At 50.7% G+C, this 141844-nt stretch overlaps 2 protein-coding genes across 3 annotated transcripts; both read left to right on the top strand.

Moving 5' to 3' along the window:
• Positions 1-9738: 9738 nt before the first annotated feature.
• CLDN16 (claudin 16) lies at positions 9739-18656 on the top strand. Its single transcript, XM_063307858.1, has 5 exons — positions 9739-9852; positions 13322-13424; positions 14927-15091; positions 16750-16941; positions 18496-18656. Exons 1-5 carry the CDS (start codon positions 9739-9741, stop codon positions 18627-18629), a joined length of 708 nt encoding a protein of 235 aa, XP_063163928.1. The 3' UTR covers positions 18630-18656.
• A 40337-nt stretch (positions 18657-58993) lies between these two features.
• On the top strand, positions 58994-124972 carry IL1RAP (interleukin 1 receptor accessory protein). 2 transcript variants are annotated; one of them, XM_063306233.1, is made up of 12 exons: positions 58994-59055; positions 59711-59847; positions 85745-85815; positions 95859-96144; positions 101028-101220; positions 103669-103837; positions 105745-105816; positions 108808-108937; positions 109554-109702; positions 111966-112115; positions 113811-113954; positions 121349-124972. In XM_063306233.1, exons 3-12 carry the CDS (start codon positions 85746-85748, stop codon positions 121711-121713), a joined length of 1728 nt encoding a protein of 575 aa, XP_063162303.1. In that variant the 5' UTR covers positions 58994-59055; positions 59711-59847; position 85745; the 3' UTR covers positions 121714-124972. The 2 variants fall into 2 exon arrangements, with proteins under 2 accessions (XP_063162303.1, XP_063162304.1); XM_063306234.1 differs by lacking the exon at positions 58994-59055 and adding an exon at positions 59336-59422.
• The last annotated feature ends 16872 nt before the right edge of the window (positions 124973-141844 follow it).

Here is a 141844-nt window from a genome sequence, read left to right as displayed (position 1 = left end):
CCTTCCCTCCCCAACACCCCCACCCCCAGCTGGCCTCTCCAGGAGAGAAACCAAACTCGCCCCAGGTGAGCGGGCAGGTGGAGGATCTGGGCAAGTGAAAGCTGCCATTGGGAGAGGAGAAAGCAGAAATCTCCTCAGAAAGAAAAGCAGGGACGGTATGTGAGCTGGGCTCAGTCTGCAAAACGAAGAGAATACGCTGCACCCTTGGCAAATGAGATGAAAGACTTAGCGGGAATTATAGGCTTGTAGGCACCTGTGGGAGTGTGGCAAATCCTGCAAGGTGGCAGGCACAGGGTCACCATCGGATGCTTGTAAAACAGAGGCGTGGTTTCAGTCAGCGTCCTGTCCACCGTCGTCACTTTTCCATGCATGCAAATCTAGTCCGTTTAGTTAATGTGTGATTCTGGGTATCGTGGGAACAGGAAGTAAGTTAATTCCCTAACTAGGTTAAATCTGTTGTGGGAACCTTGCCTTTGTCAGCCCACCTGATTCACAGGTTACGGTGGTGAGGATAAAAGAAGGGTTCCCTTCTACTCCACATTGAGATCATCCAGGAAAAACTGGTCAGGGAAAAATCAATCAGTGCTTTTTTTACAGGGCTGGAAACCTACTATGGACTTTTTTGATAAAAGGAGATTTATGGATTTATGGATTTAATGATTGAGAAGGTGAGAATAAAATAAAGGGTTGAAAGGATTTCCGTAATAGTTAAGAGCAAGGGAGGTGGTGGGTTTGTTAATATCTGTTGAAAAGGTCAAAAGTCATTATATTTAGTTTCTTACTTTCCTTTTTCTCTTTTTCTGCACCTTTTTTCTTTTTCTTTCTTTCTTCTATCTTTTCCTTTAATTTGATTTTTGCTCTATGTAAAATTCTTAATAAATAAATATGAATAATAATTAAAAAAGAGATCATAGAGGAAAAAAAAACAAGTAAAAATGTATATATCCCTGAATCATGATCAACTCCAAGAGACATCATAGGCCCATCCCTGTAGGGTGTTTGGCTAATAATAGAGGTGGAGCATCGTTGCCTTGTGAGTTTTTTTTCTCTCCCTGTTCCCTGTCTAGCCTATAATCCTAAGATTTCTTAGTGGCCTCCCATCCAAGTACCACCACATAAAATCACCCATTTTTTAATCTCAGCCAAGGGGAGAAATGTCGATCCCTAATAAAGAGGGAGATCCCTTCTCGGGGGATTGCAAAACCTTTCCTAACTGACAGGGAGGCAAAGTGGGGCTTGCCCTTGCTCAAAACTTTACACCGATATTCTGCAGTTCTTCAGCCCGGGGCAGGAAGAATGAGCGCAGCGCCACCTGCTGGAGAAAATGCAGCATGCAGTCCATCCTGGGCTGTGTTTCTCAATCTTGGCCGCTTGAAGATGTGTGATTTCAACTCCCAGAATTCCCCAGCCAGCATGGCTGGCTGGGGAATTCTGGGAGTTGAAGTTCACACATCTTCAAGCGGCCAAGATTGAGAAACACTGATCCTGGGATAAGCTGCGTTTGCCCCAGGCCTGGGTGTTTTGGGGTGTGGCTTCTCTCTCCACCCCTTCTCTGGAATAGGTTTCTAGTCAACAAAAGCAGGCAGGAAATTCCATATGGACTTAGCTGCTTTCCACTGATCCAGCCAGACACTTGAGTCAGTAGGTTTTCCTTGCGAGACTGAAACTGGTAGAACCAGGATGAGCCTGCAGGAATCTCAGCATCTACTGGCAGCCCAAGATTGGATCATGAGCACAGTTTGCCCAGTTGCAATAATCCAATGCCTTGCAGCAGCCATGTTTCTCAACCTGGGCAACTTTAAGATGGGTGGACTTCACCTCCCAGAATTCCCCCGCCAGCTTGCCCTACAGTTTCCAGCTTCCGCCAGTCTGGAGAATTTCAAAGTATTTCATGTTCTGTTTTTTTTTTTAAGGACTTTCTAATGAATGTAGCAATACTTTGCTAAATAGTTTTTTTAAAAACCGGTCACTTTTTATCCTTCTTCCTAATTGTGATATGGAGAAGGCATTTCTGAACAGGAATGTTGAAAATTATTATGCAGACTCGTTTTCTGTCCCCACCCTTAACGAATAGCTGTATTTATTCAGTGCATTCATCCTGGTTACTGGATTAACCCATTTTTCTGGATTTGGACAACACATTAAGACAAGCCATAAACTAACTGAATGAGATGGGTTTACAGAAGATGCTAAAGAAACCCTAAAAATACTTCACATAATATTAAAATGAGACCCCTGAGCTTTACCTTGACCAGGTTAAACATGTTGTGTGAACGCAGGTTAACTGTCATGAGTGCCGTTGAGCTGAAGTCATCAGCGCAATGGCACACATGACAATAGCAAGGAAACAGGAGAAGGGGCTCAAGATAAGTAGCCATCAACTCACAACGACTAACGGCCAACAGACAATAACTAAACGGATCACGGAGCACACCCAAGCCATCAGCGCCAATACAACGGAGATCGCCCAGCTGACAGCAATCACCGGATGAATAGAAAACCCGATGATGGGCGATCCCAGAACGCCAGCGGGGCCTCACAACCCCTCACCCACCGGCAGGGCAACGTATTGGACAAAGGGGGGTGACGTGACCGCGAGTGAGGGGGCGCTGACCGGCGCGGGGTATTTAAACCCCGCACCGGCGCGCTCCTGTCACTCTCAGCTTTTTTCTTCTGACGCTGTAACTGCGCTGTGAATAAATCAGAGCCTGATCCATCGAACCAGTGTCTGAGCCTTATTCAGAGGCAGGCAGCGCATGACATAAAGCTGAGAGTCATAAACTCAGCCTCGCCGAGCCCCACCGGATGACAACGAGCCGCGGGAGGAATAGACGGCGAGAAGACCAGCAAGATGAAGCCGGAGCGACGCGGGCAAGGAGGGCGAGCCGCACGGCAAGAGACAGAGGAGGACCGACCAAGGCCAGAGGCACCGCGGACTCCCGGAGCCATGGACGCCCACCCCACCCGACCCGAGCCTCAGCTCCAACCCCAAGGGGAGATGGCGACGGAGGCAACCCGACCGCGGGAGGGAGCAACATGCCTTCCGAAACCAGCGGAGGACCCCGCGCCCCACATCGCACCCCAGCAACGGGCGTGGAGCGACAGCCCAATGGCGGTCAACACGGAGGAGGACGATGGAGACACCCAGCAGATGACGGAGGAAGCGGACCAGCGGCAGAGGGAGGATGAACCCCGCCGGCAACCCACCCCCGCCGACGCACCGACGGAACCGGCCCCAGCGGCGGCGCGGGCCGTGGACGAGGAGGCACGAGCTGAACTCGCGGCCATGCGGGCCCAACTGACGGAACTCCGGACCATGCTCCAGTCGCTCATGCCCCCCGCGCCACCCAACGACGTCCCCGCACAGGCCCACACCCCGAGCGAAGCACCGAACCCCCACGGGCCAGCGGAGGGTCAGCAGACGGCCCAGGCGGACGACACCACAGGCCGGGAAGCGAGAGGCAGGGCCGCGCAAAACGCCCGGGCCCCAAAGGACTTCCCCATCTTCTTCGATGGGAACCCCACGAAACTCTCGTTCTTCGTAACGAACGCCAGGGAGTTCATGGGGAGGCACGGACACTCCTACGACTCCGAAGCCGACAAGATCGCCGCCGTGGCGATCAAACTACAAGACAGGGCGGCGGACTGGTACGTCCAACTGTACGAGTCCAGCTCCCCCGCCCTCGCCACCTTCCCTGCCTTCATCAATGAGATGAAAAACTACTTCGAAGACCCCCTAGCCAAAGTAAGGGCGAAAAGTGCACTCCAAAGACTTAAACAGGGCACACGCATGGTCCCAGACTACGCCCTGGAGTTCAAAGCCCTCGCGGGGAAGGTCAGCGACTGGTCCGAGACCACCCTGCTGGAAATGTTCAAAAGGGGGCTCAATCGCGACGTTCTCCAATGGGCCCTCTACCGCGACGACCCAGAAACGCTACACGGGTGGATCCACCTCGCGGGGAAAGCCGAACACGCGCACCGCACCTTCCTCATGACAACCACGGAAGACACAAACTATGCCGGCAAAAAGGTACCCGCACCACACGTGGGGATGGCCGGCCCCATATACCCAAAAAAGAAATTCAATCGGGAGCCCTGCGGGAAGTGTGGCAAACTAGGGCACAAGACGGTGGATTGCTTCGCCAACCGACCGCCGACCAGTGCGCCTAAACCCACCCCGAAAATTAGCCCCAAACCACCCAACCTGGGGCCGCCCCCTCACCGCCGAATGACCGTGGCCACAGCGACACCAGAGGAAGGCTGGGACGCCTACTGGGGGGAAGAGGATAACGTAGACCCCGACCAGCCGGCGGGAAAAGCTCCCCGCCTGCCCTGAAATGCATTGCGAGGCAGGCGGTGGGACAGCAGCGCGGACCACCTCGACGGAACGGCGAAAGCCCCGTAATAATGGCGGCAATCAAACTCTCGGGCGGCAATGGAGCCACCACGGCCGCGGCACTAGTGGACTCGGGGTGCTCAAAAAACCTCATCCACCCCGACCTAGTCGCCAAACTCGACCTCCGCTGCTTCCCCCTCCCCACGCCGCTGGCATTCCACCAGCTGGACGGCTCTACAGCGGGAGGGAAACCAGCCACGCTGCAAACCGAGCCGGTCACCCTGCAAATGGGCACTCACACCGAACGCACATCGTTCGTCGTCACTCACATCGGACGGCCCATTGCAGTCCTGGGGATGCCATGGCTCGCGACAAACAACCCGCGCATCAACTGGGAGACCCGCACCTTCACATTCAGCGACGGCGAGTATCGGGCACCAGTTCCAGCGGGCAGAACCAACCCCACTGTAGGACGAGCGGAGGCGACTACACAGGACAACGCCGCTACCACAGCAGACCTACCGGAACAATACGCCGACTTCTCCGAGGTCTTCGGAGAGGCAGAAGCTGACCAACTACCCCCCCACCGCAAGACGGATTGCCGGATCGACCTACTGCCCGACGTCCCCTTACCTAGACCAAAGATCTACTCGATGACCCCGAAGGAGATGGCAACCCTCCGGGAGTTCATCGATAAAAACCTAGACAGGGGATTCATAGAGCCAGCATGCTCAACGGTCGGAGCCCCCGTCTTATTCCGGGAGAAGAAAGACGGCACCCTACGGCTCTGCACCGACTACCGGGGCCTAAACGCGGCTTCCCTGTCCAACAAATACCCCTTACCCCTGGTGAAGGACATGCTCGCCCACCTGTCCACGGGCAAAGTCTTTTCCAAACTGGACCTTCGCGAGGCGTACTATCGCATCCGAATCAGGGAGGGGGACGAATGGAAGACTGCGTTCAACTGCCCCCTAGGCGCCTTCCAGTACAAAGTGCTGCCCTTCGGACTCGCGGGGGCCCCTGGGGTGTTCATGCAGCTCATCAATGAGGTACTGCATGAACATCTGTTCAAAGGGGTCCTGGTCTACATCGACGATGTCCTTATTTACACAAAAACGCACGAGGAACATGTGACCCTAGTCAGGCAAGTCCTCGACAAGCTCAGAAGGGCGCAGCTCTATGCCAAGCCTACAAAGTGCGAGTTTCACAAAGCGCGCCTAGACTACCTGGGGTACCGAATCTCTGGGGACGGCATAGAAATGGACCCCGCAAAAGTCGAGGCGGTGCTAAACTGGGAGCGCCCCCGCAACAGACGCCAACTCCAGAGCTTCCTCGGATTCGCGAATTTTTACAGGTCATTCGCCCGGGGGTTCGCAGAGATAGCCCTCCCCCTAACGGACCTCCTCAAAACCAAAGGGGTGGGGGACACCCGACGCGCCAAGAACCCGGGCACAGTGTTGAATTGGACTCCCGCGTGCCAGACCGCATTCAACAAGCTGAAAGCGCTGTTCACCACGGAGCCAATCCTCGCGCACCCGGACCCAGAACGGCCGTTCGTGGTCCAAGCCGACGCCTCAGACTTCTCCCTGGGGGCCATCCTGCTCCAAAAGGACCCCACGGGACTCCTGAAACCATGCGCCTACCTGTCAAGGAAGTTCTCCGAGACAGAAAGGCGATGGCACGTCTGGGAGAAAGAAGCCTTCGCGGTAAAATCAGCGCTAGAGACATGGCGACACCTACTCGAGGGAGCCACCCAACCATTCGAGGTCTGGACCGACCACCGGAACCTCGAGGCCCTACGAACGCCCAGACGCCTTAGCCCAAAACAGGTCCGATGGGCCCAATTCTTCAGCCGCTTTAATTTCCAGCTGAAGTTCATGCCAGGCAAAAAGAACTTCCTGGCCGACGCCCTCTCCCGACTGCCCCAAGACGAAGAGCCCGCCCCAGACACCATTGGGACGGTCCTATCCGCCTTGCAACTGGGGATGGCCGTGACCACCCGAAGCGGCGCTCGGAGGCAGCTCGACTCTATGGCGCAGCCGACGGCGGGACAACCTGCGACCGGAAGAAGCCAACCACAACTACCAGGGGGAATGCGCACGGACCTCGCCGCCGCCCTCAAAACCGACCCCTGGTTCCTGGCAAACCCCGACAAGGTAACGATGGCACAAGACCTGGCATGGGGGGAAGGCAGAATCTATGTCCCAGACTCGCAACGCCAGGCGATCTTGCATAGGTCACACGACGCCAAACAAGCGGGACACTTTGGGTTCCTCAAGACCCTACACCTAACACGGCGTCAATTCTGGTGGCCCGCGCTCAGGCAAGACGTAAAAGCATACGTAGCGTCCTGCCCAACGTGCGCTAGGGCCAAACGGGCACCAGGCAAACCCGCGGGGCTATTACAACGGGTGGCAGAACCCTCCCGCCCATGGGAGGAAATCTCTATGGATTTTATAGTGGACCTCCCACCCAGCCAGAAGAAAACGGCCATTTGGGTGGTGAAGGACTACTTCTCAAAGCAGGCCCACTTCATCCTCTGCACGTCGGTCCCATCCGCACAACAGCTAGCCAAACTCTTCCTCATCCACGTGTACAGGCTACACGGATGTCCCGCACGTGTGGTGACCGACAGGAGCACACAGTTCACCTCCAAATTCTGGCGGGCCTTCCTAAAGCTGACGGGGACCCAACAGGCCCTATCTACGGCCTGGCACCCCCAGACGGACGGAGCCACAGAGGTTCTTAATGCCACCTTAGAGCAATTCATACGCTCATATACTAACTATCACCAAGACGACTGGGCTGAACTGCTCCCGTTCGCCGAAGTCGCATACAACAACGCCGTCCACACGAGCACGGGGAAAACTCCGTTCGAAGTAGTCTCGGGGTGCGACTTCGTCCCCATACCGGAGCTACCCCAACCCCCGGAACCCCAGATGGACGCTAGCAACTGGGGACGGAAGATCGCGGAATCATGGCCAATAATCACGGCGGCGCTGAAGGATGCACAGGCAGCCTACAAAGAGCAGGCCGACAAGCACCGGCGCCAACAACCGACGTTCCAAGCGGGGGATATGGCCTACCTATCCACCAAGTTCCTAAAGTCACCCCAACCCTCGAAAAAACTGGGGCCTAAGTACATCGGGCCGTTCCGAGTCACCCAAATAGTGAACCCGGTAGCAATACGCTTGGACCTGCCACACAACCTACGGAGACTCCACCCGGTGTTCCACACCAGCCTCCTGAAACCGGCAACCACCTCTCGATGGCACCCAAGCACGCCACAGCCCTCACCGGTGATGATCGACGGGCAACACCACTTCGAGATAAGGGACATACTCGACTCCCGCAAGCAACGAGGAACTCTACACTATCTGGTCAGGTGGAAACACTTCCCCCACCCGGAATGGGTGGCGGCGCACAACGTTAATGCGCCTGACCTGACCAGAGCATTTCACCGGGCATACCCCGACAAGCCACAACCAAGGTCAGCAAGCCGTCCCCTGCAAACCCCCCCCCGCAGGCCCCCCCCGCCTCCCGTGCCCCAAGGGAAAGGGCCCCCCCCAAGCCCGCGACTTGGGTGGACCTCCCCCCCCCGGGACTCACTCCCCCCGCCCCGGGCCCACGAGGCGGTGACAAGCATTCGCCAGCACCCTCCCCCCGCCCCCCGGCCGCGGGGGAGTGGCAAGCAAGTCAACAGGGCAACATGGGGGCAACGCCCAGGAGCTATAACAAAGGCGACGCACTGTAAATAAAAAAAAGAAGGGCCCTACCTGGAGCTGATAAGCACCCGACCAGCCACGCCTCTCTCCTCGCCGAACTGAGCCAAACAAACAGGGTGTGGCTGGAGCATGCGCACGCCAGGACGTGACCCGGGCATGCGCACTATGGACACACCCTGGGAAGGCACGTGGTAGAGGGAGGAGCAAAGGGAGGGGCGACAACTACTCCGGCGGGAATTTCGAAAAAAAAAAAAAAGGGCCGTTTGACAGCTCCACCGGAAAAAAAAAAAAAAAAAAAAAACCAGAAAACCGGGGGGGAGCACTATTCGGACAGGGGGCAGTATGTCATGAGTGCCGTTGAGCTGAAGTCATCAGCGCAATGGCACACATGACAATAGCAAGGAAACAGGAGAAGGGGCTCAAGATAAGTAGCCATCAACTCACAACGACTAACGGCCAACAGACAATAACTAAACGGATCACGGAGCACACCCAAGCCATCAGCGCCAATACAACGGAGATCGCCCAGCTGACAGCAATCACCGGATGAATAGAAAACCCGATGATGGGCGATCCCAGAACGCCAGCGGGGCCTCACAACCCCTCACCCACCGGCAGGGCAACGTATTGGACAAAGGGGGGTGACGTGACCGCGAGTGAGGGGGCGCTGACCGGCGCGGGGTATTTAAACCCCGCACCGGCGCGCTCCTGTCACTCTCAGCTTTTTTCTTCCGATGCTGTAACTGCGCTGTGAATAAACCAGAGCCTGATCCATCGAACCAGTGTCTGAGCCTTATTCAGAGGCAGGCAGCGCATGACATTAACCTGGCTACTGAACGGATGTATTTTCTGAGTTCATAGAGCCTAAAGCTAACCAGAACAACAGGGGTTTGCAGCACACACTGATAACCAAAAAGCCTAACCCAGTTTAACATTCACCAGGCCAATCAGGTTGTATGAATGCAGGTGCTAGGTAAGCATCTCATTCTTCCCACCTCCTTTATAGATCTGCACATAGACATTTTAGACCCTGGAGAATCTTCCTAGTTCAGGAAAGGCTTTGGGTTTTGAACATGTGTAAATTTGCTTGTGAAAAGGAGGGCTCACATTTCTACCCCCCCCCCCACCTACTATCCCCATTCCTAACGGGTGAATTTTGAAGGGTAATGGGGTAAGGTTGTTTCAAAACGCTTGCTTTCTGAAGCCGCTTCACCTAGCTACTGAATTAATCTATTTTCTGGTTCAGCGGGGCGTAAAGTGACCCCAAGGGCTTGCCTTCAACATGCTGAGCCTCGAATGGCCCTTCGGGGTTGTCACTGCCCAAGCGTCGCTGATGGCATGGATGATGCATCTGCTGGAGCTCTACTTGACCAGCAGGTGCGAGTGCTGCCCAAACCTTCGCTGGGTGGTGCCAGCCCTTCTCCATCTTGATCCTTCACGGAGAGCCCTCAAGGGGGCCACCCTCCGAAGGCGCAGCAAGTCCCGGGCAATTAAGGAGGGCTTTAATGCAGGCGCGTGACTGGGTGCCCCCTCCCGCTTGCTCAGCACCCCGCCACGGCCCTCCTAGGCAGTGGACCGTGGGATCATTGGCCAGAGCCCAGGCAGGCAGCAGGAGAACGCACGGAGGCTTTGCCCTAAAGAGGGGCGGGGAGCAGCCGGCTCTCTGTTGCAAAGAACATGAGGCATCTCCTCCAGTACTTGGGCTGTTCCTGTGCCTTTTTCTCGGCGGGCTTCCTCATTGCGGCCACCTGGACAGATTGCTGGATGGTGAACACGGATGACTCCCTGGAGGTAACCACCGGCAGCATCTTGGGGGGGTGGGGGCTCGCACATTTACCCAGCAACCACCGGGAAGCCCACCGATGGCTGGATTCCTGGGCTTTCTTTCTGGCGAAGGGCCTGCTAGTGCTTGGAGGGTAGGAGTCTGTCAGGGGCAGTTTCCCAAGGCAAGGAAAAGCAGGAACAAAGGGGAATGTCACCGGGTGAATTTCAGCCTGCCATGCAGGTGTCAAAGGCGCAGGGACCTTCCCGGAAAATAAAGAGGCCAGCCTTGTTTAGAAGGCCGTTTGTTCAGATCAGAGACTTTTTGGCTTGCATTATTCCATGAAGTCCTACAGGTATCGATGCTGCTGCTGTTACCACCATCACACCAAACTCAGTAACGCTTACGTATATCGGATAGCCTCTCAGTTAGCAAAATGGTATCCCTGATTTATCTGGCAATATATCTTTTAAAAATATTATTTTTTAATATGCAACAAAAAATGCAATTCTGCCTGTTTGGCCTTCCCCCCCCCAAAAAAAACGAAACAAAAAAAGCATTGGCAGGTCCTAAGATTTTCACCTAAAAGCAAAGAAATTGGACTTCCGTTACCTAGAACATGATGGTTTCAGTCCTTGGTGAAGGAGGGCTAATTAATGCAGGAGGCGCTAATTAATGGAGATTGATCTAAAGCAGTGTTTCTCAACCTTGGGAATTTTAAGATGGGTGGACTTCAACTCCCAGAATTCCTATGCTGGCTGGGGAATTCTGGGAGTTGAAGTCCACCCATCTTAAAGTTCCCAAGGTTGAGAAACACTGATCTAAAGGATTGTTTATCTTTAATTTGTGTCCATTTTCAGTCCCTGGTTGGAGCGGTTGTGTTTCCTTAATGGAAATGCTACCCAGCTGTATCTGCAGGTGGTCACAAGGGGCCAATGACAATGCGCACATGGTGCCTTCATGCACCTGATGTGGCTCACATGCTTGCATTAGGCACTATGCAATTGCAGAATTGCATCCCTGGCACAGTGACTCTGTAGCTTGTTCAAGATGCCTGGGATGCAGAGGGCCTGGTGGGTGAAGGGTCATCTAGCCACGAAAACAGCAGTTGTGATCAAAGACTCAAGATACGACGCAGATTAAAAAACAGGCAGAGCTTCAACTGCACCATTGTGGCTGCCATCTTGACTTTTCTGACCAAATCCTGCGGACACCCCTGGCCCAGGAGCGTAAAGCTGGCAACATTTAACCAGCCTTCCCCAACCTGCTGCCCTCCAAAAGTGTGGGATATCACCTCCCAGAATTCTAGCTGATCTGGTCCTTGCAAAGATACCGAGCTCGGGAGACCAGAGCTTAACTACACAAAAGTTGTTTAACTTGTTTTTATTGGATTGTGGTTTTTACCTGTTGTGTGCTGCCCAGAGTCACTAAGATGGGTGGCCATACAAGTCAAGTCAAGTTAATAAATAAAAGCAAAGGAAAGCATCTTCTCCTATCACTGATGCTCTGCTGAAATACATTTATGCTGATATGGCTGTATTCACACAGCCCTTGGCTCCTGAATTAGTCCACTTTCTGGGTTTGTGCAGCCAAATGGCTGGGCTTGTCTAAGATTCACTTTACCCAAGTTTAGCATGTTGTGTGAATAATTCATCCTGGTTTTTCCTTGACCTGGTTAGGCATGTTGGGTGAACCCAGTTCCAGAATGGTTTAGGATTATCCTGACTGCGTTTGTACATGTACTAGTCTAGATTAAAAGGAAGCTGGTAGATATGGTTTAAAAACGAGTCTGGTAGCACCTTTTCCAATGCATCAGTTTTATTCTAAAATGAAGAAAGCTTCTGCCTTGGAATAAAATTGATGAGTCCAAAAAGGTGCCACTTGGTTCCTTCTGATTTTTGGCCATCATAGACTAGCATGACTCTTCTCCTATAATGTCCAGATATGGTTTAGGGCATTATGGGAAGCTGGCGTGGCCTTGGGAGGTTGTGCGAAGCAGGGTGTCAGGTGAACCTGTGGCATGTTTTGTGAGCCCAGCCACTGGGCTCAGGGGTTAGCACGGTTGTGTGAACAGAGGCCTTGCACACGGAGCAACAAAAAAGGTATAAAGAAAACATCAGACCTGCTTGGGAAGGTGTGGGCTGATGATCTTCGGAGTCTGCAGAGGTTTTTCTAACCTTGCCTCCCTGGTTGAAAGGCACAGGGCGATGCCTGCCGCCCTTACAGCTTTATTAGCATGCCCTTGAGGCTGCCTGCATCCACGTTTCACACTTCCCTGCTCAAGTGTGAATGCTAAATGGCCACCTCTGAGGGCCGCTGGTGTTAATCCCTGACAGATTGAGTTACTTTTCTCACTTCACCAGTCCATTGCCTCCCTAAAGATTGCGGGCAGATAGGGCAGATAACGATCCCAGTTCCCTTGAAAGGGCGGCTTTGCCTTGCATGTTCTTGCAGAAAAAGCCAGCCTGGGGGCAGCTGGGAAGGGAAGAGAAGAGAAGGGGGGTTTCCCCCCTCTATCCCCCCCTCCTTCTTATTGACTTGAATTGAAGCCCCACCTCTAGTCGGTTAACAAAAATTTTAAAAGACATCCGAATCCCTACAGTTAACGTTAATGCTATAATGATTAACAATTCAACACCAAGGCCTGGGGGAGAAAACGCATTTTTATAGGTATGGTGTCAGGGGGGGGGGGGCAAGCCCAACCCTGCCATCCATAGCCTGGAGAAAGCTCTCTGCTGCCCACCAGAAAGATGCCCCCTGAGGGCAGGGGCACCTTCCAGACCATTTCTCCGGATCTGGACCACCGGGCAGGTTCCCAACGGGAGCAGGGATGGGCGACCTCCTGGCCCAAGTTTCAGGCTTGGGGAGCCCTCGGCCTGTCCTTTAGGGCAGAATTTTGGGGAATAGCCATGGGTGGGGCTGGCTCTCCAGCCCTCCCCAGAGAGATGTGGGCTAGCCCCCAGGGCCTTTCCCCAGCCGAAACAACCTTCTTTCTCAAATAGGGGGTGCTGCCCTCTATCAAAACATCCTGGCCTTTTGCAAGCAACGTTTTATTTCTTACCCTAAATTACCTGCTCATTTCCGTCTACATGCCTTTGCTAAGGTTTGAGCCATCTTCAGTTCCCACCAAGGCCCCCTTTATCGCTGTAATTTTCCATGCCTCTGTCATTCTCTCCTCTCCTGTATTGACGGTGCTGACAAAACACCATTAACCACATCAGGTAAAGACTAGCAGGTGCTTTCGCACAACACGCTAAGCTTGATTAAAACTGGGGGGGGAGGGGGCTGGCTTAGCATGTTGTGCAAACTTAGCCGTGATGGTTAGCCGCTGCTTCGGTGTATTGTGGGAATGCAGAGAACGGGTTAGGTCAATAGCCAGGTTAAACAGTTGTGTGAATGCAACCATGGTGTCCCAAACTGTGGAATTATAAAGCCTATCCTGCCTGGAGCAGGGTCTTGCAACAACCCCAGGAATAACCACAGCTTCGTCTCCTCTAGCTGAGCGCCACGTGCCGTGGCCTGTGGTGGGAATGTGTCACCAATGCCTTCGATGGGATAACGACCTGTGATGAATACGATTCCATTTTCGCCGAGCACCCAGGTAGGCGGCCTTTCACTGAAGGCGCAGTGACCTTGGAAAGCATCTAGTCCTACCCCCAGGCTTGGGACTTCCTTAAGGGAGGGGGGAAGCCCATTTGTCAGGTAGGAAGGAAGCAGATTCGAGGAAAAGTGGGGCTGGCCCTGCCCTAGGAAGCCCTTCGTGGCACAGGGCGGCTCCTTGAGGGTCCCCGTCCCTCCCCTGATTTCTGCCATTCCCATGAGGTCGGGCGGGGCAGGGGGCCCGGGGTTCCCTCAGTTAAACCAGGAGCTGCGCCTTCTCCGCCGCAGCACCTGCTCCGCAGAGCAGCCCACCCCTCCGAGACTGAGATGCCCCCAAGCCTGATGGCTTTTGACGCAGGCGGCAGAGTTGGTGTTCTCCCCAGCAGTCTCTTGGGGGATCATTTATGCGGGTCCATGAGCTGCCCTGGATGCAACGGGTTTGGGGGTTTGGTTGGCGATTTTATTGCTAGTTTTGACGTCTTACTGGCAACTAAGAGTTGTACAGTATATTGAGTGGGTGGTGATATAAACCCAGTAAACAAACCAACCAGCAAACGTTGCCAGCCAGCGAGGAGAAAACAAAATACTGGCTCTGCTTTAAATGCAAAAAGCAAATCTGTGAGGTCTCCATAGAGTTTAGTTGTTTGGGCACAGCACAGTAACCGTGTTCTGCTAACCTGGGTTTGGGGTGTACTGCAGTGTTTCTCAACCTTGGCCATGTTAAGACGGGTGGACTTGAACTCCCAGAATTCCCCTGGAGTTGAAGTCCACCCGTCTTAAAATGGCCAAGGTTGAGAAACACCGGGGTATTGTATGAATTCCCCCTTCCTCTTTCCTCTTGTTAAAAAACCCCGTCTGATGAGGGATGGTCTCTGCAGGATCCAAAGTGCCCAGAGTCCTGTGCAGTCATGGGGTTCTCCTTGAGCACCCCCTGATCTAGACGGTCCCAGGGTCCATCCTTAGCAACGCTTGCCTTTTTTGAAGAGGCTCCAACTAGGTATGTTTAGCTTAACGAAGACGGAGGGGAGGCATGATGGCCATCTTCCCATACTCCAAGGGCTGCCCCAGGGAAGGGGGCATCAACTTATTCTCTGTGGCACCTGAGGGCAGGACAAGGAGTTGTGGGTGGGGGTTCCTCAGAGGGAGACCCAACCTGGGCACAAGGATGGATTTCCGGGCAGAGAGAACTATCTCTGAACAGTGGAACGGCCGGTCTCCCGGAGTGGTGGGTGCTCCGTTGCTGGAGGTTTTCAAGGAAAGCTGGGACAACCATTGGTCCGAGATGGTGTGAGAACTCCTGCCTTGGGCTTGGGCAGGGGTTGGACTAGAAGACCTCCAAGGTCCCTTCCCACCCTAGGATTCTGTGACTCTGAATCTGTGATTCTATGAACAACTTCGCCCAAAGATCTTCCAAGCTGGAGAGCCCCAGTTTCAGGGCTGCGCCCAGAGTGGAGGATGCCTTCCCCCTTCCTTCCTCCCACCCACGCCTTGCTTCCATTGCAGTGAAGCTGCTCCTGACACGGGTTCTGCTGATCACCGCCGACCTCCTGGCCGGGTTTGGATTTGCGTTCCTCCTCCTGGGCCTGGACTGTGTGAAATTCCTCCCGGACGAACCCAGCATCAAAAACCGCATCTGCCTTGTCTCTGGGCTGGCACTCTTAACAGGAGGTAGGTTCGCCCACAGGGCCTGGTCGAGGCTGGGCTGGGGTAGAGGTGGGTGCTCACACGAGGCCAACCCCCCAGAGCTCTTCCTCCCATTCGTGGCATTCTGCGGTGGGCCTTTGGGAAGCTGCAGCTCTCCCGGGAGGCTCGTGAGACGGGGAGAGCAGCCCCCAGTGGCAGCGGGGCGTGGAAGTCACTGCCTTCTCTTGCCCTTGGACCCGAGAGGGGATGCAGGGCGCAGGCTTCGAGGTTTCTTCGGCAGCAGACTGCTGGGCTTCTTTGGAGTAGCGGTCCCACCATTCCGAGGTGTCCACGTTTTTCTTTCAGGGGGGTCTGCAGGGTACGGCCGAAGAAGCCAAGACGCAGGCCCCGACACTACAGTTGAAACAGGCGAAGTTTGGATGACGCTGTCCTGGCTGCCAGCTTGACTTTCCTGAGCATACCTTGCAGACCCCCACTGCTTTCCTTCCTAATTGGGAGTGAAGGGGTTAAAAGGGGCCCACAGTAAAACCGAGGAGGAGAAAGTGGTTCCAGTTCCAGCCAGTGACCAAAGACTCCTCACTTTTCACAAATGTTGCTGAGAAAGGAAGAACAGAACTTAACAGATTGGCCCAAGAAGCTGACAAGCAAAATAATAATAATAATAATCACCACCACCACCACATTTGCCTATCCCAGGTCCTTGGGAAGGACTTGATAGGTGGACAAAAGTGCCAAATCCAGTCTAAACATCTGGCGGACTGTGCGACCAACCATCATCATAGCCGCCCAGAGTCATGTATTTGAGATGGGCAGCCAGAAAAAACAAACAAACAAACAAATTAATTAATAGTAATAAAATCAAAGGGAAAAGAAAACACTGATCTTGACAGGCCTCAAGGGGGAAAACGGTTTTTGAACTTCTAACACTCAGCCTCTTTCTTTTGCCCTGCTGGGAGCTGAGAAGAAAACCTTCATTTTCCCCCCATTTGGCAGCGGCAGCAAGGCTGGGGCGCATGGGTGGGTCCAGTCCCTTTCTAGTGGGTTGCCTTGGGCTCTTGAACTCCTCCTCTCTCCCCCACCCTGAAAGCTCAGGCCAGGCTGGGTGCCTTCAGTCACGTGCAGAAAGCTGTGCCCTCCCTCCGGAGGAGGGCTGTGCGTAAGTTGTGCTAAAGAGACCTTCCGTGCGAATAGAGAGGGGAGAAGAATGTCTGTCGCTCCAGAATAAAACTGCAGCCCGATCTGAGCTCTTGAACTGGTGCCTGCGGAGAGACGTGTGTGTGTTCTTGCATGCACATGCATGCTCCCACGCACCTGGTCTAATGCCGCTTCCCCAGCTTCCGAGCTTCAGTCCTGCAGACGCCTCCCATCGCTCTAAAGGAAGACGCAGCCTGGCCCTTGGGGTGCTCTGCTCAGGGTATGAAAGCTGGGGAGCTCAGTTTAGGGACAGGGATGATCGTGACTGAGTTTGGACACGGAGCAGTGCCCGCAGTCCTCAGGGCTCCACCAGGGTGGGCTTCAAGCCAAGGTCGGACAGCCATCTGGTGTGAGATGGTCTGAGGAGGCCCGGTCTCAGCCGGGGTTGGGCTAGAAGACCTCCAAGCTCCCTTCAGACCCCAGGAGTCGGTGATTCTGGATAGTGAACTCGGCAGCTTCTTCTCTCTCTCTCTCTCTCTCTCTGTCAGGTATCCCTGGGCTGATTGGCTCCGCCTGGTATGCCGTTGGGGTCTATGTGGAGCGTTCCACCCTGGTCTTGCACAACATCTTTGTGGGGATCCAGTATAAATTTGGCTGGTCGTGCTGGCTTGGGCTCAGCGGCTCAGTGGGGTGCTTCCTGGCCGGTTCCTTCTTAACCTGCTGCATGCGCCTCTTCCGAGGTGAGCCAAGGCAGATGTGCGGAGCACGGCCCCACATACGAGGCGGCCCGAAATGTTGCCCAGTTGTCCTTTGCAAAAGGCCCCAGAGGGCCTCCTTCCTGCTGAGGAATCAGTCTAGGGCAGCCTTTCTCAACCTTTTGACCCCGGAGGACCCCTTGAAATATTTTTCAGGCCTGGAGGAACCCCTGCACATCCAGGCTCAAATATGGACCAGCGGTTACAAAATTATTGTATCCGTTTCACGGGCAGGCCTGTCTATACGCTTGAATGGTGTTCTTGAACTGAAAATAAAGAATGAAGCTTACCTCTTTAAGGTGAAGTTGCCCAAATTTGAAATAATTTTTAAAATAAATCATGATCTCCCAGGGAAACCTAGGGACCTCTCACAGAACCCTGGGGTGCCACTGAACCCTGGTTGGGAAACCGTGGTCTAGGCTGGGCTCATTCTTCCTGCCCTGGGCTGAAGAACTGCAGAATATTGGTGTAAGAGCAAGGGCAAGCCCCACTTTGCCTTCCTGTCAGTTAGGAAAGGTTTTGCAATCCCCCCAGAAGGGATCTCCCTCTTTATTAGGGATCGACATTTCTCCCCTTGGCTGAGATTAAAAAATGGGTGATTATATGTGGTTGGTACTTGGATGGGAGGCCACTAGGAAATCTTAGGATTATAGGCTAGACAGGGAACAGGGAGAGAAAAATCCACTAGCATTCCCTTCTCCAGCTTGGAGACCTCCAGGTGAGATGGACTATCTTCCACCCTCCTAACAGGAGCACCTGCAGGGTATGGTCCAACAAGCCAAGGTGGGGGCTGCAGTGATGCCACAGAAGCTCCACTGGTTATGTATGTACATCGCACGGGCAACGGTCATACAAACCAGGTGGAGCTTCCATTGCATCGTCTGAACCACCACAGCTCAAGCAACAGGGCACCCCTAGGCCACAGGGAAGACACCACCTTCAACCCATGCCAAGATTTGAGTTTTTAGAACGATTCAGAAGGAGGGGCCTACTCAGACTTCACATCAAACTGGGCTTTGACCATCATCTTGCCTGCAGACTCCCTTGCTTCCTGAAATGCTGGTTTCACATATGGAGAGTGAGCCTCAGTGATTCCATCAATCATTTTGCACCCCAAGAACCTGGGAGCTTGAAGCTGCATGGAGGCACAACCAGAGTCCCTGTCTGCAGCTCTTTAATGCAGCGTTTTTCCACCTGAGCCACTTGAAGAGGTGTAGACTTCAACGCCCAGAATTCCATGGCTGGCTGGGGAATTCTGGGAGTTGAAGTCCGCACCTCTTCAAGTGGCCCAGATGGAAAAACGCTGCTTTACAGCAAGTGCACTTCTTCCAGGTTCATGTCAGAGCTGCAGAAACTTTAAAGAGTTGCAGATGGCCTGTTTGGCCCCCTGCATGTGCTGCAGCATCTTTTCCAATGGAAGCCCCACATCCCCCTGGATTGCCTTCTTCTCGAAGAGGCAGCGACAAACCAACAAAAGGACGGTGATGATTCCCAGTTTGCTAACCCCCGTCTCTTTGCCTCTTGTCTCCTGGCCCCTAGGCGCGAGTTCGGAGAGGGGCCTCTGTCCTGGCCCTTTACAAGCGGTTCATCTGCCACCTTCTGGGACCATCCCGTACGATCTGTCCTCGCAGACAGCCACGGCCAAGATGTACGTGAAGGACACGCGTGTGTGAGGAAGAGGAGGGGGCACGGGGGGAGAGAGAGAGATGCCCCCCCCTTCACAACTCCCCGAATGCCCTGGAAGGCAGCCTCAGGAGCGATGCTGCTTCGTGAAGACCTTGGTGGCTTTCCCCCATGGCCACCAGACGGTGTTCTCCACCCCAAAGCCTGCTTCTGTTTCAGTTACTTTGCTTAATGAACCCAGTAATGGAGGAAACACCCCTGCGGTATTTCATCAGAGGAAGATGCTGGTTCTGTTCCAGGAAGCCGGCATGTTTCCATGCCTCCGGTTTGATTGAGATTTACCGGGGGGGTGGGGGGGTGGAATCCTCCAGCCTGACCTGCTTCCTGCACCAAGAATGAGTTCAACTTGCAACGCCCATGGATGCATTTCTGCATTTGTCAAACTCACTTGTGAGACTCCCTTATCGTTTGAGATTGGTCTTCCTCTGAACTCTGCAATGCAATTTGCCAACCCTAACGCAAAATAATGTATATGCGGATATCTTTGCCCAAAAGTCTTTTATTTGTGCCTTTATCTTAAGGAACACAGGACGCGGTGGCGCTGCGGGTTAAACCGCTGAGCTGCCGATCGGAAGGTCGGCGGTTCGAAACCGCGCGGCGGGGTGAGCTCCCGTTGCTCGTCCCAGCTCCTGCACACCAAGCAGTTCGAAAACATGCAAATGTGAGTAGATCAATAGGTACCGCTTTGGCGGGAAGGTAACGGCGTTCCGTGAGTCATGCTGGCCACATGACCCGGAAGTGTCTATGACAACGCCGGCTCCAAGGCTTAGAAACGGAGATGAGCACCGCCCCCCCTAGAGTCGGACACGACTGGACTTAACGTCAAGGGAAACCTTTACCTTTACCTTATCTTAAGGAAAATGGTCAAGCAGAACTGTATGCGGTACGCGGTTGCTCAGAAAATATGTGTATCTGGAGCAGGGTGCGCAGAATCATACAGTTCATGTTCTTTGTTTTTTTTTAAAAAGCAGATCTCAAATTATATGGAAATAAGATAAACCAAGCTTACAAGAGGGAAATATGTATATTTGGAGCAGGGCGCACAAAAATAATACAAATCTTCGTGGGTTTTTTTTTAAGCAGATCTCAGATTAGACGGAAATAAGATGAACCAAGCTTACTGAAAGGAAAATGAGAAAAAATAGAAAAAATGATAATGATAATTTTGTGAAAATGAGGAACCCACAGGTTTATTCTTTATGTTTCGATCTGGCCTTTTCTTCAGAGTTCAGGATGGAATGAACATTACATCCCTCAAGTTTATTCTTACAACTACGTTAAATTGGCCCATAGGAATTGGCCCCAAGTCCCCCAGTGGTGAGGGTCACACAACACCCTAGATTTGATGAAAATGGAGTTGGGTTGTTTATGGTGCATCTTGTTGTGAGGACCAGCCATCCTATTAAGCCATGAGAAGATGGATTTGCTGGCACATTGTATGTTGTGAGAACCCGGCGGAGCTGGTTTATCACCCTAGCTCTGGGGTTTATATGTGAACCCTGCCAGAGAGTTTCCATGAATGTAAATTTGAACTTGACTTTCTCAGTTCTAATCTACCACATCCCTTCTCTCAAGCATTAAGATTTTAGTTTGAAACAAAAGTTAGTGTTGAAAGTCAGTTTTTTGGGGGGGAGGGGTGACGTTTGCGTATTTTGTTCTATTTTATTCTGTGTCTTCCCTTAGGGGGCAACATTTTGTATTGCCTCGGTATATTGTTTTCTCAAAGGTACAGGTTGTTTTTTACCCTGAGAATATCTGCTATCTAGCAGGTTAAAAATGTAATGAATAAATACATATGGAGCACAGTATTTCTTGCATCTGAATCTGTCTGGGTTGCCTTGGTTACACAGAGACTCCTCACAGCTCTGTCAAAAATCCAAAGGATCTCCCTACATTTGAATAAACTTTCCAGTGCTCGGGTCCCACTTAGAAATGAGGACTGCAAGCTAGTTTATTATCTACTTAATTCCTCAGTAACTTTCCTATTATTAAGTAAATTGATGTAATAATTTAATGATGTGAGTTATTTGTGCAATTTATCTCCTGCCCCAATCCAGCAGACTCCAGGCACAGCGTACAGACAGTACTAATAAAAAATGCAATGGGGCAAAATAATGCAGTAAAAAGAATTCCCCCTCGCCCGTTTGGGGTGCAGCACCATGGAGATGCTGGATACCCAGGGCTACGTTTGCACCTGGGCTGGGCTGGGCTGGGCAGGAGAGGTGGGAAAGCCCCGACTTGGTGAGGCCAGGATGTCTGGGCTGGAGGGGGAAAAACGGGCTCGGACTCAGCCCCAGCCAGAGGGAGGACCTATCGATTCAGAAGCCTCCTGAGTCCAGGCCTGCCCCGTCTCTGGCTCTTCCTGTATGTGGCTTGGGGGTCCTCCTGGGTTCTCAGCTCCTGCTCAAGAAGAGGGTGGATGCTGCATCCAGGAGGGACTTTGCCCAGCTTAGTGTGGGGCCCCAGTTGCAGCCTGACTGGGAACGGGATGTGCTGGGGAAAATCACTCATGCCCTTGCGGCCTCCTGGTTAGATTACTGCAGTGCGTTCTCGGTGGGGCTGCCCTTGAAGACCACTCAGAGGCTTCTGCTGGTCAGAACACAGCAGCCTGCATGCCCCCTGGCCAGTCTCGGTCCCGCTGGAGGAGGAGCTGCCCTCGCGCAGGTCCAGGTCCTGCCTGCTCCCTGGAAAGCCCTTGGTGGCTCCGGCTGGGGGTCTCAGAGACCCCCTTCCAGAAGGTCAGAGTGCAACTGGCAACTCTTCCAGAAGGAGGGAGCTGCTCCCAGGAATGCCCGGGGTCATGCCCCCTCTACCCATGGCACTCTGTAATAGGGAGGAGCCCTCAGCAGGCGGCCTCTGGCCATCCAGGTTGGGTGGACCATCTATCCATTCAGGAAGGACCATCTATTAAAATATGCAATTTAATTGTATAACACTGCATGAAAATAGAGTTCTTGTACACGAGATGGGTGGCAGAGAAATTTAATAAAAAATAAAAACAAATAAATAAAATATGTGTATCTATCTCTATCTAATCATCACTCCATCTCTATCTTTCTTTCTTTCTATTGATCCCTATCCATCTCTATCTCTATTTTTATCTCTATCATCTATCTGTCATCTCTATTATCTCTCTATTATTTATTTATTGTATATCTATCTATCATCTCTCCATCTCTATCTTTCTATCGATCTCCATCCATCCATCCATCCATCCATCCATCCATCCATCTATCTCCTCTATCTCTATCCATTATATACTAACCGAATATATTTGCAAATATGTAAATATATTTTAAATTAGATATATTTATAAATACAATTTTGTATTAGTATGTGTGCATAATAAGCTTAGGTGTCTCTCCCTTTTCTCTCTCTCTGGTTCTTTTCGCATTTAAATAGAATTAATTTGGAAAAAAATCAAACGGGCAGCACACCCGGCGGAATAATTTATCACCCCCACCCCCGTTCTTTCTGCCGGGCGTCCCTCGGGCCCTCCTCGCCGCGGGGACGCGCCGGGGCGAAGGGCTCGCGGGCGCCCGGGCGGAAGCCTGCTTCGGCTGGGGCCGAAAGGCTCGCCCGGCTCGGCGCACGATGCTCGGGCCCCGCCTGACCCGCGGGCCGGAGAAGGGGGCGCCTGGCCTGGCAAGCCCCGAACACGCCCCCCGCCCCGCGCGGCTCCCCTGCGGAGCAGTTTTCGCCTTCCTCGCCAGGCTGGGGAGGCGAAGGAGTTGACCCGCCGCGGGCTAAGCTTCCCGGGAGGGAGCGGGCTATAAAGGAGACCGGTAAACAAACAAACAAGCAAGCAAACAAGCAAGCAAGCAAGCAAGCAAGCCGTTTAGGCCGAGGAGCAAAACCCCCTCCTCGCGTAACTCCAGCAACGAGAGGGCCAGACCGTGCTGCCCACAGGCTGCAGACCCCCTCGAGTCACTCCGTCCGGAGCAGAAGTGGCAAAAGGTGCCCCGAGGTGGCATCGAAGTTCTGCAAACGGAAAGGAATCTGGGCCCGTTGGGCAGAGGGAGGGCGAACACGAGAGGGAACAATGCCGCCTCCCTCCCTCCCTCCCTCCGCACTCCACTTTGAAAGAGAGCCGTGATTTCCGAGCTCGGAGAATAATCGCCATTTCTCTTTTGCTTAACCAGGACGTCTCTGTTCCTTTCTGAAAGTATGCGCATGGGTGTGCGCTCCCAGCGCAGAGGAAGGGTTTGAACTCCGAAAAATGCAAGCCATAAATGCACTTAAACGCACAAGTGCCAAGAAAGCAGGTGGATAAAAATATTCTCTGCAGCGCTGAGGCTCAGCCTCCTTGTCTCAACGCGGAGGTGCCCTTTCCACAGGAAAGAGGGCTCCCAGAGGTCCTGCTCTGCACATTTCTTTGAACTGCTTCCATGGAGAAGAACCTCCAGCTGAGAACCAAGGCAGATTGTGATTTGTTCTGACACCAGTTCAAAGGCTGGAAGTCTTATTGTTTTTGCCACTGTGCTAGCAGTCACAACATCCCTGCAAGGCAGGCTACAGCAGCTTCTACTTTGCCAAAGGGATTTGCCCAAAGTTGCCCCCAAGTAGAGGGCTGTGAAGCCTACTCTGGCTTCACTCATCCGGTGCCTTCCAGATGCCAACTCCTATAAATGTCAGCCAACAGTTTCTTCAAATAGCGACTGGAGGCATGCCATTAACACATTGCTGTCTTGACTTCCAAGAGCTTCCATGCATCTCCTTTGAAAGCAAGGCAGTGTCTCGCCTCTCACCTTTCCACTGTAAGAGGTGGTCCCACTGCGTTCTCCTACTGCTGCAGTGGTGGATTCCTACACTGAGTGGGGGGTTGGTCTAGATGATCTCTACAGTCATTCCAATATTTACTTCTATGATTCTAAAATTATGAAAGCAAGACAGGCCCAAACGTGCAAAACTTTACACCCGGTTTTAAAAACCACAGTGGTTGGGTGCACATAAAATGTGGCGTCCAAACGAATAAACCTGGCTTAATGGGATGACCTGGTTCACACAGCCTGCTAAGGGAAGGGCTGGATTCCCACAACGTGCTGTTCCACCAGCAACTCAGCTCCGTTTTATCCTAGAGGAATGAGTTGCACAAACCCAGACGAAAGGGGGAGAGGAAAATGTGGTTACGTGTTCTTGCTCCAAAATGCAGAATTTCCTTTTCTCTAGAGCAGTGTTTCTCAACCTTGGCAACTTTTAAGTTCGGTGGACTTCAACTCCCAGAATTCCCCAGCCAGCAGGGGAACTCCACCTGCCTGTCTGTGTTTGTGCGTGTGTATAAAAAACAGGTGGAATTTCAATTGCACCATTGCAGGCATCATCTCGATGTTTTTGGCCACATCCTGAGGACATTCTGGACTGCTTCAGAATAAACATGCATTGGATTGCACACTTTATTCACTCCCTTGCTTGCTTTTGGGATTATGGGTTGGCAGCTTTAGCTCAAAGGCCCTAAACTTGCAAATTGTGCCCCATTTTAGCCAGCCCAGGGTGGAGCCCATGTGAAGGCAAAAGGTCCTCTGTTAAAACAATAATGATTTTAAAACATCCCCATGCACTTAGAAAGCTAGAGTGTCTGTTGGAAGGTCATCTTTCCCCAATCCTGAAGGACTACCTTTCTAGGATGCAAGGCATTCCCCCCCTCCCCCAGAAGGAAGCTTTGGAGCAGGCAATTGTGTGGCTGATGCAAAAGGCAAAGATGGGGTGAAGGCTGGGTGGGGGGCAAAGCAAGATTCTCCCTTCCCAGCCCCCACCTTCCAATCTCTAATACTGTAGTTTTGCTCAGCTCGGCTGGCGAAATTGTATTTCTTTATTGTACATGGGTGGGGAACAGTCCCATCCTCCAGCAGCATTTGAGGCTTACAGCACAGCTGACCAGTTGACCGAGCCGAGAGAGAGCCACCTTCTGCTGCAGATCCATATCCCGGACGGGGCTTCCAAGGCCGGGCCCTACGGGTGACAGTCGCCTGGCCTCGGCCTCCGATCCGAGGAGCCGCTTTGCTTCGTCATCTCTCCGTAGGGCGGAGGCTGCGATGCGCTCCACGCCGGCGTGTTCCAGCTGGGCTCCTGAGTGCTCCACCCTGGGATCTGCAGGTGGGGAGGAGGCCTCTGGGGCCAGGTCCAGGTGGGGCCATCGCTCCCTGGAAAGACAAAAAAGGGGTGTTCTATAATAAAACCATTAATTGGGAACGTATACGCATATGCATATAAGACAAGAAAGGGGATTGTGCGCAGAGGGCTCTCTGGGATCCAAGCCTCTTGCACAATGACAGAGGCAGTGTGGCATCGTCCACATTTACCTGGGTGTGCCAAAGGGGCAGAGGCTGCGTTGCAGCGAAGCAATGCTGCCTTCATCAATGACCCCCCTTGACCCTCCCGAGGACCCTCTGGCCGTGCGCTGGCCCTCCCCAGCCGTCTTCCCTTCTCTTCCTGGCTCCTGCTGCCTCCCTGCCTTCTCTTGGATCTGCCAATAGGCCGTTGCCCTGCTGAGGCCTGCCCTGGCTGCCTTCCCCCGGCCATTCTGACGGCACCCGCCGGCCCAGCTGGGTGCCCACTTTCCAACAACAGAAGCCCTGGAAAGGAGGGCCAGAGAAGGTCCTGCGAGCCCTGCAGCAGGAGTCTCCTGATGTGGCCGCTGGACATCCCCAGCCTTCGCGCTGGCAGCAGGAGGCGTGACTTGCCCAGGGTCCGAGGGCAGGTTGGGTGATGCGTTCTGGTTTCCTTGGAGGAAGGACTGGGCAAACCAGGTGAATTGGCTGGGCAGAGGGGTTCCTGCCAGACGGCTGCTGAGTGGTGTGAATGTCATCCTGCGAATGACCAGGTCTGGTGTTGGTGGACTGGCACAGCTGACCCCTGCTTGAAACGCCTGCAACTCGCTGCCTCCCACCCAACCCCGATAAGCTTGTTAACATCTGCAACACGGCCACAGTCGAAGTAAACCTGGCAGGTGATCTCTGCAAGCGGATTATCTCCCCACCCTCTTGCTTCAGTGGGCACCATCTTGACTTTTTTGACCTTGGTGGACATCCCTGCCATCCAGGCCCCCAACTCAGCCAAGACAGCTCTTCTCCGGCACCTCGACTTCAACTCACCGTGAACTGACTCAGTTTCCCCGACAGCAAACACCACGAGCGAGCGCTGGGCGGCCCGGAGCTTTGGCCTTCCCAGCCAGCACTGGAGACAGCAGCCCAGCAGGACCAGCAGGGCCAGGAGGAGCAAGAGGGACAGGCAGAACCTGGGGGAGAGAGAAGTGATGTCCCCCCAGTAAAGCATACTGGCTGGGCTCCCCAGCACATTTCACCTGGCACTGGTGGAGTATGAAGAGCAGGGGGCTGGATCGTGTTTAGGACTAGGGTGCCCTTGCACCATTAGCAATTTGATAACTATGATTTATATTAATTTTAAACCTGATACTGTAAGGAAAAATGTAGTCCTCGACTTACGACCATTCATTTAGTGACTGTTCAAAGTTACAGTGGGGCTGGAAAAAGTGGTCAAAACCTATGACCAGTCCTTGCACTTACAACCATCACAGCGTCCCTGCGGTCACATGATCAAAATTCAGGCGCTTGGCAGCTGGCTCACACTTACAACAGACAGTTGCAGCATTCTGGGGTCATGTGATGACCTTATGCCACCTTCCCAGCCGGCTTCCAACAAGCAAAATCAATGGGGATAGCCAGATTCGCATAACATCCACAGTGATTTGCTTAATGAGCACAGCAAAAAAAGGTCGTAAAATCAGGTGTGACTCACTTAACAACTGCCTTGCTTATCAACGTACGTGTGAGGTTTCAGCCTGCTTCTGACTCAGAAAACAAAAGTCTTTCTGAGTCAGAAGGGGAAACAGAAACTTATCAAGCAGAAACCGGGAAAGCAAAACCTAGAAATCACTCAGCAGCGTGGGAGAAATTACAGACGCTGATTGGCCAGTCTTCGGAGGAGGATTCGAATCCTCCAATCAGCACTCAGGAAAGTCGTGCAGAAAAGTGTGTGAAGGAGAAGGCAGCTGACTGGCTGCAGAAGGGAATAGGCGAGCAAACCATCGGCATAAAAGGCAGATGGTCGAAGAGCAAGCTGCCGGAGACAACTGATCCTTCGAGCTTGCAGCCCCAGTGGAAGAGTCCTTACCTGCGTCGGAAACCTTGTCTGTAGCCGGAGGGGAATCAGCGCCTGCGTTTCCTACCGAGGAGGACCTGTGTCCTGCAACCACTGCCACAGAGGGTCTTCTCCCTGCCGAATCCAGCAATTTCAGCCTTGCGTCCAGCTTTGGACCTCCCCGCCGCCGTTCTGTCCCTTCCAGGCGCACTTCCAGCTGTGCTCCAAGCTCCCAGCCTTGCCCAGGATCTCCAGTTCAGCCCAGTCCTTGTTCCAGTCCACAGTCTGCCCTTGAATACCAGGTTCAGTCTAGGCCAGCCTCCAGAGTCAAGCCTTGTCCAGTGGTCCCAGTTTGGCCTCACCTAGTATCCTTGTGTCCGTCCAGTCCTGCCAAGGTGCCAGTCCACAGACTCTTGCCTCCAGTTCCAGCCTTGCCTGCTTCTCCATTATTGCCTGGGTGGTCTTAATGATCAGTCTTGCCTTATTTTTCACGGGACTTAACTAGTGTAAATAGTTGTTTTGATAAAGAGGTTTTTTTATAAGAAACCTGCCTGGCCGCCTCTTAGTCTGAACAGGACAATAAGTTCTAGTCCCAACTGTGGCCGTAAATCGAGGACTACCTGTAAGTAGCTTAGTATTATTTTTGACTGGGGGGCATATAAGCAAGGAAGCAAGCATGGGTGTCCACTAGAGGGTCAAAAAAGTCAAGATGGTGGCAGCGAACACTGAATATGGCCCTGCCTCTGTTTTGGATGCATCAATCATACCATGTGATGCATATAAAAAAAGAGCAGGGCTCTCATCACAGCTGCCATTTTGACTTTTTTGACACCCACCCGACCCACAGGTGCCCCACCCCAGAGCCTTTGAGCAGGTGGGAATGGAACAGTTGCTCTGGTCCCGCACCTGGAAGTTCAAGCATCACATAAAGGATTCTTCTTGTTTTGCTGTAAGGGAACAATGATCAGCTTAAATCATAGTGTAAGAAAGCCCACAAATGTATTTTATTTATCTATTGCCCATGTTTCAGTGGACTGCAGCAGCTGGCTGACCTTTTCTGGGTGGGAAGCCGACCGAGGGTAGACTGGTTGGTCCTGGGATGGGAGACCACTAGGAAATCTCAGGGCTGGAAAGTTGGGGCAAAAAAGCAAAGCAAACTCCTTCTGTATCATTGCCAAGCAAAACAACACAGATATCACCGTGTTTATCTTTTGAATGTTTTGGTACTCACCAGAAATACCAGGAAGGGAAGCTTTGCTCGCTGTCACCAATACAGCTGAAAATTGTTTAAAAATGGTGTTACTGTATTGCAAGGACACCCATCCACGTTTCCGGTCGGTGAGCCTCTCCCCGAGCACAAGGATTCCAACAAAACCGCCCTTGTCAGGATGCAGCTCCTGTGCTTCCCATTAGTTACGGAAGAGCAAAATCACAGCTGCTATTTCGTGTTCTGCCGGTCTAATTGCTTTCCTGCCACTTGGAATGTGAGCTGGGGAAAATTGGGTTGTGGCTGAAGCTGCCAACAGGCCTGAGAAAAATAAAATGAATAAAATAGGATTTGCAGAAAAAATTGCCCGGGGTTGGGTGGGGACGACCCAGGCTTCTATGCGCAAAGGCTGGTGCACGCAACGCACTTCACCCGTGACTGGATTAACGCATGTTCGAGGTGCACCCTGTGTGCTGAACATGCCACCCCCGTGCAGCATATCAGGTCTCTGCAGCCTCTTCAACCGCAGGTGGGGGAGGCTTGAAGTTGGGGGGGCTTGAATTTGGACCATCAAACTGCTGTGTCAGTTTTTCTCCAACATTCGTTCTGCACTTTTGCTGGTCCCGACAAAAAAGGCTTTGCGGAGCGACGGAGCCCAGGTGGACAGGTCGATGCCAGGGAGCCAGGTGGAGCAGGGCCAGTTTGGGGCTCCGGCCCCCCTGGAAAGGCAGGGCCCGGACCCAAGCAGCGGTCTGGTCTCCTCCCCATCGCTTGCCGCCCTCCCGCCCCGCGAAGCAATGCTAGCAGGGAACACCGGCTCACCTGTCGGAGGATGCGCAGGCCGTCGCTGATCTGGCAGGCTGAAATACAGAGAGGGCCAGAGGGGGAGTCGGGGGGGGAGCCGAGGCTGCCTTTCCGAGGGATCCTTGCTCTGGGCCAGGGGGACGGGGAGCGTCCCGCGAGGGGAGGGGGAGGGAGCGGGATTCTGCCATCTGGAGTCAGCGGAGCTGAGGAAATCCCGAAGGGAGGGCCCCCCACTGTGGGTGGCGGCCGGGGGCAGTTCCTTCTGGTCAGAAAACCCGTTGGGAGAGGTCCGTCTACTTCAGACCAGGGAAAGAATCTTTCTCCCTCTCTCTCTTCTACCTGTCTCTCTCTCTCTTATGTATCATCTATCTATCTATCTATCATCTTCCTATCTTTCTATTTACCATCTATCATCTCTATCTACTGTATATCTATCAATCCTATCTCTATATCTCTCTATCTAATCATCTATCTATCTATCTATCTATCTATCTATCTATCTATCTATCTATCTATCTATCTATCTATCTATCTCATCTTCTTCATCCATCCACCATGCATCCATCCACCCAACCTCCAATCATTTTTAGATGCAGGTCAGTCCTGCCCTAAGTCAGCAGGGGGCAGTGTTTAGCCTCCAAACCAACCTTGCCTGGCTGGGAAGCTCAGCGTCATGTGATCTGGTTAGTTTTTGGAGGAGAGACCACCAGGAAACCCCTGGGATCTAGGCTACCTTGGAACAAATAAGGGCTCAACGCCACAGCTGCCTGGCTTTCTCCAGCATCCCGGTCTTGGGTGGCTTGTGCTTGGACTGTTTCCCTAGCCTTGCCTAGAACCCTCCGATCCACCAGCTCTGCTAAGCTGCCAACCCGGCCCTCGATGGGGGAATGCCAGCCCCTCAAATGGGCGAAGCCTCAGCTCCCAGTTCCCACACAAACGCCTTTCCACGCCGGGCCAGGAGAAGTCCCTTATCCCTGCTCAGAAGCTCAGATCTCACTGTTATGTGGCACAATTGAATTAATTGTCTTTTCCATTGAAGGAAGCATCCCATTTCCCCTCTCTGCCAACATGCGATGGGCCTGGAGGTCAGTAACACAACAGAGGCTCGTTCACCGTCCAGCCTCTCCAAAAAAACCTGAACCTTCAACACTGTCCCTGTTGTTCGTTTGGCTTTGGGAATGGAAATTAGAAGGGTTGGGGAACCCCAGAGTTTTCTGGCCACAGCCAACTCCTTCTGAGGGCATATGCGTGCGTGTGGGTCAAAAGGGTCAAGATGGTGGCTGCAGCTGTGTAATTGCTTTTTGCATGCATCAGGGGGCTTCAATATTTATTAATTTATTCAGTTTGTATAGCCGCCCATCTCACCTAAGTGACTTTGGGCAGCTCATAACAGCTAAATAACAACCACTAAATAGAAACAGATTAAAACAAATATACAGACATACAAAAACCACCCATAAACCACATTAAAATGAAAATCACACAATCAGGGCCACCATCTTGACCTTTTTGACCTCCCCGCCCCTGAAATCCCTGGGCAACTCCATTGTCATTCAGTTCCTATTCACAGTATATTTTCCTGGCTGGCGTTTTCCGGTTCATGGATGCTGCTGCCCGGTTTCACACAACATCTTAAACCCTAAGTTCTGGTTAACAAAACAAAACAAGAAATTCTCTGTTCAGTTCCTCCCTTTATATTTTAAAGGACATGCAAATTCCAGTGTACACGTTTTGTCTTAAATATGCATTTTAAAGCTTGACAATCTTACATTTACATTTTATTTTCTGTTTATCAGTGTTTAGGCTGGGAGCAGTGTTGCAGTCTGAATGCAAAAGTAAATGTAAATTTAAGTTTTGATCTGCGTTGCCGTCCAGGAAAGCAGAGACTGAACCAGTTTATTTAAAATTAGAGATTGAATGGAATTGCCGAGCATCTCTAGGATGGGGGTGTTCAGATTTGCTCTTAAGGAGAGAGCGAATCCAGAATTCTACTAACTTCCCCCAAACTTCTTTTTGGTCAGCGAATGCGTAATAGTTGAATTCCAGCACAGGCTCTCAAAACCCCCTCAATGGCCCAAACACTATCATGCTGGGGACGGGTGAGAAATCAATCCCCAAAAAACTGTATCTCAATCCAGTGCACTGATTTTGGATCTTCCAAACTATAAGAAAATCCAAAATGCCCTGTCACATAAATGTGCACATGAAACTCCAATCCTGCATGCCAAAGATGTGCATGTTCATGAAAAGCTAACACAGAAAGGTAACATTTGCAGATGTGCGCATGAAGTGTACATAATTATTTGCACAACCTAACCTGGACTCAGGAGACATACCAACACGGAGAACATGCAGTGGGTAAAATGAAAATGCTGCTGAAAATAAAACTATCAACGTTGCTATCAAAACAAAAGATGGGAAGATGTTTGGGGCAAGGAACAGACTTTTCTTTAATCATTTTACAATGTGCTTCCCATATTATGAAAGTGTTTTCTGGAACCTGTTGACACAACAGGATGCCATTGACAGAACATTGCCTTGATCTCCCTCCTCCACTTTATTATTTGCAATCTGCAGCCATCCCATTTGGAAAATCGGAACTACCATAGAAAACAAGATCAAAACCAACTATCCACAGCAGGCCCCCACCGCAGGATAAGGAATTACCTGGAATAATGCTCCAAAGAGACTTCCAAATTGCAAGGCCAGCAAAAAGAACGGGTCTGGCTGAAACTTCCACATGGTTAGCAATGGGCAGCTTTGCAAATCGTTTTCCAACATATGATTCTTCTGCTGCTGATGCCTCCCAGATCCTTAAAAAGAATAAAGACATACTGTGGGATGCAGAATACATATGGCAAGCAATAGGACCACGTGACATCGGCATTTGTGCGCCTGTCCATGCAACACAGTTTGAATCTGGGGTTGGAAAGGAAATGGTGAAGGTCACCTGTTGCAAGTTGGAACCTTCTGGCTGGCCCAGCGTCCTCCACGTAGGGAAGTCCTAAGCAACTGGACATTTTTGCATGAAAATTCCAGCTACCAAAACTGCTCTGGGAATTCTCCTCCCCCACCCATCTGAATTTCATTCAGCATCAGTGGAAAGTTTCCCCTAAGCACCATCTCCACAACTTCACCCCCTCCCAGCACCACCTTGTTCGACAGACGTTATTACTAGAATTTTACCAGGTGTACAAGGAACTGGGCTGCATAACCCTCATTCACTCTGGTTCTTGCCAATGTAACGTTAATAGTCTTCACAACCCGCACACTTACGGGTAAATATTAAGCAGGAATGGCATGCTTAGCCAATGATTGACTAACGGCTATAAGCCAGGGCAGAATACTGCTTGCTTGATGATGGTTGAGGTCAGAAGCAGATACCCTCTACCCCATCCTGTGCAAAATGGGTGACTCCTTCAAGCTGGCTTCGTCTTGGTGCACCTTGGTTCAGCTGCCCCATCAGGTTAAAACCTGGACTGGTGAGGCAGCCAACAAATCCAAAAAAATCAGAAAGAGACAGACAGACAGACAGACAGACAGACAGAGAGCTCTGCATCCCCTCAAATCAACACTCCCATGGAAAAAAACAAACCGTGCTTTACTGTTTTATTTCATATTATTAAAAATGTACGCCACCCAACTCCCAGTGACTCTGTGTTTACCCCTAAAGAAAAATGTATCTGAATTTAAGATAACTCCCCCACCAAAGAAACTTTAGATGGGGAAAAATCCTTCTTGTATTACCAGATAGTCAGTGAACCGCAGAGTGACGGATCTGTTTCAAAGGTGAAGTATTTGGGGGGAAAATTGGAAGATCTTCACGCAAAAATAGTTTGAAGGTGATTTTTTAAAAGTTATATCCTTTATTTATTAAAATACATTTACAGTTGTAGTACAGTCTATGTACAAAAAAATCGTGGTAGAACAAATATCGTAAGACAAAATAACAAAAGCAATTATGTATGAATGGTGAACTTATTATCACCAAAATGTACAAAATGCTACTAGGTTTCAATTTATAGGATGAACGAGTAAAGGATTGTATGATCGAATGGGCAATATTATTTTGGTTATAATATTATGCTAGAGGGATGGGAGAAGATGTGGACGAGGGGATTAGAATTTACACTGTGTTACAACCTAAAAGAAAACTTCTACAAAATGATGTATCCATGGTATTTAACGCCAGATAAACTATCAAAAATGTTTAAAAATATATCAAATACATGTTGGAAATGTGCGCAAGAGGAGGGAACGCTTTACCATTTATGGTGGACTTGTAATAAAGCAAAGAAATATTGGGAACAGATATATATATGATTATTCAAAAAACTTTGAAGGTAAATATAGTAAAAAAAAACAGAATTTTTTTTATTAGGAATAATGGAGGAAGAACTAAGAAAAAAATATGGAGATTTGTTGTTATATATGATTACTGCGGCAAGAATTTTCTATGCTCAACACTGGAAGAGAGATTATGTACCAATAATAGAAGAACGGATGATTAAATTATTAGATTTAGCACAAATGGCAAAACTGACATTTCTGATGAAAGATAAAAATACTTCTGAGATTTAAGGAATTATGGCAAGCACTTCTTGATTACCTGCTTATAACCGAACAAAATGAAGCTTGACTATGGGTTTTTTATATTAATGAATTAGTTAAATAGAAATAATGGTAATATAAGGGTAAATAGAGATAAGAGATTACAAAAGGCAAATATAAGTATATCTATAGCTATGATAGAAACTTTTCCCTTTATCCTTTTCTTTTTTCCCTCTTAATAGAAAATAGTTCGAAGGTGATTTGTGACCTTTTCTTCTTCTGACCTTGCAATGCTGAGAACAACAAAGAAATCCCCCTTGCAAAAGGAAAGTGAGTCCCCCCACCACCATCTCATATGCAAAAGGAAACATTCTTTGCCAGCAAATGCACGGACACATCCCTGCACTCCACTCTGAAGTCAGGCTGGGTGCCTTTCCCTGCCTGCAAGCAAAATTCCCAGAGTGGTTCCTGTAGGTCTGATGTCTCTAAAAAGGCACAACAAACAATAAACTGCCAGACTTTGCAGACTAATGTGGCTAGATAGGTAGTTTTCCTGCAAAGAAAGAAGTTCCAACGATGCAGAATATGCCTATCCTGCATTTGTCTGCCATCAAGGTTTCACCGCATGTTAATGATCCAAAGTTTCAGTCCCACACTTTCCAAGTCAATAGATCCAAGGCCAGAAGTGTGCTTGCGACATGACTCTGTCACACCTGCGAATTGTAGCTCCCAGCCTTGCCAACTTCAGCTGTTGTACCGCAAGAGGGAGCTACAAAGCTGTCAAGCCGCCTTTCCCCTTGAGAGACCCAAAAGAAGCCAGGAGGTAGGATGAGGTGGGGGCGGGGGCTGCAAACAGCGAAGCTGCCACATTTCAAAATGAGAAGCTCTGTGCTTTGAAAGACGTGGCAGCCGAGCCAGAAATTAATTGGCTAAGTTCCACAAGGCAGCCTGGGTGGGCAGATCACAGAGGCGGTTTTCCTGTTGGTGCAGCGTCCTTGAGTGGAAATGCCCCTGGTCTTCCTTGTCAATGGGAGGAACTGTGGATGGGTGTGCATAGGCATCTGGGAGAAGCTGCAATGAGGTCCCATCTGCCATGGTGTCATCATGCCAGTTGGCATCAGCCGTGGGCCTGGAATGACAAGAGGATGCCAGAGATGGCAAAGAACTGGGAAGGGGACATAGCATCACTCCACACCTTGCCCAGGTCTGTGGGCAGATCTAGCAAAGCTGTTAAGGCTCCTGGACCACGCTTCTTCCATCCTCAGTAAATCAGAAACATGGACACCCCCCCGCCCCCAGGCAAGCACCATATGGCTGGTTGCCTCCTATTTGGGACATGGGTAGCCAGATGTTCTTCTTTGGGGTTCCAACCCTGTCCTGGGAACTGGACTTTGGCACATCAGCTAAGTACACACACTGCATTTCCTTAGGAGCTCTTCTGGTCCTGGCACTCAGCTGTGCTGTGGGATATCTGGAAGCACTAGCCGAAAGGTATGTATGTATGTATGTATGTGTATATGTATATATACGTCATGGTCTGTGGGAAGGACCTTGGGAGACAGGAGGGAGAGTCGCAGACTGGACGACCAGCGTGTAAAAGGTGTCTCAGCCCACAGAAGGGAAAGGGGCATGGGAAGCGTCTCAGAAGGGACCTACCTGGTGGTCAATGGAGCTGAAAACACCTTACAGGGAGTCCTCATTTAGTGACTGTTTTGTTTAGCGACTGCTTCATTTCGCAAATGTTTGCAGTTACCACAGTGATGAAAAAGTAACTTTGCGATCAATCCTTGCATTTATGACCTTCGCAGGTCTGTCAGGCAAAGGAACACTGAGGTCAGCACAGTTGTGGTTTCACTTAGTGACTGTCTTGATTAACAACCACATTGCGGGCCCCAGTTGTGGTCGCTAAACAAAGACTACTTGCACCAGAGATACATGATGGAAAGAGGGGGAGGGAAGTCTTGAAAAACCCCAAACACGGGGGCATGACATTATGCAACATCTGTATCTCTGTTCTGGGATGGTGGACTGTACAGCCCGTTCGGAGAGCTTCAGCATATCACGGCTGCATCAACCTTCCGGAAGCACCTTTGCCTCCTATCTCTGCACCTGCACAGGTGAGCAGGCTGAGGCTCCCTGCTTTCTGCGTTGCTCAGCGTGTAAAGGGCCACCCTGCCCAGCCTGCCAAGCGAGAGCCACGTGGCCAGAGGGGAGCATGAAGGGGACGGAAGGAAGCAGAAGGTGCAGCAAAGGAGGAAGAAACAGGAAGAGTTAAAGCTTAACAGCCAGGAAACGAGACCAGGCGGATCAGAGGAGAAGCACTTTGGAAGCCTCTTTAATTATGCTCCAGAAAGAGAGGAAGGCAACGGGGCTGACAACAGGCGCACCTGCAAGAGGGGGGCTGTTTCCTTTTTCACAAGCAACACGCTGAGGCTGTGTCTTTCCCCCGCCACAACCTGGGCTCTTCTTCCTAAATTAACAGCAGCACAAATCAAGCAGGCGAAGGCACCGGTGGGAAGGTCGCATTGCTGCTGAAATTTCTCCTGCCTTGGGAAAAAGCCTGCCCATCATAAACAGATTCCAGATCGAGCCTCCTTTTTTTGCAATTATTTCTCCGCAAGCCGTCTCTGGGTTCTTCCCCAAGATATTGCTATCTGGAATGCCAGTGCAATGATCTCTAAATTGCTGCAATTAAAGGCAGCCAATCCCATGCATCATCTCAACAACTGGTTTGCGGGCAAAGCAAGTGTCAAAAACATCCAGAAGGGTGGTGGGCCAGCCCCCAGAAGCATGTTTTATGAGCTGGAGCTGATGATTCCGATACGCTTAGAGTTGCAGAAGAAGGTTTTATTTTGCCGTCAAGCTGCTGGAAACCACAGCACAACCCTCCACGATCTCTGGGCTGCTAGAACGACTGCCCACAATGTGGTGAAGGCCACACAGGCTGAACTACACTTCCCATCACCCCCAGCTAGCTTTGCAATGGCCTCGCTGCACCATCCTTGTGGCTCCTTCCAACTCTACAGTGCCAGGATAGTCACGATGGGGATCGTCCTAACTCAGTCCATCTGCATCCTCTCTCCCACCCCTCCCATCGCTTTAGCCCGCCAGCCCTGGAAAGTTACTTCGGCATGATGACAGTTCAACATGGGTGGCGTGTTTAGAAGCCAACCCAGCCGGTTCCTCCTCTGAGTGACAGCAAAACCCCCAGAAAGGTTTGTGTAAGAACACTTCATCTTTAAAAGTGCCCCACGGGCTTCCTTTAAGTTGTGAGCAGAGATTACCCTGGATCCCATTTTACAGGTGGAGAGCAACTGCGGCTCTTCTGGCCAACAGGGACCTTGACAGATCCTTAAGCCCTTTTTCCTGCCTTGGCATCTTCCAATCCCACCAACAAGTGCCCAGGGACCCCTTCTGGCTACGAATGCAATGAAGAGCAACTGGAAGCCAGGCATCTCCAAGCTACAGTTGGGGTCTAAATACATGATCAACAAAATACCCGAAGTGGTCCAAGCTTTGCATTACATTCTGCCCTACCAGCAACCGAGGGAGGTGGTGAGCATCTGGCATCGTCCTGCCCCCAGCCATACCCGGGACTGAAGCCCAGATGCTGAGAAACTGCAGAAGAAGCGGCTTTCCTGACTGAGATTTTGAACCAGGCTACTGAAAGCTCTTATGCACCTGGCCACCCACTTTATCACTGGCATTCAGCCTTTGGACAGCTGGCCTGTTTCCTTTAATTATTTAATAACATCTCCTTGGGTTGGGGACCCCTGCTGGCTTTTCTAACGTTTGCCTAGCCCTCTGCTGGAATATTCTAATTTTGCAAAGTATATGGCTCTGCTTGTTTATAAATTGTTCCCTGTTATAATCCATGCATTTTTTTTTACACAGTTGACATGTCTTGGCTTAACATGCACAGTTTTTCTACTGAGCCTGGTTTTTGGATTTTATTCCCTGCTAGGTGCCAGCCCCAACCCGGGCTGATTTTGAAAGGAAAGCAGGGTTGGGCCCTGGATGGGGGACCACTAGGAAATCCCAGGGCTATAGGCCAGGAAGCTAAGAAAACATCCTGGAAGAAGAGGATGGCTACTGTGGTCAAGAATGCCACATGGGCATGTGACAGTGGAGCTTAAAGGAGATGTCCTTACATAAGTCAATGATGCCACCACATCTGGAATATTGGGTGTGGCTGTCATTACGGTTAGGTCAAAAGAGATACAGCAGAATTACAGAAGATTCAGAGGGGGACAACTCAGATGATCTGGGGTTGGAGCAGCCCCCCTACAAGAAAAGGTTGTGACTAGCTGGTGGGGAGTTAGTCTAGAAAGGTGGTGAAGGAGAGGGGACAGGATGGAGGCGCACAAAATCATGCACGGTGTGGATCAAGGAGAAGCCGTTTCCTCTTCCTCGAGTACTAGAACCAGAGGTCACCCAGTGACGAGGAATCCTGTGAGGATCAGGCCAGACAAAAGGAAATACATTCTTTACAAGCAAGCAAACTTTGGAAATGGCTGCCATGAGGTGTGATGCTGGCTACGAGCTTGACTGGCCTCCAAAAAGGGCTGGAGCACTTCATGGAAGCCCTGGGGATCCGTGGCTCGTAGCCTTGGTGGCACGGGGCTGCCCCTGAAGGCCATCTGCTGGGAGACCGGTGGGCTTCCGTGGCAGGGCCACAACTGGGGGGGCAAGTGGGGCATGTGCCCTGGGCACCACAGTGGGGGGCCGCCTAAATGATCGCTGGGGGGGCCGCCAAAATGGGCACGGAATCCATGTTTGCCCCGGGTGACACAGACCCTAGTTTCGGGCCTGTTCCTTGGGCACTTGGTGGCCACTGGGAGGACAGGCTGCTAGACTAGATTGGCCAGGGGTCCCATCCAGCAGGGCAAGGCTGATGTTCTTACGAGACTAAACTAGCTTTTAGGATTTCATGGTTTAGTGTACCTCTGATATGGCCACACATTCATTCTTTTCCATGAAGCTCCATCAGTTCTTCTGGAGGCCAGGTTCACGGAGGGATGGTGGAAGACCTTCTCCAGCCAATGAACATACAGGCTGGTCAATCTCCAGTTCTCCCTGGTCTCCAGCCTGGAAGAGGTTCTCTCTGACTTGCTCAACCAATGCCTGTGTCTAAGCTCCAGATGGCTGCCGTCGGATTTTGAAGCAACTTGCAAAGTTTAATTGCAAATGTGATGTCTGAAATTGTTTCAAATTTAGCCCTGTGAAATTTGGCTGAGGTTCAGCAAATTCAAGTACAATTGCTCCTCTAAATACTGTGCAATCTGCTTGATGATTTTGAATGAGTTCTCTGCATAAAGTCCAGGACCTTGTGATCTTGATATCATCATCTGAACTTGTAATCATGAAGGCTGCTCCTAGCTTGCTCTCTGGTTCCTAATGTCTGGCAAACATAGTCTAATGGAAACATACCTGGTCCCCAGATTTTCTTCTAAAGGCTCAGAAGAAAAGAACAAAATGACAGCAGCAGCTCTGATTCATCAGCTGGGTTCACACAACTTGCTAATCCAGGCTAAATGTAGGTGGAGTCCAGCGTTTGTGCAAACCTTGCCATTGTCTTAACACATTGTATGAACTAGGTTATCATACTAAGCCAGACTATGGTTTATTTGTTCAGATTCCGCATATTGTAAGAACTCAACAGTCATGGTACTTTAAAAATATTATATTGCCACTGAATGCAATGGAAGCTATGTGAAAAACAGTGTCTGCTCTCTGTCGATCACAGCCTGGGAGCAATGTGGTCATAGTTAGCACTCAGCATTCAGCTACCTTATCAGACTAAAATGTAGTTGGCTAATAGATTTGATACAACACACTTAACCTGTTTCTGGCATTCACCAATTTCCTGGGTTTGCACAATACAGTGAAGCTTAAAAAGGGGATAATTCAATAAACTGTTGATTGATGAGGTGCCATCAGGCCAGGATGATCTGTCCTAGCCAAGGAGGGGAGCTGCCCGCATCTGGTTTCTCAGTTTCTTGATGGTGTTGACTCTTGGCAACCACACAGTTAGACCCTGTCCAGGATGATCTGTCCTCAGCCTGGCTTTTAGGTCTCTGTTGTAATTGGATCCATCTACCAGCTTGCTGCTGGTCCTCCTCTTCTTCTCTTTCCTTCCACCTTTCCCAGCATCAGAGCCTTCTCCAGGGAGCTGGGTCTTCGCATCATGTATCCAAAAGAGGAGAATTTAAGCCTGGTCATCTGTGCCTGAATGAGAACTCTGGGTTGATTTGTTCAATGATCCATTGGTTTGTTTTCTTGGCTGTCCATGGTATTCTCAGGAGTCTTCTCCAACACCAGAGTTCAAAAGCATCAATACTCCTCCTATCCTGCTTCTTCAGAGTCCAACTCTCACTTCATAGAGTGAAACCATTGTCTGCATGATTCTGATCTTCGTAGGGATAGACATATCATGGTGTCTGAATATGTTTTCCAAGGTCTCCATGACTGCTCTACCAAGTGCTAGTCTGCAGCATATTACTGGACTGTTGATTCCTTTACTATTGATGGTTGATCCTAAAAAGCAGAAGCTGCCCATCACTTCAGTATTTTCATGGTTAGTTCCATACCTGTTGCCATTAGTTTGGACTTCTTTATATTTAATCATGCTCTTAGACTTGAGCTGACAGATAATAGACCTTTTCAACTATCAGAGTAGTACCATCAGCCTAGCATCAGTAAACCATGGTCAATAAGTAACAAGTTACTATATTGTGTGAACACAGCAAGAGAGGGATGGTAATGCCTCAGAAGATGGCTAGTCTCTGAAGCCATAGGCTTCCGTTCTCCCCTGGACCCCAACTAGTATTATCTACCAGAGCTGTGCTGCATAAAACCTGAAGCTCACTAGATGGCAGCAAGGAGATATAGCAACCTCTAAGTCTTTGCTGCCAGGTGTGGTTATCTGGCTTTTTGTAGCCCCAATAGAGTCACCCAAATTACAGATCAGAAAAACAGCATCAGGAGGAATTTACCTGGTCATGTCACTTTTGAGACTCTGAGACTGAAGCACAATCCAATACCTGAGATGTCCAAATTAGCTTCTCCAGAAATGCCTCCTTCCCACTCAATATCTGTAGCATCTCCTTTTTGCAGCCAGTTGGAGAAGATTTATCTGTCTGTCTGTCTGTCTGTCATTGTTCTTCTTACTGCTGACATTCGGACTGTGGGTGGGTGGGGGGTGGGTGGGCTGCATAGCCCAAAGAGTGTCAGGCACCCAGAGGAGGGGAGACTCCAGAGGCAGAGAAAGACCTCCAATGTTTGCAAAGTCCAAAACAGGAAATGTGGTTGGGTGGCTGTCAAAGGCAGATTGGCCAGTGGGGAGAAAACCCAGAGTGAGTTGGGATGGGCAGGAGGGGCTGCCAGGAAGAACAAGGGGCCCCGCCCAGCAGCATTGCATGGCAAGTCCCATTGGCATCCCTGGGTCTAGATTTCCTAGCCAAGGAGGGGAGCTGCCCCCATCTGGTTTCTTGGTTTTCTGAGGGCATCTCCAAGGCTACCTGGTCAAAGAAGAGGCATGACCCAAAGTCCTCCTCCCCAATCCATCTGCAGGACCTCTCCTTCATTCTTCTTCCACCATCTGGACGGGATGAGAGATGCACCGCAGGGCTCTGGGACTAGGGTGCTTAATACTACTGATATCTAAGAAATCAGTGAATTAAATCTTGCACAGACCGAAGGATACAGGCTTGAGTTTTTCTGGGCATAGCAGGATTGGGCTCTGCCTCATAATATTCAAGGAGCTCTTCATTTGCCGGACCCCCTCAAGTGCTAATTCCTTACATGCAAAACCCCTTCCAGGCCTTAGATGTGACCTCCTCTGATTTCTCAGACTTTATTTCCCAGACTGGGTCTAGAAGGGAAGAGTGTGAAATGTCAGGAATAGAAGTTGTGGGGGTCTGAGTGAGAGAAAGGCAGGGAAGCCCCGCCCTGTGGTCTCCAGCCCAATAAAGCCCTAAAATCCAGGGAAACAGGCTCGGATAACCGAGTTCCTGCCTTTAGACAATGTTTCAGTGGATGCTTAGAAGGGGAGGGCCAGGAGTCTGCAGGTATGGTCAAAAAAGGTCAAGAGGGTGGCCACAATAGTCACCTTGACTTTTTTTACAACATTCTACGGATATCTCTGGCAAGGACCATGAGTGGTAAGTGATGAACTTGGCTGAAAATGTTGAGAAAAGTCAAAAGAAGCATGAGGAAGAAGACATTTCTATTGGTGAAGATTTAATACACCTCTAGTACAGCGCTGGCCCTCCCTTCCTCCCTCCCTCCCTTCCAATCCACTGTTTCCATTTCCAGATGAGTATCTGATCCTAACACATGTAAATCCATGGCAGGAGGCTGACAATATTTGATCAAACAGTATAAAAATAATTGATTGTGATTAAAAGAGACTTGAAGGTAGAAGTAAGGTCTCCTTTGAATCAGTTTCAACTCCTGGGGACTTCATGGACCCCTCCATGTGTTTTCTTGGCAGCAGTGCAGATGTGGCTGCCCCCCACCCCCCACCCCTTCTTCTAGGCAGTTTTCTTAGCTTCCCCATCAGGTTCCAGTCCTGTTCCTCTGATAATTTGTGGGAAATGGCCAGTTTTTCAACACACCTTAAGAGGGATTCTTGCATGTACTGGTGGAAGTTGAGTTGAGCATTCTCTGGTCTGAGATTGGATTCCAATTCCCATTACTCCCAGATTGTGGGACTTGTAATCCAACACACGTGACGGCCTTTGGGTAGGAAAAGCCCGCTGTAGTCCACAGAGCTCAGTTTTGAATTATGCAAAATGCTTGGATGTTGTAGTCACCTTGTGGGTTCACCATGGAAGAAAATATGAACCAACCTATATCTGTATCACCGCCGGACTTTGAATGGTTCCGTTCACAACACAAACACAACTGCATCAAAGCTGGGATTAGTGTGCTGTGAGAACACCACAAAAGGGTCAGTTGACCCAATCAACTAACTCCCAAGATGTTCAGATTTAACTTGGAACAAACCCAAACATCTGCAGGGTTCAACTAACATCCTCATGGCTGCCATCTTGACCTTCATGAACTGTGCCCTGCAGACACGCCTAGGAACATCCAAGTCAGCTAGGCTTACACTTTACAGTTAACCTGGTTGCTAAATTAACCCATTTTATGGATTCACAACATACAGTAATTAAATAGCCAGTGAAATAAGTTGGCTTCATATACTATCCTAAACTGCAAGAAATGGACCCAAGCTTAACATCCACTAAGCTTTGCAGGTTGTGTGAGTGCCTTTGTTCGTTCTTTAACAGACATGGTTCAGTGTATTGTGTGAATGCAGCCAGTGCAAGACAAGACCTGAGTTGTCTCAGCAGCTCCTTGGGGACTCTTCTCCCTTGCTTCTCTGGGCCAAAGCCAGCACAGGTCACATTGACTACAGCCCTTGGAGGCTGGTGAACCCAATTGCCATTTCATGATTTGGCTCACTAGCCAGCAGCCAGAAAGCCTGGAGATCCAGGTGGGCTTCTCTGTGGTGAGAGTAGCCTCCCCGCACACCCCGAGATCCAGAGGACCCCCGCCCGCTTGGCCTTCCAGAAGGCCACGAAGACCTGGTTCTTCCCCCAAGTGCTGGGCCAGGATGTGAGTTGAGCCCAGCACGTATGTAGCTGGTGTGAGACGGTTATAGTGCCTCGGTTAGAATGTGATGGTCTTTAATTTGGGGGGTGGGCTGTATTCTTTAAATGTATTTATATTGGTTGATTGTGTGTGATGGGTGGCCATATAAATCTTTTAAATAAATACATTATGAGTAAATAAAATATTGAGAAGGACGCGGGGGGGGGGGTGGATTTTACAGAAACGAAATGTCAGGATTTGCAAAGTTGAACAAAAAGCCAAGTATAATAGCAATAGGTACACCAAATAATTGGAATGTTTCTACTCAGAAGAAACACTTAAATAACATTTTTGGAATGCCAGCGTGTTTGTCCAATCAATTATGGCAAAAACAATCAAAGAGACTAATCAGCTCATGTCCAGCTTAGCAAAGACAATAACAATAGGACTGGGCTATAATTTGAAAGCAAGCCACCGATCAGATGCCAAAGGGGAAGATTAGATTGGAAAACAAAATAAATCTATTTCAAAAAGAGCTTAGCCACCTGGAAAATTTAAAGTAACAAAATGCCTGAGGAAGTGGACAGGATCGTCCGGACTGTAAATGCGACCACATGCCATCTTGACCCATGCCCTTCCTGGCCGGTAAAATCAGCCTGTGGGGTGACTTGTGGTTGGGTCCAGGTGACGGTTAATGCATCCTTGAGGGAGGGGTGTTTCCGGCAGCCTTTAAGGAGCCGCTGGTGCACCCCCTCCTCAAGAAGCCACCCCTGGACCCTCCTGTTCTGGGCAGTTTCCGTCCGTCTCCCACCTCCCCTTTTTGGGGAAGGTGGTTGAGAAAGTGGTGGTGCTGCAGCTCCAGAGGGTCCTGGAGGAAACGGATTATCTGCACCCCTTCCAGCAGGGCTGCAACTAGGGGGGGCAACTGCGCTGGTGGGGCGCCAAAATGGGCTCAGAATCCGTGTTTGCCCTGGGTGACACAGACCCTAGTTGCGGCCCTGCCTTCCAGTCAGGTTTCAGGCCCGGTTATGGGACGGAGACCGCATTGGTCGCACTTATGGCTGATCTCTGGTGGGAGCGGGATGGGGGCAGTGCATCCATCCTGGCTCTCCTTGACTGCTCAGCGGCTTTCGATACCATCGACCATGGTATCTTTTGGGGGCGGCTCAGGGAGTTGGGGGTGGGCGGCGTAGTTCTGTGCTGGTTCACCTCCTTCCTCCAGGGCCGGTCCCAGTCGGTGGTGATATGGGGGGAGAGATCCAGCCCTCGACCCCTCCATTGCGGGGTGCTGCAGGGTTCGGTTCTCTCTCCATTCCTCTTCAACATCTCCATGAAACCGCTGGGTGAGATCATCCGTCACCAGGGGGTGAGGTATCGTCAAGATGCTGAAGATACCCAATTATACATTTCCATCCCAGGTGAGGTAAGTGATGCGGTCTCCGCCCTCTCCAAGTGCCTGGGGGCTGTGGGGGCCTGGACGGGGAACAACAGGCTTCAGCTGAACCCTGGTGAGACCGAGTGGGTGTGGGTTAATGGTTCTTCTGTATCCGGGACATTAACATCTCTGGTTCTGGATGGGGTCGCACTGCCCCAGACAGACCTGGTGTGTAACTTGGGGGTCCTCCTGGACTCACGGCTCCTGCTCGAAGAGCAGGTGGCAGCCATGGCCAGGAGAGCCTTTGTGAAGCTACGTGCTGTGCGCCAGTTACGCCCCTTCCTGGACTGAGATGCCCTCCCAACAGTCACTCGTGCCCTGGTCATCTCCCATATAGACTACTGCAATGCACTCTACATGGGGCTACCCTTGAAAAGCAGCCGGAAGCTTCAGCTGGTCCAGAATGCGGCTGCGCAGACAATTATTGGTGCTGTAAAATCGGCACTTGTGACACCGCTGTTACGTGAGCTGCATTGGGTACCAGTTTGCTTCTGGGTCCAATTCAAGGTGTTGGTTATGACCTTTAAAGCCCTGCATGGCATAGGACCAGGCTACCTGAGGGACCGTCTCATCCCCATAACATCGACCCGCCCCACCCGGTCAGGCAGGGAGGGCATGCTACGGACCCCGTCTGCCAAGGAATTTCACCTAGCGGGGTCCAGGAGGCGGGCCTTCTCGGCAGTGGCGCCCGCCCTTTGGAATATTCTGCCCCCGGAATTAAGACGGGTTTCCTCGCTCCCGGACTTCCGGAAGAAATTGAAGACCTGGTTCTGCCGCCTTGCTTGGGATGGGGAGGGTGACAGCTCCACCTGGGGGTGGTTGGCGCCATAGCACCCCTTATTGATCGCGATTCCATCTTCGCTTGGATTTTATATTTATTATCATATTCATATTTTTAGACTGTAACTTAGGTTTGGACGTTTTTATTATTTTTATTGTAAACTGCCCAGAGTCCTCCATTGGGGGAGATGGGCGGTGATATAAATATAAATAATAAATACATACATAAAATGTAAAATGAGAATATAAAAACAAGTGTGAAAAAGGGACACAATCTGGACCGCAAAGTAATTGCAGAAGTCATGAAAGAGGGGTGGCAACTTCTAAGGAAACAGGCAGTTTCAAGAAATCAACACGGGGTTTTTTAAGCTTAACTGAAGACCCCAGACCAACTGAGCCTCTAAAAATAAGGAAGAAATATTGGAATTTTGAAAAAAAATCACTTGGAATAACTAGACAAAGTTATTTGTCTAGTTTTCTGTATTTTCTGATACAGGAAAGAAAAGCAGAATTCATACTCACACAAAGTACTGTAGTAACAGCAGAAATGGTTGAAGAAGAAACAAGAAGATGAAAAACTGGATTGCACCAGGAAAATAAGAGCACTGTGGATTTAATTTCGTTTAAATGTTTCTTTGGGGTGTTACGTTCTCATCTGGCAAATCATTTCAATCAAACGTTGCAGCAAGATTCAGTAGACGGCTGGCTTACGGTAGGCCGAATGTTTCTGACCGTGAAGGAGGAAACAAGAGAACAAAAAGGCCTGTCCAATATTCAAATGGGTGGCAAGCATCACTGTCAGTAATCTCTGCAAACACCTGCTCTCAACTTCATGGCGCCCTGTAGAGCCAAAACTGGAATTTCAAACATTCCAAAGGTAAAAAAAAACAAGACCAACTTTTGATTGGTAGAACAATATTAGAAGACTCCAAAAGGCAAAAAACAAACCTTTAAATATCTTGGATTAACTGCAAAACAGCATTTGATTCACAGCCCTGTAACTGGATTAAAACGAATGAGGCATTATAATTAAAATTAAGAATTAAAAAATTGAAAGCAACAGAGATGGTAAATATAGAAGAACTTGGAAAAATCAAAACCAGAAGATTTTTTTTCCTAAGGAGACTCTTTGCATTGCTTTTTAATACGGCTCTGATTCCGCTGACAATAATTTTGAATAAAATGTTGTCAGGCTCTGAATTATCCAAGCATGGGGCAAATGTTTCACAGGTGCTCTACACGGATGATTTGACACCATATGCAAAATCATCTAGAGAAACAGAATTGCTTTTAGACACAGCTCAGACCTTCGGGGATGACATCAAAACAGCACTTGGAATGATGAGTGTGCAACTACTAGCAATCAAGAAGGGAAACACTGAATATTGAATACCTGGATGGAATTGAGCTATAGAATGCCAAGATCAAAGCACTGGCAGTGGAGGAAAGTTACCAATATTTGGGAGTTTTAAAAGCAAAGAATATTCTGCATGACCAAGTGAAAAAGAAAACCAGCGCTGGATACGTAAAACCAGTTTGCAAAGTTTTAAAACTGAAGCTGAATGTTGATAATAAAATCAACATCATAAACACTTGGGTTGTCCCCGTAATATGCTATACAACAGATATTGCTGAATGGAGCCAAGCAGAACGGGGTGCTTTATAGGTAGTCCTCACTTAACGACCATTCGTTTAGTGATGGTTCAGACTTACGAAGGTGCTGAAAAAACTGACTTACAACCAGTGCTCACACTTACGACCATCACAGCATCCCTGAGGTCACTTGATCACAATTTGGGCGCTTGGCAACCAGTTCACATTTATGACTATCGCAGCATCCTGTCACGTGATGGTCACGTGATCACCATTTTCAACCTTCCCAGCAGGCTTCTGGCAAGCAAAATCAATGGGGAACCATTTGATTCACTTAACGACCATGTGGTTTGCTTAATGATGTGGTGATTTGCTTAACAACTGCCTCAAAAACGGTCATAAAATTGGGTCGGATTCGCTTAATGACCACTTTGCTTAGCAACTGAAATTCCAGTCTCAGTTGTAGTCATTAAGTGAGGATTGCCTGTAGACTGCAGGATCAGAAAACTTACAATAATACATCATGTGCTGAACCCAAAAAGCAACATAGATCGTTCCTACCAAGAAAAAATGATAGCTGTGGTTGGTTGCAAGCGAAACAGAAGGTGGCAGATAAAATCAGAGGCCTAAATGATTCCATAAAAGCCAGCAAAGGGAGATGCTAATAAATGTTCAATGGAAAACATTTGGGATGGGGTAGAATCAAAGGTGGCATAAAAACTGAACAGCTGCAGTCGCCAATGAAACATTGGAAAGATACAGGTGAATAATAATGGAACTTGGCAATGGCTTCAGACTGGATCCATCAAGGAAGAAACAGAAAGCTTCATATTTGCAGCACAAGAACAAAAGCTAGCAACGAAAGTCCAAAAATGAAAATTCAGAAAATTGGGAGCAACAGCAAATGTAGCTTATGCAAAGGGAAAGATGGGATTGTTGACCATCTGAGCCAGTGGTCCTTAAACTGTTTGATCTAATTACCCCTTTTCCCAGTCTAAAAAATTATGGGATTTCCAAATTCAGATGGACCAATAGTTAGAATACAACACGCCAGACATCACATAGCTGAAGAAAAGCATGTTTCACTTGCAGATGTGGCACCCATAACACTAAGTGACCCTAAAGTGCTCACAATCAGTTAGAAGAGATTGGAAACGATGGGGACTTTGTTGTTGTTTACTCGTCCAGTCGCTTCCGACTCTTTGTGACTTCACGGACCAGCCCACGCCAGAGCTTCCTGTCGGTCGTCAACACCCCCAGCTCCCCCAGGGACGAGTCCGTCACCTCTAGAATATCATCCATCCACCTTGCCCTTGGTCGGCCCCTCTTCCTTTTGCCCTCCACTCTCCCCAGCATCAGCATCTTCTCCAGGGTGTCCTGTCTTCTCATGATGTGGCCAAAGTATTTCAGTTTGGCCTTTAATATCATTCCCTCAAGTGAGCAGTCTGGCTTGATTTCCTGGAGGATGGACCGGTTTGATCTCCTTGCAGTCCAAGCACTCTCAGAGTTTTCCTCCAACACCACAGTTCAAAAGCATCGATCTTCCTTCTCTCAGCCTTCCTTATGGTCCAGCTCTCGCAGCCATATGTTACTACGGGGAACACCATGGGGACTTAACAACTGAGATTATGGAATAAACCAGGAAAAGTTGTTCCCATAGTTATTTGAGCGCTAGCAATGGACAAAGGACAAAATTAGAATTATTTGACCTCACAGCATTTGGTTTACAAAAACAGCCTTGCTTGGAACACATATATTACAGCTGTATCTGGACCATTTTTAAGCTTTGGGATAAAGCTGGAATTGATCCTAAGCTACCACCAGTTGCTGAATATTCTTCAGAAAAGATTACATAGCAATAAAATGTATATTAATGACCATGAGTCATGGTGATGGCTGCGGTGTGGGATGGCTGCAGGCTTCAATGGGGCTTGCAAAACCAAGTATTTTGCCCATAATTCAAGCTGCTATGGCACTGCGTGTGATCGGCTTTGGGCTTTGTTTTTCCCCCTTGCTGCTGCCTTGATTTCCCTGGATTAATTTGCAGGTGCACCTTTTGGGTTCCAGGCAGCGCGAGAAGCCCCCTTACTTATTTGAATGCCACCCCCCACAGCTCGCCTCCATTACCTGGCCCTGCCAAGCTCTCCAAGGGGAAGCTCGCCAGCATTAAAGCAGGTTGCCAGCCCTTAAAAGTGATGAAGTTGGCAAGTAGGTCTGTTTTAGGCTTCTTGGCTGCACAAACCTGGCTGTTGCAAGGAATTATGCTGATTGCCTCACCCAAGCAGCCACTTCGCACTCTCTATTAAGTGCAGGTTTCAGCCCTCCCTGTAAGGCTTCTCCCTTCCTGAATGTTGAGCACCTCCTGAAAAGAGCCTTGAAGATTGATCTCCCCTTTTAATTTGTTTGCAGGGGGGCATTGATCGCTTGCACTTTTAGCAGGTGGAGGTGTGGAGCCTCCGAGAAAGGCAGGTGGGCCAGATCGGGGAGCCCTCGATGGTCCTAAGACAAAGCACATTCGGAGGGGTAGAGATGCTTCCCCACAACTAAGGGCAGAAAGGAGGCAGAGGCCTGGCAGGGAGAGGGGGGGGGAAACCCAGCTGCCCCACAAAAGGGGGCAGGGGGATCTCCAGGGTATGGTAAAAAAAGTCAAGATGGCGGCCACCAAGGTGGAACGGAAGCTCATAAAAACTAGGAGTTCTCCTTCCTTCCATGGACAGGGTTAAAGCTCAGCAGCTGAGCCGGTTTTTCCTCATTGTGCTCCAGCGTTTGTGACAAACGGGCTCAGCTCCCAAGCACCGCTTACCCTCCACGCATCAGTCGAGCTGCCCACGGGCAAAACAAATCTCTTTCCCCCTTTCCTGTCATTGCAAACCTTTTTGAAAAGGTTGTGCGGGGAAGGGGAAGGAGTATGGTGTAAAGCATCCAGTGCATCAGAACATGGTCTGCAGGAAACTCCCTGCGTGTCCTTAAGCTTCCTGCCCACCCGATTCTCCTTTGCAAAACTCCCAGGTGATAGAATCCACTTTATTCCCAAGAATTCCTCTGAATTCAAGGGGCCCCCAGATGCATCGCTAGAAAACAAGGACTGCAATGCAGAAGACAAGGCAATTTGGGATGCGTCTACCAGCTGGAGTCCGTGCCCATCTTGCAGAGATTTTGAGAAGAACCCTTCAAAATTCCAAACGTTAACTCCAAAAGCTGGCAACCAACATTGGTTGGCAGATGCGACATCTCCTGGTTCAGAGAGAAGGTTCTGCTACAAAACATCACTTCATTCCTACCCCATGACATAAAAAGCTATTATTATTATTACTATTAATATCAATGATATTTCTTTGCTCCCTGTATGTCCACTTACACATGTACATAAATGCACAAGGGAAATGCAAGAGATGGAACCCTTCCATTAAATGTAGCACACACCTATACACACTCAATAGCTTAGACAAGTGTTTCTCCACCTTGGCAACTTCAAGCTGTGTGGACTTCAACTCCCAGAATTCCCCAGCCAGCCATGCATGGCTGGCTGGGGAATTCTGGGAGTTGAAGTCCACACAGCTTGAAGTTGCCAAGGTGGAGAAACACTGGCTTAGACACTGTACTAGCAAAAGCATGGGAAAGAATGGAAGTCCCCAATTCTTGCATCTTATTGCAAAATTCTGCAGAAAGAAAAAAGGGTCGATATCTGTGCCTGGCCAGAGATTGGCAAGCTCTCCCTAATAACAGCAATACAGTGAAGGAAGCTAGAGGGAACTGGAGATGCTATTCAAAGGCTTCACACAAGGAGGGACCTCAATTTCCAATACAGGTAGTCCTCGTTTAGTGACTGTCTCGTTTAGTGACTGTTCACAGCTGCAATCGTGATGAAAAAGTAACTTGGTGACACAGCCTTGCACTGATGACCTTCACAGGCCCGTAAGGCAAAGGAAAGCTGAAGTCAGATCATAAGCACCGTCATGGTTTCACTTAGCGACCACTTTACTGAACAACCGAGTTGCTGGTCCTGATTGTGGTAGCTAGACGAGGACTACCTGGGACACAGAGTGGCTGCATCCAGATAACACCCTTTACTAGGTCAGAGGGAAACTTAGCAGACAATACGCTCAGCCTGGTTAATGTTGATCTTAGTTTTTATGTGCCTTAGTGTCATGAGAACCCAGCACTTTGCCTTTCATCTACCTTCTCCTGGAGAAGGAGCGTCGGCTTTAAGACTCCGGATCAGCCTACAGTCCCCAAGGGGGGATTAGAAATCAGGAGCTGCTGCTGGGTCGTAATTATCAGTGGAAATTGGTTCAGTTTTTCCATCTGGATTTAAAAGAAGTAATTTTGGCATTGACAGTGAAACAACATCTGTGCCCATCCTGCGGCTGATGTTTTTAATGTCTTTGAATTCGTTTTGTTTTTCATTTTGGTTCTGTGTTCGAGGGTATGGATTACAACAGGAAAGCTGCTCTATCTATCAGAAGGTTTTTAAAGAACTTTTTTATTGCGTAAGCCACCCAGAATCTTGGGATTGGGTGGTAATAAATACACAAACCTGGGCAGATATGAGGGAACCTTGATTTTTGGCTTGGGATTCTCAGGAAGTGGTCCCCTTTCTGCTTGATCCCAAGGGACCCTCATTTTCTTCATCCCCCAAGGAAGAAATGACGTGCATGAGCAACGAACATGCTGCTCACCGCCTTGCCCCCACTTTAAGTGCCCCCCCCCCAGTGCTGCTTTCATCTCTGGCTCCAGAAGAAAGAAGAGGGAGGAAGTAAATCACAGCACACATCTTGGCTGGTTTTGTTCACCTGGGGAGGCTTCCGGCTGATCCAGAAGCAGCCATTACTCTGTGCCACCCACCCTTTGTCACAAGTCAAATTGGCTGCAGGTCCTCTTGAGATCATCCGAAGCCCCTTGCCTTTTCCTCCAATCAGAGTCCCCCATTAATAAGGCATCCTCTGCAAATGATAGGTCTTGAATTACATATTTTGTAACTGAATTACAACAGAAAGAATCAGGGAGAAGGACTTGCACCCCCCTCCCCCACCTCATTTCTTTTCTAAGTGGCACTGGGGCCCTTTGATCCTTCGGGGCAGCCTTTTCCCTGTGGGTGTAATGCCCACAATTAGTCCCAGAACAATCTCACTCTTCTCTCTTTCTTGCTCAGGTCAAGATCTGCTGGATTGATTTGATTTGATTTGATTTGATTTGATTTGATTTTCCTGCAGGGCAGAAATCCCCTCTTGGCATTCAGTTGCTAACCCAGGGAGGAAGCCCCCAGTTTCTGTTTCCATGCCGGGTTTTCTTTAATGCTCAAATCCTTTCCATGCCCAGTGGATCTGAAGGGGAATAGGACCAAGCAACAGCTATCAAGCGGCCAAGTTCTCTACTCTGGAAGACGTCCTTAGAAAACGAGGGAGCCCCCTGAGCATGTACAGAGCACATATTTCAGGACAACATTGTGTGGATCACTTGGGACTTAATTGGAGGAAAACTGGAAAGGGAACAATTGGAGGGAACAAGAGCTCCTTAGCGAGAACAGGCAGTTAGCCAAAGGAACACATTAATTAGCACATATGAATCTAGAAGTGGTCTGTCTGCTGCAAGTAGGCTGGAACAAGTACACCCAAGCTTTGTTTTGTGTTTAAAAAATTCAATGAGTCCTGCTTGAGAAGTGTGTTCTTTGCCAGTCCAAATATTATTTCAGTTCACCAGGGGGTTGGATGTCCAATTTTCACCCAGAGCCAACTTTTGGTCCAGAATGAGGGCGAAAGCAGCGGCAGGGCAGAAATTGCCTCTTGCATGACGCAGCTTTGCAACAACCTAAGCAAAGGTCAGCAGGGGTGTCCACAGGGTATGGTCAAAAAAGTCAAGATGGGGGCCACAATGGTGCAATCGAAGCACTGTGACACATGTAAGAAACAGGCAGTGCTTTGATTCCTCTATCTTGACTTTTTTGACCAGCCCTGCCGATATCCCATCCCCTCGCAGGCCATTCAGGGGATACCATGATGGCCCGGTTCGGTTTCCTCTCCTGCAGTGTGCTAAGAGTCCTTCTTGAGATATAAGAACTACATTTGGAGCCTTACGATGAAGGTGAAAGAAGAAAGTGCAAAAGCTGGCTTGCAGCTAAACCTCAAAAAAACCAAGATTATGGCAACCAGCTTGATTGATAACTGGCAAATAGAGGGAGAAAATGTAGAAGCAGTGAAAGACTTTGTATTCCTAGGTGCAAAGATTACTGCAGATGCTGACTGCAGTCAGGAAATCAGAAGACACTTAATCCTTGGGAGAAGAGCAATGACAAATCTCGATAAAATAGTTAAGAGCAGAGACATCAACCTGACAACAAAGGTCCGCATAGTTAAAGCAATGGTGTTCCCCGTAGTAACATACGGCTGCGAGAGCTGGACCATAAGGAAGGCTGAGCGAAGGAAGATCGATGCTTTTGAACTGTGGTGTTGGAGGAAAATTCTGAGAGTGCCTTGGACTGGAAGAAGATCAAACCAGTCCATCCTCCAGGAAATCAAGCCAGACTGCTCACTTGAGGGAATGATATTAAGGGCAAAACTGAAATACTTTGGCCACATAATGAGAAGACAGGACACCCCGGAGAAGATGCTGATGCTGGGGAGAGTGGAAGGCAAAAGGAAGAGGGGCCGACCAAGGGCAAGGCGGATGGATGACATTCTGGAGGTGACGGACTCGTCCCTGGGGGAGCTGGGGGTGTTGACGACCGACAGGAAGCTCTGGCGTGGGCTGGTCCATGAAGTCACGAAGAGTCGGAAGCGACTGAACGAATAAACAACAAACCTGTAGTGCAAAAAGAGAGCAAGCTTTGGGCACTAGAGGGCGCCATTGCTCCTGAAAGCATCTCACCCTTGCCACTCCCCCTCCCCCTTTTCCAAATCCAGGAATAAGAAATGATGGAGTTAAAGATTTTACTTTCTGAGGATTGTTTCTGTTCGGATTGGGAGGCCCTCTTGTCATTAAGCTCTTTAATAAAATTATTTCTGGGATGGGGGAGGACAGCTTTTTTTTTTTTTTTTTAAAGGGGGGAGTTGTGCATCTGGCCGCTGCTTTTCTCAGAAAAGGACAATCAGGGCAGTCAGCAGGAGCGAAGAGATGCGACCAGCTCCCTGGCACTGCGCTGGGAATGTGTCTTCATGTCCCTTCTCTGAACTATGAGCTGACTGCACTGCAGAGTGAGAGGACGGAAATTTGGACGCCACTTCCCTTCCCCCAAGAAGGCAGGAGTGCTGCCTAAAAGCGGCACAGGATCATGGATCTGCACAGATGCCAGTTTAGAAGGCTTTGTTGTGTTCTGGACAGGAAAGCCAAACTTGTCTTCGTAACAGAGAAAATGGGACCTCTGGCTGCTTCTCTCCAGGGTTGGGGTGGGACTCCCATCCAGCAGAGGAGCCTTCGGACCACCCCTTGGCTACAGGCACAGTCACCCTAAAGCTGACGGTATCAAAGGGGAGTCATTCTGGTGTGTCTGAAACCTCTAGTCCGGCTTGTCCTTTCTGAATGAGCAGCAGAGTCAGTGCTGGGCCCTGGGCGGGCGCTCAGCTCCCACAGACCACCAAAGAGAGCGGGAGGCACATTGGAGAGTCATAACATTGCTGGGTCTGGATATCATTTAATATAATCTTGGATGTCCTTTGCAAAGCAGAGAGATTTGCAGCACCTTGCTCAACTCCCAGTAAGCTTTCCTCCACTGCCGACATCATGTCTATGGTTTAAAAAAAAGGGGGGGGGGGTGATTGCAGCCATGAAAGAAAGAGAGGCCAGCTTCCTTTCTCGACACAGAAAGGAAGCTGGCCTCTTTCTTTCAATGCCAGTCTCTGGTTGGGCCTTAGCCAGCCAAAGCTTCTTAGCCCCCGGTTCAAATCAGATGGAGGAGTACAGGTAGTCCTCACTTAACGACCATTCGTGAAACAGAGCAGGGTCAATGTAGATATGTCTTCTCAAGGCCCACTGGGTTTCCCAGTTGTAACATCTGGCTGTGGAAGCTGGATTGTCAGAAAGGCTGAAGGGGGAAAAGTTCACGCCTCTACCTCATCCTACCAAGTTCAACATTTGCTTTTGTTTAGACATGGGGGGGGGGGGGACAACAAAAAAACAAATACAGAGCTTTGATTGATTTTCCTTCTTTTCCCAAACCCACGCTGTAAAATCCTGCAAAATCTTGCCTCGTTTCCATTTCATTTTTTAATTGCTCTCTTCAATTTAAGGATTTAGGCAATTAAAAAAAAAAGCCCTTGACACTAAATGTTGCCACTTGAAAGCTGCATCTGAAACGGTGGAGCTCACAGATTTAATCCCAGTGAGCCTCCCAGTGAGCCTAGTTCGTTTCATTGCAGGATCGGAAGACGGTATCCCTGGCATATCATAGGTGCATTTATAACAGTGTAACTCATTAGCGGATTCATCAAAGTACGGAGTGAATGTTCTACCTTAACTTCAGAATCAGAAGTTGGGAATATTGAGGCCTCGATATTTATTTCTCGGTTGGGGAGGAGGAGGCATTGTTTAATTTAAAAGAATGTGGGCTCCCTGAGTTTGCTCTTGCCATTAATCTCAGCAGGGGTGCTGAAATGAGAAAGCAGAGTAAATAACTGATGGGATTTTAATTGCACTTATTTCCCATTCTTTAATCTTCTACTTTACATGATTGAAACAACAGAGCCTCATGACCAACGTCGAACTCCAGGGGGACATATGGATCTGATGCAGTTGCAACACTGCAGTTAAAGAACAAGCCTGAACAGGTTTCACATAGGTCCCTTAGCTGGTTGGGGTGGGTTAATCCTGATTTTAAAAGGTCATTTTCCAAAAAGGGGTGCACAATCAGCAACCCTTGGAGTCCAGGGAGCCCCCCAAATCCATGGGTATGTCTCCCCAAGTTGCTGCTGTATTGCAATTCTTAAGGAGATGATGGGGAGAACTCAATGCATCTGGGCGTATTGTGTGAAAGTCTGTTCTTGATAAGATATGAGTTTATTAATGTGTGGGTGTGTATTTCCTTCCTGCACTCAGTTCTTTGAATCAGTTTTCTCCTTGCTTGGCTGCACTGCCAGAGGTGTGACAGAATGATGGAAGGTGCCTTGAAGACCATCTAGCCCAACCCTTTGCCGGGGCAGGAAATCAAGATGACAGCAGCCCTGGCAGGGGCCATCCAGCCTCTCTTTCCACACTTCTAGCCCAGGAGAGCCAGCCACCGCTCGAGGTGTCTGCTTCATGGATGAATGACTCTGTTGGGAAGTCCTTCCCGAGGTCCAGCCGAAATTTACTTCCTTGTTATTTAAATCCCTTGCTTTTGTCCTGTTTTCTGGAACAGCACAGGACAGATCTACCTCATCTTCTGCAGAAACATGAAGTTGGCCTTTATACCTCCCTGCAGTCAGGCTAAACAACATACCCAAAGGCTTCTGGTGTTCCCATAAGTTTTCTTCCAGACCTGCTATCCTCTTGATTGCTCTCTTCTGGACATGGTCCAGCTTCCCAGAATGAAAAAGTTGGAAAGGGCCTAATAAATTGTCTTCTACAACCCCCCCGCCTCAGTACAACGATCCACAGTTAGAGAACCCTCAAAATATGGCCATCCCGCCTTTGTCAATGGCCTTTCTGAAAGAGGACACCCAACTGCGATACCCTGGCTGTGTCTGAGCAATGTGGAATAGAGGGAAAAGACGACTTCTCCCGATCCTGACACCGTCCTTCCATGATACAGCCGCTCTTGCGTCATGTTCCATTCGTGATCCACCAAGGCACCCTGATAATTTTTGTATGTTTTCCTCCCCAAGATAACCCTATGGTCCATCCCATACTCATGCCATTGATTTTTCAACAGAACTGCAGGACTGCATTTGTCCCCGTGGAAATTCATCTTGCTGGTTTCCGCCTATTGTTCCAAATTGTCAAGATGCGTCTAGACCAGGCTTTCCCTACTAGGCAACTATAAGATGTGTGGACTTCAACTCCCAGAATTCCCTAGCCAGCAGGTTGAGAAACACTGGCCTAGACTGACCTCCCCCCGTTAGCTCTTCTCCCTATCTTTGTGCAGCATGCAAATAGAATGGAATGGAATGGAACGGAACGGAATACTTTATTGGCCAAGTATGATTAGACGTACCAGGAATTTGACTTCGGTGGAAGAGCTCTCAATTTATTTACATAACATCAAAAATAAACAATTGTTGTTGTCGTTTATTCATTCAGTCGCTTCCGACTCTTCGTGACTTCGTGGACCAGCCCACGCCAGAGCTTCCTGTCGGTCGTCAACACCCCCAGCTCCCCCAGGGACGAGTCCGTCACCTCTAGAATGTCATCCGTCCACCTTGCCCTTGGTCGGCCCCTCTTCCTTTTGCCCTCCACTCTCCCCAGCATCAGCATCTTCTCCAGGCTGTCCTGTCTTCTCATTATGTGGCCAAAGTATTTCAGTTTTGCCTTTAATATCATTCCCTCGAGTGAGCAGTCTGGCTTGATTTCCTGGAGGATGGACTGGCTTGATCTTCCTGCAGTCCAAGGCACTCTCAGAATAGTAAAGTAATAATGTTATTTACTAAAACTATACGATCCAGAAAAAAAAATCGAAGGAAATAATAGTACGGCTATGAACTAACACAAACTCATATTTAAAGGGAGAATTAAGGGACAATATACTGCATCTGTTGTCTAACATATGTTCATTGATAAGGGTGGTGAAGAGCAGAGGACCCAGGAGGGAGCCTTGCAGAACCTCAGTTCAACCCTTCCTTCCAGCTTGGTGCAGAACCACTGATGCAGAACGGTTGGAAATCTTTCTCAACCAGCCCTCGCTTCGACAGCATAATCCAGCCCACTTTTCCCATGTTCTCCAGCAAGGTCCCTGGGAAAGCTCTGTCCACTGCTTGGCTGAAGTCAAGGCAGACCACGTCCGCTGCATTCCCCAAACGGTCCCTTGGTCCAAAAACGCCATGTTGCCTCGGCATGGCTTATCCCAGCAAAGTACAAATTTGGCCTCTGCTCCCCTGCGTCCCTCGTTGCAAAAAGCCACACTTGCAAGAAGGAAGCTGGGAAGCAAATGGGTCTGACCCACGAAGGGAAAGCGGGGTCCTCCCCCAGGTCAGGGTTGCTCTGCTGCCCGTCCATGTTTTGGCATAACACCTTCCCAAAGAAAACGTTTCAAACGCCTCCAGGAAGAGGGGTGCCCATGGGGTATGGTCAAAAAAGCGTGGCAGGCAGGGCACAATTGAAGCCCCGCCAGTTTATGCGTGTGGCACATAAAACACAGGCAGAGCTTGGATCATGCCATTATGGCTACCATTTTGACTTTTTTGACACACCCTGCGGGCATCCTTGGCCAGTATGGAAGCAGCAGGGTTGGCCTTCTGCCCGGCCGACTTGTGGCCTTTTAGTGCAGACGAAGGAGTGGTTCTCAGGGCGAGCAGAATTTAACCCTTTGGTGCGGGGTTACGGGCCCCACCGGCCGGGCTCCCGCGCCGCCTGCCGCTTGGATCTCGCCTTCGCGCCAGACGCTCCCCCGGCGGCCCGTTCAAGAAGCCGCCGGTCCCGGCCGCTGCGCCGGCAACTTTGGCGGGGGATCCCTCTTTCGGCGGCTGAAGGGCACCCGCGCCTGATCCCCGGGGCGTGGGCGGCGGGGGGTTGCGCCAGCTCCGGCAGGCGGGGCTCTTCCGCGGCCGGGCGGGAGAGGCGGCCGCGCCACCGGCGCCCGGGCTGGCAGCGTGCCTGGGTCGCGCTTCGCGGGGGAGCAGTCGGGATCCGCTTTCAGACGCGACCCGCCCCGCCCCGCGCGCCGCTGGTCCCGGGACAAGGCGCAGCCCGCCCCCCGCGCCCAGGGAGAAATCTCGGACTCGAAACCCGGTGGGGACCGCGAGTGCTCCGCCCCGCCCGCCCCCCGCGCGACACCCCCGTCCTCCCTTGCAAGCGCCGGCTGGAGTCCGGGTCTGCCGGACGCGGCGCCGCCCCGACAGCCCTGTCGCTGCCCCGCCGCCCCTGCGACTCCCTCCGCTGTGCACGATGGGCGTCGTGGTCCGCGCGCTGGCCCTTCCCCGCGAGGACTTCGCGAGCGCCCCCGCCGGCGCAACCGGTGGCGTGGCAGGCGGCGCGGCGGGTCGGGAGGACGCCTCTCCCGGATGGCCGGGCGCCGCCTCCGCGCCGCTGGCAGCTGGTCTCGCGGCTGGCCGGCCCGGCCCGGGAGCGGCGAGCGGCGAGCGGGAGGCGGCGCGGGGCGGGCGCGCCTTCGCCGGCCCTCCGCCAATCAGCGCGCCCGAGGCGGGGCCGGGAAGTGGGGAAATTTCGGAAGCGGCCAGCCGGGTGGGTGGCTGGTCGGTGGGTCGCTGGGCCGGCGCCGGGCAGGGTAAGCGGCGCCCCCGCCTCCCCGCACCGCGCGTCCAGCTGCGGGCAGGAGAAGCGGCCGCCGGGCTCCCGCGTGGCCCTCGGCGGGAGGGGAGGGGAGGCGCCAAGGGCGGGAGGTCCTTCGCCGGGGCCGGGGCCGGGGCCCGCTGTTCCTCCGGGCAGCGGCGTGGAAGGCGGCGGCGGCGGCGGCGGCGGCGTGCCCTTCGGCCGCGTGGGCGGCTGTGCCAACCGGCGGGGCGCGGCGGGGCGGGGGGGGCGGGGCAGGCATTCGTCTGCCGGGAGCGCTCCGGAGCCCGGGCTTCGCCGCCGCCGCCGCCGCGCCCGGGGCGCCTTCCCCGGAGCCGGGCGGCGAGAGGCAAAGTCCGAAAGTGAGCGGCGGGGCAGCGCCGCGCTTCGCGGCGGGGTGGGGTGGGGTGGGACGGGCAGCTGAGCCGCCGGCGCCGGGGCCGCCCGGGGCTGCGCGGAGCGGGGCGGGCGTTCTCGGAGCGCGGGGCCCGGGGAAGTTCCCCAGCGCCTCGCCGGGTGCCCGAGCCTCCCCCGCCGGCCCCCCCTTCCGCGCGGCGGCGGCGGCGGCGGCGCCGGGGCTGGATGGTGGCGCGGCCCGGCCCGGCCCGGCCGAGGAGCGCTAACCGGCCTGCCGCTTGCCTTGCCCGCAGGCTGGACCCCGAAGCCCGTGGGGATGCTGCAGCCGCGCGGCCGCTGACTGCCGCCCGGTGCCCGGCGCTCGTGCAGGAGGGAGCCGCGGCCTTCGCCTTCCTCGTGTGTCCGGCCGTCCCGACAACAGCTCTGCGAGGTAGGTCAGCGGCTTCGGCGGCGGGGGGGATGGGAGCCGGGGCCAGGTCCGGTGCCCGGCCGTGATGGGCGGCCCTCTCCGCAAAGGGTTCCCTGGGGCAGTTGCGAGACGGGCAAAGGTGGCTGGCGTTAACCTGATTAGGTTGTTGTGGCTAACTGACGTGAACATCCTCCACTTAGGGTAGGATTGGATGCGTTGTGTCTGCAAAAGGGGCCAGTGCAGGAACTGGATTCGGGGGCTGAGTGAAGGCTGACCCGTCTGGTGGAGCTGCAGCTCAGGAGGGAGCTGGTCCCGGGTTGAATTGACTGCAGTCCCCTTCCTGGGTGGTCTTGTAGCACTTTCTTTCCCCTCCCCCACTCTCAGCCTGGTCAACCTTACAGGGCTGTTGTGTGTGGCTAGGGAGGGGCCAACCAGTGTGCCTGGCTTTGGCATCTTTGGGAGAAGGGCAGGATTGTAGCAGGGAAGATCCACATCTTCATGGGTTTGACCAGCTTAGTTATAAAGCAGGGCCACCTTCACCCTCCCAGTGCCCCCTTGTTTGCTGCCCCCAATGAAGTCCAGGGTTGCACAACGGACTGCGCCATGCAGCAGCTCCAAGGATGGGCTTGCCTGCCACGTAAGGCCACCTCAATCCTTAGCCTGTTGTGTGAATGCAGCCCTGAGGTCTTTAACTGACCTCATTAGCATGGGGCCTCCTTATCTGGTGGGGCCTTTTCAGCCCTGGGGGGCTGGGTTCCCAATGAAGGCTTCCCTTCCCTTCCTGCCTTGCTTTGCTTTTTCTGACCTGGGGGGTGGGATGCTGCTGCTGCTGCTGTGGCCACCCCCTTGTGGTGGTGGTGGTGGTTGAGGACCCTTCCCGTCCTGCCTTTCTGAGGCCCTCTTAGGACCCGCTGGGTCCTCATGGCCATTCATCCTGGGGTGAATGGCCATGAGCATCTCAGCCCTGAAGCAGCAGCCCAGAAGTTCAGTAAATAAGCGAATCTCACGCGTCATCAGTTGGCTGCCCAAAGGCGTAGGGTACTTGACAGTTGCTTTTGGAGAGGAAAAAGAAATGAGCAGAAGGGATGAGGGGAGCAAAGAGGCAAAAAAATCCGCCTTTGCTGGGGTTTGGGATTTTATTCTGGTGCAGAGGGATGCGGCGGCTTTCCCAAGGAGATGCCCACCTTCCTGGCATCAGGCACCCTCTCTTTGTCCTCTGCCTTCTTCCTGGTTGATTTCCCTCCCTCTCTGCCTGGGTCTTACTGGAGATGGCGCACCCACAAGCAGGGCCTGTTTCCTTCTCTGCTCATCCTGTGCTTTTGTCCAAGGCAGATGCTTCCCGGAAGTCTGAGCCAAGGGGTGATTGTCTGAAAGTAACCCCTTAATTAGGAACCGGTTCTCCAGCTTCCCGGCCAACGCTTCTCCACGTAAGAGGAGGGCCCCGGTCTGAAGCGGCAAATCCCATGCATTCCCGGGCGTGCTTGGACTCTGCTGGGCAGGGAGTGTTGCTGGATGGGAGCTGCCTGCTGCTCGGTTGTATGAGATTTGGCTCTGCAGCCAGAACCACGATGCACCATGTTGGCTATGGGAGTTATGGTAATACCTGTTTTTCCTGGCACTGGTGTGATGCTTTTTGAAGAGCCTCGCCTACCTCATTTCAGGTTTGGGAAAGGCAAAAATCAAGCAACTGACAATCTTGGGACCTGTGACTAAATTTATTCAGTTATTCTTCTTTCCTTTTTGCCTTCAATTTTACCAGGTCGGAAGTGGGTCACACGCACACGCTATTCAGCTTCGTTTGCTTAGTAGGGCTGTGTGTTTGCTTGTGTTCTCGTGGTACACCTGCTGCTCTTGTGGCTTCATGCCCTGTTGACGTCCTGCATTCTCAGCTTAGGACATCCCATCTCAAGAATTCCTACCTGGCAGCTTCCCGCACACCTGTCGGGTCAGCTGTCCGGTTTAAAGCCGACAGCTCTTTGGAATGGTTCTGTGGATGGTCTTTGTGTCTTTTTCTTGTTCCTGGTCATGCGTGGATGTGCCTATTCCTTTTCAAACTTGACAGAGAAGGCATGTCCTTTTAAGGGATGCTTCCACATGGCCATCTTTGTTGTGGAAGACAACACCTGGGGGGCAAGGAGACATCACAGGCAGAATAATGTCGTGATGTGTGAGATGTCATTGTGACTTGTGCCAGATGGCTGCTACAGGCCCATCACAGAGCGGTGGAGTTGGAAGCCAAGCATTGTCTAGTCTGGTGTTCCTCAATCTTGGCAACTTCAAGATGCGTGGACTTCAACTCCCAGAATTCCCCAGCCAGCGTTGCTGGCTGAGGAATTCTGGGAGTTGAAGTCCACGCATCTTGAAGTTGCCAAGGTTGAGGAACCCTGATCTACTCTAACCCTCTGAAGTGTGCAGGAAAAACAGTTAATGAGAAGTGACACTCCAGCCTCTCCTTAAAAACCTCCAGAAAAGGTGAGCCCATCACATTTGTTGCCATAGACTGTTCCACTTTTGCAGCGATTGTACTGTTGGGAAGTTTTTCCTAATATCTGAAGAAAATGCAGGCAGCTGCAACTTATTATTTCCTGTCCTAGTTTCTGTAGCCATGGAAAAGAGTTCTTGATTGTCTTCCCTGGAGCTTTCTTTTATGTACCTGAATCGGGCTATAATTTCTCGGCTCGATTTTCTTTTCCCCCGACTGAACATCCGCACTTCCTCGACTCCCTGCAACGTCTTTGGGCCCTCCGTTGGACCTGTCCTAACCTGTCAGTGCCGTAGCTTTCTGGAAATGGGTGCCCAGAATCGTACCCAGGACTCCAGGTATGGCCTCACCAGGAGAAGAAGAGGAATAGGGACTTCATGTGTCTTGGATACATCGCTTCTTCTGACGCAGCCCAGAACTGTGTTAGCCCTTCTGCCTCACACTTCATTTGTTCCCAGTGGCCATCCCGAAATGCTTCTCAAATGTGGAGTTCCCAAGCCAATGAGTCCCCCATCTTGGGTGTGGGCCCTACATTGTCCTCCCCGAGAGAGAATGCCTTCCGTGTCTCCCTGCTGAAGGACGTCTTGTTCTCGCAGCCCAGACCTGTCCAGATTAGCTGCAGTCTAGCTCGGTTGCCATGGGTGTTCGCCAGGCTCCACGGCTGTGTCCTCGGCATAGCTGACGAGCAGCCCATCAATCCTGTTGCCCAGATCGTTAATAAAAATGTTGAATGATGCTGGCCCCAAGACACATCCCTGCAGGACCCTGCTGGCTTCCGCACTCCAGTTCGATGTAGGGCCATGAATGTTGGCTGGCTGTGGTAAGCCAGCCAGCTACGTGCCGCCAAGCTACATTTAGTGGAACTTTACTACAAGCTTTGCTGAAATTGTGTCCTCTTGTGGCTGTTGGTCCAGCTTTCAACATCCTGATGGAGGCCAAAGGGGAGATACAAGTGCAGGGGCAGAGAATGAGTTGTGTTCCTAGAGCAGAGTTTCTCAACCTTGGCGATTTTAAGATGTGTGGACTTCAACTCCCAGAATTCCCCAGCTGGGGAATTCTGGGAGTTGAAGTCCACACATCTTAAAACCGCCAAGGTTGAGAAACTCTGCTCTAGAGCATCCACTAAATGTTTTCTGGGAGGCTGCAAAGCATTCAGACATCATGCTTGACTTACGAATTAACATATTTTTCCGGATTTGTGCAATACGTGAAACCCTAAATTAACCAAGCAGGCTGGGTTCACACAACACATTAAGACACCAAAAAAAAAAACCAGGGTCAACCCTAATCCAGCTTAGCAGGTTATGGAGATGCAACGGTTAGGTTTGTAACTGGTCTGGCTACGCTGGGGGCTTGAAGAGAGCTATTCTAAAAGAAAGAGAAGAGATGGATAAAATCAGTATGAGCAAAGGCTGCAACATACGAAGCACGGTTTGCAAATCCCCCTTCCAGCTCCAGGTGAATCAAAATAAATCAGAACTTCATTTTTAAACCCATTTTAATGATTTTGAAATGGCCTGTCTTTTGATGTGCTGCTTGTGTGCATTGAGAAAAAAAATGGGAAGGGGAGGTGGCGAAGGGTGAAATGGCCTGGAAGGGAAGGCCTTGATTGTGTGTTAAATCAACAAAGGTGGAACCGGGAATCTGATAACTTTTTGGCCTTTTACAAAGTTGGCGCATTACGTTGAAATGTGCTTATAGCCTACGAGAGAGAGAAAGAAAGAATGAGAGAGAAATCTTATCAGTGGCAGAGAGGGGGGAGCCACCCCTGCTCCCCAAAGATGTTTTAAAACAATCTCCACCAAGCGGTGGGCTATTATCTACAAAAGCCAGATTTGTGTGTTTTGGTACCCAGATTTCCTTCCAAAAATACGCCATTCTGTGTGCTAAAATTAGCAGAGCAGCTAACTTCCAGATAATCATTTAGGAAACTGTTTTCATTTTTGGTGGCGTAGTGCATATTAACATGTTTGAACCCTTTTCTTTACATTATGATTCAATGCATTACGCAAACCCAGAAGGTAGATTAATTCTACACGCTGAAGATCTAATGGACCTTGAACAGCCTGGTCTTGGTGAAGGGTACGGTGTGATCAAGGCAGAGCACAGCCCCGGTGGAATCCATAATTATAAATCAAAGGGTTTCGGTTCTACATAGCATGAAAACCATTCCTTACCCTGTACCAAGGGAGCCAGAAATCTGCCTTTTAAAACGCCAGCTCGTTGACTTTTCTATCCAGAAATGATTAGTTTTGGAAGGTGTAGCGTTAAACGAAAAGACGAGAGATCGTGGCTCAGCCCAGAGGCTGCGAAGGCCCCCAGTTTCCCCAAATGTCCCCGACAGGCCCCTCTGCGTAATCTCGCCTTTTGCAGCCGGTGGGACAGGAATCCAATCTTGGCTTGTAGGTTACCCGTTTCCATCACGCGTGCTTGAAGCAACTGGACAGTGTGTTGCTTTCCTGCGGACAGCAAGCTCATTCTGTGTGCGTAGAGAGATTGTGTTTGCCGCTCTCGGATTTCCCCCCGCTTACCAGGACAGAATTTACACAATATGGCAAATCCTGAACCTGGGTGAATAAAACAGCATGGCTATATTCACACAATATGTTGTGCCCAAACAAACCATACTTCGATGCTGTTGGGTCTACTGCAACTGCTCACCATGCTCACCTGTCTGCCGTGGTAGCTTGTGGCTCTTCCAAGGAGATTCCTGTGATCTCCTACCTCCTTATCTTTCCTTATCTTTAGCCTTTCTCCTCCTCTTCCTCCTCCTCTAACCTTGCCCAGCATAAATACTGTTTCTAGTTCATCTTCTCCTTGCATCCCGTGTCCAGAGTAGATGTCTGCTTGCTGGTCATTGTCCCCAGGGAGAAGGGTGTTGTGTGAAAGCAGCCAAAGGGTTAGGTCAACCTGGCACCCTCTAAATACATTGGGACTGTGACCTGGAATATCCTGCCAGCTGCCACATGGGAGACCTCTTTGTGCTGGAAGCAGGGCACACTTGGGCACTGTTCAAGTATTTGTCTGAAATGTTGGAGGGCCAAGGGTGCTGGGAGACATCCATCGGCACCCTCCCTGCAGTGTTTGCTTGGAATTGGTCTTCCCCCGGGGCACAGAGAATCTTGATGCGTTCCGAATTCTTTACCATTTTCAAAATATGTGAAAGAATTTAACCGCTGTGATTTTCCTTGGCACCCTTAACCTAGGGCCTTTGAATGTTTTGGACTCCAATTCCCATTGTTCCCAGCCCAAAAAAGGTTGGAAAAGGTTGTTCCAGAAGGCAGAGATGGCAGCAAATGTGTTCAAATGGCAAGGAAGGGAATCTTGATTAAACTTGTGGAAAACAACAACTGATCCTGGTAAATCTTTGACAGTGGAATAAAGCAAAGGGAGGGTTTTTTTGCTAATAATCTTCCATGCAGGCAGATACTATAGTAGATTTCTTGCATTTGGGGAGATCATGACCTTGGAAGCACATCTGAAGTGCTATAAAGACTCACTGGAGTTGGGCAGGCAATAAATTTAAACACATAAATAAATATATAATATATTAAAATTAGTCAACATTGAGTAAGTGGGGTGGAAGTTCAAGGTAAACCTCCTGAGTAGTGTTAGATGCACTGTAAACAGCTAAACCACTGGATTTTGCAATTCAAGCCCCAACGGCTTAGGATCTTTGGCAGCGATTCATGACATCTGTAAGGACCATTGGATGGAAGAAGCTGGTCATGGATTTCCACTAGAAGAACAGCATTGGCTGTTTGCATTTTGAAAAATAGTTTCTTTTGCCTAGTGAGTTGGCAGGAATGAAGAAAGCTTAGAAATTCAGTTGAGTCATTGCCCTGGCTTTTAAGATATTACGTTCATTTGCTCTTTCCTTCTTTTTTTTTTTTGGTGGTTTTTTTTTTTCTGCAATTCATTAAACCAGCTGAGATATCACAAGAGCAGAACAGAAAACAGCAAGCCCAATTGTCCCTCAGTGGGTCTTTCTGGGAGGGCGCCAAGTCCTTGTGAAAGGGTGGCACGCATTCTTTCTAGCAAAAATCAGGAAATACCTTTTCCAATGAAAAGAGATGTGTCTGGGGAGGAAGGATGAGAACTAATACAGAAGATGCTCCTGGGACCCACCCTGCTAAATGGCCCAGAAGGATGTCATAGTTGATGATCCAAGAGAACTATCAAGGTTGCACTCCATACATCTGTGTTCCAGCATAGGTCATCTACCAAGAAGACCAAGGCTGTCTCTCTACCATAACCTTCAAGAAACCCTGATGAAATGGGTCCAGAAAGTTAGTTTCACTGAGGTGCATCCAGAGCTGTGAGAACACCAGGTTCTCAGTCACCTTACCCATGTTTGAGATAGGCTTATAATTAGCAGGAGCTATTGGGTCGAGGAAGCCTTTTTAAGTAAGGGTCTTATGAATGCTTCCTGGAAGGATGTACATACAGAGACATCAATCACTCTCCTTAACCAGGAGGTCCATCTCTAGATAGATGATTTAATCAGCTGGGAGAAGCAAGGGTTTGAGATGCGCAAGATGAAAAGAAACCATTTGCATGTGGTAAGCCATTGCTCCGCTGGATAATGGAAAAAGCCAGGGAGTTTCAGAAAAACATCTATTTCTGTTTTATTGACTATTCTAAAGCCTTTGACTGTGTGGACCATAACAAATTGTGGCAAGTTCTTGGTGGTATGGGGATACCAAGTCATCTTGTCTGCCTCCTGAGGAATCCGTATAACAACCAAGTGGCAACGGTAAGAACAGACCACAGAACAACGGACTGGTTTAAGATTGGGAAAGGAGTACGGCAGGGCTGTATACTCTCACCCTACCTATTCAACTTGTACGCAGAACACATCATGCGACATGCTGGGCTTGAGGAATCCAAGGCTGGAGTTAAAATCGCTGGAAGAAACATTAACAATCTCAGATATGCAGATGATACCACTTTGATGGCTGAAAGCGAAGAGGAACTGAGGAGCCTTATGATGAAGGTGAAAGAAGAAAGTGCAAAAGCTGGCTTGCAGCTAAATCTCACAAAAACCAAGATTATGGCAACCAGCTTGATTGATAACTGGCAAATAGAGGGAGAAAATGTAGAAGCAGTGAAAGACTTTGTATTTCTAGGTGCAAAGATTACTGCAGATGCTGACTGCAGTCAGGAAATCCGAAGACGCTTAATCCTTGGGAGAAGAGCAATGACAAATCTCGATAAAATAGTTAAGAGCAGAGACATCACACTGACAACAAAGGCCCGCATAGTTATAGCAATGGTGTTCCCCGTAGTAACATATGGCTGCGAGAGCTGAACCATAAGGAAGGCTGAGAGAAGGAAGATCGATGCTTTGGAACTGTGGTGTTGGAGGAAAATCCTGAGAGTGCCTTGGACTGCAAGAAGATCAAGCCAGTCCATCCTCCAGGAAATCAAGCCAGACTGCTCACCTGAGGGAATGATATTAAAGGCAAAACTGAAATACTTTGGCCACATAATGAGAAGACAGGACACCCTGGAGAAGGTGCTGATGCTAGGGAGAGTGGAAGGCAAAAGGAAGAGGGGCCGACCAAGGGCAAGATGGATGGATGACATTCTAGAGGTGCCGGACTCGTCCCTGGGGGAGCTGTGGGTGTTGACGACCGGCAGGAAGCTCTGGCGTGGGCTGGTCCATGAAGCCACGAAGAGTCAGAAGCGACTGGATGAGGAAGTGACAAGCCATTGCTAAGGTTGCCCAGGTCATGTCCCAACACTGGAGTCCCAGTTGAGGTCAATCCCACTGGGTCTGCCTACAAGGAACCATCAAAATTGCTCCCAGCAAACCTTGGCTCTTCCCATTCTTCTCTCCCAGCATCTTGATGGAGAAATGCTGCATGGTATGGGAGAGTGTTTGTGGCTGGCCTGTTTCACATCCAGTTAGAAACGTCCACAAAATAACCAAACAAAAGTTAGGGGTCTGAAAGAGGGCCCTGCTCCACGCCCAGTGCAATTTGTCAAGGGAGCTCCTCTAATAGGGGAATTCTGGGAGTTGAAGTCCACACATCTTCAAGCAGCCAAGATTAAGAAATGCTGCCATAGTGCTTTGTACAGCTTGCTAGCCTGAATGCAGCCTGTCCCAACTCTGCCTGCCTAATGCACCATCTTGGTTTCTTTATCAGGCACAGGAGGTGGCTTGGTGACTTCCTTCCTGCTTGCTGGAGACCCTGTTGGTGGAAAGCTGCTGCAGAGGTTTTCTGGCCTGAATTGCAGCCAGAGAGCGTTGGAGGCATGGCAGTACCATCTGTCACCCAGGGCTTGCCATCCCTGCCCTCTGGCCACAGATTTGTCCCATGTTGTGGTAGCCAATCCTCTTGGCAAGGGTAGCTAGGCCAGGTCCAGGAGATGACCTCATGCTTCCACCTGCTTTTTGGCTTCTCTTCTAGGTCTTAATGTGATTCTGGATTTAGGCTGTAGAGCTGGGAAGTGGTTAGTAGAGCTGCCAAGGAAGGTCAGCCACAATGTCCTTGATGCTCTAGGCGGCCACCAGCTTCTGCTGCTTGCAACTGTTGGAGGCCTGTGCAATGCAGATCAGCTCCTTGCAGCCCCGCATGCTTCAAGTGAGGTGGGCGGTGATGAAATTTGAAATAGAAAGACAGACAGACAGACAGACAGACAGACAGACAGACCTGCTTTAAACTGGGTCACATAGACCCAAGCTGCCAAGCCCTTCCAGAGGCTGTGCTGAAGATCAACTCTGGCACACGGCCTGAGATTTGGGAAAGTCAAAAACCCAACCTGTGATACCGTCCCTCTGTCCCATCCAAAAGCTGCGACCAAATTTTAGTTTTGAATGGGACAGAAAGGAAAACAAATATGTGGGAGATCATCGTGTGAACTGCATTGAATTAATCAAGCGCCACATTTTGATTAGAAGGGGGACAGTTCCCTCGAGTTGAGCTGGACCCCAGGGTCTTTATGCACACGTAATTTTCCTGACTGCAATCTGGGTGACCTTTGCCATTGGCTCAGGGTTTAAACCTGAAATGTCCTGGTGGTGTCTCATCCACCAGACCTACCAGGCTGGAGTGTCTCGACTGACTTTGCAGGGCTGGGTCAAAAGTCAGCTAAGTTCTGTCATCCGCTGTGACTCAAATGTGCCTTCTGTCCTGTCTCTGCAGACTTCTTGGAGAGAGATCCCCAGCCGTGCCCTGCGGAAACTCTGGCCTAGGACGGCTGTGGCTACATTCAGAGCTGCTTTGACTTTGCGCTTGAACAGTTTTCCTTTGCTGGTGCCCTGCGTTCTCCTCCAAATTTTACTTGCAGGAGGAGAGTGGGGTTAATCTGTGGTGGCTGAGAAACAAAAGCAGCCTTGTGGTGCCTTTTCCGACTGGCCAGTTTTATTCCAAGGCAGAAGCTTTTGTGAGCTGCAGTGGCAGCTTTCGAAATCTTCAGCCTTGGAATGAAATTGGCCAGTCGGAAAACGTGCTACCAGGCTCCTTCTGAGTATTTGAATTATAATGTACATCTTACTATGACGACTTGGTGAGTCTTTAAGATCTTGGATAACCATTTTAAAGATGCATTAATTCTTGTTTTGTATGCCACATTGTACTGTCCTTTGTACCTGTAGAGAAAAGCAGAATATTCATTTCAGGAGATAGCTGGATTTGGTCTGTCAACTTGGAGTGAAAATGGTTTTGCAGACTTCGTCTTCTGGTTCAGAGTTTGAACAGGGTGCGCTAGAATGGGCCTGTTTGCTCCCTCGGAATAGTTTTCCCAGCCCTTCTTGGTACGTGGGTTGATTGTGACATTTGCAACAACCCGGGAGGATAGATGAGCATAATTGCCCTGGTCTGCGATGTGGCAGGGGGAAGCTGAAGAAAAGGGATCTGCTAAGGTCACCTGGTGAATCATTGGCAGCAAGGAGGTTCGGAGTGAGGATTTCTGATCCCTCACCTCAATCCTTGCCTTCTCAGCCTGATCAAGGCAAAACAAACAGCAGGCTGATCTTTTCCGGGGGTAGATTTACAGCTCTCAGCAGAAATCTCCTGAAATACTTAGGATGCTGGAGGTGGGAGTGGAAGGTTGATGCATGCAGATGAACAGGAATTCCTAAGTGGGAGATAGTGAGTATTCCAAGCAGTCCCTCCTTTTTCCTCTTCTGTCTCCTTCAGCGGGATGGGATGGACGTTTGGCTTGATGTGCTGATGTTGCGGCAGGCACCAGGACAGGAGCCCTTCGCCCCTTTCCTGTGCTCTTCCTGTTAATTGCCAGCCTGGAAACTGCTCTGTTAGTACGAAGGGCCGAACGCTTGCTTTCTCGCTCCAGGTAGGAAAATGGGACTGGCTACTCTCGGGGTGCTAGATTCCCCGCTGGGATAAAATGGGGCTTGGAGTTTCTGAGTTTCATAGCAAGGGTTTGGTCTATTTTGAAACTATGGACGTACCCTTCATGGCTCTGGGCAGCTTACAGAGGTACCCTTAAAAACATCCATTAAAAAAAAAAATTAAAGGCACAATGTGTAGAAAACACAAACTAAAGCAGCAACGAGAAAAAGGGTGGGTAAATAAATATATGGTAAGCTTTCTCCTAAAGCGTAACAAGGAGAGAGCTTGCCTCATTTCCGGGGGTGAATAGTTCCTCAATAAAGGCCCCGCTGTACCAAAGCAGACTTTGCTGTGGAAGATGCAAATGCAGCCGCAGAGATCCACGTGCTCTTTGTCGAGTTCCTGATCTTCCGCCTGTCCCGAGCTCGTGAACGGTGAAGTGCAATGCTCACCAGTGGGCAGGAGGGCTTATCTGCTGCCCGGGCACTTTCCCCATCAGAACTTTGCATTTCCATGAGGGAGGCAATGATTCCCATCTGCATGCGCCGGTGGGGATGTTATTTTACGTGCACACTTGCCTTGTGATTCAGAGAGAGGCCCAAACTTTGAAGGCTGGAATATTTTTGCCATGTTCAACTGTTTGTTTTTTAAAGTTCTGAAACTTGCTCTTTGACCCCCACGTTCCTCCACGTCCAGCTTCATAAATCGTGGCGTTTCTCCTGCACAGCCTTCTGCACAGGTTAATCTGTCTCCCCCTTCCCCCTCCCGTATGGGCATCCATGCTGCGATTTCTCACATGGGTGTCCCCTCCATCTGCCGGGGCTGCTAGCCGGGCAGGCTGCTTGTTTTAAGGGTGTGGACAGATCCAGTTTGGAACTTGCAACCTTCTGCATAGGAGCCAGACGGGGAGAGCCCATCCATTATGGACAAAGCTTGCTCAGCTGGGCAGATTCGGAAGAGGGTGACACAGGATTTGTGGCGTCTCGGTTCTCCAAATTGCTGGAATTACAGGTGGCTTTGCCTCAGAAGGATGGGCAGAGGCTGCTCCTGGGAGTGGGATTATGGGATCAGCATTGGGAGGCAGGAAGATCCTGTGGGAGACATGGGCTTCGGTCCCCTGGGAATACATTCTCTGGTCCTCCAAGCAACCACGGCTGATCCCTCAAGGCTACGCCATTGTTAGTGGTTGGCTGGGAGGTGCCGGGAGACCCCAGGGTGGGAGGCTAGAGGTGAAAAAGGAAAAGGAGGCATTCCCTCCTTTTGCATGTTGCTTCTGCTCCTTTCATGCATCACAGAAGCCATAATGTGGCTTGTTTCGTGTTGGTTTAGCATGGAACAATCCAGCCAATATGGCTTGTTCTGTAAACTATTGTTAAAAAAATAATGGCTTAGCAGGATGCATGAGAGAGCCAAGGGTAAAATTATGCCCATCAAGTGTTTTCAGTGCTTGAAAGCATCACACAGATATTTTGTTCCTTTAAGTGATAAAACATTTATAGACATCATCCCCTCTTTTCACGTTAATATTACCAATTATATTTCTCAAAAGTCTAGCCGTTGCTTCTCAACAGATTTGCGTAGCGCAGGCCCTTCTGCAAGAGTTTGCACAACACACAAACCTCAGGAAGTTCTGGTAACCCAGCCATTAACTAGGCATGTTGGCAAGTCAAGTTGCTAAGCTGACATATCGGTTCTAATGCAGTGTTGCTGGCTGGGGAATTCTGGGAGTTGAAGTCCACACATCTTAAAGTTGCCAAGGTTGAAAAACACTGTTCTAATGTGAGCACAGCCACTGTGTTTTGCTAACCCAGGTTCCACATGCTGTGTGAATCCATCTTCTGAGTGTTTGAGCTTTCAGTAGAAGAGAATCTCTGTCGCTCCGGGTTGAATGGTGCAGTCCTTGGTGCTCTCTGAGCTGGGTGGTTGGCTTGCAGATGTTTCATTGCCAGGCTAGGTCGCACCATCAGTGCACTAGTAGGGTGATGAAACATCTGCAATCAAACCACCCAGCTCAGAGAGCACCAAGGACTCCACTGCTTGCGCTCCGTTCAGTGGTTTTGAACACGTAAAACAGGGGATCTCTAATTTGACTCCCACATTGTGTAGAAACAGCTGGTGGTAAAGCTGGACCTTTGGGTTTCTGAAAGTCAGGATGAAGCTAAAGGTGGAAGAGCAACACAGCCCAGATTCTGATAAGTTGGCATACCTGGTTGCATCCTGCTGTGCCACAGTGGCTGACATGATACTGGAAAAAGCTTTCCCAAGCTTTCCCATTCCTTGGATGTGTTGGGTTTCTGGTCCCATAACCTCACACCCATCCCGGCCTTTGGGGAACTCTGTGTGAACGTTCTTTCCTCTTGACTGCTGCTGACCTGAGACTGGGTCCTGTGAACCCTTCCTTGGTCTTGTCTCCTTGAGAACATCGGCCGTTTGACCTAAGTGGCAAGGCTTGGATGCTGGCCAGGGCTCCCTCTGATGTATTGCTTCGGATGCCTTTTCTGAGAAGAGATTTGATTGCTCAAACATTTGTCTGTCCCCTTGGCTGTGAGAAATTAGGGAAGAGGTTCATCACGGAGAGCTTAATGAACCATCCTTAATGAAATCATCTGGAGAAAACTTGCATGACATTATTAAACCAGAAATGTTGAATCCACCCTTCCCAAAGTTCTCCTTGGCCGCAGCTGCCTCTCCGTAGTTGACCTGTATCTTGAATCTTTGTGATGTACAGTATCCCTGAGCCATCCTCTTCCTAGACCTTGGTTTCTGCAGAGATCCAGTAGAGTTTGGCATGGATAAGGTGGCACCTCACCCTTGACCTATGAAACACAGGCATTCTGAGGCTGCCTTAGCCACCCTGGGTCTCCCAGGTGTTTGTCACCCACATCTTGAATCAGCTCTAGATTGCCTTACCTTTGGCCATTGGGAACAGCTCTAGACAGCAAGTTTAGAGAGTCCTCAGTTGGCCAAGGCTGCTCTGCTCCATGGCCTTGTGGAAATGATGACATCAGGCTGAAGCTGCCTTCTTGCAACATTCTCACAGTCAGGAGGAACTGAATCCTGTTTGAGTCAGACAGTGTCATGAGTAAGGATGGTGAGCAGGGGGCTCCCACCCAGACTGTCAAGCGCATGTGTAGCACTGAGGAACTGTTCAGCCATTCAAAGAGACACAGATCGGGACCGCCTTAACCCTTGGGGGTTATATGGCTGGGTTTTTCCCACGCTTCCTCAGTTTGTTAGGATTCTTGTTAAGTACTAGTAATAAATATTAGAGACCAAGTCATTGTCTCAGTGTGTTTCCTGGTAGTCAGGACAGACAGAGAGAACAAGGGCAGGCAGTGTGCTGGGGCCCTATTCCAGAAAGTAGGCAGAGAAAGATATGGGAAAGGCAAAAATTGAGTTGTCTTTTTAAAATTTTATCATTCTGATACGCTTTCATTGTTTTTCCTTCTGTCACAATTTGGGGCCAAACTTTGGAGAGGATCTGCATGCCAGGTGGGGCTCATGTCGTCAAATTATGTTCATCGACTCCCCCCCCCCGCCCAGTACATCCCTCCTGGTACACTGCTGCCTCCCCATGAGGGAGAAGAAGGTCTTCAGGTGTCCTTTCTAGGGTCTGGTGTGGCTGCTGACCAAACAGGTAGCACTGAAGGTCAGTAGCCCGCCACAGCTCCAAAGCTAGGCAAACATCCACCCACGAGGGTCCAGTAGACATGACGCCACCAGCAAAGAATGGCGAAAGTAGAGTCACTAAAAGAAGGGGGGTCAAGCATAGGCTGGGAGCTGACGCCAAGATGTGGCATAAGGAAGCTGCCAGTGAAAGGACTGTGAGAGAGAGACTTGGAAATGTCAGAAAGAATGATAAGAACTCATGCGCGAACAGTTCTGTACTTACAAAAGAGACTTCTTGCAATCTGAGGGGAACTCTCTGATCTGTGTAAAGAAGACCAAGCGTGCTTCCAAGGGAATATTCCCCTGAAGTTACATCCCTAGAAACAGGCACCTACCACAGCATTATGCGTAGATCCAGCCAGATGACAATTCGTGGTCTGCAACCTTGGATGATCTCCCCCCTCTTTGCTTTTCAGTCTAATGGCTGAACCTACATTGGAATTGAGTAGCTTTGCTTCTTCTTCGTTACCTGTGGGTATTTTGGCGTCTTCAGTGAGCAGCGGCTGCACTGATTTCTTGCTCTTAATTTTATTTTGAACTTATCTGAAGAGGTCCTTTTTGCTGCTCTTAGCATCCTTGGCTAACCTCCGCTGACTCTGAACTTCTTCTTTCCTGATAAAAGTTCTACAGTTCTGGGTCTGCCCTCTTCCTTTCTGACCCGACGTCCCTCCATTTCCTGTAAATTTCCTTTTATAGTTTCAGATTTTCATTTTAGTTTCAGATCTTCATTTTTCATGCAGCTACACAGGCTCATTTTGAAGTCTTCCATTTTTCATCCTCCTCGGAATTATCTGCAATTTTACTTTAATATCTCCTTCCTTAGAAACTACCCCCCTCCTCGCATCTTCTTTTCCAATTACCTTCTCCTGCTATGAGATCCTACTTAGCATTGCTCTGAGTTAATTAAAATCTGGTTTCCTGAAGTCCAAGATACAGACACAACTACACTCAGTTTGACTTCACTGCTAACAGCCACAGTTGCGGGAGCGCTAAGAAGTTCCACGTTGGATCAGATCTGAGGTCTGTCAAGCCCCGTGTCTTATGTCTCTGGACACAAGTAGCGTGTGAAAGAGGCAAGCCTCCCATCGTTTGACCCAACATCTTTATTCTCCCTCTGTATGTAGCAGCGCATATTATTTTCATTGCGAGGACAAGCACGGCAAAGATAATAAATGCCTCTTTGTGCAATGGAGAGTCCCCTTTTGCTCCTAGATGTGTCCAGAGACAGAACCCTTCCCATTTCCAAGCGTTGTAGCCAGACCTGAGTTGGCGGGTTGAGGTTTCGCCCACAGCTGCCATAATGTTTGCACCGCATTGTCGTGTAGACCAACCATGGAGGCCTTGACCTTGCCTGATCAATGGAAAGCTTCCCCCACAAGTGATAAATATTGATGAAGGATGTTCAGCCCCGACCTCCTTTTCTTTGGAGATATGAGCTGTTGCACACTGAATGTTCTTCATAGACAGACTTTGTAGGGAGAATCTGTCGCTCTATGCTTGGCATGGATTGCGCATACAAATGCTTTCAGATTTAGTCTCTACTCACCAGGTTGGGAGTGATGGGGTTGTTTTCTGTCTTCTGAGGCTGTGGTGGAACTTTTGACTTGTCTAGTTCATCCCTCACATACACTCAAGTTGGGAAGTGACAAACCGGTGGCAAGAGTTTGCATGCATGCAAAAAGCTCTTTAGAGAGGGTCTTGGTCCGTGCAAGGTTGACACTCTGGCCATGTGCTGTGTAAAGCTGATAAGCAGCATATGGAGCTGGACCCGGAAGCCAGTGTAGCTACAGAGCAGTGGTGTTATATGTCGGTATTGTGAAAGGCCAGAATTGCCTGTACCACCTCATTCTGGACCTGTTGCAGCTTCCAAATACTGTTCAAGGGCAGTTCTCATCTTGCCCACAGCCGTGTGTGTGCATTACGTGCCGTGAGTGCCAAGGGCCTTACACACATTGTGACACATTAGGGAAAGACCAAGAGTTCACTGATTTAACACATTAACATGCCTACATCCGAAGAGTTTTCTTCAAAGGGCACAAATGCTTTGCTGTGATTTATAGTCCCAGGAATTCCTTATCTGCGTTCTGCATTTGGGACTTCTGCCTAGTGATTTCGCCTGCAAAATTAGAAGCCAGAATGATTAATCATAGCGTATAGTCTATAAAAATGTTGTTTTTGCAATGTGACCTTGAGCGGTTTCATCCTTTCGTTTTATGCGATTTTGTAAGTGCACGAGGCTGATAATTGCTTGGAGAGGTTTCCTGCATTGATGGCTCTGTTCTTTGAGTTTGCGGCTGCGAAGGCAAACTCCCTCTTTGCACCAACCTGTCTGGAAATTCCCAGTGAACTTTAACCAAATGGGGGCATCGATCGGAGTGGCCCCTGGAAGAGCCATCCGGCTGAGCAGAAGGCGCTTTATGGTCCCTCACTCAATGGAGCCCAGATGGAGCGGCTGCAATTTTCTCCATTGTCCGTTTCCCCCAGCGATAAAACAGCAAGAACATTTCCTGAAGAACTTTTTCTCAGCATCCATTAAATCCTGGAAAGCCGTCTCCCTCGTGCCTGCACCACTGTTCTTTACAAATTACTTCCTTCCCCAATTTCAGTTGCTCCAGCTCTCTGTTTCAGGGGCTTGGCCAGGACCTGGGTTCAGTTTGCAGGGCTCCACTGAGGAGGAGGCTTGACCTGAATTCTGGAGCAGGAAGTCTGGCCAATGTTTGTGCACCCAAGAGAAAATAAGAGGAGGTTTTTCTCTCTCACAGACACGCACAGAGACTGCAGTCATTTTGAGCTAGGTCTGTCTAAGCTGCGATCCAGTTGCATAAAAATTACATAAAAACCTGGAGACGGGATTAGCTGCAAAGCCAGTCCTGCCCCACATTTTATTCTCAGAGTTGCTGACCCGCTGTTGGGACATTAGAACTTAGAAGCACTTTAGAAGTTAGAATTGTTAGAAGTTTCTAACTTCTAACTTAGACGTTTCATCAGGAAAGTGAACGTAATTGCACCCTCTCCCCCAGGTTCATATTTCTGACAACGAAAGCCCTCGAGGACTTTGAATCCAGCCCCTCCCCAGAGCCGAAATCGAACTAAAGAACCCGGGGCTGCCTGGGAACCTGCATGCAGACACGGGTCTGGACCAGGGTAGGAACGAGAGGTGAGGTGGGCAAAGTAAGGGCGTTATGCAACATGTTCACTCAAGTGGGGAATGGCAACTACAGGTAGTCCTCGCTTAACAACCACTCGTTTAGTGATGGTTTGGACTTACGACGGTGCTGAAAAAACTGACTTATGACCAGTCCTCACACTTATGACCATCGCAGCGTCCCATGCTCGCTTGATCACCATTTTCAACCTTTCCAGCCAGCTTCTGGCAGGCAAAATCAATGGAGAACTGTGTGTTTCACTTAATGACCATGTGGTTTGCTTAACACCCACAGTGATTTGCTTAATGACTGCTGCAAAAAAAGGTCATAAAATCAGCTCAGACTCTCTTAATGACCACTTCACTTAGCAACCAAAATTCCAGTCTCAATTGTGGTCATTAAGCGAGGACTACTTGTAAAGGGACGCGGTGGCGCTGCGGGTTAAACCGCTGAGCTGCTGAGCTTGCCGATCTGAAGGTCGGCGGTTCGAATCCGCGTGACGGGGTGAGCTCCCGTTGCTAGTCCCAGCTCCTGCCAACCTAGCAGTTCGAAAACATGCCAATGTGAGTCAATTAATAGGTACCGCTTCAGCGGGCAGGTAACGGCGTTCCGTGTAGTCATGCTGGCCACACGACCACAGAGGAAGTGTCTACGGACAAACGCCGGCTCTTCGGCTTTGAAACGGAGATGAGCACCGCCCCCTAGAGTCGGACACGACTGGACTTAATGTCAAGGGAAACCTTTACCTTTACTTGTAATGAAAGGGGAGGGGTAATGGTTTAAGCCAGAATTAAAGTCCAAAGTGGCAGGTGTCATGTTGAATATGCCCATGTGCGTGCAAAAACTGAAGGAAGGTGGCTTGTTCAGTACAGCTGCTCCTTAGCCAGGTCTTGATGTTCTTCCTGAAGGCCAGAAGAGTGGGGGCCCACCTCAGCTCAGGGGGCAAGATGTTCCACAGGGCGGGGGCCACGGCGGAAAAGGCCCTCCTCCTGGACCCTGCCAGTCAGAATTCTTTAGCCAACGGGGTCTGCAATGTGCCCTTCCTGCCAGACCAGGTGGGACGGGTTGATGTGATTGGGGCAAGGGGGTCCCTCAGGTAGGGCTTTAAAGGTGATGACCAACACCTTGAACTGGATCCAGAAGCACACCGACCCCCAGCGCAGCTCCTGCCAGAGAGGCGTTACATTCATCAGCAGAGGGGCAGAATAATATTGAGGAACTGACTCACTGAAAAGCAAATGCACATGATGTGGCTGTCTTGGGTGCAGCCTGTGGACTTGGCTTTGGCATTCATTCCATGAAGCTAAAACTAGACTGAGTAGGAAATGCGTGAGGACAGAGAAGCCCCCCTTGCATCTGAACCGCGCCTTGAAGAGAGCACAAGAAAGAGAGAAGAAGGCCCCGTTTTCGTCCCTCAAGCACAGAACTTCTTGGCACTAACAGTTGGCCAGGTGAGAAACAGGTCCAGGGCCAGTGTGGGAAGACAACCTCCTCCTCCTCCTCCTCCTCTTTCTTCTCTCTCTCTCTCTCTCTCTCATTTGCTATTTGTCCCGAAAGCTGCAAGGGGCAAAGAGGAGATGAGAAGGATCACCGGGGTGCCCGGACAGTCCACTGGCCTGAAGGAAGAGGCTGCTGCTGGATTTGGCCATCTCCCTCTGGCATTCTTTGGCTAGTTCACAGGCAATCCTGTGGCTTAGCTGACCGGCTGATGACACCTCGGGAGAACCCAGCTCCCTTGAAGGGCACTAGCCGTCAAGTTGGCCCTGCACCGCCCTGTCTGCCGTCCCTCCTCAGCCTTCTCCCGGGCCCCCCTCTGCTGATTGGTCCCGAACAAAACCGGTCACCAGCCCAGCTGGAGAGCCTCTGTGGGCAGCCCCTGTTGCTGCTGCTGTGCTCCCCCAATTCAGAGGCCGAGCGGGCAGAGCTCTCTGGCCGTAAAGGCCTGGGCCAAGCCCTTCTGCTTTTTCTGCCAGTCTCCAACGGCCAAACTGGGATAGATTCTCCAGCGCTTTATGGCTCTCCGGTGAAATCTGTACGGTCTGCAGCTTAGTGGGCCAGCTGCCAGCATAATCGTGCAATTTATTTCTTGATTGGAGCATTTTATATCCCTCTTCCTTTCTGAGCTCAAAACAGCAGAGGTGGGTCCCTCCGGTTTACCCACAGGAGGAGTCTGGCCTCCGGGAGAGTCACCCAGTTAATGGAGGTGGCTGCTGGGTGGAATTGCCCTTTGTCCATGCCGGGAAAACCTTCCAGCTGCTGCAGGAACAAATGGCCAAGGAGGAGCGAAAATGCAGGGGAAGTTTATAAGCTTGGAAGTTTATCCCAAGTGGGTGCAAGCTGGCTTCCTTGCAGAGTGGCACCCTCTTCTTCCCCAGAGACGCCCACGTGCAGCCGGTCCACGCATGAGCCAAGAGGCCCCTCAGAGGCCGCTCCCAGATTTTCCAGCACACTCGGCAGACGCTCTCCCCACTTTTTGCTTATTAAGCAGTGATGATCGAGGCATGAAAAAAAGCCAGGATTTGGCAACTGTTGGAAAATGTATTGCTCAATAGCGTTTTCTGCACTGGTTGTATCAGGAGTGGGGTGAAAAAAGTCAGCCACCACCAGGTGCTCGATGCCCACCCTTTTTTATGGTCATAAAAATGGGCAGGACTTTGACTGCCACCACTGTGATTTGTTGACAGCCCCGGGCTAGATGAAAATAGAAGTGCAAATGCCATTGTCTTCCTAGTTAATTCAGATGCCAAATTGCTGAAAGGTGGCTAACAGATGGCTGGATTGACTTTGCACCCACTGAGCAGATCAGCTTAGAGACCAAGGGGCCAAATTTGCATAGTGCGCTAAACTGGGTTATTGTGAAGCCAGCCCAGTTAGTTGATTCCCGCTTGAGTGTCCTGCAGGAACCTGGGAAATGGGTTGGTGCAGGAACCAGACAGGTCCGGTGTGTTGTGTGGATGCAGCCTGAACGCACTGTCCCTTCTAGAGGGTGGGCAGGGGCGGGGGATGTTTGGGTGCCCCTGGCTGGGATTCCTCTCCATTGCTAGCTCTGGAGCACAGAAACATGGAGTCTGGTGGCAAACGGAGTCTTTGTGCTCCCAAGCTTCATTCTGACACTGGTCAGAGAAAGAGCTTCTCAGAATAAATCCACGTCTCAAATCAAGAGGGTTATTAAAAAGATGGGATGGGGAATTTGATGTCAACTTCCGAGCTGCACAGAACTCTTAAAAGGGCACCTTGGAAAACCAACAGTTTTAATCAGGGAGTGCCAACTACTCTGGGCCACAATTCTCCAGTGCATAGAGAGCCCTAATGGAGCCTGGAGGGTCGGGCATCTGTAAACCCAGAGCCAAGCCAAATCTGGGCAGATGGACCAAGCCATTCCATTTTTGTCTAGGGCATATGCAGATGGTTTTGGACCCCACTGCAGCAGTGGCATCAGTCATCCGCCAGAGCAGCTCAAAGCAAAATTAAAATAGATTTCCTGTGTTTAGGCTGAGGGCTTGTTGCCAGGGCATTTGGCTCTGGTTGCTAAGGGTATGTTTGCTGAATGACAAATTGTCATTAGGCCTTGCCCAGAGGAGGACTCGGGCCTCTGGCTCCACCAGGTCCTTGAGAAACAAAAGGGGCCAAGAGGGGCCTGCCTGGGAGGCAAAGGGAGGATTCGTCCCTCCCCAGCACGGTCTTCCCCACAGCTGGGACATGAGGGTCCTTGGGGGGCGGGTGCTGCATCTAAATGATGCCAAGATGTAAAGGGAGATGAACGCTCGACTCTGGGAACATCCCCCTGGACAGTGGAAAGGCACCCGCGGGATTGCACCAGGAATCCTCGGGGCATCCTAAAGGAGGGGGCTGAGAAAGGTTTAGGGCATCTTCCCCCAACCTGGTACCCTCCAGACCACTGTTTCTCAACCCTGGCACCTTGAAGACGGGTGGACTTCCTAGCTGGCTGGGGAATCCTGGAAGTCCACCCACCTTCGAGGTGCCAGGGTCGAGAAACACTGCTCCAGACAGGCCTCGTCTCAATTCTCACACATCCCAGCTGAGCATCTGGGCGGAGGCAGGTTGGGGAAGGCGCAACCTGAAGAATCCACATGCATTTTAGCTCTGCCAAGGAAGGAAAACTTTTCCACTGGACCCACCCCATGACAGAAAGATTTGTGCGGCTTTCTTCTTGGGGTTGGGAAGATGCTTTGGTGCTTCCAGCCATCGGTGGCTTCCTCCCTCCCTCCCTATTGGCTCAGCGCTCTAGCAGGACGAGCACCCGGGGTGGCAAAGGCCAGGGTGGCAGGGCATTTGGGGCGTTGTACTCTGGAGGATAGAGAAGACGGCAGGGGACATCTTCCGGCTGATCACAGCAGAGGCAGGGGACAAAAAGTCGCAACTGTCTAGAAAAGGAAGACCTTGAAAGTCTGGAAGGAAAATCCTTTCATTTATTTGCCCAAACACTCCAGTTTCTTGTTCCAGGCACTTGTCAGTTCTGCTCTGACGAGAGAGCTGCTCTGGGACTTTGAAGAGGGGCCGGTAAATAAATTGCGCCATCTCCTCCTGCTTCTGCCATCCCCATTGAGCATTTGGTTTTGTTCTCTGCGTGCTTCCCTTTCAGAGGATCTCAGGACAGGGTGGGGATCTTGACCTGCTGTTCAGTCCTTCTGCTTCTCCTTTACATCACTGCAACCCAGTGGCTTGTGTGACTCAGGGCCCTTCATTAAATAATCCTCCCCGTTTGCAGAAACCTAGCATGTCAGGGAGAGAACCTACTCCCTGAGGTGATACTTTTCTGCATGTGGTGGCCTTTCTTACTATTTCTCTTGCAAGGGAGCATCCTGTCTTGAGCTTCCATCTGTGCAGTTTGAAACAGGACCAAAGGCGGTGTTTCATCGCTTCACTGGCTGTTTGCCTAGCTATGGCCAGCCTTGTTGGTTGCGCCGCAGAGAAGACCTGACTTGCGAGAAAAGGGCCAGGGGATATGCGGGGACCTGGCACAGTCCCCTCTGCTTAGCCCTGCTGGGACCTCTTTTAGCAGTTTGAGCCCGGCGTTGTCCTTGTCCCCAGTGCGAGGGGAAGACGGGCGATCCAGTCCTCCCCAGCCCCAAGTTGTATGGACTGCAGCTCCCATCTCCTACCTGAGGGTCCTGGTCAGAGTGCCGGCCCCGTCCAGCTGAGATGGGTCCATCCTCCTCAGCCCCCTAATTCAGGGCTGGCGCCCCCGCACTCTTGTCCGGCAGGGTGGCAGCCTCTGGCTGTCCTGGGCTGCCTTTGGACAGGCGTTGAGCAGAGCCCGTCTTGGCTTCCCATGTTGTTTTCCTCCCTTCTTTAATGAGCTGCCGGCATCAAGGGAAAAGGGAGCTAATTAGAGTGTCTGGGAAACTACAGGGCCAACAGGAGATGTCTTTCACGTGGAGAGGTCTGGAAGAGGGCATTGGATGCGCAACCAAGGCCGTTCCCTTGCTTGCAGTGTCAGTTCTGGAAGAAAATCCTGGAGCAAAACATCTGGGTGGTCTGCAGGAAATGCTACCTGCAGAGCACCCATCTGGGCACCTGAAAGACCCAGGCTGGAATAACCCTGCCCAGAATAAGCCTGTGGGAGTCCACAGGCAGGCAAGTGGTGACCGAGTTCATCCCTCTTCTGCCTTGGTCCGGCACATTGCGCCAAGCGGGCTGGGTTCAAGCACCTCCCCCTGCAGTGGAGCCAAGCTGTGCCAATGCCCTGCGGCCCCTTTCCTGCAGCTGGTGGAGCTTGGTAGGCCAGGAAGTTAATCTCACCTCTCTCTGACTAAAGAAAACGAGGGAAATGGGGAAAATTCCTCCTGTGGGCATCCGTGGCTTGGAGGGGACAAGAGCGGGGAGTGTCTTTATGCATGTAATGGCCCAAATCTAGGATGGGGGAGACCTAGCATGGCAGAAGGATGAGTAAAAGGTCACCCCAGTCTGCCACAGGTGAAACATGAGCCAGCGGTGTGACGCAGCTGCTAAAGAGGCCAACCCTGTCCTGTGGTGGAGCACAGCCTCCCAATCTGGGGAAGCCGTCGATCTTTATTTCTTAAGCTTGTGTACCGTCCACCTCCCAGTGACTTGACTCTGCCCTGGTGAGGTCTCGTGTGGAGCCCCACGTCCAGTTCAGGAAGGCCAGTGGCAATTGGGAGCAAGTTCTGAACAGGGACAGAGAAGGACCTGGGAATGTTCAGATTCCAGAAAAAAAGACTGAGGGTTGATGTTGAAGCAGCCTGCCAGCATCCAAAGGTGGTCCCAAAAAAGCAGAGAATTTGGTCTTGATTGCCGGAAGGGGGCTGAAACTAGAGGAAAGTAGATCTGGGTTTGAAATTTGGGCAGATTTCCTGATGTCAGGCAATGGAGTAGCAGCCCCATACCCGGAGGTCTTGAAACAGGGGTTGGATAGATCAGAAATGCTTCAGCAGATCCTCCGCCAGGCAGGGGCTGGACTAGATGACTGCCGAGGTCCCTTCCTGCTCCACAATATGATTGTATTTTAATTCATATTGTTTTAGATTTTGAATGCCTGTTTGGCAACTGCCTAGCTTATATACTGTTTTTAGTTTACATTTTTTTTATTTGATTGTATCTGCTTTTATTCAAATTGTATTTTTTAGTGTGTTTTATTGCCAACAGCCCAGAGCGCTTTGGATATGAGGCACTTTAAACTTTTTAATAAATCAGTGATTTTATAACTCTGTTTTGGGGCAACCAAGGGCAGCAGTGAAGAACTGTAAGCTACAAGGAAGGAGGTTCAGGCTGGACATCAAGAGGAACCTCTTAATTGCTCAATTTTTGTCTGTCAAGAGATGCTTTAATGGAGCCTGCGCTCAGCTAGATGACCTCTAAGGTCTGTTTCAGCTGTATCTGGTTTTGTGATTCTCTTGTGCCACTCCAGACAGTGGGTTAATTCAGGGACACGTCACAGGGATAAGCAGCCTTCCCATCGCAAAATGGGCATGCTGGGCCTTGTTTTCTACCCACGCTCAGCCTTTTTTCGGAATATGCGCTTCTCTATCTCTGTGATATAGTAGGAGATGAAGTCCAGTATATGTACCCTTTTTAATTTTACTGCCCTGTGGATGATTTCTTTTCTTTGCCACCCCTTCTGCCTGCCTGCTTTTCCTAGACAAAATGAAGATAGGCTACCTTCCTCGAAATTCAACTGCTTATGGCTTTGCAACAATAAATAAAACATTTCAAAGTAAATTCAGTCTATCAGCGCATCGCCTGTATGAACTACGTTTTTCAGTTTTACACCCCCAATGTGCTTTTATGAGCCATCCAAATTGTACCCTGTACTGTATATCTAATAAAGAAAACCAGTCCCTTTGTGAATCCGTGTAAAGAATGCTAAAATAAGTATGCTTATCTTTCCGTAGTATTTCCCTGGGTTTTCCCCAAAGGGGAAAATGCCCCTGGGGTGGGTGGGTGGTTTTTCTGCTGCTTAAAAAAATTCAGAAATGTTGCATCACCACCCCTGGCTGAATGCGCAGAAGTGAGTTAGGACCAAGCTTTGAAGCCCGGGGCCCCTTGTCCCCTGGGTTGAGCCCAGAACGCGGTCTTGCAGGCCGTGTGGTTTGTGGGTTTCGCCCAGCACCAACCGCATCAGCGTCACAGACCCACTTTCCCAGTCACAGCTTCCACTTTCGATTCTGGCTGTGTCTTGCTGTGGCTTCATCCCTGTGCATATGCTCAGCGTGGGAAATGGGGAGAACAGGCATGTGGCTTCACAAGAGGGAGCGAGGTGGGACCGTGTTTCGAGACTGGGGAAGCCGGGCTCGGGTGGAGACGTTTAGGCAGGATTCTCAGGCCAAACTGTGCTTAAGTTTGCTCCCTGCCATTGCTGTGTGATGGTTAAGTCTTTGATAGGCTGCGTTCATGCTTTACAGTGATGGTTTTGTTTTTGAATACTACGCTAGGCTTTGCTAAGGAGACAGTGGTGTCTTTGTAAAAGCAATCCCAGTAAGAAAAATAAGGAAGACAGGCTCAGGCCATACCTGCCAGGTCTAGGAAGGACTGAGGAACCACAGAGAGATTTCCGAAGCTCTCACCCCACAGGGAGCGGCTCCAGTCCCTGTGCCTGAATCTCTCTTGCTGGCGTTTCCTCCTGCTGCTCCTCGCCCTCGCCCTCGCCCTCGCCCTCCCCTTTCCCTTCTTATCCACATTGGAGTTTTAAGCTCTTGGGGCAGACATCTGGCTGGCACTGCATGAGACCCCAAGTCTGCTGATGAGGTCAGTTTTCACATAGCCCTTCCCCAAGGAACAGCGGATGGCGCAGTCTCTGGACCAACGCTCTACACGCCTGTCTGTCCTTGTCTTCTGTGCAGGATGAAGGTCCACCGTGTCGTCCTTCTTGCTCTCTGCCTCCACACGCCTCACCTGCTCGTCAGCACCTCTGGTGAGTGAGCCACGGATTTCAGCTCGTGCAGAACAGGAGGGTGGGGGCTGCATTCACACAACACACCAACCTTGGCACCGAATGAGCCCATAGAAGCATAGATCACCCAGAGGGCTGAGTTGACCCTCAAAAAACCTCACCAGCGGACCTTTCATTGACCAGGTCACATGGGTTGTGTGAACACAGCCAACGGGGATAGCAAAATTCTCCTCCCCCACCCCCAACCCCCAGTTTTCATTCAGTTTGAAAGAGATCGGAACAGTGGAGAATATCTGTCGCTCAGGGGTGAACGGCAGGATTCTCGGTGCTTTCTGACCCTGGTTTTCTGTCTGCGGACATTTTGTTACCAGTCTAGAGTCACCTACGTGCGATGAGAAGCTATATAAATTTTAATAATAATAATAATAATAATAATAATAATAATAATAGCAGCAGCCTCACCAATGCTATGACATGGAGGCTTTTGAAATGTAGCGGCTTGTCCTACCAGCCGTGCGTGGCCGGGGGCAGGAACCGCTCACGGGCGATACGGTTTCCTCGTTGATCGGCCTTCGCTCTGCCTGGCGCTTCCTGCGGTGATCCGGTGAGGCTCCTTGTTGACCTGGGTTTGGGTCAATGGGTGTGGGAGAAGGGTGGACACCTTCACAGCTGTTGCCCGTTCTTTCACCCTTGGGCGTTCCTCTTCAGGGCTTCCTAGCGAGCCTCTTTCTGTATGCTTCTGGTTGGCTAATTTGCCAGAGCGCCAAGTTCTCTCGGGTGCCCGGACCTGGCTCGGTCTAAAATGACTAGTTTCCTGGTTGAAATGCTGGCGGAACTTGTCTGCGTACTGGGGAGTTGAAGAGTTTTCTTCTGACTGCCGAGTGAGGTTCATTCTGCCAGTTGGGAGTGCCGGCAGGGTGTGGTCAAAAAAGTCCAGATGGGGGTTGAGAAGGCGCGACTGAAGCTCTGCCTGTTTTTTACATGTGATGCAAAAAGCAGGCGGAGCCTCAACTGCACCGTCATGGCTGCTCGCTTGACCTTTTTTGACCACATCCTGCAGATCCCCCTGCAGCCAGTCCTCTCCTTGTTAGGGTTACGTGGTGGTTTTTGCGGTCCTTACATTCTGGGTTGTAAATTACTTTACAGGTAGCCCTTGCTTAACAACCATTCATTTAGCAACAGTTCAGACTTATTGTCCTAACAGCCAGGAACCACGCTGAGACAAGGAATAAGTCTCTAGTGTTTTATTACTGCTACATAACAGAGAATCCTAACAAACTGAAGAAGTGTGGGAAAACCCAGGCATATAAACCCCAAAGACTAAGGCGGGCCCGATCTGTGTCTCTTTGAATGGCCACCTAATTCCTCAGTACTACGCATGCGCTTTACAGCCTGGATGGGACCTCCCTGCTCGCCATCCTCACTCATGACATTTATGATGGTGCTGAAAGAAACCTGACTTACGACCAGTCCTCGCACTTATGGCCATTGCAGCATCCTCACTGTCATGTGATTGCCATTTTCAACCTTCCCAGCCAGCTTCCAGCCAGCAAAATCAATGGGGAACCACGTGATTCGCTTAACCACTATGTGGTTCACTTAATTACCATGTGATTCACTTAACAACTGCCGCAAAACTGGTCATAAAATCAGGTTGGATTCAATTAATGACTGCATCACTTAGCGACCAAAATTCCAGTCTCAGTTGTGGCCGTTAAGCAAGGACTACCTTTATGTTCTTTTGTTTTTTGGCTAGTGGGTCATTGGGTTGGCTCCGAATGGTTCAGAGGGGATTTGTGGGTTGGTGGGCTACTGGGATGCCAAGTGGGGGGTTCCTGCAATGCTTTTCATGGCTGGAAAAGTTCCTGGGGCTGTGAAGGTTGGGGACAGTGGTGAAGGTGCTGGACCAGAAACCCGGAGACCCTGAGTTCTAGTCCTCCCTTAAGGATGGAAGCCAGCCGGGGGACTTTGGGCCAGTCTTCCCCTCTCAGAACCACCTACCTCACAAGGTTGTTGTTGTGGGGAAAGCAGGAGGAGGGAGCATTCAGTATGCTGCCTTGATTTGTATAAAATAAAGGTGGGGCATAAATCAAATCAATAAATATGGTGACTGCCCGTATCGGAAGATGCTGCCTCCTACACGCACCATCCGAGCTGCTCTCTCAGACACAACGAGGATCGACCTTTTCGTCCTGCGGAAGCCTGGGAAAAGCCTGGGGCCGTTTCCTTCCCTTATGGGAGGTCTCTTTATCTGCATCGGGCCATAGGATGCAAGTGCGAGTTACAGTTAACCCCACTTTTCCTGAAAACAGCGGTCTGTTTCTGGCCCGAAGCTGCCTCTGTGTTTCTTGGAACTTCGGCGTCTGCCCAAGAGTGCAAACCAGCCATCCCGTTTTGCACGGGTGTCATGGCAACTTATGCAGTCAGCTAGAGTGGTCTTGGGCCGCCTCAAAACGCGTGGACTTCAGCTCCCAGAGCTCTCCCCAGAGGCTGTGCTGGTTGGGGGCTTCTGGGAGTTGAAGTCCACCCAGCTGGACGTTGCCTGGGTTGGAAACCACCAAACTGAACTATGATGTTGTGCCTGATTGCTCCTCCAGGGCAGCTTGTGGATCAGAGCTTGCTTTTCTGGGTAAGTAAGTAGATGCTTTCAGCTCTGTGACAGGGTAGCAGAGCACAGAAATTCCGTCCTCTTAGGAAAACCCACTAACTCGGTTTGCGTCCTCAGTGAGGAAGACCTGCCATTTCAGCCTGTAGAAACCGCCTCTGCTCACTCACCTCGTTTCCAAGGCCTGGAGCGTTTCCTCCCTTCTGCAGCTCTGGCCAAGGCCAAGGCCTTGCTCCTTCGATCTGCATGATGTTTTGCTTTCTGGAAGGACTGAGCTTGGAAAATTACGGATGATGCAAGATGGGCTCCATCCAGTTTGACTGCTCTCGGCACTTCCTGCCCCGCCAGCAAACAGAGGGTGGGGATGCTTTAGGCTCGGAGGACAGGAGGAGGGTCTACCTGGGAGGAAAGAGCATGAATGCAGAGACCAAGCCCAGCCTGAGGCACAGCTGGGCATAACCCTCTCCCTCCTCATACGCAGAAGCACAGTGAATCGGAAGGAGCCTGGTAACACTTTTTCCAACTACCAAATTTTATTAAAAGGCATCAGCTTTCATGCTACCGCACTACTGATTTTTTTTGCTACTGTAGATTAACACGGCTCTCCTCCTACAAAGAAACACAATCAGTCACTCCAGGGATTCCTGGAATTCATATTCTCAACTCTGTTCTTGCCTGACAGATTAAGCCAGGAATGCTTGGTTTCAAAGGAGAACAAAGGAAGTGTGAACATCCAGAAGCAGCTCAAGGAAAAGACAGACGGCACTGGGCTTTTCTGCAGAAATGTTCTATGGGGAGGGCAAGGAAGCGGGGGTGGCGGCGAGTGGTGGAGGTGGGATCTTTCTGCGCATCAAACAAACATCGGAAGGGTCAGAGTCTTCCATAAAATTGCTGGCTGATGGGAACGTGGTGTGGCCATTGCTGCTGTCAAAATGCTCAGGATAATCTTGAATGGAAAATGAAAGAATGGAGACCATCTTGGACAAGTGGGTAACTTCAGTTATCCCCAGGTAGTGTGCCACATTTAAAGTAATGAGATAAGATGTTGGGGTTCCCCCATGGAAGGAAGTGCCTTTGGGGCTTTATCTGAAGCCGTATTTCTCAACCTCAGCTACTTTAAGAGGTGTGGACTTCAATTCCCACATTGGGAGTTGAAGTCCACACCTCTTAAAGTAGCTGAGGTTGAGAAACTCTGCTATGAAGTGTTGCCCAGAATGTAATGCAAAAAAGAAATGTTATTGAACCAACTGGAAACAGTGATCAAATTCAATTTATCTAATTGGAAGACTGTCGGAAATATCCAGCACAGTAGGTTCTGGCTTCTAAAGGGGACATTTCTTTAAAGCGAAAGAGTTGATAAAAGAGGAGATTAAAGGGGAAAGTAAAGCTATATTGATACAATCCTTGGAGATCATAAAAGGGGCACAGAAGGACAATTAGTGAGCAGTCGTTACAGGGGGACGGAAGGCTTCCTTTGGAAAATGGACGCGTTGTCTGAAGCAGCAAAACGCATCTTGCCCTTCCCTCAATGAGTCTGGTGCAGAATGGCTCCATGCAGTCATTTCTTTTCCCATCAGCCTGCTGCTCAGAGCGGACTAGAAGGAAGAAGGAAAGGAACTCTGTTGGTTAGCCATTGGCTGGGATTTATGGATGTTGTAGTCTGACTCAACTGACAATATTGCACGCAGCTGGAGAACCCCCTTTGCTGGGAGAACTGTGCCCCATCATGGAGCTTCAGGCACCGAAGAAGCTGCTGTGGGGTGGACTTTCCCTCCTGTGGCCACACTTGGAGGTCCAAGGGAGCTCTCCAGGGTGCTCTCCAGGGCCAGCTCCTTCCCAGGTCCTTTTGCTGCCGTGGTGCTTTCTTTCTACAGCCAGAAAAGTGCCTTTTCCAGGCCTTCCTCTTTCTCCAGCCAAAGAATGCAAAGGAAACCAAGACCACGCAGTAGATGCTGAGGCTGACTGGTGAAGCTTTCCTTTCTGTTGGCCAAGGGAGACTTGCAGACAGCAGGGCGTAGAAGGGTATGGAGATGGCCTTGAGGAAGGAATTCGGCCATTAGGAAAACACCAACTTGGCCCCGAAAGGGAGTGAGAAAGAAACTCAAGATTGCACTGCCTTGATGCTCATGGGTATAAGAGGGGGAAGTGAGACTCTGTCAGGTTTTGTCAGCCTTCCCAGGTAGACCAGTCAAGAAACACGACCAGATGAGCTCATTCTACTTTATTGTAAAGCTACACTGACAGAATCTTGCAAGTCGGAAAGTACAAATCTCCCACCGTCTCCTTACAGCCTGAGAAGCTAGGGAGGGTCCCTTCTGAGCCTCTTGCCCTCCCCATTATCCAGCCGTGGGCTCTGCCCTCTCTCATCTGACCGTTCCCTTGGCAGCATCTCTTCCCTCCGTCTCCCAAGGTCATTCCCACGCACAGGTAGTCCTCACCTTATGATTACAATTGGGACTGGAATTTCCATCATAAGTCATTGCAGTCATAAGTTGAGTCACCACGTGACTGGGCCTGATTTTGTTACCATTTTTTACATTGGTCGTTAAGCGAATCACCATGGTCATTAAGTGAATCCAGCTTCCCCAATGGGCATTTTTTGTTGGAAAATGGCAAAAAAAATCACAAAACACAATCATGTGACTGCAGGATGCTGCAACCAGTCGTAAATGCGAGCCAGTTGCCAAGTTCCTGAAATGTGATCATGTGACCGCAGGGGGGGTGGGGTGCGACATTTTACGATGCTCAGAAGTGCTTTACAGGGCGTAGAGCACCCGTTTTGAGGCCGTCGTAACTCCAGATCATCGTTAAACAAATGGTCCTAAGTCAAGGACTACCTGTACCATTACAGTTTTTCAAGATTCTGTTATTAGATGCTTTAACATTAAAGGGTATAAGAACAGAACCTTGAAAACCTGACAGGGATTCTGGTAATCCTTGTGGTGTCTGTTTCCTGACCTGGCCTACCTCGAAGGTGACACAGGGTCTCCCTTTCCCATCAGAAAGTCTGGGAGATGGAAGGAGCTCAAAGCTCCCTTGTTGGACCCGGAAGGGATCACGATGATTGAGTGGGTGGTTAGTGGGGTTGAACGGGCCTGGTGTCCTTTTCCCCCCTCGGCTCTGAGGACGCTGAGCTCGTGCGCCCGGTCTTGTCCCCCTGCAGAGACCAGGGGCGGGGAGCTGCTTGCACGCCAGATCGCCGCCCTCTCAGCAGCAAGCCTGCCCTTGGATTTCTAGGAATTCTCTCCTCGGTGCTGGCTTGCACTTTAAGAAGGACACTGGCCTCTTGGATGCTTCCAGTGCAAACGACGCAGTCAGTTGGCAGAATGTCCCAGAGTTCGTCGTCAATGGTCTCTGGTTTTCTCCACCTTCTTTTCTTCCTGCAGAAGATTCCCCCACCCCCACCCCGAGGCCAGGAGCCGGAGAGTGTCCAGTGGGGACCTGCAGGAGGAGCTTCCCTGGGAAGGGGGTGAGGCGGGGAGGGAGTCCTTCTGCAGCTGCCCCCCGTGCTGCATTTCCTGCTGCAAAGCCATTTTGCAAAATGCGTGGTTCGTGGTTCCCGGATCTTCAGAGATCCACATAGAAAGCCGGTGCATCAGAACTTCATGCTGAAATCTGAAGTCTTTTTCTTCTGGTCTTCAGCCTTTCAGATGCAGCAGATGCAGGTACTCCTCACTGAACAACCATTCGTTTAGCGATGGTTTGGACTTAGGATGGTAATGAAAAACCAACTTACAACCGGTCCTCAGACTTACAACCATCGCAGCGTCCCTGAGGTCCCATGATTATGATTTGGGTGCTTGGCAACAGGTTCGCATTTATAGCAGTGTCCTGTGGTCATGCGATCACCATTTTTTACCTTCCCAGCTGGCTTCTGGGAAGCAAAATCAATGAGGAGCCGCATGATTCACTTAATAACCATGTGGTTCACTTAACACCCACAGTGATTTGCTTAATGACCGCCACAAAAAAGGTCATAAAATCAGGTTGGATTCACTTAATGACCGCTTCACTTAGCAACTGAAATTCTGGTCCCAATTGTGGTCGTTAAGCAAGGACTACCTGTACATCCAAATGACCATTCTCAGAATTCCCAGCCATCCTGGCCGAGGGGTGGGGGGGGCTTAGGCTTTGTAGCTCCAGCACATCTGGATGGCGCCGTTTTGAGCAAGGAGGACTTGTCCAACTTCACTGGAAAATGGAGCATCAGCTGTTTGCACCCTAGTCCCTCCAGGGAGCCTGCATTGTTGGTTCAAATGCTTAGTTTAGCTCCTGCTTTCGGGGGCTTTTTTTTTTTTTTGGCTTTTGAACCCTACACTGACCAGCCAGGATAGGTTCCCAGAAAAACAATAAACCACAATGTACCTTGCAAGGCTACATGCTGGGTGAATGGAAACTTTAGGTTCTTAGTACAGTATTATGCATACAACTGTCAGGGGTTCTGAATCTCTCACTGCATTTCTTTTCTAGACCAAGGTTGCTCAGCCTTGGCAACTTTAAGAGGGGTGGACTTCCGGAATTCTGGGAGTTGAAGTCCACCCCTCTTAAAGTTGCCACAGTTGAGAAACACTGGGCTAGACTGACCCAAGTGAACTGCTTGGATGGCTCAGGACATGAGACGGGATGAGTGGAAGGTGAAGTTTCCCTTCCACTCTAAGGCCAGGAAATGACTCAGAATCATAACCCAGGAAGATGTTTTTTTGAAAAGTAACTTTCAAATTGTGTTTGACTCCGTGTGACTTCATGGACACATCCAGGGAGTTTTCTTGACAAAAATATGGAGCAGTTTACCATAGTCCTCTTCTGAGATGCTTTTCAATTTACCAGTATTAACTACAGTCGTGGGATTTCCTAGTGGTCTCCCATCCAAGGATGAACCAGCTGTAACTCTGCCTAGTTTTTTGAAATCATCCAGGGTTGCCCAGGGTAGAATCGGGATCCGCCAGTGGGGCTGTGCCAATTCTGTGAAAGACAAAAAAAAAAGCCCCCCCTTTGGGATTTTTAAAGCAGCCCTGTCTTTTTCCGGCTTCACACAGCTGCTCTTCCTGGACAAAAGACGCAGCTGCTCTATGGGCTTCCTGCGTTCCACAGGTCCTTCTCCAAAGGATTCCCGTGTCCTGCAAATGTGGGGAGTGACCTTCAGAAGCAGAGAAGGGGCCCCCACGGAGAGCAGGCACACCACTCTGCAACCTCCTTAAGCAATTATCCCCAGCAGCCTCTTAATTGCTTCCTGAACTTGCTATTTCATTGGAACAAGTTGTTCTTCCCTCCAGTGCTGAGATTATCTATTTAACTAGTGGATTTATGCTTCCCCACCCCAGCCCATTCCTCTTCCTTGCGGTGCCTGAGTACAATTACAGCCCTGTGCAAGTTTGAGGAGGAGGAGGAGGATGACGACAACGACAACAACGACAACCATTTGTTTGAAATGCTGTATTTAGTGGCGGACTGAGTGGGGTGACTATTGTGGAGGATCACAGTCTCTTGCTCCTTTGGGGGCTGTGCAGTCAGAAAAGGGACAGGAAAATTGGGGTGGCGGTGGGAAGGGGGCACCTCGGTTCAGCCCCCTTGCTACAGAGGGAAATCCTGGGGTCCCATTTCCACCAACCTGAACTGTGGTGCTTTATCTGGCAAGCTGGGTGTGAGTCTAAAGCAGTGTTTCTCAACCTCAGCAACGTTAAGATGCATGGACTTCAACTCCCAGAATCCCCCAGCCAGCTTGGCTGGCTGGGGGATTCTGGGAGTTGAAGTCCATGCATCTTAACGTTGCTGAGGTTGAGAAACACTGGTCTAAAGGCTGCAAGTTGCGACTCAGGGTGACCGACAGGAGGGTCATTGACAAGAGGCTTTTTCATGGCGGGTCGATCCCGGTTGTGAGGAAGGGGATGAAACCTCAGGATGTAGATACGGATGAGACCTGAGGAAGAACTTCCGGAGAGGAAGAGCTGTCAATCAGTGGAATAGGCTAGTGCCTGGGGGTGGTTTCTTCCCCTTCAGGGGGTTGGGATTGATGACCTCTGAGATCCCTTCCAGCCCAATGATTTTAAGGGCATTCCTGGGGTTGTATAACATCTTCCCTTCCAGCCTGACACACCCCTCCAGGGTCTCCGGGAGAGACCCCTCACTCTCTGCCCCTCTTCATTTCTTGGCATCTCACCTGCACACAAAGTCCAGCCTCCTCCTGAGGTTGCCGCCTTTCACACGGTTTCTTGTGTGAAATAAGCTCAGGGGAGGGTTGTTTCTGAAAAAATCCCTGCAGTTTTGCTCCAGGCTCACCCCAAGATCTGTCTTTGGCGAAAGCATCCAAAGCAGGGATTGAGGATGCGCTTAGTTGCAGATATGTGTTGCTAATTGTTTTTCTCTGATGTTTTTGGTTGGTTGGCTTGCTGTTTTGGAGGCTTGGAAGAGCATGGAAAAATGAAATAATTTGAAATATGCTGGGGGGGATCAGTCCCCTTTCTCCACGGTGTGCGTTGCTGGGAAAAAGAGCCGTCCCCTTCCTTCCTGGGCAGGTGGCCGCAGTGGTTAAGCAGCCTCCCTGGGTGGGTGTCGGATTTTTCCTTGGCTTTAGGCCACATCTATCCCACTCCCGTGTGTGCTTAGCCCTTGCACTCGACTACGGCCATTTGCATTCCACATCCTGCCTTTCTGAAAAAGGTTCCAAGTGCTGGAGCGCTCAGAGAGTAAAAGGAAGGACTGTGGACATTCTAGGGAGATGTTTTATGGCCTTAAAAATGCATTTTGATGTCTGTTGAATGCCTTTTATGGTTTTCAACTTCACAAGCTTCTGTAAGAGGCGCCAGTTGCAATAAATAGGGAGGGAAGGAGGGGAAGGGGGGGGAAGGGGGAAAATAAAACGATGAGGTTGTTGCCTAGAAACTCAGGCACCCCGAGTTTGGCATGGAGCTGATAAAAATCTAATCCCTGAATTTGGGAGAGAGACTAACTTTGCAAAGTTGCGTTTTTCCCCTTCAAAATATTGATGATTCTGCTTGACCTCTGCGTATTATCTCTAGTGTCAGTTGCCTAGTTCCACCAAACTCAGACACTGGGTTTGCAGATTATCAGGTAAAGCGGTAAGAAAAGGAATCACATTATGTCTTCAGCTCATGTGTGAACCACACTGCATGCCTGTTCGTTCAGGCAATACAAATAGAAGGGCACCTGCTGGGCTTAAACCCTTTGACGGGCATCTGCTTGGAGGATGGAGCTGGTATGAATTTTAGCTTGAATAAGCACAGCACACTTTACTTCCTGAGGCTTTAACCTCACCCTAATCCAAGCTGCCCAACTTCCCAATGAGTAGACTTCAGCTCCCAGAACGCCCCAGCCTGCAGGACCATCGCTCAGAATTCTGGGAGTTGGCCTACCTAGCTGGAAGTCACACAGGTTGGAAGTGGCAGGGATCTGAAGCGGACGACCCGCATTTCATCCTCTTTTTTGGGGGGGGTGTTCCCAGAGCACTGTGAAGACTGGGGGGTCGGCACCACGAAGCACAAGCTGGTGTACAGTGGCGAACCGGCCAAAATCAAATGCCCCATCCTCGAGACTTCCCTGAAGTACAACCAGAGTGCTGCCCACGCGGCCCGCCTGACCCTCATCTGGTACTGGATCGGCCACGGCCAAGACCTGGAGGAACCCATCAACTTCCGGCACCCCGACAACCGCATCAGCAAAGAGAAGGACATGCTGTGGTTCCGGCCCGCGCTGATCAACGACACGGGGAATTACACCTGCATGCTAAGGTACCCTTCGCCAAGTTTCCCTTCTTTTTCTTGTGGGGGGGGGACTTCAGCTTTTCCAGGCCAGACGGGCTGCATCCCCACCCCTGGTTCAAGCCGGTCCCTGAATCCGCCCCTTTCCAGGGTTTGCTACGCCTGCTGCGCCTTGGAGGAACCGAACCAGGTTTGTATAACACGACCAGCCAGGAAAAAAAAATAGCCAAGATTGACACTTGCTGATTTTCCTACGTTGTGCAAATGCAACTGCTCTTCCTGGTCACGGTACGATCGAGTGCGTTGTGTGAACTTGGCGAATGTGTTTGGGGGAGTGTGTGAGCCTGGAACATGTGGGCTGTTTGAAGACCTCTTTTTAAGCAATGGGATATACTGTACCTCCCTCGGGGACTAGGAGAAACATTTTTGGCAGCCTGCAAACCGAATCAGTAGATCAGGGTCAGAGCCAGTCGGAAGGCAGAAGTCGTGCATTAAAGCAACAAGGAAGGAGGTTCAGGTGGAACCTGTACTGTATAGAGCCGAGTTTCTCAACCCTGGCAACTTGAAGATGCGTGGACCTCAACGGTCCACACGTCTTCAAGTTGCCAAGGTTGAGAAACACTGGCTTTCGCTGATCAGAGATCCTTCTGCGATGTTAAAGCAGCTGAGCCATCCCTACCCGGGGCTGCTCTGCTGCCGCAGACCATCTTAGGGCTGAGAACAAAAGAGCATGTTGTTTTTGAGAGTGCAAGCAATGCAGCTTCAGAGAAGATGCAGAGCGCGGGTGAAAAGCAGATGCAAAGATGGAGGCTGCCTGGAAGCTGTGCAGGAAATAGCAGCGGGGTTCTCAGGGTAGTGTGAAAAAAACTCAAGGTGGTGACCAGGTCTGTGCAATCAAAGCACCTGCACTGCACATAAAAACAGGCAGAGCTTCGTGGGTGCCACCTTGACTTTTTTGACCTCCCTTGCATTAGAGAGTGCCACTGAAGAGTCTGGAGTTCTGCTAGCGGGAGGCACGAAAACGGGCGCTTGGGGGAATGATGGAGAGACTGGAATGAGAAAAGACAGATGTTTGCCAAAGAGACTAAGAAATGCTGAGATTAAAAGAGGCAATTTGGAGGGACGTAAAAATGGTTTGGAAAGGGGGTGAAACGGGCGAAGAAGAGCCTCCAGCGGAGCGAATGGAAGTGAAAACGAAGGCTCTGAAGTGACGGGGATGAAGCCGACGTGAGGAAGGAGCATTTGTATGGAAATGAGAGCTGTATGTCGAGGAGTGGAGTTGAAATGAACGCTATAAATTTTAGTGTTCAGGAAAAAACATTGATTAAAAGGAAGCCGTAAATGCGGTGAGAATGTTGCAAAATGGCAAGGCTGCAAGTTAGATGGTGTAATTGGGGTCAGTGTTGATGGCGGCTGCCTTCTGGGGTGGCTGTGTGAGTTATTTAACGCGCACGCGAGGCTGCCCCTGGGCTGGGTGACGGGAAGGGCCCTGGGGACATTCCTCTGTCCCAAGGGAACAAGGGACAGCAGGAGGGCGCGCAAAAAGCGACAGGGAAATTGGTGTGTTAAGCGTGCTGGTGAACGCCTGGCCGAATTCTGCCTGGAAGGGTGCAGGAGGCGGCCGTGGGCAAAATTTGGGAACGGCACTGGGGCTTTACGCCAGAGCTGTGCAGGCTGGGTTCTTGCTCTTAGCAGATCGTTGAGAAATGTACGGGTACGAGAAAATGTATTTATGTATTTGGTGATTTAAGGAGAGCATATGACAGTCTTAATAGTGTTGAACGATGGAAGGTTTGGGATGAATGTGGCGTCGGGATTTGATTGCTGAATGCAGTAAGTCCAGAATAATGGACAGGAAAGCAGGCATGAAAATAAATGGAATAATTAGGAAATGATTTGACACCGAGCAGGGAGTAAAACAAGGGTGCGTGATACTCCCTTGCGGGATAACATGTGGGAGGAATGCTTGGGGATAGCTTAGAGGTGTGCTTCTCAGAGACAGGAATGTGCATGCACTTTTATATGCAGAGAATGCCGTGTTCTTGGCTGAGAACCCAGATGATTTGCAGCAAATGTTAGATTATGTGGACTATGGATCTGAAAATTAACGTTTTGAAGACCAAGGTAATTGTGTTTGACAGAGACTATGGAGTGAATGATTGCGAGTTATGCCCCAATGGCAAAAAATCTAGAGCTGTAGATTAATTTGCGTACCTTGCTAGAATATTTACGTGTAATTATGGGGAAATGGAGGGTGAACATTTAAGATGTGCGGATGCTTGTAGAAAAGTAGCAGGTGGCCTGCCGTGAGCCACGAATGTTTATTGAAAGACGCTAAAGGGGCCGCAGGTAAGAATGTGCTTCCGCCCTCTTTGTATTACGGAGGTGTGTATGTCAGGAGAGACAGACAGGTAAGTTGGGTGGAAATGACGTACGTATAAGTCTGCATGGATAAAAAGAGATTGATTGATTGATTGATTGATTGATTGAGAAATTTGCATGCTCCCCTGAGACACCAGCCAAAGCTGGACAAAGGCTCCCCAGAGCAAAGCTTCCACCTGTTGGTCAAACAGGATCCATGACTCCTGAGAAATCCCAGGCTGCAGACCATTTTCTGGGTGAGCGTGGCCTTGTCCAGAGCTGACCTGAGACCCTAGAAAGGGCCAGATCATTCACTTGAGGACAAGGCTGCCCTCTTCCTGGGATTTTGTCCTCTCCAGTTCTTCACAGGCTTCCAGTCCCCAAGTAAGGGCCTCCTGCATCCCTGGTCTAGCCTGGGGTGACTATGCATACAGTGGCTATTGCCAGTGTACTGAAGAAACCTTACCCATACCTGTTGAATAACTTAAGGAAGAACAGCCAGCTCAGCTGGGCTTCCTGCGTGATCACTGATTGTCCACCCAAGGACTGGAACTCACTGCAAAATGATATTCCCAGTCCTCACAGGTGGTCTAGCGGGATGCCACGGGTGATGGTATCATGGGACCTCTTGATCCTCTTAAACTTCTTGGTGGTCTTTGATACCATCACTCATGGTATCCCTCTAGACCACCTGTGAGGATTGGGGTCATCCGCCAGAGGGACCAATGAAATTTGAGTCCAGGTCTGAACCCTGCCTGAAAGGGATCCAGATAACATCCTTCCTCTAGGACCCTCTGTACCTTCTCTAAAATCTTCTCTCACAAGAGAAGATTGGAGATTGGAGACTGGGCAGAAGTTGTGCGAGGTGGCTGGGTTGAGCGTGGGCTCACCACTGCCTCCTTCAAGGCAGGTGGCACCACCTTGCCCCCAAGAGCCATTAATCACTTAGTGAATCCACTAACGCCGTCTAAGCTGCCTGAAGGAGCCAGACGGGGCCTGGGGCCACAGATGGCCAAGTTCCTGTGACATAGAACCTTCTCCACTTTCTCAAATTCCACTCATGCAGAAGAGTTCTAGGCCATATCACCAGGCATTGGCTCAGTCCTCTCACCAAATTCTGGCCAAGAAGCATCTACCCCGGAGCAAAGTTATCTTCTCCAACATGAAAACCAAGTTCAGCGTGTGACTGCCTACACGTACTGGGCTTTAGGTCACTTTGGGCAAACCCATAATTACTAAAGAGGCAGGAAAATCCTGAGCCCAGTTGGATCCCACACGTAAGACACGGAGACTGAGATCCTGCAGCCCTCATATCCTGGGGGAACTCAGCACCAGCCCAGTTCTGAGGTCCATCAGCTCATGCAGGCCTGCTGGCAAGAACACAGGTGGACGGGGCATCACTGGCAGCAGCCCAAAGCTGGTCATTGTGGAGGACTCTCAAATATTTTTGCACCCTCCCTCCCTGGCCTTGGCCCAGAAGGGGTTGGATATCGGGAACCAGGGAAGATAAATCATGGGCAAAGGGACATCCCCCTTCTCACCCAATCAAGCTTCCACGGTGCAAGCCAAGTCTGCGTGTTTGTCCACCACCTAAGTGTGGATGGGTACGCTCTTAATGTCCTGGCATTAACCAACAGCAGGCTGAGCTGACGGTACCCAGCAACCTGGTCCCTGGGGCCAGGAATGAGGCTGAGGGGCTACAAGCAGGCAGCAGCCCCCAACTGCCAGTCTCCCCTCTCTCGGAAGAGTCGGTCCAGGACCATCCAGCAACATTCCTCCCTCTGCCCATCTCTGCGAGTATTTGTGCCCCACTGCTGCCATCCCACCAAGGCCTCCAATCCACCCCCCATCCCACAAAAAACGTCCACCCCACGCAGCCAAGCAGGGACGGGTGCTGAAAGAGTATGGAGCAAATATTGAAACCTGCCGTCCCTGCGATGGCAGCCCCTTGTTGGGTTTGATCCTGTCGAGAAGATCAGACTGCAAAACCAAACAGTGAAGGGAGAGTGAAGGGGCTGAAGTGAAGGGAAATATGGAGAAAGTCATGGCTGGTTGGAGCTGGGGCGGCTCCAGAAGAGAAAATTGAGAAGTGGAAGGAAAAAAGGTAATGCATCCAGGGGTGGGTGCAGGTGAGGCAGCAAGTATCGTTTGTAAGGAGGGGACAGTGTGGACAGGCAGAAAAAGAGTGAGTGCCGTTGCTGTTTTGGCTCTTTCCTTCTCATTTTCGGACTTCCTGCCTTAAATTCCCTTGACTTCCCATTTCTTGCCCTTTTCCCATGCTCTGCATCGTGTTGCTTACTCTGAAAGGGAATAGCAGGGGGGGGGGTGAGCCTGCTCTCTGTAAATATAACATCTGGAAAAGCCATTCCTGCTAGTTCCCCTCGCAGGGCCTTCTGGCCTGGAATTCCACAGGACTCTTAGGGAGATATTTTGCAGCGCTCCGCTTGCTTTTGTGTAACGGCTGTTCCCGTCGCATGTCTTTGGTCTGGATTTCCATTCTGCATTGTGGTCTGAGCGGTGACGGCCCCTTTGCTTGCCTGCCTTCCTCCCAGAAATACCACCTACTGCAGCAAATTTGCCGTCCCCTTGGAGGTTGTGAGCAAAGACCCCGGCTCCTGCATCAGCCAAGCGGTCAAGCCGGAAGACGTGCTCATGTATTCGGGCGGGGTCAAGCAGAACCTCACCTGCCCAGATGTGGAAAGCTTTTATCCCGCCGGCCTCCAGCCAGCAGTCCGCTGGTTCATGGTGAGTGAGGAAGATCCGGAGGTTGGGTGGGGACTCCGTGGCGGGAGGAGGCCTCCGACTCAGGCTGGTCTGGCGGCGTCTGCAAGACTGGGTGCTCCAGGAAGGTGGGGAACCCAGGGGATTTGGGTCTGCATTGTCAGCTTGGGATATCTATGGCTTTCCAAGGAGTTAGCCAGGGACAGGCCACTTAGCCAAGATCCATTCCTAGCTTCCTCGGTGCTGTCCTGTGGTGGGGAGTCCCAAAGACCTCTTTTCCCAGCCCCTCTGTTGCTTGAACCGGAAAGGGGGGGTCTTTTTCTGCATTCTTGCCCAGGCAAAGCAGATGCGGGCAGGGCCTACTTGCCCCTTCCCAGCCCTAACTTTGTCCCCAGGTTAATCCTGAATGCTGGAGAGTTTTGGAAAGAGAAGCCTTCTCAGGTCTTCCGAGCCCGCCTGCCCCCCCGGTGTCCAGTGGGGCATTGGAGCTGAGCCACTGCCTACTGCTCCATTAATCGAAGGCCAGTTTCTGGCCACCCCCTCATTTCCATCAATGGCAGCAGTTGGACTGCGTCCCTGGCATCGGTTCCCAGATCCGACCCCCAAACAACGCAAAACTAGAGGGGGGATATTTTTCGGGACTTTGGGGGGTTGCAGAGTTTATGGATTAATTGACTTGCTGGGCTTAAATGCCACTCTAGTCACGCTGGCTCTCAAGCACTTAGTCCAAAATGGTAATAAGATTAAAAACAGATGTGTAATGCTGTAACAGTAACGTTTCCCAGGGCTGAGGGACAATTAAACCTATATATAGCTGGTCCCGGGAGAGGCCAGAACAATCCTGAGCTCCCTAAAGCAGCCAGCTCTCAGTGGCTTGAGGACCGGCCAGCAGCCCGGGGTCCATTGTCCACCTCAGGGGAATGCTGGTCCAGAGAAGGGGGGACAGTGATGGAGAAAGCCAGGCATGGGAACCGGTCCTTAGCTTCTGGAGAAGTTGAAACCTGGCATGGCTTGGATCCTTGCGATGCTGGAATCGGAGAAGATGCAGATACTTTGACGTGTGCATCGATCATCAGCGGGTCCAAATGTCCCTCTGCCGTGATGAACAGCCTCTCCGACTCTCTGGCAACCACGACTCGGGCCCTGTTGAAAGCTGTTTGTCTTTTGGGCTGCCCCCCCCGCCCACATTTCTCCCGAGAGCGAAGAGGAATTACCTCATTAGGCTGAAGGGCATCATCCATTAAAATTCAAATCTCAGCCATCTATTAGCCAAACGAAACTGAATCCCAGTGGAAATAAATTTGCAGATGGCAGCTCGTTTATCTGGCTAATAAAACTCTATCAGGAACGGAATAGAGCCTCTGTCTTCGATTGCCCTGCAGAGATGGATGTGACGGGGTAATGCTCACCAGTAATTGTGGCCAAATGGTTCGCAGTGTGAACATTTGGGACCAAGAAGATGCTCCCTTGACCCTTTTCTCTCAGAAATGCCAGAAAAGGCAGCGCAGGAAAGGAGCGGTTTGGCTGGGCTGGGCTGGGCTGGGCTGGGCTGGGCTGGGCTGCCAGAAATATTTTTGCACAAAGACGTGAGGATTTGCTGGCAATCGGGACATCCGAAGCCTGCTCCGTGGCTCTGTTTGCAGCTGCCGGGCTTGGAAGAAGGCTGGTCCAAGCTAGGAACTGAAGCTGGGGTGTCCCAAAATCCTGCCTGTGCCAAGGAAGTCCTCTGAGTGCTGTTAAACTGTTGCTCTCAATTAATTTCCAGTTTGCAACGCAAGGATGACCATGAGATGATAGAGGTGGCTGGGTTGTTGTAGGGAGGGCACTAAACCGTCAAGGTGTCTTTACTAAGGCCAATAAATCATTGATCCGACCGTGTGCTGCATTTGCCTGTTGGGAAGGACTTCAAACCGGGTGCCTTTGCCTTCAAAGGGTGGCAGCTTCTGTTGAACTACAGCCTGGTCCCGGTCCAGCCTTGGTACCATTGTGCTAGGAAAACAGCCTGGGCATCCTGCCAGGCTCAGGGTTGCTTTAAAGGGAAGGGCCTGGTGTGTCTCTAACTCTTGCTCTTAGAGATAAATTTGACAATGACTCCAGAAATTTGGGGGGGCCAAGAATGGCCTTTGGAGAACCTGGGGGCTGCGTTCACTTGAAGGCCTTTATTGGGGTGACTGAATTAACCTGTTTTTACAGAGTTGGGTAATCCCTTGAACCTTCAAGTCATGGGTTAGCTTCGTACCACATCCTAGTCTACATGAAGCTAATCAGAGTCAAATCTGAACAAGCTTCACACCTTGTGGGAAGGCAGCCGTTCAGTCTTTACCTAACCTGGTTCATCCGGCTGTGCGAACGCTGGCCCAGGATCCAACGTGCATGCCTCAGTTTTCTAGCCGACTGCTGCCCTGAAAATCTACCTTGCCCATGAGGCGTGTGTGTGGGACACGTGTGCAATTCTCTCTCTCCCTCCCCCAGAACTGCGACCTCATGAAATATCAGTATTTTGACCGAGTCCCCAATGGCCTCAACCTCACCTTCGGCATTGTCAGCGAGACATACGACGGCGACTACACGTGCATGGCCAGTTACCAGGAGAACGGCCGGGCGTTTGCTCTGACTCGGACTCTGAGAGTCAAGGTGGTAGGTAAGGAGGGTCTAGGAAGAAGCGCGAGGGGGCCAGGTGGGGAAAACAGGGTTTGGGCTGATCACCCAGGACCCCGCCTTGCTCCAGGCCAGCCTCGACCTCCCTCTGGCTCACCGCCCACCTCACCTCAACCGAGAGGCGTGTTCCCATGACTTGACCGTTAGAAGCCAGGTTCTTGGTCTTTAAAAGCCTCTCCTTGCACAAATTGGGGAGGGGCACGTTTTAGGGAGCTGACAGAGTTGGCCTTTCCGATGCCAGTGTCTCGCTTGGCGTGGCAGCACGGTTGGTGGTGAAGCAGCCACGAGAAAGTGGTTTGCCGTAGAAGAAGAGACCGTCACCCTTTGCCTTCCATTGGCTTAGGTGGGCGTGGGGACAGGGATCTACTGGGGGCCCGTAAGCCAAGATCCTGTAGGGCCAGCCAATGCCTGCTAGTTGCCGAAAGTGTGAAAACACCTCTAGTGTTTTCCTGGGCTTGAAATTTGCCTGCTTACCTTTATGGCAAGTTTGAGATGTTGTGTTCCAGCACACACATTTCCTGGAACAATGTGCAATGATGCAAGGAAGGGCCCAGCATTTGCTTTGTTTTGCACTGGGAGCGTGTGGGAGATCATATCTGGGCAGAGAAGCTAGCCTGTCTCCTAATTTGGGAAAAGTGGGCAGGGCGAACAGTAGGGGCCTTGTTATCCTGATGGGTGGACCCCCCTCATTTTTGCAGAAATGCAGTCAATTGTGAGTAATCTGAGATACACCCAGTAAACCTCAGTGGTGCTTGCTCTGCCTTCAAATCCTGATTTGATTTGTTTTTTGCTAAGCCTTTGGTGCAAGTCTCTGCCTGCTTCACCAGCCTGCTGCCCTCTGGCTCCAACACATCTGGAGCATCCCAGCTGGCAGGAAGTTGGTTGTGTCTGGGGGTGTAGTGGCAATTTTGCACCCTTGGGAACTTGTTGCTAAGGTGCGCTGCAGCAATTTATAGCATCAACCACTTTGATAAGCTCAGCCAGGACTTGGCCAATCTAGCCCCCTTGAATGGATGCTTAAAAAACCAGGTTAAATTTTAACAAATGATATTCAAGCAGCAGACGTGTCGTGTTTAGCTTTCTATTAGAAATGCAAATGATCTTGAAAAGAAATGCTATTTAAATTGCTAGTATGGAGTAGGAAGCACACTGGAGAAAACAAAATTCCAGGTTGGGCTTGATTGCTTTTCTTGTTCTCTAATTTCTGCTATTCTTCTTTCATGTTGCAAAGATTGAAAGTTGCCACCTTTTGCACAGAGGAAATATAAGTTTGCCCTGATGCCCTGACAGATAACAGTGATGTTATCAGCCAGCCTATCTATCTATCTATCTATCTATCTATCTATCTATCTATCTATCTATCTATCTATCTATCTATCTATCTATCTATTGCCCTTTATTTCAAAATGGAAGCAAAAACTGGGTTGACTCCTTTCTCTCTTTGTCGTCCCCGCCAACCTTCTTTCCCAAGGAGCTGTTTTTCAGCTGAATTCTTCTGTCCAATATGCCAAATATCATTAATCCCACTATGTAAAATACTACTACTACTACTAATAATAATAATAATTTGGTGTTACGGTATATCCTTATTGTCCTATGACAGTAAGGATGAAACATTTCGGAATTTCCTGTAATGACGCTAGTAATTTTGGGGAACACAGCCTTGATGATGATGATGATGATGATGATGATGATGATTTTTCTTCATCATCATCTCAGAACAAAACAGGGCAGAAATGGTAGGATTTTAATATTTCGTAGGTGTTTTGTATACATTTCTTTAAACAGATGCTCCCACCACCACCACTGATAGTTCAAACAGATTAGCCTGCATAAAGAAATGAATTCCACAAACCTCTTCCTTGCCTTTATTTTTCACTTGGTTTGCAGGGTCACCAAAAAACGCTAAGCCCCCCGTGATCATCTCCCCTACTGAGCGGATCATCTACGAACTCAAACCAGGTAATGATCCAGCCGTGGCCACCTGTTCTTCAGATTCAAAATCCTGGCTGTCAAAGGCTGCCTCCTCCTCATAAAGCTGGGTTGCGAGATAGGGAGTGGACCTTTCTTAACACCTGGGGATGCCTATACAGGTAGTCCTTGCTTAACGACCACAGTTGGGACCGGAATTTTGGTTGCTAAGCAAAGTGGTCATTAAGCAAATCTGGCCTGATTTTACGACCTTTTTGTGGCAGTCGTTAAGCAAATCACCACGGCCATTAAGCAAACCGTGAGGTCGTTAAGCAAATCACACAGTTCCCCATTGATTTTGCTTGCTGGAAGCTGGCAGGGGAGGTCAAAAATGGCAATCACGTGACCACAGGACGCTGCAACAGTCATTAATGTGAACCAGTTGCCAAACACCCAAATTGTTATCACGTGACCACGGGGAGGCTGTGATGATCGTAAGTGTGAGGACTGGTCGTAAGTTGTTTTTTTCAGCACCGTTGTAAGTCTGAACTGTCACTAAACAAATGGTTGTTAAGCGAGGACTCTGTACAGAGTTAGGGGTTTAGGCAGCTTCCAGACAGACTCTTCCTCCACCTCCCTCCCAATGCTGCCCTCCAGCAGTTCTTCTTTTCACAGCTGGAATTGCTGGGGGACTAAATCTGGAATCGGTGGTGGAAAATGCAGGCCTCCAGCCCATCTCCTCATTTCAGGATTATCCTGCATTGACACGATGGACACCTTGACACGGTTGCTACCGCTGGGGTTGAACTGTGGGTGAGCCTGGTGTCTCTGTCTTAAGTAATGAGGCTGCAAGCCACCCTCTGCCGTCAGTTTTCATAGTAGAGTATTCTCTGTTGCAGGAGTCCATCGGACCATTGCTAACCATGCAGGCCCCTTTGGAAAGCCTTCAGCAAGTTAGTCCGCCCCGTTCCAGGCAGAATGTTCCGCTGCTCCACAGCCCTGAACCTCTGGAAAGTCATCCTGAGATTCAGCCTGAAAGAGCCAGACCTGCCAGCCGTGTGTCGCTGGTCCTGCCCAAATGGGTGCATTGCAGATTTTTTGGCTGCTGTGGCTGAGATGAGTTTTCAGAGGGAAATGCTTCCTTCTGTGTTTGCTGCTGCTGGTGGTGATGGTACCACCTAGCCCATGGCAATGACCTCCTGGGCTCTCCATGGAGTTCTTCTAGATCCTGTTGACAGCTTTCCCTGGCTGCAAGCACGGTGGTTCTTTGTGCTGATTTGGGATACCTGGGAAACACTGATGTGGATTAGAGTCCTGACCGTTTAGAGGGTGAGGAACAGGTCATTGATGCTCCTCACAAGCCCCCCACTGTATCTATGACTAGTTGCTTGACCTATTTCTGAATGCCGGTCTACCAGCCTTCTGTGGTGGACCACGTCCAAAATTATTCTGGCTGACAGGTCAGTGGGGTGCAGGTCCTGCCAGCTGGTTACTTGGGGAACCAGGTTTTTCAGTCTTCCAGAAGGTCCATAAATCTGTTCAGAAACAGCTTGAGGGACAAGGTCCATCGTGAGGCCCCTTTGACCAGGCGAGCTGTCACTCTAGAACAATGTTCCTCAACCGTGAAAACTTTTAAGTTGTGTGGACTTCAACTCCCAGAACTCCCCAGCTGGCATCTTTAAGTCCACACCTCTTAAAGTTGCTAAGGTTAAGAAACACTGCTGTAGAAACAGGAAAGTGGCCGAGCCCTCCATGCCCAGCCCCTGTTCACACGGATCTTGTCCCACCATCCTTTAAGGGCCACGACTGGAGGTGACTTTTCTTGCTGGCTGGCGATACTGGGTGGTAGAGGAAATGAAGCCAGGGAAATCCTCCAGGCGTTGCCCTTAAAGTATCCCACAGTAAAGCTATAAGGGTAACACCATTGGTGGGACTCATAACTAAGGCAGATTATAGCTTCTCTTCCAGAACAGAGCATAATTTTGGAACGCGCATGAACATGACTGTAATAAAAAGCTGAGCAGACAAATGCAGCCCCAAGCCCCAAATTACAATTTTAGAAACCCTTCTCATGCCGTACCTTTATAATTTTTTTCCTGTAGCTCAAGTGTATAGCCATGTAGCATTTTCCTCTGAGTGTCAATGTCAGTAGGAAGAGGTTCTGGGGGAAAAAACTGCTTCAGCACCTGGCTGGCTAGTTGTGCCCTCTGCAGGTGTCCGCCTGGTCCAAGGACCCTATTTCCATAATCAGAGCAACTCTTGTGCTGCAGGGAAGCCCTGCTCCCACAACAATCCTGCTGGGAGTCTGTTTGGGCATGGTGGTTAGGGATGCAGCTTCTGCCTGCCAGAAGGGCGATGTTTAGGAGAAGACCTTCATCCACAGGAGCTTCTGAAGCTGACTCTACAGTAGACTCCCTCAACTGGATGCCTGGGTTAGGAACTGCAACATGCTGGATGGTGTGATGGTATGTGGGAAAGACCTTGGGAGACAAGGGGAAGAGATGCTAGGGAAGGGTCAGATGAGAGAGGGCAGAGCCCACAGCTGGATAATGGGGAGGGCAAGGGGCTCAGAAGGGACCCTCCCCATCTTCTCGGGCTGTAAAGGAGATGGTGGGAGATTTGTACTTTCAGACTTGCAAGATTCTGTCAATGTAGCCTTACAATAAAGTAGAATTAGATCATCTGGTTGTGTTTCCTGTCTGGTCCACCTGATAAAGCTGACATCAGTCTTGCAAGTCTGAAAGTACATCTCTCCCCCTGTCTCCTTTACAGCCCGAGAAACTAGGGAGGGTCCCTTCTGAGCCTCTTGCCCCGCCCACTATCCAGCTGCGGGTTCTGCCCTCTCTCATCTGGCCCTTCCCTCGGCAGCGTCTCTTCTCCCTGTCTCCTAAGGTCATTCCCACATGCCATTACAACGGGGATGATGGCTGGGGCAGTCCCAACACCCATGCCAGGCTGGTCTAAGAGGAGATCTTGCAGCACATGGTTCTTGTTCTGTGTGGGCCTTGTGAGTAATAACCTTCCTGGTCTTTCCCATGCTAGGAGAAGAACTCTTTCTCCATTGCGAGGTCACTTTTACATTCCTGAAGGACTCGCCCCAGGACGTCTGGTGGGTGGTTGATGGAGGACCCCCGCAAGAGGTCCCCGACTTCATTTTCAACACATCCTGCATGTAAGAGTCAAGGATTGTCCGGCTGGCTAAAAGGGGCACGTCGTGGCTTCGTCCAGGAAGGGACTGAGGTTCTCAGTGGTGTATGGGAAACGTGCAGCTAAAATTGGGGGATGGAGTGTGCTGCTTGGGAGGGGATTTTGTTCCTACACCAGAGGGCGAGTGGTGCAAGACCCTCATGCTTCCCCAGTCCAGCCCAGCCTACCTCACAGTGTTGCTGTAGAGACAACCCTGAAGAAAGGCATGGCATGCATAAATGATCTAAAGGCCTTTAAGTGGCAGACACCAGGCTTTCAGACTGATCCCAAGTTGCATGCTCCTCAACTATGCCCTGCACCCTGGCCAGTAGGGTGGGGTGACACTTCAGCCTGAGCTGGCCTTCCCAGCGCCCAGAGGAGATGAAACAAGGGGAGTGTTGGGCTTTGGCAGCCTTTCGGCACCCCTGGTGAGGAGCAGTGGGCTCCAGGGGAAGGAGGAGGGGAGGATGGAGCAACCCAACCCCCCGGCCTCTGCTCCCAGCATGGCCCCAGGCCAGCTGCAAGAGGAGGACAGTCACAAGTTTTTTGCTGGTGGACAAAGCCTCTATTTCCGTTTTCTTTCTCTTCTTGGCCTTTTCTAGGGAAACCCCCTTACCGATCGGAGGCACAGCCATCCAAAGGACTCTGATCGTGCCCCGCCTGACAAAGGCGGATTTGAAACGCAATTACTCTTGCTTTGCCAGTAACAACAAAGGCACCGTTCATGCCCAGGCGATCGTGAGGATGAAACGTAAGAAAGCCGGAAGTGACTGCTGGCCTTTCCGGAAACCCTGTGGCCTTGGTCCATGCAGGGAAGGAGCTGGGTGTGTGTGTGTGTTACTTTCTGTTTTCAGGACTTCTGCTCTGCTACAAATGTCCACAAGGGGAGGAAACTTGTTCTCCTGCTTCCTCCAGCAGAAAGGGCTCCCCGAAGAGGAAGGGAGGGAAGGAGCCAAGTTCAGACACAAGTAAAGCCTGGCTTTGCCTCCTGAAAGGGGTTTTAGCACAGCCTCGCCTGAGTCAGCGCCTTTCAATCCGTGGGGTTTCCACTTCACGTTGGCTCTGAATTATGAGAGCCTAAAGCCGACATATCTGCACAGCCCCCGCCGGGGAATACTGTTTCTGCATGAGAAACCCTTTTGGCTGCCGGCGTACATAAAACTCACACAGGAGTTCCAGGGGCGCATTTATGATGAGGTTGAGTGCAGCTGGGTTTTAATCCCTCTAGAAGATTGTGGATTTATTGTTTCATCTTGGTTCTTTTAGATTGTCTGTTTTTAGTGGGTTTGTGCCCTGCCCGGGGAATACTGCTGAGAAGTCTGGAGATTTAAGAAATAAATAAATGGAATGGCCAGGTTTTGTTTGCCTGTATACACCAGAAATTGCAACCTTGCTTGACCTAACAAGAAACAGGTGGCCTGTGAGACGCCCAACCAGAACTTGTCCTGTGCTGCTGAACACCAGTTAGGGAAGTGGGCCCCTATCCAGCCTACAAGTCCTTTGAAACCATTTGTTGATGGATTTAGGAGTTTAGGAAAGCATTTTGGAGTTTCCCAGCTTTGATTCCCTCCCATCAAGCATCACCGGTCGCTCTTCTTGATATTTTTGGAAAGGAAACGTTTAGGCAATGCTTAGATGATGGTTTTTTAGCTACCTAAGATGCCTGGAATACCTCAAAATGCGGCGGCCTGCATGGTTTTGCGCAAGCCTAGCTTTGCGCATGTGCCATCTCTCTTGTGGGAGCTGCATCGGTTGCCGATTTGCTTCTGGGTCCAATTCAAGGCACTGGTTATCCCCTTGAAAGCTCTACCTGGCGTGGGGCTGGGCTGTTTGCAGACCACCTTTCCCCAGTCACATCCACCTGGCCCACCAGAGAGGGGAGGTGCAGTATGTTACAGGTCCCCCCCATTTAGGAGGTCTGTCTAGTGGGACTGAGAAGTGCCTTCTCTGTGGTGGCTCCCTCCCTGTGGAACATCATCCCTGCGGAGATAAGACTGGCCCCCAGCTTAATACTCTTCCAGAAGGCCCTGAAGACATGGTTTTGCCAGTGGGCCTGGGGACCCCAGGTTGATGCGGGGCCCATCAAGTGGTTTGTGTGACTGTATTGTTGCTGCCAGGGGGGTGGGGGTGCGGTGGGTTTTGTATTTGGGGTTTTATTTTTGTAAGCCGCCCGGAGTCACTGTGAGGGAGCTGGGCGGCTATATAAATCTCTTTAATAAATGAATAAAATAAACACCTGTCCAGCTGGCTGACTAACAGGCAGCGGACAGTAAACAAGGTGCAGGTTGAAATGGAGGAAGCTCTCTTGATGCTTCTTGCTAACTGTTCTTCAGTACCTGAACTCAGGTGCTGAAGAATTAGCTTAGCTGGCAAAGAAGACCTGCAGTGGGGCGCAGGGGGAAGGGGAAGTGCTCCAAGGGAATGGCAGCATTGGCATCAGTGACCACAGACGCTGGTTTTGACCTCAGAAGTAGCCAGAGAATGCCCACGGAGGCCATGCACTAGAGCAGGCTTCCAGGCTGGCTCAGCCATCATAACAATAACCCCATTGGCGTATAGGGCCACCAAAGCAAGACCAGAGTGGACTTTGTGGGCCGTCCTGGACGATTTCTGCTCCTTGCTTGTCCCAGCTCAGGGGCTGATGGGGGGTGCCTGGAGTCAGAAGCAGGAAACGCTTCCTTGCAGATGTTCCATCCAGGTGACCATGCGCCTCCTGGCTTCTGCACCAGCGCTGAGTCTCAGAAATGGATCCCGAGGGAAGTGCGCCTGCAGGGATTTTGGCTAAGATTAAGTAGAAACTTAGGTTTCCCCACGCCTCCCCAACCATCCCCATCTGCCTCATACCTTTGGGGAAAGTTCTTCCTCTGGGGGAACAATTTCTTGTTCTAAAAGTCACGGTATAGCTGGGGTGCCTCGGAACATCTGGAAATTGCCATCCTCAGCGTGTTTCGCCTTTGCTATGAAAAAGAGAGAGAATCCCATTTTAATTCTTCTTTTCTGCCGCATCCCCTCAGCCCCAGTTATGAGGTACACCGTGGAGCTCGCCTGTGGCTTGGGAGCCACCGTGCTGCTTGTGGTCATTCTGACGGTCATTTACCACGTCTACTGGCTGGAACTGGTCCTCTTCTACCGTGCTCACTTTGGGACCGATGAAACCATCCTTGGTAAGGGAGGTTTGTCTGTTGGTGCTCTGCACCCTTGGCCCTTGGCCTCCAGAGCTGTTGGGACAGTTTCTTCACTGCAGGGGTTTCTGGTCTGACTGTGGCCCCTTCGCAAGCAGCCCTGTCTCCACTTGGATGTCTTGTTTTTCCGGCTCTTTGGTCTGATGCCCGTGTGCTTTGCGTTCCTTCTTCTCTGCCACTGTCACCACCACCCTGCCTCCTCCTTCCCCTTCTCCTCTTGGCTATTTCTTCTCTTTCATGCCTCCAACCTTTTCTCTCGAATGCCTTGACTACCATCCTCCCCATCTCTCTGCTGGACCCTGGTCGTCTGCCCCCATTTCCTTTCCCCGTTCTGGGGCCTCCTGTATTTTAACCTCTAGAGCAGAGTTTCTCAACCTTGCCTGCTTGAAGATGTGTGGACTTCGACTCCCAGAATTCTGGGCATTGAAGTCCACACATCTTCAAGCGGCTGAGGTTGAGAAACACTGCTCTAGAGACAGTCCCTTTCCTTTTGAGCCTAGCTCCACCTTCCACATCTGTCCATTTTTCCATCTGTCTCTCATGGCATGGAGGGCTTTTAAAATTGTTCTGCTTGCTTCTGGCGAGGGTGCATGCGTGCATAATGCTACCATATGTACAGAAACAATGATGTTTTTCCTGGGGATTGGCAGAGAGCTGGCATCCCAGGCCAGTTCTTTGGTGCGTATTTTGTGCAAATGGCTGGGTGCCAGACCCTCAAGATGGTGGTCTTCTTGAAGGCCCCTGGCTGGCCTCTGCTGGGACAGGAGACGGGGTTGGGCCTGTCTAGCTATTCCTTTTCTTACCTGGAGTTGAAGTCAGCTTGACCTCTGCCCTGAGTGCCCTGGCTGGGCTTTACCCTGGCTTCGTCTCTGCCCCCACCCCCACCTGCAATGTGGGGATAAGAATCAGGACCCTTCCTGCAGGATTCTGGCTTAAGCCGGGCCAGTGCATGGAGCACTCCCGACGATATCAATATCATGCACAACATTTGCTGGGTGATTAATCTGTTGCGTGGCGAAGGGCTGCTGCTGTCCTTTGTCCAGCTATGTTTATTGCATTTTAATTGTCATGCAAATTGGCCGTGGCTGCTTCAGAGGATTATCACATATCTCTGTCTGCTTTAATAATACGCCTTCTTAACTTCTCCCCGAAGGCAGCACGTAGAGATTTCATTTGACTTGAACCAGAAACTTCACGGAAGAGATTGTGCTGTTTTCTTGGCAATGGTTTGCTTTGTTCCAGGATTTTTTTTAAACTTTCCAGTCTAGTTTGCAGCAGTGGGATTCTCTGATGGTTCCCCACCCGTGTATTAACCGGGCCCAGCCCTGCGTGGCTTTCAGGATCGGCGGCAGCTGCGGCCAGCATTCAATTCTGCAATGCGCAGTGCAATAAAGCAAAATATATCCATTATGACAAATATGGATATTCACAATGAGGAGTTATCAAGTGCTCCCCAGGCTCCTTTGAAAAAGAAATCAGCTCTTTCTGGCTTGCGCTTCTTTCGGACCCCTTGCACTTTGCTGTGGCATCCCTGCAAAGGATGGATGACATCCCTCCCTGTTTGATTTGCAGCCCCAGGGAGGCAGACTGAATGAGTGGGCAAGCAGGGTCCGAAGGCGCCCGCTGTGGTCGGTGCCCCTAATTCTTTCTGCTTCTCTCTCTCCCTGCGGCCATCAGACGGGAAGGAATACGACGTTTATGTCTCCTACGCGAGGAACACGGAGGAAGAGGACTTCGTGCTGCTGACCCTCCGGGGCGTGCTGGAGAGCGAATACGGCTACAAGCTGTGCATTTTTGACCGAGACAGTCTCCCCGGGGGAAGTGAGTATCCCAAACGGGGTGCCCCTGCGGCTTTCCCTGGGGGGCTGGGCTGCCTCCCTTTCACCTCTCCCCCCTGCACCCCCACGTGCACGCGCAGCTTCGGCCGGCGGGGCGAGAGAAGAGCCCTGGTGCGGCAGCTCCCCCAGAAGGGAAATTGTGGGCTCCACGGGGCATTTGACTGAAATGCCGCTCCCGCTTGTGGCTTTGGAAATGCCAGATGTTGCTTTTTCCAGCAGAGCGGCTTTTGATTGGGGGAAGAGCTGAGGACACTCACAAGGAGTTTCTGCAAAGACAGTGTAGGCCAAGAGGACAAGTGGGGTGCGTGACTCCAGGCCCTGTGCAAACTGTGGGCTCCTTTGGGGGGAAAAAGAACCCAGGAAGACTGTTACCTAAACCCTAAAAAGGCATAGCAGTTTTGGAAGAGGGAGTCCGTCCTCCTCCGAGAGGGGAAAACGGGAACCTCAGCTGATGGTTGTTCTGCATCTGTGCCAATTCTTCTTTTGCCTCCAAACCATTCCTGGCAGCCACAGAGGCCAAAGGTTGCTCACTTTTAGCCTAACGCAGTGTTTCTCAACCTCAGGAACTTTAAGATGGGTGGAATTCTGGGAGTTGAAGTCCTCCCATCTTAAAGTTCCTGAGGTTGAGAAACACTGGCTTAAAGTAGAGCAACTTCATTGTAGAGTGACCTTGCTTTAAATGCACAACATATTTTTTCCAGCTTCTGCTGCAGGGAAACTGTGGGGCCGAAGGTAACGAGAGACCCGTTTGGCTCCAAACGTTCAGATTTTCTGAGTGCGGCTGTTGCTTCTCAGAACTTAAAGATTCTGCCCATCTTGAAGCAATGCTTCTCCGTCTCTGTGTCCAAGGACAGTGCAGATTAAGAGCACACGGTAGATCAGGGAATTCTAGAAAAGAAGTCCATTGGGACACCAATTCTGGGACCGCCCAGAGTCCGCCATTGGGGGAGATGGGCGGTGATATAAATTTAATAAATAAATAAATTCCCATGGTTCCCGGCAGCAAACAGCTGGTTGTTGGACTGGAGATACCAGCGTTGGCATCCAGCACATCTGGGCAGAAGTCATGCTGGACAGAAGTCATGTTGGAGGAACCCAGTAGCCTGATTCTCATGCCAGTGTTTTACATTTCTGCAGATTTTGATAATCTTTTAGCAAGTTATGCAAGCTGGATAATCTTTAAGTGAGTCCATATAGGAGGGGTCAAAAACATGAGGGCAGCTGCACAGTTGAAGCCACCATCTTGACTTTTTTGACCTCCCCTGCAGATGCACCTGAAGTCATGGGGTGGCATTGAAAAGAGTTGGGGGGGAATGCAGGAGACAAAGAAGTCAACACAGAGAAGAGGCCAGCTTGTGGTAGGGTCAAGGGCCAGGGCAACTCAGTCTTGCACCGGGCATTTGGTGGTGGGGCTGAAAGAAGCTGGTCCATGGAAGCGAGGAGCCAAACTGGTAGGTCAGCAGGCCTGTGGTGCTTGGCCTTTCTCTCAGCCTCTCTTCAAGGAGGTTTCCTGCGGGTTAAATTCTGGGGCAGGTTCTGGTCTCCTGGGTGAGCAGAGTCAGGGTTACCCTGTTCCCCGCCCACTTACAATGGAGCAGCCCAGAGGAGGGAGGCCCAGAAGGGAAGGCCTTGCCTCTCAAGCCATCAGGATATCCCTCTGACCTATTCACGTTCTTTGTCCAGGTCTGGGCATGCTATTGTAAGATGGGAAAGGTCCAGAGAAGGGCAGCAAGACGGACCAGGAGCCCAGGCGCTGCGGTGGGAGAGATGGAGGAACTGGGCATGGTTAGTGTGGAGGAGATAAGTGGGAGAGGATGGCCACGCAGGAGGTGGTCAAGAGCTGTTCTCACTCGTTCCCAAGTGCAGGTCTCAGAATAATGGATTTAAGCTACAGGAGGGCAGATCCTGATGGGATTTTAGAAGAAACTCCTAGGTGGAACCAAAGACCCAGAGAGGGATGGAGTCCTCTTCACTGAATTCTGCAGTGGCTGGACAGCCATCTGTGGGGCTCTTGGTGCTCTCTGAGCTGGGTTGGTTGCTTGCAGATGTTTCCTTAGCCAACTAGGTAGCATCATCAGTGCTGGTGAGGGTGGGGTTTGCTCCCTGTTTATAGACAGCCACTTGCCTCAACCCTGAGCTCCATATATTCTCTCCTATTGCACAGCCATCTGTCCAGAATATTTTAACTTGGACTCCTGCCCTGAGCAGTTGGCTGGACTTAACAGCCTCAAGCCCCCCTTCCAGCGTTATCCTGGCCTGGTTCCCTCCTTCATCATATCTCCCTGTTCCACCTTGAAAGGTTCAGGGAAGTCCGGTCCAAACGTCCAAGGGGTGAGAGGAGCTTTTTCTTGTTCCTGGCCTTGGACTGGCCTTGGAGAAGGGTGGGCAGTGATCTGGATGCATTTCCACAGGCCCGACACACATCTGGTCTTCCAAGGAACTCCAGGGGTTCTTTGCATGCCTGGGAGGGTTCGCCAAAGCAGCCCTGGTCCCTGTTGGAGGACCCCCTCTCAAACTCTCAGCCAGGCTGCTGGCAAAGGGCTCATGTTCTGGAGCTGCATCAGGTTTCCTCTCCTGTAATGCTCCGTGTTTTGTTCTAGTTTTGACACACCTTCAGTCATGCTTGTGCCCAGAAGCATCTCTGGAAAAAAATGGGACCTCTTTGTTTGCAGGACTTTCTAACCAGCAGCCAGGATAACTGATGGAAGTGCTGCCCTTTCCTCTCCTGCTTTCCCCTCTTGTCCTGTTGCAGGAACCCACAGGGACTGAGGGTCTCTTTTTCTGTTTTTGCATCAGCAAGCAAGTTTGGCATCTGAGACACAGCGTGGAGTGCTTCAGTTGCCCCACGGCCGAGCTCACGTAGTGCAGCCGGCCATCCCAGGTCCTCCAGTCCGTTCCTCGGGCCATTTCTGTCTGAATTCTGTGAAGCGTGGCATTTGGGTTGGCCCTGCAATTTGTCAAGGTTTACATCAGTCACTGGCATGCCTGATTTTGCTTGGAGGCTCTCCTCATTGAGGATAGGGAATGGCTGATGCCTGCCATGTGAAACTCTTGCATTCCAAGCTGAGGGGTTAGAAAATGGCCCCCAATGTCCCGGATCACGCTGGCTTGAAGTGGTGTGGCGTTATTGTCAGTGCTCCTGAATGACACCCATTTGGAGAAAGATGCTTTGATTAGGGGGGTGGCATTCACACAGGCCACTTAGCTTGTGAAAGACCTAGGAGCTGCATTCCCACAACCTGCTGAGCTTGGCCAGCCTCAGGAACTCTAACCAAGTTTATTACTCACCATGCTTCGCATGTTGGGCACCTGTAACCACAAGGTTTTTACCTGACTTGGTTGAACAGGTGGCATGAACTCAGCCCATTATGTGGCAGACCCAGAAAGCGACTTAACGCAGGGTTCCTCAACCTTGGCAACGCTAAGCATCAACTCCGGCTGGGGAACTCTGGAAGTTGAAATCCCCACAGCTTAGAGTTGTCAAGGTTGAGGAACCCTGACTTAACGTACAGGCTGCGTGGATATGTGTTTGATGCGGGAGAGGCAGGGAACACAGTAGATGCCGTGCAGGGTGTCTTTTTGGGAATTGAGTTTGCCAACTGTTCTGGGCAGGTGCTTCTTCTGACAGAGCTGATGGATAATTTGGTTGTATCTTGGCATCCCTTTGTATTTTGTACAAATAGTGTGGGTGTGTTTTGCCACTGGAGCCCAGTGTTTCTGCAGTGGATAGGACTGCAGTGCAAGGATGTATTCTTGAGCAAGTACCATCCATCCATCCGTCCATCCAACATCAGAGGTTGGAGGAGATCCTTGGTTCCCCTCCACCTCCAGCTTCATCACGCAGCTTCTTGCCCCTTGCTTGTCTCCCTTCCGGTGGAGAGCCCCCTCCCACAGCTTCCCAAAGCTTTTCCCCCTGGCGAGGGAGAGGCATGGGGGACCACTGCCTTGGCTAGGATCCTGCTTCAGATGGAGGGATGTCCATTCCTTCCTTTGAAGCGGCTGCTACTCTTGTGTGGCCAGGTCACATCGCAACAGCCTCTTTGGCCCGTGACCCAGGGCTGTGGTTCTCAACCTTGGCACTTTAATGCATCTGGACTTCAGTGGCTGGCTGGGGAATTCTGGGAGTTGAAGTCTAGACGCCTTAAAGTTGCCAAGGTTGAGAAACTCTGCTCCAGGGTCTCTGATCCCTCCAAAGGTGACATCAGCTTATCAGCCTGTCTCCCTTTCCTTTCCCTTGTTAATGCTGGGCAGCAAAGAAGAAATTTGGTGCGGTGGCCCTTCAGCATCATCACAGGGGCCCCTTTGGAGTTTTGCTCCAATCCGGGACCCGCAGTTGGTTTGTGGAAGGCTTAAGGAAAGCTGGTGCCCAAGTCCAGCAAGCGAACATGAGGAATTAAGCCTGGGAAGGCAGCTTGGCTCTGCCAGTTGTGGGGGCGAAGCTGGGATGCCAGCCCCTCGATTGTCTGCCACGCCCAAGGATCTTGAAGACTTCTGCAGGAAAACTGCCAGCACAGGCCTTGCTAGTCCTGCTTCTTGGCCACTCTCAGTGGATTCATCCATGCTTGCTCTCTTTACCAAAGGAGCCCATTTTCTGGCTTCTGCACACTGCGCAGGACTAGCTCCGTGTTTGGGTTGGCCCTGCAATTAAGAGGAATATTAGCCCAACTTTGCTTGTTATGCAGCTGCATCTGCTAGGACTTTATCTGCCCTGGTTAAGGGTGTTGTGTGAACCCAGCCTCTGTCCGGCCACACAAAACCTCTCGCCAGGGCAGCGAAGAGATTCCTTCCTTCCTTTTCTTAGGCACTGGCCGGGCTCCATGTGGCAGTCGCTTGCTGGATCTTGCTAATCTGTTTACAGCACTGCCCGTGGGTTATCTCAGCAATGTCTGTTGCTGGAGGGGGATTAAGCCATCTCAGATGAGCCAGGGGCAGGAGAGAGATCATCCCGTCCTCCTGCAGCATCGAAGCCTCTCTCTTTCCTTGCGTGGCCAGGTTCCTTTCAACAAGCTCGACCAGGAGGCTACCAAGATCAGTCGGTGCCAGGCTTTGCCCACTTCCCTTTGTGGGAGCAGCCAAAGGAGGAGTCTCCCTCCCTTGGCCCAAGCCGTGCGCTCAGCCAGCCCAGTTTCCGGTGCCGTTTGCCAAATATCTGTTAGGAAAAGGAGGCAGGCTCCGCTGTCCTGCTTGCAGTTGGCACCCAGCAGCATGTGGGGCCAACTTGCCTTTGGCCTGTGCCTGCACCAGGCTGTGCCCTCCTCTCGCCCCAGTGCCCTTCCGCAAAGCAGGCCCTCAGGCAGCCCCCTTCGGCCCACTTGGGTCTGCACCTCCCGCAGCTTTGACAGCACCCTTGCCCTGCTCCTACAGATTGGGGCCAAAGGTCTGTCCCAAATCCCTCCGGTGTGGTGGTGCTTTGGAGGGGAAAAGGGAGGGAGATGGGTGGTGATAAAAATATGATAAATAAATAAAAGGCACAGCTTTGCCACCGAGAGGGTGGAAGGGGGCATGGCATGCCAACAACCTTGGACCACACTTATGCCTCTGACCAGAGCCATGGTGGTGGAAAAGAAGGGCTCTTTAACGTGGTTGAAAACATGCTTCCACTTAATTTGGATTCAAAGGGGAAAGAGCTGGATGGTAGCTAGGGCCATCTCAGGTGTGGTCAAAAAAGTCAAGATGGTGCCTGCAACGATGCAGTTGAAGTTCTGGATGTTTTTTATGCGCATAGGAGCCACAACACAGGTAAAGAACAGGTAGAGCTTCTACTGCATCATTGCATCTTGACTTCTTCGACCACACCCTGCAGACACCCCTGACTGTAACCATCCTGAGGTCCAGACTGTCCATTATGAGGAGCAGGAGTTGTGCGTTCCCACGGCTCTGCGTAGCTGCCCCACTTTTCCAAGGCAGGAGGTTTATGGCGGAGGGTGGGGGTAGGGGAACACTGCTATAATACACCCCATAAGCAGCAGCTGGTGAAGAGGAAGGCAGGGAAGTGCTGACTGGCTTCATGCACTGAATTGAAATGTGGCTCAGGTGCGCTTGTGCAAGGAGAGAGGGCAGCCCATGGCACAGGACCCCCCTTCCCAACTCTTTCTCCTCCCTCACCATCGTGGGACTTGGGAACTTTCTGTGCAATGGAGGGTGGGAGAGAGAAGGGCACACCCCTGCAGGGGAGCTCACAAATCCAATCAGCTACCATAGATACAGCTCCAACTAGACAGGTTTAATATGGGATTTATTAATTATTCCTGAATTCATACACATGGCCAAGATAGCCATGGACACAACTGGTGTGTCCTGCAGATGTGTGGTCTTCAGTTCCCAAAACCCCCAGACATTGCTGCTGCTGAGCATTCTGGGCCCTGAAGGCAGTGGGAAGTTTGGGTGAATTTCCTTGGAGTTGAGCTTGATTGCTGGTGAGTTCCTGGGCACATCTGTGTAGTTTTCTTGGCAACAATGTGGAAAAGTTTTGCCCCTGCCCTATTCCGGGAGGTTTTATCAGCTTTTCAGTCTAGCCCACAGCCCTGGGGGTTCATGATGCTCTCCCACCAAGGACCAGCCACATCTAACCCTGCTTAGCTTTTAGCGATCAGTCAGACGCTGCCACCTAGCTGGCTTTAAAAACCAAAATTAAAATCAGTTTAAAAAGGAAAGACAGGAACAGAAAAGCAAAGATAAAGAACAGCGTCTTACAAAAACAGGCAGATTACTCTCCTTATTCAAGTAAAGTTTAGATGGAATCACAGATTCCTCCTTAAATAGAGAGGTCTTACCCGGTTGGCAAAAGGCAACCAGAGTTTCACGGGTCAGGTGTGGTCACCAAGAAGAAGTGAAGAAGGCCTCTTCCTTCGGATCGTGAGGCTCAGCGAGGTTGTCCATCCTTATATCTCGCACTGAAAGTGGAACAATGGGCTTGAGATGGGCAGTCAGCAGTCCAGAAGATCAGGGAAGGGCCTTTCTTAATTGCCACAAAACATGCAGGCTCAGAGCAAGTAACTTCGGTGGCAGCATCGTCCAACCTATAGAACAGTCCTTGTTTCTCTGGGCTGGCCCTGTCTCCCAGCTGGGCATCTTGGAGAAAGCTCCGATCCAAGTTGGGAGGGAAATGAACGCAAGGCTGTTGTCCAGTGGGCAGCTGAGAGCAGGTGCCATGATGGAAGGAGAAACACTGCTGGGCTCCACGGGAGTGGAGGGCTTGCTCAGTGCTGCTCCTGGCTTCACCAGACTTCACTTGTTCTTCTTAAAGGCCAGGAGCTTGGGAAGGTAACATTTGGGAAATGCAGAGTGTTGATCCCACACTGAATCCTTGGACTTGCTTGCCCACGGCTGTGGGAGGGCTGTGGCACACGCCCCTAACGTGCCTGTTTTCTCTCCCAGTTGTCACGGATGAGACTCTGAGCTTCATCCAGAGAAGTCGCTGCCTCTTGGTTGTGCTGAGCCCAAACTATGTCCTCCGGGGCACCCAGGCTCTGCTGGAGTTTAAGGCTGGCCTGGAGAACATGGCTTCCAAGGGCACCATCAAGGTGATCCTGGTCCAGTACCAGCCCGTCAAGAAAAGCAAGGTGAAGGAGCTCCGGCGGGCCAAGACGGTGCTCACCGTCATTAAGTGGAAGGGCGAGAAGTCGCGTTACCCATGGGGAAGGTTTTGGAAGGAGCTGTTGGTTGAGTTGCCTGTGAAGAGCAAGCCCAAGAGCCTTGTGGGTCAACAAGATCTCATCATCCTTTCTCCAGAAAGCACCTAAGAAGGGGAAGACCAGGAAACCAAAGCCGGGCTGGGGAGGAAAGCTGTGGGCGTGGTCTGTAGCCTCTGGGAACAAGTTCCATCTCTGGCATGGCCAGAGATGCCCACCTTGAACTCGGCCTGCTTTTCAAGGCACTTGATGCATAGGGGTCCACCCTGTCTCATGCAAATGGCACAACCTCATTTGCATCAGACTGGGGCAAGTTGCATAATTTGTGTCATTTGTGCAATGATGGCATGATGCCCATAGTTTCATTTGCCCCGTCCCCTGTGGACAGCCACACTTGCTCTGTGTGGTTGCCCCCATGTTCTTTGTCCAGAGACAAGAGAACAGAGGTCCTCCTGGAGCATTTTCATCTCAGTCAAAATTGGTCAGTGGAGAATTGACACCAGCCTTCCTCCACCTGGTGTCTTCCAGGTGTGTTGCATTTCAGTTCCCACAATCCTCTGCCACTGTGGACTTTGAAATCCACACATCTCAGGGCTCCAGGCTGGGGAAGACCACCTCTTCCTTGCAATTGGGCCTTCCTGGCCAAGAGATTCATCCTGGCTTTTTGTGCTCATTGTGGACCGAGAAGGCCTTCTGTGCTGAACGCACGAAAGTGGGAGGTGGCCTCTCCGCTGTCTGCACCAGCCTGCTAAGGAAAGAGAGACTTGGGGGCTTCTGCCCCCATTATGCCAGATTTCATGCAGGCAACACACTACAATGAGAATCTTTTTGCTGGGGGGACTTGACAGCGGTGGATTTTGGAAGATTCTCAAGGAAGAAGCATCCAGCTGTAAGTCACACAGTGGGAATTCAGCATTTCTTGAGCTGCTAGGATGAAGCATTCCGCATTTTCATCTTTTTATCAAGATGGAGACATCAAGTTAAGGGCATTGCACCATTTGTGGGCGTGCAACGGTGCACAAAATGGATCAGTTTTGAGCCATTTTAAATTTCAACATGCTTTCTTTAATGCTTGAGATATTTTTGAGGGCAGAGCAAGTGTTCGCTTCCTTTGGACATTGTAGCAGCTACTTTGCACTCTTCCAAAGTGGCCAGAGCAGCCTGCTTTGAATGGACAGTAGCCTTTTACATTGGAAACCACTGTTTCCAGCTGTTTGACTTTGAAGTGACTAAATCGGCAGGGTCCCATTCCTTGCGCCCGTTTCTCAGGGGTCGGTCAGCATAGGAAGTGGCTGTCACGCCCACAAGCTTGGTCCACGACCTTCTCCATGGTTGCACCCAAGCTTTATCAGACCTTCAGAGGTTCCACTCAGGGAGTAGTCGGTGAAGATTTATTGTTAGCGTAGGAGAGAGGCAAGGGGTAACGCCAGCTGCAGAACTGCTGGCTGGGGAACTCTGGGAGTTGAGGTCCACCCATCTTAAAGTTGCACAGGTTGAGAAACACTGGTCTAGACTAAGTTCAAGGGTATTTACAGTATCCGGAAGGCAGAACAGGCACTCCCATGTTTACACCCAGCTTTTAGTTGTGACCCTGGAAACTGTTGTTGTCCTCCTGAGTGAAATTTGCCCTTTCCCTTTGGACGTAGCATCTTCTTCCAGCCTTATCCTCCTGCCTCCTTGCTGATTCTCTTTTTTAATTGTTGCCCTGCCACACTAAGGCTGGTTGGCCTCGAGCGCTGTGAAGCTTCCCAATCAACGGGAAGAGGCGCTTTGGAGCGACGGACGTGGAAACGTCCACGCGGCTGCATCCAGACTGTCCAGCTGTCCAAAAGGCCCCTTCTTCCCAGTCCCACCCAGAGCACGACTCAGCAGGGCCTCCTGCACAGATCGACTGCCTTTGAATGACAGGCCGCATTTGTACAACTTAGCCACAGTATCCTGGCTACTAAATTCACCCATTTTCTGGGTGATCTGCTGCTAAATTAGGCCGTGCAAGCAGAAGCTGACCAAGTGGCTTGGCTCTGATTAAGACCCAAAGTCTCCATAAAAACAAACGGAGCCAAGGACTGTATGCTGTGCAAATTGCCGTGCTGGGATTGCATCGGACCTGGTGGTGAGGGGTGTCGGCAGGGTGTGGTCAAAAAGGTCAAAATCCATCCACAACCATATGACAAAGCTGCACCTGTTTTTACGTGCGTTGTGTATAATAAAATGCGGGTGTGCATTGCACATAAGAAACAGGTGGCGCTTCCATTGCACCCTTGCAGTTGCCACCTTGACCTGGTTGGCCATTCCCTTCAAACACCACTGCCTGACAAAATGCGTTGTGAACACAGCCATTCTTGGCTTGCGTGTGCGTTGAGTGACTCGCAGGCAAAGCTGCTCTGAAAAAGGAACAGTCACACACAGACATGCACACTGTCCAGCAGCTCTTGGGCCCCCCTTGTTAATCCTAACCTTAATGGTGCCTCAGGGAAAATAACTACACAGCATGCAGGCAACAGGGGAGGTGCAGAGAGAGAGGGATCACAGATCTGATCAAAGCTGCTACTCCTCGACTTACGACCACAATTGGGATGAACTTTCGTTGCTAAGCAAGGTGGTTAAGTGAGTCATGCCCGATTTTACTACCTTTTTGCCACAGTGGTCATTAAGCGAATCACCGTGGTCATTAAGCAAATCCAGCTTCCCCCATTGACTTGGCTTGTCAGAAGCCCCCTGGGCAGGTTGCAAATGGCAATCACGTGACCCTGCGACTGTCGTAAGTGGGAGTCGGTTGCCAGGCACCTAAATTTTGATCATGTGACCACAGGGATGCTGTGACTGTCATGAGTGCGAGGACCAGTTGTAAGTCACTTTCTGGCAGCACTGTAACTTTGAACGGTCGCTAAACAAATGGTCATAAGTCGAGGACTACCTGTAAAGCAATAACAGGGATTTAAATCTGGAGAGAATAAATCTCACCCAGAATCCACTGCTTGGGAGACTTTTGCCTGGGAGCCCACATTGCCCCCTCGGGATACGCAGCTTGCAGGTTCCTGGCCACAAATCTGGAGTGCCCAGCTCTGCCCGCTGTGAGGAAGGTCTCCATGCCAAGATTCCCACTGCACGGAGGCGGGGCAGGCAGGGGCCAATCCGAGGTACGTTCAGGCAATCTCTTTGGGGTCGAGCAAAGTGTGAGCCAAGCTTTTGGAGATGGGGGCCAAGAAGCTTCTCGGGGGTTGCTCGTTCACGTTTCCCATGCTCCTCCCGTCCCATCCCCACCACCACCTTCATGTATTTCCTGGCGCCGTCTGCTTTGGAGGGTGATGTCGTCTTTCTTTGATTCTTTTTGGTTTGTATTTTAATAAAACACTTATTTTGATATGTTCCTCTATTGTTTCAGTTGCTTTGCCATTTCCCCTCCGTGAGTGCGTGTGTGCGCTGCGTGTGTTGCGGGAGTGCGCATGGGGCGTGGGGGGGGTCCCAAAAGCCAAGATGGTGGCTGCCACTGGACACCGAAGCCCCCCCTTTTATGGGCGTTGCCCGTGTGAAAGGGGCGGGGCTCTGACCACGCGGTGGCGGCTGCCGTCCTGACTCTTCCCACCTCCCCGCTCCCACCTGCAGGTGTCCCGGGAATGCTCCGTCCCCTTGCGCGCTCCCCCTTCCCAGCACGGCCATCCTCACCCACCACCACGTCGCAAGATACCGTTTGCATGCGAGGTGGGACTGCATGCTGGCCGAGGAGCTTGGGAGCCGTGGCGCAGCGCTCCCGAAGGGCCCCGTTTGGAGGAAGTAGGACCGCTGTCCGGAGCGGGTGAAGAGCCACGGCGCTGGCTTGGAGCTGAGCAGCTGGTTGGGCTTCTGTGGAAGGGCCTCTCTGCCCGCGGGCAGGGCCGCTGTGGGCGGACGGGCCTGGCAGCGTCCCGTAGGTGGTCTCCGCTCAGCGTAAAGGAAGACGCGCAGTGCTCTCCTGAGCACGCTGACCCCCAGCAGGTCCTGCCGAGCAGAGCGAGGCTGGCTCTGAAGCAGCGGGAGATCCCGGACAGCATTTCTCCCCCTGAACTCTGACGCAAGGCGCCTCGGCCGCCTCTGTCTCCGGCCACGTGCCCTGCACGTTGCCTGTCTCTCGGCTCCAGCTGAGGAGGGGGAGAAGCTTCCGTGCTACCGGGGTTTAAGCCATCCCTCCCCCCTCCTCGTGTGACACCATCCACGGGAGCCTCCGGGCGAGGAGCGGAGGGCGGGGAGGGGCTGGGAACGGAGGCAGGGAGAGATCAGCAGTGCGGCAGCCAGGGGCACGCCCGAGTCGGCCCTTCCTCCCTTGTACCCACTGGCAGTCAAACCATGCCCCAGCAGCCTCTTTTTCCCACTCTGTCCTCAAGACGACGTGGACTGCCCCTGATTGCCCGTCCTCACGTGAGCCAGCCTGAAGTTACCGCTAGCCCATTCAGTGGTTAACACTGTGCCTTCTCTTACCCCCAACACCGGCCTTCCTGTGGTTGCAGTGGCTGGTGGCTGAGGTGGGCCTGGGGGTTGGGCTGGGGTGGATGTGATCCCTTCCCTCCAGACCCTCCTTTGGGCAGCTGGAGAGTCTGACTCCTTCAAACCAGGTGCCCCCCATAACCCCTAGATCTCCAAATTGGGGATGATGAACAGCCGCTGAGCAGCAGCAGTGGGGGAAGGGTCTGCCTGGTAAAGGGGGAGAGACCACTGGCCTTTGGCCGCTTCATGATGCAACTCAGCGGTGACTTTGGAACTTGGGTTTAACACTCTTCTGGAATAGCGTTACACAGATCTTAGTACGTGGACCCTGAATTATTTATAAAACATGTAAGAGTACAAATGCTATACAGGTGGTCCTTGCTTAATGACCACAATTAAGACCAGAATTTTGGTTGCTAAGCGAATCAGTCATTAAGCAAATCCAACCCAATTTTACAACCTTTTTTGTGGTGGTCGTTAAGCAAATCACTATAGGCGTTAAGTGAACCACATGGGCGTTAAGTGAATCACAGTTCCCCACTGATTTTGCTTGCCAGAAACCGGCTGGGAAGGTTGAAAATGATGATCACATGACCATGGGATGCTGTGACAGTCATAAATGCGAACCAGTTGCCCATGTGCCCAAATTGTGATCATGTGACCTTGGGGACACTGCAATGGTCGTCAGTGTGAAGATGGGCCATAAGTTGTTTTTTTCAGCACCGTTGTAAGTCCAAACCATCACTAAATGAATGGTTGTTAAGCGAGGACTACCTGTACATATAATTCAGGGTTCATGCCTTAAAATGTATGGGGACAAGACTTAAAACCCCTGGAAGTCAAGATTTGGGAACATTTAGGGAATTTAAAAAAAAAAGAACCCAGAGAATAGGGACCACTTTAGTAAAACATTTTATGAGCTATGGTTTGGGGCTATAGATCAAAAAAAGTAATAAGGAAACGCCATTATTAAGAAAAATAAAATGGATATTGTCACTAAGTACCATAATCCGCAATGGATGAAATGAAGACACTCAAAATTTACTATTTATTTGATTCTTAGAGACTGCCATTTTCCTTCCTTCCTCCCCGTTTTTTTTCTGAAGCATTTGCCCCGGGAAAAAGTTTCCCCGAGTCTATTATTCTGCTCATCCAGATATATTAAGCGTGATGCCCTTTAAGAATAGAACAACCTTTTCCCATTAACATTAGAAATTAAACCAGCTGTTCTCTCTCATTGACAAGTGGCTTCTAATTGACAGCTTTTAGCTCATAAACACAGCTAAGATAAATCTATTATGTAAAATCCTTTTCCTCTGGCTTTATTCTTAATAAGGAGGAAAAGAACAAAAACATCGGCGCATTTTTGAGCTGTTAGAATTTGTGAGTTCGTTTTGTTCTGTATCAGAATGTGAATCACAAAAAAAGTGAAAAAGGAGTAGAAGAAAATGAGCTTTTAGGATATTATAAAACATGGATTTAATTAGTTTAGCCTTTTCCTCTCTAGAACTGATTTTTCACTGGTTCAGACGGTTGTTCTTTGTATCCTGATGTGCCCGCAAATGGGGGTGGGGGTGGTGTCCCCAACCGCGGCGCCTGGCTTCAAAATGGCAGGTGTGGCTGGGTGAATAAAGCCCCCCTCCTTTTTAATGCATGTTGCACACATCATGCGTGTCTAAAAAGGGACATGGCTTGGATTGCCTGGTCATGCTTGCCCTTTTGAGCCAAGGACTGCCCCTGCAGATGCCCCTGCGTGGAGGCCTGTTCCCTCACCCCTCCATGGCTGTTTCGCAGCAACCGGAACGGAGGTCTCTGCCCCTAAGTGGGGAGTAACGTGGGGCCTTCAAGACCAAGAGCCTTAGAGGACCCGAGCAACATGGATGAAACCAGCTCCCAGGAAAGCCACCCACATCGCTAATCTTCTGGCAATGGATCTTGCAGGGTGTGGAGAAAGGACAGAAAATATTTCCCTGCCCACTTTCTTAGGCCATGCATGGTTTTGATCCCGTCTCCTCTCAGCCATCTTTTTCCAGACTAAAGAGTGCCCAGCCTTCTAGCCAAGGAAGTGTTTTAGACACCTGGTCCTCCTCCTCCTCCTCCTTTTTCCTTTTTTGGACCTCTCCTATCATTTTTCAGAAGTTACAACCAGAACTGTAGGCATGTTCCACGTGCAGAGGTACCCTGGATCTGTACGGTGGCATTACCAAGTTGGCAGCTTTATTCTTGCCTTATTTTTTAGGTATCCGAATAGGGAATTGGCCTTTTGTAGGGGTACCAACCAGAATCAGGATCTTCATAGGTACATGGTGACCCAAGGTTTGTCCTGGTTAATGACAGACCTACTTTGGGCAGAGCAGAGGGTGGGCTTGAGCCCAAATGGCCTCTTCCGACTCTGTGGTTCTTTGATCCCACCAGTGAAGACTCATCCTCACGTCCCATCAGCCATGGCACAAAGATGCCCTGCCAACCATTTTTAAAGGGCACATTCAGATGTCACCTTCATTTCATCCCCAGTTTACAGTGGAGGTGGCTTAAATTAGCCTTTAGCTAGTTCATCGTTGCAATAGGTGTTCCCTCTCCTCCTGACACAGGTCTTGCTATATGGGCTATCAATGACAACGGTGCTGATGTCACGGGCAGGGGCCGAGGCCGGGGCCCGCCCAATGTCCGTTGGCCTTTTCAGGCTGCTGCGGGCACACCCCTCCCCTCCAGCTTTCTTTGGAATTGATCCAAATTTCCATTCTGAAAGTCATTCTGACTTTCCAAACTGAAAACAAGACAAAACAAAAATCAAATTGGGGCCTGCGTCCCACACCGCCTGCGATGAAGCACACGGGGACACAGCTGTGGGCTTTGCCACGGCCCTGGAGCAGCCCACTGTCTTCCTGCACGGTGGAGGACCCTAGGCAAGCACCAGCTTTATTCAAAACTCTCCGGCCAGAGTCACCTGCCAGTCCGGTTGGGGGACAGGGACACCTTCTGTGCGAGCAAGTTAGCCGATGGTCCCAAGCAAACCCCTCGCTGCTAGATCGGTCCACTGCTAGAGACTCAGAAGCGCGAGTTTTCAGTCCATTACATTGTACAGGGGGGGAAACAGGCTCAAGACCTGGAACTCCAACATCACTCTAAAGGAGGCTCAGCTGGCATTCCTTCCCAATCGCTCCGTTCCATTTTCTATAGCAAGCCTACTTACTGGAAGCCCTTTTGTAGGCCTGTTTATCTGTTTCTAGTCCAGTTTCCGAGAGAAACCTGGCACGTGCTATCTTTTGCTTCAAGGCACAAGATACCTGTGGCTGGCACGGGCCGTGCAAATCCAGTTAGGTAGGTAGGGCAGCAAGAATACGCCACGCCCAGCTTGTGCCCCTTTAGCCTTCTCAAGGGGGCTGTGTGGTGGCATTCTCCTCCACGCAACCAGGAGATCAGTCAATCCCTTCATACCAAAAGCAGGCAGGACGGAGAAGGCGCTTCACCCCTCTGCCGTGGCATCTAGTTCTCTGTGTGCGGGGATCTTACGCAACAACAACAATTTGGGGTATGCAAGAAGCAGACAGCTTCAGTTGAGGGTGGTACCTTGAGGAAGGGGTTGATCTCATCTCATAGAGGGTTCTACATGCACAAACTTCTTTGGACTCAAGACTCTTTGTGGTTCTACTGCCAGGTGCAAGAGATGAGGCTGGGGATGGGTGGCAGGAACTGGCAGAGGACAGGAAGGCTTTTGCAGAGCAACCAGAGGCTGGACCACCCGTCTCCCCTGCAGGGACCCAGAGAATCAGTTGCAGCCTTTTCATCACTGGCCGATGTGTTGGAAGGTTCTGAGAAAGGACCTTGTGACTCCTGATGGGGAAATAGATTCACTCCGGCCTACGATTTCGCAGGCTGGTGAAAAGCTTTACCCCGTTGGCTGAAGCTCTGTCTGGCTTCTGCCCGTAAGTGCAAAGCCACCACCCTCAGCTGGATGGAAGTTGCAGTCCGAGATGGCCGAAGAGCCCGTGGCTTGGTGTAGGGATTCTGCTTCAACTTCTCTAACCCGCCTTTTCCTCTTCTGGTTAGATCTCACAGAAGCCATCTTCGACTTCATCCAGAAAAGCCGGAAGATGATTGTGGTCTTGAGCCCCGACTATTTTTTGGAGAAGAGCGTCAGCCTCCTGGAGTTCAAGCTAGGCCTTCTGTGCCAGAACAACATTGCCACCAAGCTGGTGGTGGTGGAGTACCAGCCCCTCCCACGGGCCCACCCAAGCGTCCAGCAGCTGAAGGAATCTGTGGCCTTCGTGGCCTGGAAGGGGGAGAAGTCCAAGGACATGGGCTCCAAATTCTGGAAGGCCTTGCGCCTGGCTTTGCCGCTCCAGAGCCTGGCCACCCGTGGCAACGCTGCCTGGAACGAAAGCTGTTCCTCCCATTCGGACACCAGCTTGGACCACGTCCAGAAGAAGAGGAGCCGGTTGAAAGGGCCAGCCCCGAGGCCCAAGAATGTCCCCGTCCAAAGGGGGCCGGCCTCGTTGCCCGGATGGAAGGCCAAACAGCCCACCCAGCCATTCCTGGCCTGCCGCTGCTGCGTGGCATACTGCAGTGAGAATCGCAAACTCGGGAGCCCTGGCCAGGCGGTGCCCAAGCCCACGCAGGAGGTGCAGTGCGAGAGGCCACTGCTGGGAGACCCTGTGGGGCTCCCCCTCCAGAATAATGGCAAGATGCAGCCTTTGGGGTCCCAGGTGGCGGCTCTTGGCCTCCAGCGTTTCACAGACGTGTCAAACAACAACGACTTCTACGTACTTTAACCAGCCAACGGTGGGGCCGGCTACAAACCCCCAGACTCTGAGAGAAGAGCAGAAGGCTTGCCCCCATGGCGGGCCTGGAGCTCCTGGAAGCAATGGGACCGGCAAGTGAGGGGGTTATGCTTCTGTGCAGGGGGAGAGGTTGCCTATGAAGAAGGAGGGGGATGCTTGGGAACTGCCTCAGGTTCCTGCTCCAGGGACCAAGGTGGGGATCCAAATTCTCTGGAAACCAAGTACATTTTCTAAGAGCAGACTGTGAAAGAAGTGCCGGGGAGATTTCTCCACCATAGCAAGTCCACCCCATGGAGAACGAGCAGCCTCACGTAAGGCCTCTTTCTTCTCTGGTTAGAGGTCAGTTTCCCCCACCTTTCTCATTCCAGGTGTGTCAGGAGTCCACCTCCAGGGATCTCCAGCCAACAGGGTCTTTGGGTATGCTGGCTGGGAATTCTGGGCCTTGCAGTCCCAACAGAGGTGGTGGGGAGGGTGGCGAGTGAGGGGGAACATCACGCTCATGGCCTTGTCCATCCTTCTGCTTTGACTTTAGAGCCACAGTCAAGCAAGGGGGCTCCGTTATAAGGACTTTAAAACAGCAACAGCAGCCCCACATTCTGAATGGTTTCTGGGGAGAATTTCAGTTGAAAAACAACATCGCTGTTTTTATTGTTGCTTTCTTTTAACAAGAAGGTTCCAACTCCCTTTGGCACTGTTGCCATATGGAAGTGCATTGTAATCATTTTTAAAGTGCTCTTTTTTCTTCCTTTTATTTTTTAGGGGCTGTATTTTTGAACAAAAAGGACGCTGGGCTATTTGAAACCAAGTTGTTTAGAATTAAATTTTCATTCCTGTGAATGGTTTTACAGCATCTGTGTTTGTGGGTTGCTGTTCATGCGTGGTTTTCCCACACTTCACACAGCACATTTCTCTCCAAGAATGATTTATTCCAGCCTGAAGCTGCAGCAGATATTGCATTCCCAACCAAGTCATCAGACGTGAAACAAGATGTACCCGCTACCCCCACCCCCTCCTCTACCTGCCTCCTTTCTTCTGGCCCCTTCATGCACCCAACATCTGCACTAGCTGTGAAGAGGAGGCACCTCCCTCCACCTTGAGAAATCTGGCTACTCCCATATCTGGGGGTTGGGCGACCAGACATGAACGGGAAAATGAAATGGCCACAGGATGGAAGCAAGAGGGTCTGTATGTGAACAGTGAGCAAACCCCACCCTCCCTCGCATTGATGATGGTACCTGGTTGGTAATTAAAGGTACGCAGGCAAGCCACCCAGCTCAGAGAGCACCAAGGGCTCCAAAGAGGGTCTGTTTAAACCAGGGTTTCTCAACCAGGGTTCCATGGCACCTTTGGGTTCCGTGAGAGGTCCCTAGGGGCTCCCTTGGAGATCATGATTTATTTAAAAAATTATTTCAAATTCAGGCAACTTCATGTTAAAGAAGTAAGTTTCATTCTTTATGTTTAGTTTAAGGACACTCTTAATGCATCTATACAGGCCTACCCAGGAAACAAATAGCATAATTTAGTAACTTCTGGCCTGTATTTGAGCCTGAATGTGCAGGGGTTCCCCAAGTCCTGAAGAATATTTCAAGGGTTCCTCCAGGGTCAAAAGGTTGAGAAAGGCATCAACCCTATTTGCTGCCACCTTGTGGTGTTGTGTGGTGTAGCAGCCCATAGATGGTAGTCCTGGGTTAGGGTTAAGGGTTTTTTAGGGGTTAACCCTAACCCCAAGCACCTCTGTCTCTTGGCTGCCATCCTGTGCCAAACTTAGGGATGGGAGGGACACCCCTGGCTCATAGCCTCCACCTCTGAATAAGATGTGTGGCAGTAGAGTTCCATGATTCCAGGAAGGGCTTCTCCCAGCCCTACCTGGAGATCCAATCTGGGAAGTTGGGTAGGCAAAATAGAGATCTTTCTCTGAGCTACAGATTTGGATTGGCTTGAGTGAAAGGAGGGTGAGAGACTTGATCTTTTCTTCAAATTAAAACCCAAACCGGAGGGGAAGTTTCGGGTCTGCCGTGTTTTGTTTGGATTTGAGGTGGTCATAAATGACATCATGAACCCCACATCTGAGCTCTGAACTGCAAAACTCAAGGGCTCTTTTCCATAATATGCTGAACTTGCTGGGGGTTAACACATTGAAGGAAAACCAGAAAGGGATCAACTGACTCAATCAACTAACCCCAGGACATGAAATACAATCCTAAAGTGACCCAATCAGGTACAGGGTTAAACTAAGTCCATCTAGTTGGAAACATGGAGATGTAGCAAAACCCACTCAAATGCTCTAGTTGCCTATCTGGTCCTCCAAGAAAAAGAGCTGGGGAGCTAGAGGGGCTGAAAAGCAAGTCTATACAGTATATCAGTGTTTTTCAATCTTGGCAACTTTAAGAGGTATGGACTTCAGCTCCCAGAATTCCTCAGCCAATATGGCTGAGGCACTCTGGGAGTTGAAGTCCACTGGTCTTAAAGTTTCCAAGGTTGAAAAACACTGCTCTGTATTACAAGACTGCCAAGGCCTGGCAGGACACAACTTGCTTCCCAACACAGTTTTCCTGCAGTGATTGTGGTTGCTGCATGCTTGGCCAGAATTGAAGGGGCTAAGCAAGAAGCCTTGCAGGTACTAGCCTGGCCCAAGTGCTTACGGGGTACCAGTCGTTTTCTGGAGAAGGTGGGCTGACAGTGATTCTTGACCCAATTTTTATGACTGTGTGCTGCTATCATCCCTGACTGCTGCTTGCGAATACAACCCCCCACCCATGTCTTTGAAGACATTCTCCAGCACCAGCACTTGCTTGAATACTGCTCTCTTCTGGACTTCTCCTGCAAATGGGAGAAATGAAGATTCCTGGATCATCTGGGGGCAGTGGTGCCAACATTCATCTTGTCCTGTGCACAACCTCAGAGAACATCTCTTTAGATTGGCAGTAGAGGCACAAATAACCCAGGGTCCCACCAACTGGGGGGCCCAAGAGTCCTTTCTGTTCATATTCCCCAATAAAACAATCTGTTTTGTGAGACTTGCTGATCTCTGAGGGGCTTCATAGCCAGCATGACCAGGAGCTGTTGGTTGCATTTGATTCCAGGAATTTGAGGATCTCCCACTTCAAGCTGTGTGGCATGGAGGCCATCACATCTTTGTGAGGAAAGATGACTCCTGAAACAATGGAGGTGAGTCCAGTGGGAAAAGCAGCCAACGAGCCTTAAGTGGTGAGGGATGAAGGGGGCTGCATTAATGCCACCCTTTCATAAAGTCCACAGGACCTCCGTTTTTATTCAGTGACCAAGGTACTTAGAGGACCTTCACTAGGAATTCCCTAGAGCATCCTGGATGGTTTGGTCAATCGCTGTGAAACCCCTGAGAGGCTTGAAGTTTGGACTGGGTCCCCCTCAGAGATCTTCTCCTGCTCCTGGATACCAGTGGGAGTCGCCCAAGTGCCCCACTTGTGCAGGAGAACTGAGTTCAAATTGGGAAGCTACAGAGCAGTGCAGAGTTTTGGATGCAGTCTCCCAAAGGGCTTTGGAGGTGGCATCAGTGGTGGGGTTAAAGAAGGGAAGTTGGAGCTGTGATGGAAAGAATGGCTGAACTTCATTGGACTGAAACGTCTACTACCAGATTCTTGGGAAGAAAAGCTTGTTTGATATTAACAATAGTTGCAGAGATGACCCCAATTAGTCCCTGAAAGGATTCCGAATCCGGGCCAAATTCTACGTTAATGTGGGAGATCAGTGTTCAGACTTGGTGAGCAATTCTATTTCTGTTCACATTTTTGGCATCGTTGTGGGGGCTGGTCCAGCTGGATGAGAGCAGTTGCTCTGGGAGACTGCTGGCCTCTCCGCACCCCCCACCCCACTTCCTGATATTCCCATAAATTGGATTGAATCCCAGTTTTGCTGTTACCCTAAGAAAGTCAGAGTAAATAGGGAGGACCTTTTCAGGCGTAATTCCTCCGCTTTAGATGAGCTTTGTCTGCAAACACACACAATCAACAGCTCTGAATATATTGATTGCTTGTATTTGCTATTGTTGAAAAATAAATGGCAATTATGGAAACCAGAAATGCAGAGGGAGCTTTACTCGTACTGATACTGTCCTTAGAAAGGAGAGAGAAATGTGTTTTGTTTGCATTTGAATGCGAATGTGTCTAATTTGGTATTTTCAAACCAACGCATGTGTCAAAATTTGCCCTTTATTCACTTTTCCAGATGCACTTCTTCAATTAAAAAAGAAAAAGAAGTATATTGGGGAAAAAGTCAGCACAATAATGTATGTATTTATGAAAATAATGTACAAAAGGGCACTGTCTTTCTGGAAATGGCAGAAAGGGTTGTTAGGCAGCACTGGAAATTAAAAGGCACATGTTGGGAGAAATGTGTACCAAAATACCGAAATATTTCAGTGAGATGAAAGAAAGAGAGAGAGAGAGAGAGAGGAAGGGAAGGGAAGGGGGAAGAGAGAGGAGCTGAATTGACTGAAGCAACCAATTTGTTCTGGGGTGAGCTTTCATGGCCCACTTCAGCTGTTCTATGGAGTTCCCCTTGCCATTCCTCCTCCTCTTTCTCTTCATCCTTACCTCCTTCTATGACTATTATTTTTTTATTCATCAAGGGATCACACAATACAAAGGACAAGCAAACAGAATAACATCTTGGACGGGTGGTATTTGGCAATTTGAGTTCTAGCCAGGAATCGAGGGATGATCCATGCAACGTCATAAAACATAACGTGTAAACCTCCAGTTGATAGAGCTAAAATATTTAGTTCTTCTAAAAATTGTTGTGGCTGCTGTTGTTAGCACACAGTAGATAAAAATCGGGGGACTTTTCCAAGTTCTGGAAAGAGCAGATGTATTTTTTTTAAATAATAATAATTAGAAATCACCCATCGAAGTGTAACGTCGGGGAGAGTCCCAGAAACAGGTGGGGGAGAACTTTGGGAAGATGGAAGTGATTTAAAAATAGGTCGGGGCAGGCTGTGGGCATGCAAGAGAGTCCCTCTTGTCCGCAGGCTGGGTCGCCTCCGAGAATGACCCTCCAGAGTCGCAGAAAAGCCCCCCTTTGTCTTGGAGAGAGGTTGCTCAGTCCTTCCCTTGTTCCTGCTGCAAACATGCTGAATGATTTCCTCCCCGGTTGCCGATAGAGACGGCCTGCCTCTGAATTGTCAATGGATGCCAAAAGTTTTCCCCGACGTGTATTTTGGGACCAGAATGTGGTGCTGCTATATTTACCCCCTCCCTCCTCCACTCCTTTTCCCACAAAGTGCATTTTCACAGCCCCGACACACACGGGTGCTTGAAATAGCTCTGGTGCCTCAGACCAAGGGAAATTGGCTTGGGGTGGCAGCTGTTCAGCATGTTAAAAAAAGACGGGAAAAGGCAGCCTTTTCAGCGAAGGTTCTGCCTCCTCTCTGGGTGATTGCCTGTCCCCGGAAGCTGTGCACCCGAGGTCAGCACTCGGGGTGTGGGGCCATGGCGGGTGGCCTCAGATATTTCAGCCTTGAATCATGCCGGATGTCTGTAGGTTGAGTCATGGCAGCTGGATTTCTTTCTTTCTTTTTGGTAGAAACGCTTTGCTGCTTGTCCAGGCAGCTTCTTCAGTCTGGGCAAAGGTTGGTGAGGGACCCCGTATATGTCTTCCAGGGTGGCTGCATTGTCCCTGCCCCTGAGTGGCTGTTGATTGGGCCATGGAGGCATGGATTGCCTTTGGGACGTCTTACTCCTGGATCCTTTGTTCCTCCCCAAGTGGATCATTAAGAGCGGCCTTCCTGGTGGTCTTAATCTCCCTGGGGACTGATGAAAGAGCAGCATGAAAAATGGGGGACAAGTTGTGTCCGAGGCCTCCGCCTCTATTGAGGGAAGGATTTCCCACTTTGGCATGAATGGATTCCTTAACGCCTCTCTCAAACCACCTCTCAGTCCCCAGGGAGATTAAGACCAGGAGGAAGGCCCGCTCTTAACCCAGGAGTAAGACGTCCCAAAGGCAATCCACGCCTCCATGGCACAATCAACAGCCATTCAGGGGCAGGGACAATGCAGCCACCCTGGAAGACACATACGGGGTCCCTCACCAACCTTTGCCCAGACCGAAGAAGCTGCCTGGACAAGCAGCAAAGCGTTTCTACCAAAAAGAAAGAAAGAAATCCAGCTGCCATGACTCAACCTATGGACATTCCACCCGGACGGCTGAGAACCTTCATCGACATCATGCTGGACAGTCTATGCCAAGTTCTCCAGTGGGTGGGCTGGGATACCCATGAAAGGAGGCCCTTCTTTCCAAGTTCCGAGCTGCATTTGGAGGAGAAGGGAAATTTCATCTACCTCTCAGTAACAATCCTGGGGTTCTGGGCCGGGATGGCTGGTAAGGCCCCGGATCCCTGAAAAAGTAGTTTGGTGGGTGATCCCACGGTCACAAGATGACAGTGGTCAAACTGGAAGGAGGCAGAAGAAGCGAAACAGCTGGAGAAGAGGATGCAACTGATGCCGATGGTAATCCATGGCATTTGTGCAATGACCTCTTGAGCTTCACTGTGGCTTTTCTAGATGTCTCTGAGGTGACGAGTACAGGGAACAGACTGACAGCCTGGACTTGATATTCAGAAAGCAAAAGCTCAGAATAAGCTACAGAGCCGGTGAAGGATACAAAAGGCCACCTTCAAAACTGATTTCTTGACAAGCCACTTTTTCCAAGTGGTGTGGTTTGCAAAAGTTCCTTGGGTCAGTGAAAGCTCTCCTGACTGCCTTCATGTGACATGCAATGCTTGGACAAGATTAGGTTTGGGACTGACTGTTAGATTATCTATGTTGCAACCTATTGGTGAATCCAGAAAGTGAGTTGATTCGGGAATGAGATTAAGTGTGTTGTGTGGATGGAATGAAGAATTCAGTAGGTGGCCTGGATAATCCCCCGTGTGACCCTGGGCATGGGGCTTTCTACAGATTTTTCTTTTTAAAACAAGCAATCGGTAAACCACACTGCAAAGCTAAGAGAACGGCTGAATTGGCCGATCAAGGGCAAGGGCAAGGTGGATGGATGACATTCTAGAGGCGACGGACTCGTCCCTGGGGGAGCTGGGGGTGTTGACGACCGACAGGAAGCTCTGGCGTGGGCTGGTCCGTGAAGCCACGAAGAGTCGGAAGCGACTGAACGAAGAAACAACAAGAAAAATGTGAAACTAAAAAAGTTTGCATTCCAATGCAAATCAGATGGTTTTCTTTCTCTTTTAGAACAGGCTGTCTTTGGCATGGAATATTTTGTACACATGGTCTGGATTATTTCCAGACACCAGCAGCTCCACTCAACAGGCTTAACAAATCGAAACGGGTTGCTTAACACAGAATCACAGAATCAAGGCTTGGAGACCTTCGAGCCCACCCCCAGCCCAGGGCAGGGATTTTCAGAGCATCCCAGACTGCCTCACCTTGGCTTAAGACCCTGCGACGATGGAGCCCTCCAGGTTCCGGAAGGGAGGCTGTTCCCCTGCCAAACGGCTCTCACAATCAGGAAATCCCCACCCCGCGATGCTGAGTTTGGGTCTCCCTCTGCGCAGGCAGCTTCCACCCGTCGGTGGTGTCATCCTACCTTCGGGCACCGAATCCCTCCCCCCCTCCCCCGCTTCCCCGGGACTGCCCCTCCAGCACAGAAAGCCTGCTCTCCGGTCCCCCTCCGCCTTCTCTCCTTCAGGCTGGACAGACGCCGTCCCTTTCCGCCTTCTCGCCGTTCTCCTCTGCGCCCTTCTCGGACCGTTCAGCACCCCTTTTGCCTGCTCGCGGCCAGAACTGGACCCAGCGTCCCAGGCGGTTGTTTAAACCGGTGACGAAAGAACCTCCGTCTGGGATTCGCGCAGCGCCGTCCGTCGAAGCAGAATGCCACCCAAGCGGCCGGGTTCACGCGGCAGGGCTGGCCTCCTCCGCTTAGCCCCCGTGCTTGTAGGGCCTGCCACGAGGTGCCGCTGTAAACCCAGCGCAGGAGTCGCGGCTCGGCGCGGTGAAGCCCCGCACCGTCTGGGTGCCCCGCTCGCCTGCCCCGCCCCCGCCTGCCCGGCTCCCTCCGTCCGGGCGCTCTGGAGCCGGAGAGGGGTGCCGCCAGGCTCCCCTCTGGAGAAGGGAAGGCTGGGAAAGGGGTCTTCCCACCCCGCGAGAAGGAGGCATCTTTTTGCAAAGGGGTTTATTCAAACGCCCGCCGGATCGCTGGGGGAGGACGCAGAAGGCCCTGGCAGACGTTGGCCAAGCCATGCAGAGCTTGCCCCAACTCTGGAGCGATATTTGATGCCAAGGAATGAAAGGACAAGTTGGCAATAACCTCCCCACCCCTCCAAGTACATTTGCAGAAAGGGACATGTTGGGGAAGCTGTAAGTTTTGCCAAAGTGCTGAGAATTCTTGATCTGATCTGAATTCCAGAAGACTGGTAGCCCAGGAATAGAAGGAGAAGTTCTCTGCCATGCCCAGGGGTGTCCATGGGGAGGGGGTCAAAAAAGGCAAGATGGCAGCCACAACCATGCCACGTCCTCTTAAGTGGTTGTGGCATCCAAGGGCTTGCCGGATACTCTGGTGCCCTGGGCAAAGTTCAGCATAGAATAGCAGAGGGTTTTTACACAAGTGTAGATCTTCATCTTCCCAGTCCTTCTTGTTTCATTGTGCGGTTGTTAAACTGTGCTGGTAGGAAAGTCGAACAGTCAGGATGGTGGCCACAACCATGTCATCAAAGCCCCTCCTCTTCTTTGCATGCAGCAGCATGGTTCTGGCCACCATCTTGACTTTTTTGACCCCACCCCACAGAGGCCCCTGGTCTGTGGTTTAAAATATAATCCAAAGTGTTTTCTGAAGGCCAGAATGTACCTTAAGCAAGAAAAAAGGAACAGCAAGGTTTCATTCAGTTTTGTCAAAAAACTAACAACATCCATGATGGCATTTTTGTGCCTGGGAATCCTCAGGGAAGTCCGTCGATCCTCGTTGTGGGAGGGGAGCTCACCGTGAAACCCTTCCCTGAAACTCCAAAGTTTCTCAGCAGCGCAAAGAAGCTGTTGACGCCAAGCACCCCTATATGACAGAGGGGGCCCTTCTCGTCCCCTTTTCCTTCCTCAGGTTAGCATGCAGAGTTCTTTCCCCTATTGTCGTGAGTGCTGATGGCGAGCAGGAGGGGGCCCCCATCCAGGGGGGAAAATGCATGCGCAGCACTGAGGAATTAAGCAGCCATTCAGAGAGACACAGATCGGGCCCGCCTTAGCCTTTGGGGTTTATCTGTCTGGGTTTTTCCCACGCTTCTTCAGTTTGTTAGGATTCTGTTTTATGTAGCCGTAATAAACACTAGAGACCTACTCCTCGTCTCAGCGTGGTTTCTGACTGTTAGGACACCTATGCTATCCACACAACAACCCTGGGAGGTAGGCTGGGGGGGAGACCAAGTGATGCCGTGAAGTCAGCAGGGGATAAGAATTGGAATTTGGGTCTCATGGCCCGGTCTGGTCTTCCGGTTTAGGGATTCAGCCATTGGGGGGTGTAGTTTGTGCAGCCAACAGTGCTGGGACTCCATGTTTTCTGTTTCTGGGTAAGAAGCTCAACTAGGCCAGGAAAGCTAGGTCTGAAATGGCATGGTAGGGTATTTCTTTAGAACACTAAGTTTAATGACAACTTTGCCTCCCCCCACCAGCGAAATGTTATCAAGAGCATAGCAGAGGAGGAGGAGGAGGAGGAGGAGGAGGAGGAGGAGGAGTTAAAAGAAAGCTCCTCCATTTTACTTTTTCTAATGCTTTGCAGGAATCCTCTTGACTTGACTACTACAGTGGGCTGTACTTGCAGCCCACCCTTGAAGACTGTGCAGATGTCGCTGTAGGTGCGGCACTGATGGCCTCCTCTCGTTTTTCAAGTGCTGTTTTGGCTTTAACAGCTTGGTGCCTCATTTCCTGGAGGCCGCCTCTCCTGGAAGTGATCCTGTCTGGAAGTCCAGCTTAGCAGGAGGAGCCTTGCAAAGCTGTCTTTGATTTCTGAGGTCTGCTTCTCTCTCTCTCTCTCTCTCTCTCACACACACACACACACACACACACTGAGGGTCTTCTCCTGAATTGCTCCCAGGCCAGGCCATTTGGCAACAGGCTCCCTCAGGAGAGGCACCTGGATGAAGCTCACCTCTTCAACTACAACTTTTCTGTTGGAAGTAGTTAATGATGAGTTTAACCTTTCAAAATCTGATTTTAACTTTTTTTTTTAATTACACAGAGGCATAGAGGTAGGAAGCTGCTTTCACTGCCCTCAGGGCAGAAAAATGGAATATAAATCACATACATCCATAGCTAAAGTCCCCTTCCTTTTTGCCCTTTCCAGCAGCCTGAGGAAAACTTGGGGAGGGGGCCCAGATTGCATCACAGCCCAGTCTGGACAGAAACGGGGATCTTAACCATTCGCTTCTTTTGAAAGCAATAATAACGAGCAGCCCATAATTTCACATTACCTATAGACTGTGCTCACCCAGGACGCATAACGAGGGCTGCAAAGGGCCTTCAGGATGCCCTCACGCTGCCTGTTGTGCCTGGTCAATGTTAGGTTTTTCAGTGGTTCAGCTCTGATTGTGCAGTTGGGGCCCCCATCTTGACCCCTTGCAGATGTCCCGTATCACGTGATCCCAGAAAATAAGTCTTCAGGTTAAGCCTGTTGTGCCAACTGAGCCACTGTGAACTTCTGAGTGAGCTGAATAGAAAAAGCAACATGTGCGGGCAGGAAGGGGCACGGCAGCTGTGGGGCAAGGACGCTGCCCCTTTGTGGCCCCCAGACTCTTGGGGTGTCTCCTTCCGGGTCTCCTCAGCGCCATCCCTCCCTCCCTCCCGGACCAGGAACAAGGCCTCCAATTCTCCGGAATCTCACGTAACTTCCAGGGTGCAGGGATCACCCTTTCGAAAGATACATTAAAAGATAAATGTTTGAACAGCTGCAGTTATAAGGTTGGGGTGAGGGCATATAGAAGGCATTGTTTGGCCTTGGAACCGCAGGCCTGGCGCTCCTCCAGGAGGGCG

The sequence above is a fragment of the Candoia aspera genome, chromosome 6 (assembly GCF_035149785.1).
Source record: "Candoia aspera isolate rCanAsp1 chromosome 6, rCanAsp1.hap2, whole genome shotgun sequence".
Taxonomy (NCBI): domain Eukaryota; kingdom Metazoa; phylum Chordata; class Lepidosauria; order Squamata; family Boidae; genus Candoia; species Candoia aspera.
Note: the sequence above shows the minus strand (reverse complement) of the source record. Positions and strands in the feature narration are given on the sequence as shown.

Excerpts from the sequence above, each read along its gene's own strand:
- IL1RAP (XM_063306233.1), top strand. The coding sequence starts at position 85,746 with ATGAAGGTCCACCGTGTCGTCCTTCTTGCTCTCTGCCTCCACACGCCT. Across the intron at positions 105,817-108,807 it reads CATCTACGAACTCAAACCAG|GAGAAGAACTCTTTCTCCAT; the intron begins GTAATGATCCAG and ends TTCCCATGCTAG. Across the intron at positions 109,703-111,965 it reads GGCGATCGTGAGGATGAAAC|CCCCAGTTATGAGGTACACC; the intron begins GTAAGAAAGCCG and ends GCATCCCCTCAG.
- CLDN16 (XM_063307858.1), top strand. The coding sequence starts at position 9,739 with ATGAGGCATCTCCTCCAGTACTTGGGCTGTTCCTGTGCCTTTTTCTCG. Across the intron at positions 9,853-13,321 it reads ACACGGATGACTCCCTGGAG|CTGAGCGCCACGTGCCGTGG; the intron begins GTAACCACCGGC and ends CGTCTCCTCTAG. Across the intron at positions 15,092-16,749 it reads GCTGGCACTCTTAACAGGAG|GTATCCCTGGGCTGATTGGC; the intron begins GTAGGTTCGCCC and ends TCTCTCTGTCAG.